This window comes from Pelecanus crispus, chromosome 1, assembly GCF_030463565.1.
Source record: "Pelecanus crispus isolate bPelCri1 chromosome 1, bPelCri1.pri, whole genome shotgun sequence".
In the NCBI taxonomy this organism is placed as follows: Eukaryota; Metazoa; Chordata; class Aves; order Pelecaniformes; family Pelecanidae; genus Pelecanus; species Pelecanus crispus.
Genome location: NC_134643.1, coordinates 150624087 through 150747150, shown reverse-complemented (window position 1 = coordinate 150747150; position 123064 = coordinate 150624087). Strand labels below are relative to the sequence as shown.

Sequence of the window (123064 nt, the reverse complement as noted above, 5' to 3'; positions counted from 1 at the left end):
GTGAGTTTGGGCTGTGCTACTGACCTGCGGAAGCCGTCAAATTAGCTGCTTAATTTTGTACTGTACAGCTCAAGAATGGCTATTTAAAGTTTAAGCCCATTTCTCTTCCTCTTTGCAGACTTATCTTTCATTGGGCCTTTGGGTGTATGCATACATCTTACATTAAACCAGGAAAGCAGTACTGAGACACCTGGTCTTAGGTAAAGGAATACTGAGCCCTTAGCACGCTAAACTTGTTGATCCCAGTTTGTGTTAAGTGATACTAAGTCAGTGTTAAATGTAGTAGCTTTAAGTATTGTCTCTGATACATTATTCTGTTGTCTGTTGCTTTCTCATTTCTGATGCATCGCATATATTATACTCACTCATTTCACACTTTGTGTTTGTACACAAAGTTAGATCGAAGTCAGTTGGAAAACTTGTAGCATCAGGACTCCCTTTTGTTCATCAAGCGCATTGAACTGTATTCCGAACCCAGAAAAACCTCAACTCTGTCAACAGATGTGCTAGTGGTCTTTTGATGTTTATTTCCTGTTACTTTTAATAATGTTTCGACACACTGTTTGGGTTGGGGGTGTGTTTCTAATTTTAGGCTCTCCTACTCGGTGAGGCACTTTTGCTTATATAGTGCAGTTCTGCAAGCAGGTTTGGCAGTTGTCTGCAGCTCTTGTAAGCTATCCTCTGTACATTCTTACAGGTGGGTAAGTCTTGCTGCTCAGAGACTCCAGCTGTCTTCCTGTAAACTAATGCCATGCTGACGCTCTTACTGTAGGCAGATAAATGTAGGCATGCTCGTCTACATGCTTGTCTGATTAGGGATGTGAAAAGAGGTGACTGCTAGCTGACAGCTGTGCTGCAAGAAGCTCTGAACTTGAGGAGTTCCTCCAGCTAAACTACTTCTTCTGCTTCTGAAGGACAGAATCATTAGCGTAGTCTATTTTAACTGTGTTCTGGTGGCAAAAGATTAGTATTGGCACTGTCTGCTAGTGTAGATGTAGCCAAAGAGTAATATGACAATATCCTAGTGACCATGTAACTCTTGTATAATAGTCCTGAAAATGGACTGTGTGGTAGAAAACTCAAATACAAAATATTATAAGATGCTGATAGTTGAATTGAAATTAAGGAAAGTACATGAATTTGAGGGGCCTTTTCAGGTTTCTACGTGACCTCATTTAAGTGAGGACAGAAGTCTGTGTTTTTAAGGTATGCAAAAATTAATGAAATTTAGATTGCATCATAAGTCTGCTGGGATCTCTGTAATGCGTGCTGACCCTTGGGTTCGGAGAACTGTGTGAAGATTACTTATGGTGCAATAGAAGAATCAAAGGATCAGCTTATCTTGAAAACAGAAGGGAAGAGGATGAGTGTTCCATTTCTTGCTGCTCTGGGATTCTTAGTCCAGGAGAATAAGCAGAGCACAGTTTATCACGGAGTCTGCCATTGCTGCACCGCATCCTGGGGACTTGGCACGTGTTGATGTCATTGGGCTGTCGTGAGAGTCCCCTTCTGACCAGGTGTGGGAGAGGAACTTGGTGGTGCTTGGCCCTCCTCAGCCTTCTTCAGCCAGGTTTCCACTTTGAATGCAAAATTATATTTCTGCTCCTGGTCTCCCTTTTCCTTTCCTACCTTACTGCCTTCTGTGTGACTAATGTTGTTTACATGTGTGACCAAAGTGATAACTACAGCAGTGTCTTGGTTTTGCATGGCAAGGTTTTGGTGGCGGGGGGGCTACAGGGGTGGCTTCTGTGAGAAGCTGCTAGAAGCTTCCCCTGTGTCCAATAGAGCCAATGCCAGCCGGCTCCAAGATGGACCCAGCACTGCCAAGGACGAGCCCATCGGAGACAGTGGTAGCGCCTGTGTGATAACATATTTAAGAAGGGGAAACAAAAAAACCCCCGAACACTGGGACACAAACTGCAGCTGGGGTGAGGAGTGAGAATATGTGAGAGGAACGACTCTGCAGACACCAAGGTCAGTGAAGCAGGAGGGGGAGGAGGTGCTGCAGGCACCGGAGCAGAGATTCCCCTGCAGCCCATGGTGAAGACCATGGTGAGGCAGCTGTGCCCCTGCAGCCCATGGAGGCCCATGGTGGAGCAGATATCCACCTGCAGCCCGGGGAGGACCCCACGCTGGAGCAGGGGGATGTGCCCGAAGGAGGCTGTGACCCTGTGGGAAGGACCTGTGGAGAGAGAGGAGCCCACGCTGGAGCAGGTTTGCTGGCAGGACTTGTGACCCTGTGGGGGACCCACGCTGGAGCAGTTTGTGAAGAACTGTAGCCCATGGGAAGGACCCACATTGGAGAAATTTGTGGAGGACTGTCTCCCATGGGTGTGACCCCACACTGGAGCAGGGGAAGAGTGTGAGGAGTCCTCTGAAGAGCAGCAGAGACAACGTGTGATGAACTGACCACAACCCCCATTCCCCGTCCCCATGTGCTGCTCAGGGGGAGGAGGTAGAGGAAATCGGGAGTGAAGTTGAGCCTGGGAAGAAGGGATGGGTTTAGAAGATTTAGATTTAGAAGATTTAGATTTAGACTAAACCATGTCCCGAAGTGCCACATCTACCCATTTTTTGAACACTTCACCATCCCTGGAAGTGTTCAAAAAACGGGTAGACGTGGCACTTCGGGACATGTTTTAGTCTAGTCTACCCTTGATTGGTTTAGAGTAGACTTGGTAGTGTAGGTTAATGGTTGGACTGGATGATCTTAAAGGTCTTTTCCAACCTAAACGATTCTATGATTTTTTTTTCAGAAGATTTGGTTTTATTTCTCATTACCCTACTCAGTTTTGATTGGCAAGAAATTAAACTGATTTTCCCCAAGTCGAGTCTGTTTTGCCTATGACAGTAATTGCTGAGTGATCTCCCTGTCCTTATCTCGACCCACGAGCTTTTTCGTTGTATTTTCTCTCCCCTGTCCACTTGAGAAGGGGAGTGATAGAGTGGCTCTGATGGGCACTGGGCATCCAGCCAGGGTCAAACCACCACAAGTGGTAACTGAATATGGGTACATATAGACAGGAACTGGGGTTTTGTGTCTCACAGATATACCTGTGTTCCGTGACCTTCTCCGCAGCAGAAGAAACACAAAAATCTACATAATCTTTTTTGCTGTTGTTTCATGTTTAAAGAAGTAGGATTAGATTAATTATGATCGCAATGGCATTTAAAGCTTAGAGGGACTTTCTTTCCCAGATGATTTTTCCTTTTAGAAGGAACAAGTAAGGTTTTGTCTTATGTCAGTTGACTTGCAACCAAACTGCTTTAGTTGATGGGAAACACGCAGCTATAATTGCTGTATTGGGCTGTGATGGCTGTATTCAAACAGTTTAAAAAAAACTCAGAGGTGTAACTTTCTACATAAATCGTAGATAGTCTTTTGTTAGTTATCTTACATTTGAGGATTCTGCTAGAATGGTCTAAGCTGACGTGGACATCTTGAACTATCTGGATCTCATTTAGGTAGCCACTTCATATTTTATTTTGGAATATAAATACAATCACTTTCACCTTTTTTTCTTTTTCTCTTTTTTTTCCTCCCAACTAGACAGTGAAATATTTTTGTCCTTAAATCCAGTGCATCTCCCTTACACTTCGCAGTGCACCAGCAGAACTACTGCTGTTATTTCTCAAAATGTAGTCTATCAACTGAGAAACAGTCAGCAGGTTCATATTAAACAATATTTCCATTTAAGTCACATATAGGCATGTAATAGCTTCCTTTTTTCTTCCTCTTCTCCTATCTGCAGTATTTGGCAATGGTTTGTTGCTCAGACAAGTATCAAAATGACCTATTACGGGTACTCTGGAAGAGGGGGAATATTACAAAGAATAGAATGAAATATGCATTCAGACAGTTGCATTGGCAACATTTAAAGTCAAGGTGCTCCAAGATGCAAAATTATATGCTAGTGACTGGAACCTGTACACATCGTCCCTCTTTCCACCTTTTCTTGTTGCCTAAGAATTTAGAAATCTGTCAGAGGTGAGTAACTTCAACAGTCTCCAGAGGGTGTTGCAACTCAGTGCTTCAGGGCACCAATCCCATACAAGTAGGAATAGGCAGAAGTGTCTAGGCCTGGGAATGCACTTTTCTTGCTTATTTCCTTTCTGTTAATTCTGCTACTGACAAAAATAGCATGTAAAGCCTCTTAAGTTTGTGTGCCTACCCTATAGCTGCAGCTTTTAATGTCACTGGGTCAGCAGCCAACTCTTGTATGTCATCAACCGTGTGTAAGTCCATAGCTGAACCGCCATCTGTTGTGATTTAGAGAGATAAGGAATGATTTTTTGAGAATGATACTTAAAAAGAGAAGACCTTTGGTGTAAGTGGTTTAGAAAGACTTTACAAATTATTGTTTGCTCAGCAGGCTAGACCCAGGTAACTAGGGGAGAAGAGCAATCCATTAAGAACAGCAGTAACTTCTCATATTTGTGGTGGCATATCATTGCTGACTAAAACTCCTTTCCTGATGGACCTGGTGAAAAAGTCTCGTTAAGACATGAACTCATACCAGAGTTCAAGAAGCTGTTGGGATCCTTGGTGATTCTAGGCATAGTTACCACTAAAAACTGTGAGGGTCCAGTACTTCTAAGTCTTCTTCCAAATGGAAACTGCCTAGTCTTGGTGCCAGTAAACTGGATAACGGTGGCTGAAGAGATGTACGTCATCTGCAGCCTTCACGTCCGGCCTCTGACCTTCTTGCAAGACAAGTGTTTGCAGGAAGGAAAGCTGCTTAATGCACCTTGCACTTGTTGCAGCAGAACTTCCTAGAGTTCAAAGCAACCATGACAAACTTTTGTTTGCCTTCACTTCTCTCCTTTCTTTGTTCTTTAAAATCCCTGCTCCTTACAATTTGTCCTCCAGTCCTTTGTAACAGTTGATGTTTGCTGACCTGCCACATACTTAAGATTTTCCAGCAAAAGTTGCACCAGGTGAACAGGCAGAGAAATCTACATAGCCCTGGTTATGGTTGTATGAGGCTGCAAATTTTACCTTCTCCTGTTGCTTTTGGTTTTCCTAGCCTGCTTTTTTGCTGTGTTGCTGAGACAGAGCTTAAGAAGCAGTTAGTGCTGACTGTCAGGGGAAGGAAGGTGGACGCGGTGATTTAATATTAACCTGTTGATGATAGCTGCAGACTTCAGAGCTGGTAAGCATGAATCTCCGCGGTGAGCATATTAGCAGCTGTTGGGTGCTCAAAATCATAGTTCTGCCTTCACACTCCTTTCTCTGGCACGTTTGTTTTAACCAGGGGAAGTGAAACATTCAGACCTGCTACAGTCTCTTCGGGTTACCCCCTTCCCGCTGGGGCGATAACCCAGTGTGGGGAGAGAGTGTTAATCTATTTCATTCAGTCCCTCCAGTCTGTAGGGCAGTGTTAGCCAATAAATACTCTTGGCCTTTAAAAGGAAAACTGGAAAGCAAAATTAAATGAAATTGGCAAACTCCCTAGTGTGGTGAACAAACTGAGAAGAGTTGTGGCAGTGCAGAACTCTCAATTCATGGCAGGGAAATAAAATTGAGCTCCTGAATCTGGTAACAAGCTGATTTTTTTATCATTAAACTCAACTACTATTCTCTCTCAAGCACTCTCCTTTGAAACTGTCTGTAAGCTGTGGGTTAGCTGACTAACCAGTGTTTTGCACCTAGGCCTAAATAAAATTGCAAGGTGAAATTGAAGTTTCACACATCTCTGTAAAGGCCGCCATGTAGGATGAGCTAGTGCTACTTCAGAGGCTTTTTAGAGCAGGGCAATTTAGAAGTACACACTTAGCTGCCAACTTTCAAAAAAGCTGTAAGTTCCAGAAACTTTGAACTTCTCCTTCCGAAGAGAAGTAACTGTTCCTCTGTACCCTGCTTTGAAGGCAGCAAGCCTGTCTCCCAAGGTTATTAAAAAAGCCCCAACATATATATATGTAAATGTTCTAGGAGATGCCTGAGAAGGACATGTCCAAAAGCAATTTTGATACTCATATTCTCAAGTATGAGAGAGTATGAGTATAAATATCTTGTATATGGATCAAATATGTAACATTACATGAGACTTAAGACCTTAGAGGGTTTGAATCCTAATCATACTGTGTGGCTGAGTCTCCATGCTGTGTCCCTTATCATTTGAGGCTCCCAATTTTATTTGTAACTCTTCCAGCTAACTTTCCTGGATGTGTACCAGTGGTATTAAATAAGATTGAGGGGGGATTTCTAGGAAGCCATCTTCATTGTCTCAGATTGCATTTTATTTGGAAGATTCATCAGCTGCAAACCTCCTTTCCTGTCTGGAGGTCAGACATGTTGTCTGTAAAGGAGTACCTTTTGTTGCTTGGTAGAGACTTTTAGCTTCCATTAGCTGTTCTGGACAAAAGTTACCTAGGCTGAGCTGGTTTAGTGAATGTCGGGCGCTAGCCCATCCTGTTTTCTACCTTTTTCTGGTCTCTAAATCTCATGCGAATGTTTGAAATGCTGAAGAGAAGGAGGAGGAGTTTCTTACAAATCGGGCTATCCAGAAACTGTTCTAATGCATTAACACTGATTACGGTGCAGCAACCTTTGGGGCCCTCGGGCTGATAAATAGCAGGTTTGTGAAGTGGTCTTGCGTTAGACTAGTTCAGGTACTTGTATATTTCTGAGTGCTATTTTAATAAGCTTTCACAAGAGGGCAGAGTAGAATTTGCTCCGGGAAGCATAATTGCCTTGACTCATGTATATCTAGAAATGACCCAGCTCAGATTCCTTTGCTGTCACGACAGCACCAGCTGTATTATTCGTGCTGTCCACCTGTATCACGTACTGCCCTGGGCGCTGTGTGGCTCTTCAGTCTCTGCTCCCCAACGGAGAGTCCCAGGGAAAACCACAGCCTATCTCAAGCGTCCCTCCCTGGCGTGGGAATGTCGGAGCATGGAGGAGGAGAGGTCTGTAAATGTTGCCCCTGCACCAGTGCTGCCAATGTTTGCTTGTTGGTCATAGCTAAAACAATCACGTAGCTGTTGTTAGCACAAAAATATTGTCGTTGTTAGTGCAAGATAACGGTGTGGCACAGATAAGCAAGCTCTTTGTAGTTTGCAAATGTAATAAAGGAGATACTGCCTGAAAGCAGCGAGGTTTCCTTGCAAGGTATTGAGGTGTGGTAAAATATGACCAGGAAAGCTACTTGAAAAGGAAATACTGTGTATCTCTAACTTTATGAATCTTTAAGTATGTTGGCTAATTCATTTATTACAGTTATTACAATAATACCTAGGACCATCATCCTTGTTGAAACAGTTTAGAGTCCACAGAGAAAACTAGCTTGCCCTGCCCCCTTTCTTATTAGAGGACAAGCTGAGTTAGGTGTTTTTTTCCTGGAGCATCTCAGAAGTGTAGTTTCAATCCCTTGTTGTTTAGCTGAAAGAGCTTCTTCTGATATTTCATCACTCTGAAGAGTTTTCTGGCAGGTTATCCTGTACAATTCAGTGCTACCTCAATTAATGCAAGTCAATTGACATTTAGCATTATAATATTCTCTGTGTGTAAAGACTTTCATGTTCTTTTTTTTTTTTCCTCCTTCAGATTGACCCCAAAGATTACACTTTTTCCGGACTTAAGGACGAAACTGTGGGTCGACTGCCTGGAAAAGTAGCAGGGCAACAATTTGTCATTCAGGACTGTGAGAGCTGTAGTATCTACATATTTGACCATTCAGCTACAATCACCATTGATGAATGTGTAAACTGCCAAATCTTTTTAGGACCAATAAAAGGCAGCGTGTTTTTCCGTGACTGCAAAGATTGTAAATGCATAGTGGCCTGCCAACAGTTTCGTGCTCGGGACTGCAGAAAGCTGGAGGTATTCTTGTGCTGTGCCACCCAGCCCATTATTGAGTCCTCCACAGGTATGAAATTTGGATGTTTCCAGTACTATTATCCTGAGCTTGCTTTACAATTTAAAGATGCTGGACTGAGTATCTTCAATAACACATGGAGCAACATCCATGACTTTACCCCTGTCTCAGGAGAAAATAATTGGGGCCTTTTGCCCGAGAATGCTGTAGTCCAAGATTATGTTCCTCTGCCCAGCTCTGAGGAGCTGAAAGCTGTCAGAATTTCTACTGATGCTACAAGGAGCATAATACCAATAACTCGAGGGCGGAGACAGAAAAGCAGTGATGAATCGTGTTTGGCCGTGTTTTTTGCTGGTGACTACACAACTGCAAATGCCAGGAAGTTAATTGATGAGGTAAGCAATTGTCTGCATTCAGCCTTTTGAATTTCTAATTGGACTTTTCTCTGGATAGCCTCTGGTGTTCCCTGAAGGGCGAGTGCAGAGGCTTTGCTTGCCTACTAACCATACCAAGCAACTGCACTGTTTAAAACCTTAAAGCAAGGTAAGAGACTGGAGCTCATCTGATCAGACAGTTGTTTTACAGCTGACATCCTGTGACTGGCGCATCTATCCTCTAATAGTTCCAGTGTACTTCTCCACCATGGCACACCAAAGCTACGTTCTGAAGAAAATGCATAGTTGATTTGATGAACTTGGCAAAATGTAGAGTAAGTGATTGGTAATGCTTGGGAAAGGGATATAGCCAATTAACTTGTTAGCTTATTGCCCTGAAAGTCACAGCTAACGAAACAGTCTGTCCTGAAAGTTTTTCCAGTACTAACACAGACTTTAAAAAAATAACATGTTAAATTGTATCACCCCTGCCACCCAGTATTGGAATTTTTTTCTGGAAGAGGCAGTGAGTGTTTGTCACGGTTGGTCAGCTGTCTTCAATTACTTAAATAGCTGGTGCTGTCTTTTTTTCTTTTTTTTTTCTTTTCCCCTGTCCTGTGAGGCAGCAGCTCCCAAGCTTGGGCTTTTCCTGGGGCTAAAATCTGGGAGTGGCTGGCTGATTTTAGCACCCTGGAGTGCCAGGGATGATGGAGCAGAGCCAATGACCATGAGCTACAGCTTCTGAGAGAGGTATCTGCAAAAGCTGCTGATCCCAGTGTTGTATGATCACAAAACAACCGATGGAACTCCTTCCCCTGGGTTTTTAACTGCAAGGAAAGAAAGCTGTAGGGTGTTCCCATGCCCTCCCACTGCCCAGTTGAATTTTTATGGAACTGAGTTACTAACAGCTACTTGAGTGAAGGGAGATAATGGTAGTTGTGAGTTGGGTTTTTTTCTGCAGAAGGAATAGCTACAGTAAAGAGGATAATATATGTGTTCTCCTGTGTTAGTAGTTCTTTAGAAATTAGAGTTAAGAAGATGCTAAAAGACTAGTTAGTGAGATTCTGTGGAAATCTTACTGCTCTGTAGATTAATGGATGCTTTGGAAGTACAAATACAGTTGCTCCTTCTCCACAAGCTTTTAGTTTCATATTGGATTTGAAGTAAAAAGCTGTGTGTGTTTGAAAGTTTAGAACTTTTTTTTTTTCCAAAATGGAAAACTTCAGTAGTGGATAGATGAGAGTTTGAACTAATGCTTGACTGAACTATTGCAGACTAATGAGAACTAACTGCTTGACTCCAGATGCTGAATGCTTTTAATTCCCATTAGTTTCAGCTTGTGAGGGATTGTGGGGGGAAAAAACCACAACCCTGGGCCATAATATAAAACAAAAATGTTCACATTTACTCCTCTAGGTGCGCTAGGGCAGAGGAGAAAATCTGGATGAATGGAATGAAAATAAACAGAAATGTAGAAAAAGCAAATGGTCTTTGAAAAGAGCAAAAAGGGTCCCTTTGCTCTGTGGCTTGATGCGTATGGGGAAAGTGGGTCTGTTCCAGTGTAATCTGGATATTCAAGCTGAACTCTCTGCCTTAGAAGCATTTTTAACATGAATTCTTTCTCTGTTAACAGATGACTGGCAAAGGCTTTCAGCTGATACAGACCAAAGAAGTCTCAATGAAGGCAGAGGATGCTCACAGAGTTTTCCAGCAGAGTGCATCAGAATTCATTCCACTGCTTGAAAAAGGTGAGTTTGTGGAGTTTTCTTTCTCTTCTTGATATAGAAATCTAGTTGTCACGAGAGAGGTCTGGAGAAGAAAGAGGAATGAAGGAGTGTTTCAAGGGCATGGCGTAAAGCCAGTTGAGATGAGTTTTAGAAGCCTCAGTCAGGCCCTAAACCAACCAAAGCTCCTGAAAGCATCAGAAATGAGCTATTCCATGTGTATTTTGTGTCTCTGCCCCCCCTCTAGTGGTCCAACCGCATAGCTCAGCAGCAGTGGCACATGCAGATCTGTCTGGGGTGGTCAAAAGAAGCTCATGCTTTTAGACTGTTTCCAATTTATCACCGTTCCCGCTCAACCACCTAGATGTTCAGTGTTTCTGTATACATAATTAACCAAATAAGTTAAATATGTGTATAAAGCAGGCAAGTGCTAAATTTCTGTTTATAACTGGTGTACTGTCAGAGTATTTCAAAAGCATTTATATTGATCTGACTGTAATTGGTTTTTGTCTCTTCCTGCAGAAGTACTGACATCTTGCCATCTGTTACATGCTAAAGCTCAATACATGCTCCCAAACTTAGTAGCAACATGCGGTATTTTTCATAGTAACATAAGAGGTCTGTGATGCTCATTGCAAGAATAGGACAAAAGTTATTGTACTTATCAGATGACAGTCTAGTTTAAGGGCTATTTTGCACCCGTGTGGGAAGAAATAACGTGTTCAGAATGAAACCAGAGAAGGGGGATCTGCAAATAGTGGGTGAGAACAAGTCTAAAAATCAGGCAATTTGCTATCTTGGGACTGAGGCAAAAATGCCTGAATGACTCAGTCCTACTCCAGATGTCTGTGAAATGGCTCACTACTTGAGCGGCATAGTCTGACTCACTTCCATGATGCCCTGCGCTCCTTAGTGTTTTTGTGCCATTGCTGCCTTTCAAGAAGTAAAACTGGAATCCTGCCAGAGTCTCTGCAAAAATGAGCATGGAATTGCAGATATTTTATTCTCAGATAACACTGCACTTTGAAGCTATGGTCAAGTGTTTTTAATTCTTTATCCTGCATTATGGCTGCTCAAGCAGAAACCATAAAATGCTTCTTGCAAGCGTCACAATTCCCTATGGGTTGAGAAACCTACTGTCTCAATGCCAAGCTTAAAAGTAGTATTGATTCTAGATGAAACTATCTTCTAGGTCCAGTGGTTGCTTTGGAATTCAGTGGAGATGGTGCTGTGGAAGGATGTCAAAGCACTGTAAATGATGTTTTTAGTGGGACCAAGGTAAGTCGATGTATTGCTTTGTTGACAGAAAATGTTACAGAACATCTGTAATCTGATCTTATGACCATCTTCATGGTCAAGCTATAGTACTGTACTGCACAGTTTTTTAGGTTTCTGAATAGTAAAATCTGAATATCCTATTTTTTGTTGTTGTTTTGGTTTTTTGTACTCAAAACCAGAGTTGCTTGTCAGAGACAAGAAAAATTGCTGTAGGAAAGAGAGTACTAAATCCCCACAGCCACTGAAGAATAGAAGATTTCCACTTAAAACTGTTATTTCACATAATAGTAAAAACAAGGTCTATAAATATAGTAGGGAAAAGCTCTGCTCCAAGTCTTATATTGAAGTCTGCTTTGTGATGTCCCAGTCTATTAAACCCTGACAAAGATAATATGATGGGATTTCAACTCTTTTCAAGGTTTACTTTGTGTAAGATATTGCGGAATGCCTTCCTTCAAAGGCATTTGTCTTTTTTCTTCTGTCAGCTTGTTTTGCTGTAGCTTCTTTACACCACACCTCCTCTTTGCTTGCTGTCCCCGTTTCTCTGAATGGCAATGGTTTTAAGAAAGTTTCTGGAAATGATTAGAGCACTCCTGAAAATGAGAAAGTGACAAACCCTTTGCTTTCAAAGCAGCTGTTCAAAGACGACTAGAATGGCTTTGAGACATAGTGTCCATACAGCTCCTTGCTGTCTTTCAATTCCTTTTGAAAGAGTTACTTAGAACTAGACTGCCCAGTTTCTGGAAAACAGTCATCTTGTAATAAGTCATCTCAAATGCAGATAATGTTTGCTTTTTTCGTGTTTGCTATTGTACCAGAAAAAACCTGATGTGTATCAGGCCTCAGTTTGGCTCTCTGAGTCTGGAGAATACTAGAACTGCAGTCTGGGCAGTGTTGTGATATTACTGATTCTTTGTTGTGACCCAGAAGTCATCACTGCAAATTTTACTGTAAAAATGGCTTCTTTAAGCAGGAGCTTGCAGTGGCTTTTTTTCGTGTGATTAGCATTTTTTTTTTTCTATACAGAACAAAGCTGGTACTGGGTAGGCGATTCACTGGTCCTTCTTGATCTTTTTCCCTATTCAAAGACTGAAGTGATATTAATTACTCGAACAAATAAAATTTTATATTTTCCTCACTAAAATGACTGGTGTCTGTTATTACAACACTATGAATGCCCTAATCTGAGATGCATCCAGAAACCTCAGACTGTGGACTTCATGCTGTGAAGTAAGCATTGTTCTTGAAGGTGGTCTGTAGTGTTCAGGTTCAGTTCCAAATGTGAAATTACTTACTGCATCTGCATTTAAAACTTCTGTTTACAGCCTCATTCCATAGTAAAATCTACCTCACATTAAATACTTGCTACACTGAACTAAGAAGCAGAACTTTGGGCTTCCTGAAAAGTGTATGTCTCCATTTAGATAAAATGTAACTCCAAAACCTCTGATAAACACTGAGTTTGTGCATGGATCCCTAGATAATTGAATATCATGAGCGTATATTTTTTAAAAATGTATTTCTTTCTTGGGACATTATTTAGAATTAATTTAGGGAGTAACAAACTTCAGGCTTATCACTACCAGAAGGCTCTGGGATGCTCTATAAAATGGTTTCACCTCATTGTTGGCTTTATTAAATTTATCTGTTAATAATCTTAATTTCATGAGTTTTTTGTTTCTGAAATAAATCTGATAACTCTAGACTCTAGTAAGGGTAAAAAAGTTCTTCAGCGGGAGCACGACCAGAGTTTTTTGAGCTGTTTGGTAGAAACAATGTGTTATGAGGAGAGCTCTACGCTATGCGCTTAAGCGGACTTCCTATTTGTGTGGACTAGGCACATCTACGCTGTTTATCTCTGATGTTCTTTCTGGTGTGACCTTCTGCACTTTTTTGGGCATGCTTTCTAGTATTGTTTCTCTGTCTCATTACTTATTCATAAAATACTCTGTAAAATGTAAATTGTAATATCCTGATAGGGAAGGATGCTGAAAGAAGGTATTCAACTGTTGTGACCGTGGTACCAATTGCTGTTGCACCAGATAATAAGCAGATATTCTCAAGTCCCTTCAAACAGAAGTCTACCATTCATCCAAGCAGCAGTCTAGGAAACTACTTCCTTTGTGATGATGTAATTTTTTTAAATTGGAAATTTACTGGACAATAGGATATCAGTCTTAAAACATAGTTTTAACTAAACCATTTCAAGGAACTATCATAGTTTACATTGATGTGGTGTTCTGAGCCGAAGCAGAGAAGTGGTGACTGTAGGAGCATAGTCATCTGGAATAACCCATTCCTACAGTCCTAGTGCACTTCAGAATAGCTCAGTTGGCTATGCCAACACTGATGTGCTAAGACAGTGATGATTTCCTCTTGAGGTATAGAAAATATAAGATAGTAAGGACTCAATTTAAGTTTTTGATTGAGGCCATCACTTGCACGTTGAGATTGATGAAGAGCCATAACACTTTGCCTGTTACACTGAACTATTTGGGCATTGCCTAAGGCATTTGTAGTTGATCTGCTGAAAGTTTTCAAAGATGACTGTCCTAGAGCTTGGACTTTCACATGCATTGATCAGTTTTGCAAAATGCAAATATAATTGTAGTTATTTTAAAAAAAAAGTCATCTGATGAAGAAGCAACTAAGTTTTTTGAGGGGCATATAGTGCAAGGGAGTCTTTCTTACAAAGCCTTTCTGTTAAAGGAAAGCTTAATGGTAGTCTAAGGTTTTTGTGTGTTCGTCTTTCCCCCTCTCCTGGACAGCGGTTGACTTTACCAAGCAAAATACATATAAATGGACAGTAGCTGAAGCTGTGACCCCTGAATAATCGAACCCCAAACTTTTAATTCCCATCGGTGGAAGGCTAGGGTTACAGCAGCTAGCATGTCTGCTAGGAACAGGTCACGGTAACAAAAGGTGCATGAAGGCTGAGAGAATTCTAGGACTCTTCTAACACACAGTGGAAACCAACAGAGCTGTGCCTCTCACGAAATGCAAAAATAAAAGTAACGATTACTGGCTCTGAATGAGCAATGACTACTTGAACTTCTTTATTAGTGATGCATAACTATTTCCTTGTTTAATAAAACAGGTTTTTGTATCGGAGAGCAAGGCATCAGCATCTCAAGATGTAGACAATTTCTACAACTTTGCTGACATGCAGATGGGAATGTGAAGTTTAATATGAAGGTGTTCACATACGGTTTGTCTCGGCACTTGGATGTCACTTGGCTTGAATATTGCAATAGCGTCTGAGAATTTTTGTCGTCTGGTTTTGTATTTCTCATATTACCTGAACTGGAGTAAATAGCATAGCTCCCCACGTGCGTTGTGTTTGAAACTTGTATTTCAATTCCAGAAACAACGGAGGTTTTCTACTAACTTTTTACACTGATTTCTAAATTTCTATTGGCACTTAAATGTTTCTTGTCAACATCTAATGGTTAGACATATTTGAAAAGTGCAATGCTGATCCAAATTTGATGCAGTAGTAATTATTCTCTTTAACTCAGACACATTGTTTAGAAAGTGCATTTATGTGAAACTCGCTGTTCAGAACTTTCCTACATGCAAATTGGTCTTCACTGGGGGCCAGGGAGGAAGCTGTAGTCGTTGACTTTTTCTGAAAGCCTAGTCTGAAATTAATTCTTCTTACAGCATGCTTTCAGAAGCAGCGTGTGACTTACAAAATGTACATCTGGCTTATTCTGCTTCAGCATCTTTTTTAATAAAGTTGTTTGCAGCAGCATTTATTCTGGGAATTGTCATAACAGCATCCTGGTAAGTGAGCTCTCGCCAGGCTCTTCTGCTCAGAGGTGAATTCTGAGCACGAGTGATCTGCTGAAGATGCTCCAAGGTCCACTCAGGGTCTCTGGCAATAAAGTCATGTATGGGATATACATGAGGTTCCCTTGGACTTGGAGCAATGAGTCTCTGGCACTGCTTTGGTTTGCTAGAAGGGACATGCAGCAACCAGGAGTCAGAGAAGGGCTCTGATGGCATTACAAAAATCTCTTCCTCGCTAGGAACCCAAGAGAAGGGTTTTACACTCTGTAGTAGTACTGAAAATTTGGCTCTAAAGTACTACACACTGCTGTAGGGTTTATTTTGGATTAATTCTAAAAACAGACCGAAGAAGTGCTACTAGCATTTTGGGAGATGCATTTGAATAGTGATCAGTAAGGATGCTTATTGCTGTATAGTGCATATTAGAATGCAAATCTATATGGATATTAAATACATGATTGATTTATTTTTTCATATTACATATGTACTGATTTTTCTACAAGAACTGAAAGCTTATGGCCAGGTTTACAAGCCCTCTGTAACACTTGAGCAGATTCTGTGTGCAGACGCACAAAACCAAATTTAGTAATTAAAATTGTGGCTGCCAATTTATGTAGCCTTTACAATCCATTGAATGCACTGGGGATGTGTTGAGGTGCTAAAGCAATAATTTCCTCAGTATGGTTGTCTGTCAAAAGGGAAGATCTTGTGCATCTTAACTGAAAATGAGTCTCGATTCATCAGATTCACAGCTCTGGAGCTCCAAAAGTGGGTGGCTAAAAACACATCTCTTCCTAATTTTTTAGAATTAGCACATGAAAGAATCTGTTCTCCTGAAATTCGTAATTCTGTCATGCCCAAGAGATGTTCTGAGCTGTCACTTTGTTGCTACTAGGCAAATGCTTGCCCTTAGTTTAAACTATGTATCAAGAATATGTCCTTAGGACCTCTTATTAAAGTTATGCATAGATGAAATAAGGAAGAGTATCTCGTGAAGTCACTAAACCATTGGTGTACTGAAGGTGAGAAAAACGTCACTTTTGTGAAATGTGGTTTGTTTTTTTTTTTTTTAATTTGACAGAGTGAAATAAAATCAAACTGCCACCAGAATCTGACTGGTAGTAGAAATTACCACTTATTTGCACTTAGCCAGCCAGGATTTTTTTTATATAACATGTGAGGAGAGGCTGCGAAAACAGCTAAAAATTTTAGATTGGTCTCCAAAGCACTAGTGCAACTTGTCAATGAACATTTGCAGGAATTATTCTAGACACATACAGTAAATGTATTCTTCTGGTATGGACAGTACATTAAAATTGTGTAATGTACTTCAGAACTGTCCTTGTGTAATTTATCGAAGCAGTGCATATATTGGACCATCTTGGTCTCTCAAATTTTACGTATAAGATTTCCAAACTTATACGCTGACACATGATTATATGTATGTTTATAGTTTATTTTTTGCATCATCAGCCTGCTCTGGAAGCAAAGTGCTAAATTGATTTTTGTGACTACTTTTGCTGGAGGACAGGTTGATTAATTGAATATTAATCTAGGCTTGAAACAGTGGGAAAAATGGAAAGACCAGAGTGGTGCTCTTTTTTTTTTTTTTTTTTTTCTTTTTTCCATTGATAGCCTGCTTACCAGCATAAAGGGGTTTTAGTAAAAAAGCCTAAGTAATGAAGGAGTTTCTCAATGCAATTATTCAGTTATTTATCTTTTGACTTCAGTTTCTTGCTAATGGCTGTTAAGAACACTTCTAGCCTAAGTGTCAGGTATTGTATGTGTTAGAGTGGTACGTGCTTCATGTAGTCTTTGTATGTTTGTTGTATAGCTTTTTATGTAATTTGTATTGCACTGTGAATGTGATTCATAATAAACATTGAAAATCTAAACTCTGGATTCAGGAAGACTTTTTAAAATTATAAAATATTGCAAAATGTAATTACATTCTATTAAGTATAAAAACTGAATTCCATGTTTAAAGGGGGACTTTAAATAGATACTCACAGCTAATTGAAAATAAGCATTAACTCTGCAGTCATCGAGCCTCCAAAAAAGGTGAATTTTTGATAGCAGGGATTTTTTCCCAGAGTCATTGAAGATATGATTAACTTTACACTGCGGTTTTCCTAGTAAAATATGGAAGAAGGTATTCTTATATCAAGCTGTAGAGATACAAGTACAGAGATTCCTGGATGGAGACAGTTAAAGCACTTCTCCCTGATCTCTGTGTGGATGTGGTTGTTTCTTTTTGTTTTGTTTTTTAACTTATAAAAGTTTTGTGCTTTTTAACTGTGCTTACTCCTTTGGGTACTAGATGCATGCTAGCGATGTGCTCACAGCAAAACCAGATTGTGATGGTTATATTAGTAGAATTGTTCATTCAGAAAGCAATTCCTTTGTGTATCGCATTTAACATCTAGAGACTCCTGAAAACGGGTAAACATTTAATAAATTTCCAAACTCAGCTTTAAACTGGTCAGAAATGAGAATCTTCCAACTCGAGATGGTCTAGGGTAACTTTCATGAAGCATGAATGTTTGCTAAGAACATGAAGTACTGTATCAATATAATTTTCTGTTGAATATTTTGAGTTAAATTGTGAAGCTTTAGAGAATCAAAGCTTTTGGTTTACACTTAGCTATTGTACAATTTTACAGTTTAAAAAAAAATCTTGTACCCCAATTGGATCTAAGTTGCCTAGTAATCTTTTTTATGTAGTATCTAAGTCATAGCAAAGCTGTCCTTAAGTATTTTCGCAATTTTTACCAATCACATCCTCAAATACTAACATGCAGAAGCTTTGTATCTATGCCCTAGTTGCTAGGAAGTCACCCACTTTCTTTTGTCCTATCTAAATAGTCATGCATAAGATGCATGGATTTAAAAGTAATCCACATACCAGGCTGCACTTACATAACTGGGACAGATATTTTTTTTCTTCTTCAATTCCAAAAGGCAGCCTGAAACTTTTTATTACAAAATATGTGCTTCAGTCATTCTGACTAATAGGGACAAAAATGAGTTTTACTGACTTAAGCATGAGTGAGAACTCTGTAGCTGAATATATGCTTCTTTTAAATGCTGGTTTTTAAGTGTTTAGGCTTTATTTATATAGCATTCAGCTTTCTGTCCATATTTGAATTAGTGTTGCTGATAATAGGTGTCAATTCCCCAGGCTTTTTTCCTAAAGATTTAATAAAAGCTGCTGTGAAATGAATCTTTCAAGACCTTGTAGCAGCCCACGTGCCTGCCTGAATAGTTCCTAAACTCTAGGATTTTTGCTATCAAGTTCCTTGTTGACTCTTTTGGACCTTTGTGCCACCTCTTTTTTTGAATTCATGAGTAAGCCTTCTGAATCCGTAAGGGTGACATAGGTCTTTGGAGGTCTGCAGGAACAGCTCTTCCAAGGCATGTTTAAACCTGATCTAAACCATCTAAATTCTAGTCCCAACAGTATTAAAAGCTATGAATAAGTGCCAGTTGTAAGTATTGTCTCTAGCATGCACAGATTTGAGTGGGATGGTGCAAGCAGGCTGTAGCACTTCACTAAGTTGTGTGCTATAGCGCTGCATTCTTGCTCCAGTATACGCTGGAAGGCGGCCCTGTGGTGGTCCACCCTGTTCCCTGGACATTGCAGAGCTGGCAGTACAAGCTATAGCAATTTGCTGAGGATAACAATTTCTGAAAAATAACAACTTGCTGTGTTGCCAGCCTGGAAGTTTTTCTTACAGCTATCGAGTCTGAGCTCTGTCTCAACACAACCATCTATGTATGGGAAAACTATACAAGCAGCAAACCTGGTACAGGCAGGACGTGCAGGCGGCTTCACTGAACGATTGGGAGTCACCGTGTGTTAACAGGTAGTTAACAGGTGTTAACATGGTGCGTTAACCTAAGAGACATTACTATCTTGGTGTCCAGTTTGATAGAAGAATGCTTTTTACTGCTTTCATCTATTCAGAATGCCTGGTTGCCATAAGACTGTTGCTGGTGATGTTTGTGGTCGTGCAGTCTTCCTGATGCATATGTAGTCATCGCTGGTTCTGAGTAAGAGAGAAGAAAAGGAGGGGGAAGTGAGAAGCTTTTAAAAAAGCTCTGAAGTTTTCTGAGTACACAGAGAAAAATGTGCAACTGCTCATTCCTTTATTTTTTTATGCCTGTAGTGATAATCCCCAGCTATGTACAATTTCATGGCTAGAGTGTCTGAGTACCTTCCCAGAATGTATTAAGCAATGTGACCAGCACCTGTCACATACAAGTCATCCTGTTGCCAGTCGCACAAGACTTTAAAATTGCTAGTGTTGTCGAGGGTATAATGAGATCTTCCAAATCCACGTGGATTTCCCTCACATTCTTCTGTTAAAACCACTACAGAAAGTTTGTCCTTAAAAGCATCAGGTAAAGCTGATAGATAGGAAATGATGGTGAGGTTAAGAGGTGTTTAGATGGGTGTCTGTCTGATGCTCCCAAACTGCAAAGGCTAAAAGCAACGTGCTATTACAGATTCTATGCAAATGAGGAGGCTAAATTTAAGGCTAGGGACCTCTGCCGTACTAGGAGCTCAAAGGACTCGGTGCCTGGATGACAGTGGTATGTATCTCTCTGCTTTTCCAACTTCACTTTGTCACAAGTAGGTAAAGTCCCAGTTCACAGAGTCATGTGAGAATCTCCACTTTCATTTTTAGGTACCTTTGTCCTTGTCACAGTGAAGAAAACTTGAAAAGTTTTTTTTTTTTTTGCCGTTTGAGACATTAAACTTGTGTGTCTCAAAAATTAAAAAAAAAAAAAAAACAACCAAACTTTTGGGGGGTGGGGAAGGGTGGAGTGATCATTGACTTGTGATTTCTGAGCACTGAAGGGAGCAGCAGCCTTACTTCCCCCTACTTATGTGGGTGCTGAGGGCTGTAGGGAGATTTCCCCCAGACCACATACAGCACCATAGCGGCAGCTAACTTTCCAACTGTTTTAGGCAAGACACACAACTTGTTTCCTCACTAATACAAGCATAAGACATATTCTTTGATTCTTTTTTGTTAGGTACTTACTTGCATGCATTTAAGGTGCAGAGACATAATACTGATAGGTTTTGAAAGTTGCTGGCAGTCCTCTTCATTCTTTGTTACTGTCTTAGAAGGAGAAAGATAAATCGAAGATCTCCCTAAGCACAAAACTTTGAACTTGTCAGATCCTGGGAAGTGAAGCTGGCACATTTTGCTCCAAAGAGAGTAAATGCTTCATGATTGTGGAAGTACTTTTTTTTTTTTTTTTTTTTGTCTGAATGTGCTGATCTTTTTACAAGGGGAGACCTTCCCCCTATTTCTGAAGTCCCTCCATAAAAAACACTTCAGGGACTTTTTTTTTTTTTTTTAAAGGGTTCTGGAGATTAAATGGAAGGGCTGTGCTATGACCTGAGGGCATCTTTTGATAGCTGGCCCAACAGGTGCTAAAGGATTGGATTCAGTGTTAGAGGTAAAGACAATCTTTTGAAGTGCTGAGTGCTCTTTGCTTCTGTTTCTAGTAGTGAGCATCGGAAACATTTTTAGTCAAAAGAGGGTTTAAAGACAGCGAGACATCCTTAGATGAGATTCCGCTTTGCATTTTTTTCCACAGAAGAACGAAAGTTACTCCACAGTGATAATTAGTTCTCTCGTTTGCAGGAAGGTATTTGTGCTTTATGGTAGCACTTCAATAACTTTGCTCATTGTAAAAAGAAAGTAAGGGAGTTAAGCTTTTCTGTCTCTTGCCAGTAGCTGCCAATGCTTGCTCTGGTTTCAAGGATGTTGTATCAAGGTTTCATCAATGGTGTCTGCTCTACCGAAGAAGCGAGTTTTACGCAGAGTCTACACATTTCAAAGAAAGGTGCTACACCAGCCTTTGGTATCTGTGTATTTCTTTTCTTATCAGAGTGAACTAGAATCCCTGCCCATGGAGGCTTCTACGTGGAGGCTGGGAATGCTGCAAAGACTTGGAGGTAAGGGCTGTGAATTAACCTCCCATGCCTTTCCAGTTCTTATTTCCTCCACTACTCCTCCATGATACTGTGGTGCGTTTGTTGTCTTTTACTTCTCTGGCATCTGATCAGAGATAGCAGATTTTCTAGCAAAAATACTTTTCTGTTGAAATTCACTGAAAATACTTCTAGGTATTTCAATTAGAGATGCTTCTTTTGTGGCTCCAGTCCACATTAAACTCTGCGTGACCCTGCTTCTCAGATGTTAAACATTACTTCAGTGTAACTTTCTTAATGCCCTAATATACTATGGGTAGCCTTTGTACGGCTGAATAATGACTTGGTTCAACTTGAGTATGGTATATGTTATTTTATCCTGACCGTATCTCTTATACTTCTAGTTTCCAGAGCATTCTCCCCTTGGGAAGACTTCATGTTTGTGCTGTATTTTATTAACACGTTAATATCTGGCTTTGTAAAATCCTTGTATTCTCTAGGTGCATAAGAGCATCTGTAGTTCATCCTTTCTCGAGAAAATGTGGAAACTGTGTTGCATATGTCTTTAAAAATAACAGCAGTGTACAATCTGTGCTTCCTGTTTATTCATCTTTCTCGGTGTTCCTATAGAAATGCATAGCAAATGTAAATACAATTCTGTGTAAATTCTTATAAAACAGTAGTTTGCTAGAAGTTACACAGGATGAGATAACAAATTGATTTGCACATAAAAGCATTTATTGAAATTAGCAGCCCCACGGACTTTCTGCCACGGGTTTTCCCGTGTCATCTATCTTTTTTTGGCTCCAAGCCCACCATGTACAGCTGTGGATTTACTGTAGAACTAGACATTTGGGTGTCGTCTTCTCCTGACATGTGACAGCCAGTGCAGGGGGGTGTGTGTGATTCCAGGCATGGGAAACGAAGATAGCTGCGCAACACCTTTCCTGGGTTCGGCTGCATCTGCTCCCGATGAAGTCATTCATATATAAAGTAATCCAGCAGGAAACTTCTCATAGGAATGTTTCCTTCACTGATGGGAATATATGTTCTTTATTGTCCTTCAGAATGATGGATACTTTAAACACTATATATATATATATATACAGTCTACTAAGCAGGTTTCATGGACACACAAATAATAGAAATTATTTTAAAATCCAAATGAAGATATTGGTACTTGAATATTGTTTCTGTTTAGTTTAACTCAATCAGACTTTAAATTCCTTTTATGATTAGAAAACAGGTCTTTTCCTATAGCACATGGACTTGGTTTTATTGCTCTGAATTCTCTCCATTTTGGACTTAAAATACCTTGTCTAAAAATCAGTATGGCCTGCCCTGCTGCCTGGACCACCTGGTTTGATATAGAGGATTCCACAAGTGGTGGTGGTGGGGGGAGCGTTCATGGTGTTTTACTTGATGTCGCGGTTTTCTGAAGCTGCTCAGAGTGTTTTCCTGGCAAGTATATATTAATGAACACAAGGCAAATGAGGTGATTGCTGGTGCGTGAAGGAAGTCAAATGTGTCAGCATCGCTGTTTGGTTGCGGTCTAACTGCATTTGTGGAAAGCTACACTTCATATTACACGCGGGATTATTAACGAGCTATTCAAAATGAAAAAAAGATTGTATTTTTTTTGCAGCAGGTAGTAGATCCATGGAAGTCCTTGCTAGCAGTGATTTACAGTCAGAAGCCTACATGGATTCAGTGAAAGCTGACTTGGACAAGTACTTGGAGAAGTGAGCTGTTGAGAGTTACTAAAGAGACACGCCACATCCTGCTTGGGAAATCTGAGTTAGAAGTAGTTGGAGGCTTGCAGAGTGCTTGGGGGAAGCATCTTGCTGTGGATGCCCACTTGGGCCAGGAGGAAGTCGATGCGGGGGGCCCGTGACTTGGTAGAGCAGGTGGGAGGCTGTTAAGCTAGGTGGAACGCTTGGCCTGAAACACTGCCTCCTTCCCTACAACCCGTTTCACCTCGTCTTTTCGGCTGCTCTCTGGAAGCACTGCAGAAGAGCAGCTCAGGCATGCCAAACTATCCCTGCCATGCTTGCTGCTCATGTCTTCGTTCCTCTTCCTTTGTACCCCCTCGTTATTATATTCTTCTCTGTGCCTGGCCCAGAGCGAAGGGTTGTATCCCAGATTTGAGACCTCAGCTTCCATTTCCTTCTCTGCCAAGTTTCGGTAGCCTTTCCACACCTCGGTTACTGTGTGCACAGAGAATGGGGCTGCAGCAGCCAAAGGGTGTTCTCCAGATAAATCTCTTTGCAGCAATCCTTCTAGTACAGAAGGCAAAAGTGTTTTGCAGCGCCTTTGATGCAAGTGATGCTTTGTAATAGCAGGATGGGAAATGTGTGTGGGTGTGGGGCCTAAGACCAGAGGAAGTTTGCCAAATTTTTTTGCTGTTGTTTCCTTTATTCTAACCGATGCTGCCTACTGCGCTTTCTATCAAATGTTGTTTCGATGGGGAACTCTGTCATGGGCCGAATGATTAACGCCGATAGCTGGCTTTAGCCCAAGGCAGACTTCATGCTCATCGCTTTACAAGCTGTGCCACTTGCGTGAAATGTTCTCAACGCAGTGCTGGGCCGGGCGGGGCCGGGCTCGGAAGCTGCTGGAAGGCAGGCGGGATGTGGCGAGGCGCCCGGCCGCCTCTGCCCCCGCTGCCACTGGCCCAGCCCGAAGCTGGGTCTCGGTAGCCCGTGGCTTGGGGCTGGGTGCTGCCGCTCGCTTTTCATCCGCTCTGGGCAGCGGGAAGGGCAGAAGGAGCCTCCCGCTTCTCAGCCGGTTCCGGGCATGGTTCGCTGGCCTCAGCCCCGACGCCCGCCTGAGGGACCCGGGCCTGAGGCCTTCCATCCCCTCGGGGGGCCACCATCCCCACGGTTCGCTGGCCTCAGCCCCGACGCCCGCCTGAGGGGCCCGGGCCTGAGGGCTTCCATCCCCTCGGGGGGCCGCCATCCCCTCGGGGGGCCGCCAACCCCACGGTTCTCTGCCCTCAGCCCCGACGCCCGCCTGAGGGGCCCGGGCCTGAGGCCTTCCATCCCCCGGGGGGCCGCCATCCCCACGGTTCGCTGCTCTCAGCCCCGACGCCCGCCTGAGGGGCCCGGGCCTGAGGCCTTCCATCCCCCCGGGGGGCCGCCATCCCCTCGGGGGGCCGCCAACCCCACGGTTCGCTGGCCTCAGCCCCGACGCCCGCCTGAGGGGCCCGGGCCTGAGGCCTTCCATCCCCCCGGGGGGCCGCCATCCCCCCGGGGGGCCGCCATCCCCTCGGGGGCCGGCCCGCCTTCCCCTGCGGCCCCTTCCCGCCCGCTGGCCGGGCTGGGGCGGGCCGGCTCCGGCGGCTCCGCTGGCAGGAAGGCCCGGCCCGGCGCGGCGCGGGCAGGGAGAGAAGGGAAGGGGAAGAGGCGGGGCCTGGAGCCCAGCAGTGTCAATAATACAATAGGGCTCTTGTGTGGCCGCCGCTGCCGCCGGGGGAGGCGGAGCGGGGCGGGGGGGGCCGGGGCCTGGCTGCGGGTGCGCCGAGCCGCCGGCACGCAGGGCGGGAGCCGCCGCCGGCCACGGGCCCGGGCGGGCGGGCGGGGGCGATGCGCGCCGGCGCGGGAGGGCAGCAGCCGCAGCAGGAGCAGCAGCAGCAGCCGCCGCCGCGGCGGGAGCGCCAGCGCTAGCCCTGACGGCCGCGGCCGCCCACGCCGGCGAGCAGGGGAGGAGGAGGAGGAGGCGGCGGCGGCGCGCCGGGCCGGGCCGTGCCGCGCCGGCGGCGGGAGGTGAGCGCGGCCCGGGCTGCCCGCATGGAGGCGGGGCGGGGGGCGGGCGCCGGGCCCCGGGGCCGCCGTGCCGGGCCTGTGCGCGGGGGAGGCGCCGGGCCTGCGGCGGGCGGGAGGCGGCGGCGGCGGCGTTTGGCGCCAAGGCCGGGCAGGAGGAGGAGGAGGAAGCGGCGGCGAGCGGGGGGAGGCGGCGGGTCCTGCGGGTACGTGGGGCGCCGGGGATGCGCGGAGCCGGGCCGGGGGTGGCGGCAGGGGCGGGCAGCGTCCCCCGGGCGCCCCGGCGGGGCCGCCCAGTGCGGTGCGGGGGCTGCGGCCCCGGCCGCGTCCGGAGGGAAAAGTTGCGGCGGTTCCCCCGCCCCGCCGGAGTCGGGCCGCCGCTCCGCCCCCGCGCTCGCCGGGCTGTGCCCGCGGGGGGCGGCGGCGGCGGCCCCCGGCGAAGCGCCCTTTTGTTCGCCGCAGCCCGGAGAGGCGGCGACCCGCCGGTCCCCGAGCCGGCGGGGCCCTGCGGAGCGCGGCTGGGCGTGGCGGCGGGGCGGGCGGACAGACAGACAGACAGACAGGCAGGCAGCCGGGCGGGCAGACAGACAGACAGACAGACAGCCGGGCGCTTGTCCGCTGCCGAGCACCGCTCTGCCAGTATGTCGAGGAACTTGCTAGAACTGAGTTTGACAATGAAGCGCTAGCGCAGCCCGGCCCGGCCCGCCAAGGTAAGTTTTGTCCTGGGCAGCGGGCGCGGGTAGCGGCCCCGTCCCCGCTCTGCTTGCGGGCTCAGGGGCGGGAAGGGGCCGACTCCGCTGCTCAAAATCCAACCTTCCTCCCTCGCAGGCTGTTTGCTTTAATGTCGCTCCTCTTTCCGCAAAGGCTCGGCGTCGTGTCAGGGATGCACGGCCACCGGCGGGATCAGCGGCCGGGGATGTGGCAAAAGTAGCGCTTGCACGTAATTCCGTGATGGTTAATGGGAGAGTCGGGCACAGCGTGTCTTAACGTACATCTGGACCGGAAGACTAAATGCTGCTTTTTTTCTGGTTTTTAGTTACAGTTATTTTATGAAAAGCATTTATAGTTATTTGAAGAGTTCAGTTGTTCTTCGCAAATTGTTTTAATGAGTGGCTGTACACTTTAATTAAAATATCACTAAATTAGCACTGTACTTTAAAGCCTTTTTTTTTTTTTTTTTCCCCCAAGTTCGGGAGAGGGGGATGCTGGAGACAGCATCCAGTTCCGATTAGAAGCCCTGTGATTAAAATACGCTACAAACTTGAAAGCTATTGTGCCTCTCTGTTAACGTAAAAGAGCCTTTGCGCTAAAACTGAAAGATTAAGAGAACTGTATTTTGTCTTGGTGCACGCGAGATGTTTTATCTGCAGCCAACTTTTTACGTCATGTTGCTGCTTGTTGTGGGCTGTTCTGTAGAGCATCTCGAGCACACCTGCTAATCTCTACAAAGTGAGACTGTGTCTTAGCGGTGGTTAGAGCTAACCTGAAAATGCGAGAGCCGGATGGGTTCAGAGAGGAAAGGGCAACCTGGGTGAGGGCAAGTTAGCGTAACTATCAAGCCTGCCACAGGGTTCCTTAGTAGGACATCAGAAAAGCCTTCACCTGCACTTACTGAAGGGAGAAAATGCAATTTGAAGTCGCTTTAGTTAAGAAAGTGCCTTTTCAAATTAAAAGCAAGTTAGTGCTTTTAGGATCCAAAGTTTTGTGTTTTGGGGTTTTTTTAACTGAACTTCTGACCCCTTTCCAGACTAGACATGGCATGCCCTGTTTTTAATGCCAAAGAGGAGCAGAAGAAAGCTCTCTTCTGCAAAACTTGGGCATTGTGTGCAGTAAAAGTAATCAAAGTAATGAGAGTTGTTTCAATGACCTGTTCTTCACTTGATGTTTCCTCTTTCTAGGTTCCTTTTACAGAACAGGCCCTCCTCCCTCCCCCAGCAGGAAAAATTCCCCTGAGTTGTGTCAGGCAGCACAGCTGTGGGGTTTTTTTTATTTGTTTTATTTGTGTTATGGACGTGTAGCAGGTACCCGCAAAGATTTGCTGGAGAGCTGATGCAGGAACATATGCGGTGGCATTTATTGGCAAGAATGCATGTTCATTTGGGATCTCGTTAAAATCATGAAAATCCTCTGTGAATGTCAAAGTCTGGGCTAGGGGATCTCGGTGTAGTGGTGGAATAAACCCAGCTTTTTCCTTCTCTGTGGTTCTGCGGACTTTGTCTCCGTGGCAGAAAATCAGGAAGTTTGTGTCTAGGATTTCTTGGGATACCTGAGATTGTTGTGGGCTTTTTGTTTTTGTTTTTAAAGTGTACACAGTTTTCACAGAGCTTCCCTTACGGAGGAGAATTTACAAGGGCTGCTTGGCTACAATTGAGTATTATTTTTACGTACACAGCTGTATATATGTACACATAGGCAAGCATGCATGTGTATGGTCACTGAAGTAGCTACCACGTGCTGAGTGCTGTAGAGCATTTATCCCAAAGGCCTTGCTGCAGCAGGCCTGTGGGGTGTCCTGACTGGTGAGCTGAGCTCTTGACTGGCCTGACGGCAGGCATCCGAGGCCGTGGTGGAAACGGCTGGATTTGTAAGACCAGCTGGTGAGAAGTGAAGTTAAACCCTGTACGAGCTGCCTTGAGTTTGAGTTCGAAATTGATACCCCTATGATGTTCCCCATGGTCTACTTAGGTAGCTTATTTCAGTCTTTGAAATTAATTTCTGACCATCACGCCCCAGAGGGTAAGGAGCATGGCTGTACATTTTCGGTTAGCTCGGTGAGACCTGGGATATATCTGGAGTAGGAACATGTACCCATTTTTGTCACACACCTTTTATGATCCATGGATATAAACTTCTGTTTCTGTGATGTGTCTTTCTCCTTTGGTCCCTAGAAGCCTTCTTTAGAAGTTGGTATGTGGCTTTGGGGGCTCTTACCTGAATAGGTTTGATAGTGTAGCTTTATGCCCACTCTTCAGAAAATATAGGGCACTTTAATGACAAAGAATGTTGTATTCAGCTGAAATTTAAAAGTTAATATTTTATTAAGCGTGGGTATCATTCTCGTGGTGCACTTTATAACCAAAAACTTGCTGTTCTGACTACATCAGTGGTGGTGGTGCTTTTTGGTTGGTGACTACTTGCATTATAGGCAGAAATGGAGTTAGGCAAAACTTGCCATTTGATCATGCCAGCTTAATCTCTTCCCCACTCCCACAATTTTTGCGGGAGCTACAGCTAAGGGGACTCAGGGGCTTTCGAACTTCTAGAGAGGGGAACCCTTCCTCTGAAATTGTGTGGCATTTCTCTTTTCTGAAGATTTGAAGTGCTTATAACACTTGAGGCTTCATGTAATTGGAGACATAAATGCAATATTGACATACTTTACTTAAAATGGAAACCAACAAGTTAATAATAGCTCTTATCGGGGATATTTATGTAATGGAAGCCAACAGATGCTATTTGCATCTTGAAGAGCTGATGTATAAAATGTTATGTCAGGGCCCTGGCAGGTTTTGTGCTGGCGGAGGCTGGGTCAGGTGGGAGTGGGAGATGCAGGAGATCTGTAGGGCTTGATGGCACCTCTGAAAAGTGAGATGACTAGAGAAATGTTGCAGTTTAGCACACAGCTGATTTTAACTTAATGCTGCTAATTAAAATAAAAAGAGGGGGAGAGGTGATTTCTTATATATTTATCCACGTTAAATGGTCAATTACACCGTCACTTTAAAATGACTTTTTTTTATACTATCTTCTAGCTACAGCTGCACATCTGATGTTCAGAACCCCTAAAATGTGTGTTTATAGATACTATTTTTATTGATACTTCAACTTATGTCAGCTATAAGATGGTATCTGTCAAAGAAGTTTTGGAAGTGTAACGTGACAGCCTGGGTGTTGACTTCTATGGAGAGATGTCAGACCCACACGTTGCTGGCTCTGCCTTTCCACATCTGTGTAATTACTAACCACCTCCCTGTTTCCCTGGGCTGTTTGCTCTCTCATATTTATTCACTTCCAAGTCACCCTTCTTTAGATGGCATCTGAACTTCTCCAGCATTTGAGATCTTATTTCAATGTGTAGGCTACCAAGAATTTGGGGATTAGAGCAGTATGGGATGTGTGATCTTGGGCCTAATGAAAGCTCCTGCATTTGTAGAGCTATAATACAAGCTTTAGTTGAATTTAAAGAAATGGAAGAGACCCTGAGCTGTGAGCATGGCTGCGGAGGCTCCGCTGGCAGTTGTTAAGTCACCCTGTTCAGAGGAGCAGGAGAAGGTGGGAGGATAAGCTTATGACTGCTGATGCTATTTGTTATAACTTTCTCCTGGATTAAATACTGGGATGCTTGCCTTAGCTTGTTAAACTTTGTTTGAAAACTTTGGAGCGCTTTCCTTCTTTAAAGTACACCTGTTACAGCATTGGATTACAGAGCTGTGTTTCTTGCTTATTGAATTGAATGCGGAACATAACATATCGTGTTGTTAATGCCTCCTTGTGTTTTAATTAGAGCTGCAGGGAGATGTTAAAAAACAGGTTTATACACATGCCTGACTGGTTGCTAAAATGAATATGCTTGTCACACCATCTTGAGGGAATTGTGTGTTATTTGGCTAATCTACCATCCAGGGCTTGTTTTTTCCCCTTTCTTTTCTTTTTCCTTCCCCCTGCCCCGCAACCCGCACTCTAAAAAAATCTTGCTTGTTTTCTGAGGGTCTGTCATACCTGCTCAAAGGTCCTGACCGCGTGGCAGCCTTTGCTGGTGAAAGGCTCAGGCTCTCGTTCATGTCCCAGAGTGCAGTTTCATGCCTGCACAAGTGGTTTGATGCACAGCAAGTCCAACAGCTTCCAAAGGTTAGCGCTGTGCAGAGGGTGAGTAGGTGCTGGGATGCCTGGGATCCTCCAAAGGGAGGGGTGCTACCCTGCTTACCAGGCTGCGCAAAGAGAAACAACTGACCAGGAGCAATTATTGCAAATAGTTAATTCTGCACGACTGTATTACGAAGTGCTTTCCAAGCTGTGTTTTAAATTTACAGGTAGTTCTTGCTTTGGAATATGCTGTTGGGTAGGTGATCAAGTGGTGGGAGGAAAACTTATGTATAGGACATGTCTGTGCGCTAAGTAGCTTTTAATTGTGATACATAGTTTATCATGTAATACTGGATGACTGAAATTCTTTAAATATGCAAACAAATTACGTATCTGCTACAAATGTTAGACAAAAGTTTTTTGCCAAAGATATTTTGGTGGTTAAATTGATGCAGTTTAGTTGTTAGGTTGTTACACTGCTAGGTTGATACAGAACATGGGTGTTCACAAGCACTGGAAAATCATAACTAAACTCTGAGCTTCCATTCATACCCCTTTAAAAATGTGAGTATTGGTTTAACAGACCAGACAATTTTTAAATAATGCTTGCTTTAAAGAGCATGAAGATATTGAGAAAATTATTATTTTTAACACACAGATATTTAAATCTTCCCTATGTATCAAGTATAGGAGAATAAAATGGCAGTATTTTCTATGCGGCAGCAGAAAGAAAATACTGCGTCTTGAACCACTGGATAAAAAAATGTATAGGAGAAATGTGTACCCTGAAAAGGGAGGGAAAAAAATGTCCCTAGTGTGATTACTTGCAGTTTTTAATTCTCTTTATTGTTCTGCTTTTAACTGCTTATATTTCTTTAATATTCTTCCAGTGTTGATTTGCAGGCTTTGATATCGAAGTGGCTGTAGAGGACTCATCATTTGGAATAGTGCCATGTCCCACGCAGGTTTTGGCTTTAATGGGGGGGGGAAGCCCCAACCAAAAACCTCGTGGAGCTAAAATACGCAGTATGTGAGTGAGTTACGGAGATGCAGAAGAAAATGGTAGGCTCAGCAATTATCTGGTGAGGAGGAGCCTCAGCAGAAGGAGAGGTAGGAGTAATACCTCTCCCACTTTTATTAGTTCTTGCAAGGGAAGAGGAGTAACAAACTCGTACTCCTGTTCCTGCTTTCACACAAATAGGCTCTTTTCCCAGCAGGTTACTGGCTGAAATAGTGATAACAGGTGATTACTCTGCAGTGCAGTGTAAACCTGGTTAAATGTTGTTTGATAGGAAGGAGGAGAAATCCTCATTCCAAGCACAGAAAATAATTTTCTGTGTTTTTTCAAGAACGCAGACCTCTGGCTGCTGGTCTGACAAGGGAAAGGTAAAGGTTACTGGTTGTTGGCATTGCTATGCTTTGATACCGTTAACCTTGTCTGGGGCAGTTCTAGCAACTCTTCGACTTCAGCCTAATTCGAGAGCAGTTGTGTTCTTTTACAAAAATCAAATTGACTGTCATTTAAGCAACTGAAAGGCAGATACTTAAACCTGATAATGAAGTTGCAGTCTTCCTTATGTTAACAACATAATCATTTCCAGCGTAGCATGAAATGAGCAATCTTAAGAAGTAAGTGAAGCATTTTGCCTGACAAATTTGAACTTGCAGCTCTGCAACAGAATGTGCTAAGAGTGAAGGAGGAACTAAAAGGTTGATCTTAATACAAGGTGCTTGTTTATGAGCAACAATACTGTAATGGCTGTTGGCATACATAGGAAGTAAAATTCACTCCTGCTTAATGGTATTGATTCTTCTATGGAAATAATTTTTGCAAAATATTTTGTCTGCATTACAGAAATTAATTTTCTGCACTTTCTTTGGTTAATGCTTCTTCACTTTGGGGGGCCAAAAAAGAAAAGAAAAAGGTGGAAAAAACTGTGGGATGAAATAATTCCAAATTTTTATATAAATAGAAATAATGCAAGATGGTTTTGTGTGCTCTTTGCAGCTGGTATCCATCAATTTAGGTGGTTTTTGTTGGTTTTGTATTTTTTAAGATCTCATACTGTAGTTTCCCAGTGACATTTTGTGAAAATTTTAAAAGCCTTTCTTTATTCAGGTATTTGTCAGATGTTTAAGTATGTTGAAGTTGGTAGTAAGCATATTTTTGATCAAAATACATTTTTATACAGCTAGTGTACAAAGAGTATACTTACAGTGGCAACCGAATGAGATTTTGCCAGTGGCTAGCAGGTTACATCCATGTATGCTTCTGCAGTTTTGGTGGAGATCTGACTTGCTCTAATTGGATCTATATGCCTATACAGAGGTGAAATAGCTGTGGTACAACTGTTGTCAAATATAGACTGTGGCCTGGGTGCAATGAAGGAGGAGGAGGTTAAAAATTACTTTATGTATCAGTACCTAGTGTATTCAGTCTTTCCTCTGTTGCTTAAAACTGAATATATGCGGTTCTTTGCTAGATCTGACGTGTGGTGTTCTCGTTTTTCTTCCTCTAAAAATGCCATAAAACTTGAGAAGGTGGGACGTAAGTTATTAGAAAGCTTGCACTCCTGACAATCAGCTCAGTATCAGTCAGAGCCCCGTGACTCCCATTGCGTGTATTAATCTGGCTTAAGTGCTGTCTTAGATCCTTCGTTTGGCATCTTCTGCGTACTTGTTCTAGATTTTCAGAAGCCTCTATTTATAATAGCAAACAGGGATATGCATGAATTCGGGTTGCTGAAGTCTAATAGCTTTTGCAGGTGCCATTTCATTCTCTTTTTAAGATTATTGAAATAAATTTGTTTTCTGCACGTTCGCTTCTGCATACTTGACTTCCACATTTCAAACAGCCCACTTCTGAGGTATGAATGGGTTAAGAGTTGGAAAAAACGTCTGAAGTGAATTAAAACGGGAAAAAAAAAAAGGGAGCCTCAAGTGCACGCGACATCTTGAATGTGATTTATAGTTCCTACTTATCTCTCCCAGCCATGTCTTTGATGCCTTTGTAGTCTCCTGTTGGCTGTCCCCTCTTCTCTTTCCCTTGACTTCCCAACTTTTTCCTTGTTATTGGAGAAAACAGCATTTCTAGTGAGTGTCTCACAGTCTTCTTGGGACCCTATAAATCCGTTAGGTCCAATTAAATTTGTCTCCTGTCCCAGACTCCAGACTGTATGGACTTCCAGATTATTTGCAATCAGCCTGAAAATATTTTGGCAGACCTTTGGGGATTTTTTTTTTTAATAAGATTTGTGTACATTTGCTAGGTCTGATAAAAAGAGGGGCTTTTCCTTCATTAGTGGTTTTATGCAAGGTGTTATTTTTTTTGTGGCTAGTACATTTGTATGGGTTTACATATGTGTATATATAAAAGCATCATCCACTGAAAAATCGAGTTGCATTTTTTTTAATATTCATAGAAAATAAAGCATTCATGATATAACACTTTTTCTTTTCAGTGAAAGCTTGTATTGATGTGGTGAGTATTTTGCTTGCGTAGTTAACAAAACTTCTGTGCTCTTATGCCTGTACATATGTAAGTTGTGCTTGGTTAAGCAAGTTGAATTTGTGTGTTTGACTTAAATACAATTGCTGATGTGTGTTTTGTACAGATAATAAGCATGTTTCAAAAGCAAACTTTTATGTATCAAGAGGAACTGCTGGAAAAACAAAACAGTGGCAAAGCATTGGTTTAATGGAGTAACTTTCAAAACACTTAAAAGTAACCAGGGTGCACTTGTTCTCAAATGCTTTTCTAACCATTTTCTACCCTATGATAATTTTTTTTCAAAATGCTTTTTTTCTTTCCTCCTTGAAATCATTTTAGGGAATCTATATTAAGCTCATTCTATCAACGAAACCTGCTTTTCTAACAATTTGAAGGTGTTACACTAGTGTAACTACGTTACAGTGATCAGAGTGGTCATATACATTGAATTCTGAAGAAATGGCATTACTGACAGCCCTTGCACAAGGACTGTGGAAGTTGAGCCTGCTTGGCTCCTGTGCCAGACTTTGGCCATAATAAAGCATCTTTAGATCTATCTTCTAGAGGTTTTAATGCCACGTTAGGGTACTCTGTAGCCCCTCTGCCTCTTCATGAGAGCTTTAATCAGTCAGAATTGTGAGTTTAACTGCACAATGGCAATTCTCAAAGGAGAAGCAGCTCAGCTCCTGTGTTTACTTTCTCTGTTGAGCTTTCCAGGACTGACAGGATTATAGAAGTTTTTATGCTTCAGGTAAGCAGAAGTGATGTAAAACTCTCGGGGAGCAAACCTATTAAAGCAAGTTGTCGTCTTTTTTTTTTTTTTTTTTTTTTTTTCCCTTTGGGTCATTGATGGGGTTTGGCAAGTGTAGCACAAGGGACCTTGGTGCCGTTTGTGTGCCCGAAGTGTAGAAATACCAGCATGTTGCGAGGGGCAGCGTTACCTGCTGTCTTCCTCGGAACTGGTGGAAGCCTGTCATCCTTGATGTGAGTGGCAGTCTCTGTATGTCTAGTTTAACCCCTTGCTAAACAACGTCAAAAGCTTTGCTTCTGTAAAGGCGACAGCTTTATATAGCGGAAGTCTTACTTTAATAAACTACAAGAAATCATAAAGGTCTGTATATTTATAGACAATTTTATTAAAGGTCACATTTTTCCTTTTGACAGTAAGCTCTTCTGTCAGCAAATGCTTTAAAGGAATAGTTCTCTTGCATTACAACTTGATTTTGCAACTCCCCCCCTTCCCCAACACATCTGCATCAGGAAATTTTTGTTGCTTAGTTCTGCTCACAAATTCATCAGATAAACGCCTTGCTAATTTCTGGCTTTGTTTTGGCACTGACTAACTTCTATTGACTCCACCAAGGCCAAAATTTCCCTGCTTGTTTCTCAGAGCTTGTCATGTGTTTTGTCTGACTGAGAGGGAATGGCTTTGGAAAAGGATTTGTTAGTTGACACAGGTTTCTCTTTCACAGCAGTAAAAAAAACCCCAACCCTTTCTGACCATTTAAGATCATCTTCAAGGAAGAATTCATTTTTGGTTGCTGGTATGGAATTTGCAGCCACAAAGGATGAAGTTGATGAAGTCTCGCTTGCTGTGTTTTTCGTGTCTGCCGCTTTGTTAATTGTCATTTGATTGTGATCCAAGCCTTCTGTTTTGCGGTCTAAGCACAAAGCTTGGGTGCTTTATTTATTTATGGAGTTTCTTTGCAGGGAGAGATGACAATTTGAGTGCTGGTGTGATGATCAGATGTCTGACCAAGAAAGAACAGGGGTTCTTTCCTTGTGAAATCTCACAAATACCAATGTCCCGAGTTTGATTACAGATGTCAAAAGTACTTTAAGTCACTGTAATGAGCAAGTGAAGTTAACACTCTGTTACTTTTCACTTGCCCTTCTTTTTTTCTCTGGGAACTGACTATCATTCAGTTAAATACTGACTAAATGTTTTGATATGAGGTGAGCTGTTTATGAGGGTGATTTTTCTGTGGGCACTGAGACCACCTTCAAGGCCAGCAATATTCAGTATATCCACACTACTTTAAGTACTCAAATTCATCATACCCAGAGCAGTTGAAGAAACTCGAAAGCGCATGTTCTGTAGCCTGTATGAACCCCTGTGTTGTAAACTGGTGAGCACTGCAACGTAATGTATTTGGAAAAGGAGACACAGTCCTTTCTTGACTGCTGTCATCCAACTGTGAGAGCTTTCCTCCTGTAATTCAGATGTAAATTATTCTTAATCTTTTCTGTAAACTAACTGATGTCAATCAGTTGTGTGTGGTTTTTTGGTTTTTTTTTTTCCTACTTGCATTGACCATGATAGGAACAGGGGCTCAGCAGGCTCATTTGTTTTGTAGAAGCCGTTGGTGGTTTGAGGCATGAGCTCCTCCTGACACTACCCAGGAATTGGCGGCCATCCTTTGAGTAAATGGTGGAAGCTAAATGGCATGACATAGATAGGAAAAGCTTGCACAGACCGGTCTTCCAGCAGAGCAGTGGGGGTGGCCATGGGCGCTTGCGTGCTCCAGGTAGGCAGCAGCAGAGTCCTGCGAGGGAAAGGGGTTGAGGGAGAGGGGCTGGGGTTCAGTAGCTGGGGTTGGGGGGGAAGAGGTGTTTGGAGCTGAGTCTCAGTGGACAGGGAGGAGGGCTAGGAAGGCGAGGTGCAGAATGAGGGGCAGCCTTGGCAGGCATGGCAACTGCTGAGGCCTTAAGCGATGCTGAATGGGATGCCTGAAGAGTGCATGTGGGATGAGGAGAGGAGGAAGAAAGGTCCAAGCGTGGATCTGATTCCCAGAGGTATCTGTTTACAGGGCTGCAAATCAGCAGTTGAATCTGCAAGAGAGGAGAGATTTCTGGCGTCGTTCCCTCTTTGGTGTGTGAGCTGGCTGTCCTGAACGTGCTGGGTACTTTGAGTCCCACTGTAAAGACATTTCCATTTGCTGCATGGGGAGTTAAAGCCTTATGGGGTTTGTTTCTTCTTCTTCTTGTTTCAGAGCCAGAGACCTAACTTAAAGGCATTGAAGTGCACAGTTTGGTCTTTCTTCAGTCCAAAGTCTAAATCTGGCCCTTCATCTTTTATATTGTCAGTGTGTGGAGGATTCGGCAAGAAACAGTGATGCTGCTTTTAGCATTTGTGACTCTCTTGTGTGTGTGGTGGGGTCATGGGACTTGCTGCAGAGTGTATGAGAATGGCATGGCTGTGCCATCAGAAACATAACATCTGTTACCATACTTCAGAAGTTCTCACACTTGGTGAACCGCTTTATTTTTTATTTTAAGATCTCCACTAAAGTTATCTGTAACTGTGCACAAATATAGTTGCATTTAATAATGGAAATTAGCTATGGGAAAAGATGCTTCTAGGTCATCCAGGTTATTACTTCGGAAATGTTTACTTGAGCCTCCCTTCAGAACACAGGATGAAATAGTACCGCCATCGCTCAGCTTTAGGAAATGCACACAAGCACATCTGTTTAGGACAGGATGTACAAGTTGAATGAGGTGGGTTGACAGTTAAAATCTGACTAGCCAACATGTGGCTGTGGCTAATGGCAAGACATGTAGCATTCCCTTTCCTCAAAAACTGGATTTGTTTTTTTGGCTCCAGATCCTCATAAATAGCCTGATTTTGCTGGTCTGTGGCTCACAGCCCCATTCTCTAGCTCCTGGTAGCAGGTAGCACCAAAATACATTGGTTACTTTTGCCTGTACCCCATTCCAGGCTTCCTGGATTCAGAAAGCATCCTGCCAGTTCCTAGTACTTTTATCCCAATTTGGTTCTTCTACTGCAGGTTTCTGCCACGTGCGTTTGTGGACTCTTTCTGCTACACTCCTCTGCACTGCAATGCGACCTGCCACAGGGAGTACCCACTCTTCAGAGAGAGGAGCATCCTGCACCAGGCTGCAGTAACACATCTCCTTAATATTTTGTCCCAAAAAAGAAGAGCGCGTACCTGAGCTCGTGTGCATAACTGTCCTTGCGTGCAGCTGTGCACTGTAGCATCCCTCGGTGTGTATATATCCCTCAGTCTCTGATGTAGGGAAGAGAGAGGTAAGGGTGGAATAGCTACTCGGGATTGCTTTGCTCTCACCAACACGCAGCAATACGCACATGTACTATGGAGTAGCAGATGCACAGTATTTGCTGCTCCGCAGCAACTTGTCTGCGTGGCTATGTGCAGTCCTCAGTGCAGACAGGCTGAACAAACTGCTTTGTGCAGTCCTCCTCTTTATACTCGGGTCCCATGTGTTTTTGCCTTGCCCTCGGGCCGGTTTGAGAAACGCTGAGCCGGAGCATGTTGTCTTGGCAGCGCAGCTACCAGGACTCTTGTCCAATCTTTGTTTAAACGTCAAAAGCTGCAGCATCCGATCCTTCCCCTGGGGACATGGACCAGCAGTTCTGACTGTCAGGACGTTTCCTTAATGCTAAGCCTAAACTTTTCTTAAATTTATCCCATTACGTCTGATCTCTTACAGACCCATGCCTTTGTTTCACTAATGTTAATATCCTACCAGTATATGAAGAATATAAAAAACTTCGTGTGCACCTTAGGTTAGGTGTTTAAGTTAAATCCCATGCGTATGTCGGTCTTGGTAGCTTTTCCCTGTAAGGGCAGTTGGTTCAGCCTCTGACTTGCTTTTTTGCATGTGTATGTTAATTATATTGTGTAACAAGTAATTTCAAGCAACAAATAAGAAGTTTTGAATATTTTGCAGAATAGCTGGCACTACACACGCGCTAAATAACTGCTGCGTTGGGTCACCATCCGAGTGCCTAGGGCCCCAGGACTTCAGAGCGTTTCATAAAACGGCTTGATGTTACTTGTTAGTTGCCTTATGAAACCTATCCTTCTAGACATCCTGCTGCATTGTTTGTCTGAAAATGGGGTAAGCCGCTGTGGGAAATTGTTTTCCCAGCAAATTTTAATTGGTTGCTGGGAATTACTAAGTGAATGGTTATTATTAAGAATAGGCTTGTTGCTTCGTAAAGGTGTAATCAAATATTTTTGTGACGGTGGAAGGAAGTGAAGATGCTAGAGAGTCGCAGGCTGTGCTAGATGCTTTCTGTGTCTCTGACCTACTTTAAGGTCAGATGGACTATCTTTAGATTTTTACAATGAGATTGTGAATTTATTCTGAATTACTTTTTTGGCTAAGCCAATGTGGAAGAGAGGTAAAAATCGAGAAGCTGCTGAATACTCACTGTAGTTAGCACTCTTGGAAGCTTGTGAAGCAGCAGCATCAGATCACGGTTTATTACAAGCAAAAATCCAACCCTGTTTGTTATGAATACTTAGTAAGGATTTTGGAAGACTTTTCTTAAAGCTTAGTGACTTTTCTACTTCTAGTCCCCGTAGGATAAGTATTGCCTTGGAAGTATCTTTTCAGTTAAATAGAATGGATACTGTTTTGGTATTTGGATACTTGTTCCTATTATGATTTTTCCAGAGGGGGAAAAATATAAGGGGAAGAGTGCCATTACCTTCCCGCTTCATACTGTAATTTATTTATAATCTTGAAAACTACTTGCTTTATTTCCTATGCTGTCTTGGTAGTATTAAAATCTTGATCCGCCTTTTGGAAGAGATCTGTGTAATGTCACTTGTAGTCCATGGGGAGCTGGCTACATGCGTTAGATATCTGAAACAGTCTGTAAAAAAAATGGAAATAATAAAATGATTTTTCTAATACCTTTCCCACCTAAGCAGTTGTTATATCTGTGGGATTATTTATTGTGAAGGAGACGTGAAGTGTCACAAAACCAGCTTTCTAATTCAGTCTTGAAAGTCATTTGCGAGGTGGGAATTGCACACTATATGATGGAAGTTATCAGACAACGCATGTTGTCAGAAGCAAGCTAAGGAAATGTGGATTAGGTGAAATGCTCACAGGAATGTTTGCAGCTGCTTAGAAAACTGAGAGGATAGTTACTAATTAGTTTCAAACAAGACAGGTGAATTTGGTGAGATTTAAGTGGTCTCTCCTAGGTCCAGTATTAATTAATATTTGCCATTAATGATGTGGGTGAAGGAATGAAGACTCTGCTCATTAAACACCCAGATGAAACTGGGTGGAGCTGCCTGTCTATTTGAGAAGATGCTTTGAACTTAGAGTTATTTGGACAGATTGGAGAAGGAGTCTGGAAGGAGGGGTTGGATGGGGCTGAGCAGGGGGCTGAGGGCAGCTCTGCGGCGGGAGGGTTCGGCTGCATGCCTGCAGGCTGGGAGCCATGGGCCCAGCAGCAATAACAGCTCACGGCCAGGACATGAAGAACAGGGTCGTGCTGTTGCAAAAGCAACGCACTGGAGTTTGTACATAGAATTATTAACTGCGACTCGCATGACAGTAAAGGATGTTTTTCTGTAACAAGAAAAGAATATTTTCCGTGTAGAGAAGGGTTCAGCTGGAAGACTTCATCCAGATTTGGGTGTCACAACCTCGTAGTGGTTTTGTGCACCAGCCCTAGCAAGGGTGGTGGAGAGCAGCAACTAGAAGGATCAGCAATGCAGAAAATACAGCCTCTGAGCAGAGGGTGAAAGAAGTGGGTTTTATTTAGTCTGGAGAAAAGGCTAGGATGTACTAACAAAAGAGTTAAGCGTGGTGTTCAAACATGAGTTAACTGTAAAGAAAGGGATGATTTCTTCAGCGTCCAGTGCAGAGAGAGACCTGGTAAAGGGCTTGAGCTGTGTTGAGGGAGGTGTGTGCTTTAAGCCCCTGGACAAGTTTTCTGGCATGAAGGGTCGTGCAGAGTGGAAGGGGCTCACCTGGAGAGGCTGCGGAGCCTCTGGTATGCACAGCCTGAGCTCTTGGTCCTATCTCGGTGCCCTTTTCCAGCACCCTGGCAGAACTTTTTTCTGCAGCCGTCTTTTTTTGAAAATGGCAGTGCAGCGTGTGGGATGATTAAGGAGAGAAGCACGAAGCACTATTTTCAACCAGTGCAATTCTTGTTTTGGAGGCTTGGCTGTTGGTAAGTACTATGGTGAATTACAGAGGGAATGATAGTATAGCAGTAGTGATAACTGCAAAAATAGGTCTTTGTTCCAAATGGCTTTCTGTTGTTAAAAGTTCTATTTTAAGAAATAAATCTTCCTGATGCTTTTTCCCCTGGTGACGCTTAGTTTCCAGGCAGTATTTATGAAAAGCTACTGTGCATTTCTAAGTTTTGTTTTCTGTGTCTACATTTTCCTTTAGTTCCTATAAATTTTTTTTTATTTGTTTTTCTGTTTCTCCGTGCCGCAGTTTCTGCTGCTGCCCCGTTGCTTTTTCAAATGCACCCGGGGAGTAGAAATGCGGAGTCTGTTGGCACAGTGTGTGCGGAGAGGAGGGCGAGCATCTCCTGTGCATTCGTTGCCCCGCTCTTGAACTTGCTGCTGATGGGGAGGTTGGGGGATTGGCACCCTTCCAGGCTGGGGAGTGCTCTTTCTGTTTTTTTACCTACTAGCGAAGAGCCCCCTGCTCATCAATTTAAGGTGAATTAGTTTAATGTTTCTGAGTCAATACGTTAAGACTGGCTTTCCAGAAAGAAAAAAGGGGGGAAAAAAAAAAAAAAGAGGGGAGTGGTATTTTGTGGGGTCAGCTATATCTTTCATGCTCTTTTGTGTATTTGTACATGGTTGTGAAATAAGTAAAGCTGGGACTGAAGATTATGACTGTATAGTGTAAGGGTTGGAGAAAGAAAAGATTTTTAGTTGAATCTTTTGGTATTTTGGAGTTCATCTTGGCATTTAACTGAGCAAACAAATGTGTTTTTAATGAAGAGTTCAAAAATATATTAGTTTTGTGGTTCAGCTGGGAGGCAAAAGCTGTGGTTTTGTTCACACTTAGAAGTTGTAGGCTGTGTTGCATTTTAATGATGCCATTTGAGCTGCCACGACCAGGGTTTTCCTTGTGTTTCTATGGAAAACTTACATTAAAGGGGTTCAATCAGGACACTAAAGAATTATCCTATAATGAAGCATCTCATAAGAAAAATTTGCTTGAAGTCACGTTTGAAAAATTGATCCAGGCATTTATTCATTTTTTTACTTTGTCTCTTCCCTTGCCCTCCCTCCCCTAGTGCATTTTGTGGGTGAGGCTCTTGGCATTTCTTAGCCGGAGGGCAGAGGCAGTGTTAATACTGGGGTTTTGCAGCAGAGCAGCAGTGGGCTTTTAAAGCGAGTCCCTGCGATCACCCCCACTCGCCGTGCGTCAGCTCGGCACGCCGCGTTTCTGCTGCGCATGAGCTGGGTCCCTCTGGATGGAGCCTGGAGGCTCCCATCCATGCTCGTGCCAAGAGCGCTTCGTCTCCTGCTCGTGGACCCTGTGGATCGCTTCAGGCCACGTGTGTGGTGGCGGCGGCGGTGGAGTGTATCTGCTTATCTCAAGTTAAAAACCCAACCCACGTAGCATGATTCATGTTTCGGCAACCTTGGCTCCGGTACTGCTTTGATCTACAGATCTTCTCGTGTTGCTCAAAATTAATTGCTTCATGTGGGGTATAGCCAGAGACTGTCAAGGAGATGGGAAGAGGAAACTGGGACAATTAAAAAAAAAAAAAACCAACCCAAAACCAAAAAACAACCCCCAAACAAAAAAACCCCAAACAAACCAAAACACAGAAACACAAAAAACCCCAAAGACAAAATCTTAAATCAAAGAAAATTAACATAGCCAAAACTTTAAAAATTTGTAAGGTCAACATACAGGAGCTATAATATATTGTGTGTTCCCCTTCCCCTCGCCCCAGCTGCCCCAATTGTAAGGAAACGTTTTCCTTTGATGCCATAGCCTAAGTTGAGCAACAATAGTTCTTAAGTAATAGGATCTGCGCCACTCCTCAGTGGATGGGTGGTGGTATCCTTTTCTTGTACTGCAAATGGGTGGAGAAGCAGAACTGTTACAGCGTGGTGCTGACACTTTGGCCTGAAACCGCCTTATTTCAGTTAGAAAGACATTGACACCACCCCCCTGCCCCCACCCCCCCCTTTTTTATTCTTTTTCTTTTGGCAGGGTATGCAGTTACCGGTTCCTTGGTTTTTACTTGAATTTCTGCTCTCTAATACTTTGTTCCTGAGCTCGTAGTTGTGCTGTTTTCGTTCGCTTTTTACTCTAAGGCATGGGGTGGACTGCCTGCCAGGACAGACCCTCGTGTAACCGCCGACATCTCCGAGGAGTGCTGCAACTAATCTTGGGTGTAATGACTTTAATGCTTTTGCCATGTCCATTACAATAGGACACAAAACATACATGTGCATGATGCTGCAGGAGGAGAATGCGGGCAGTTGGTGGAGAGAAAAATTCCTCCTATTCCCATACTTAATATTGCTCAAGGCTTGGGACTAGATTAAAAAGGACGAGTAAGCAGAATCCCTGCCAGGGAAGCTGAGCTATCCAGGATTGTCAAGGAGAGGTCTGAAGGAATGTCTCGAGGAATTAAGACAGAAGCCACACAGAGCTTTCCCTCTATATTTATTTTTTTATTTGCCCTCCTATGAATTTATAAGCATGATTGTTCATAGAAGACCCTTTAGAAGAAAGGGAAGCATCGGTGTATTTGGAGAAATCGCCCCCTTAAGTCAGCTGAATAATCGTGCAGCTACCTGAATGTTTTGTTTTCTATTCCCCAAACAGGATAGAGAATATACTAATTAAAGTTTTGTTGGTATTGGTAAAGTTGGTTCCCATTCATGTTAAGAGGATGACAAAGTCGACTTTGAGATTATTCTTAGGAATTTACTTTTAACTGTAGTACTACATGTATTTATATTGTAGTATGTGTACATACAGCTGATGCATTTAATTTTTCCGTATATTAAGTTAGAATTATGGAATTTAGGGGTTTGTATTACGGAGGTATCATTTTCTTGGGAAAATTTCAAGAAGAATATAATATACCCTTCACTTACTTGCCAAAAATTAAATTGTAGCTCAAACATGAAATGCCTGATGTCACTCCTACTACCTAAATAGCACTCCTTTCATTTTTTTAGGAGCTTGTGATGTCATCAGCTGAAGCGAAAACATCTACCTCATGACCTGGCATGTAAGTGAAGGAGGAACTGATATTAAAAAAAAAAAAAAAAAAGAAAAGTGTGTGTTGGTGTTTACAATGTGTAAATTGAACCTATATACCTTCAGCATTCAGATATCACCTTTTAAATGAAAGCTTTGTGGATTTTAAAGGAATATAAAGTCTTTTAAAGGAGAGGAAGTCATAAAAGAAGCTGTTAACAATGAGCTTCCAGCCTGCAGAACTCATTGTAATAATTTCAAATAAAGTCTGTCTTGCTGTACCCCATAATGCTTGGAAGGCTGGTAGGCATAGACAGAATAACTTTATCTTACCACAATATTTACATGTGCTGCTTCTACTCCTTGTTATTCTGTGCTGCTTTTCTGGATGTAAGTTTTGATAGTTGTGATGAATACATACTGTACACAGTGATACCCTTCCTAAAATTAAAAACTCTGGTTGTGCACAAGGTTTAGCTTCTTTTACGTACCCAGATACTTCACAGTAAACTTCCTGCAGTTTTGTGACACTTCTATTTTTTTTCCCTTAAGTAAGCAAAAATATTTCAATCCTCTGCAGAGGCGTTTTCAGAGATTTTTTTGTCCGCCCTCTCACTGCTTTTCTTTTATGTGGCTTAAAGGATTAAAGTGCAGTCATTGCTTTGAGGGGCTGATGTCAGCAGTGAGCTGGGTATTCCTAATTAGTGCCAACACCTGTACCTCATTATGAAGCCTTGTTGAAGCTGTCCAGTGAACCGAGGTAGCTGGTCTCTGTTGCATGTCTCTAATGTGATTATAAACCCCTCTCCTGATGCAAGTTTTATTACTTATTCAACTTTTGGACTGATGTGGAAAGTGACGCTAAGCTGAACCATTTGGCTGGCTACCAACGATCATAAGGAGTGGCAAAGAGAAGGGATGCAGTCATCTCAATTTCAAGACTTCTGGTTCAAAGCTTGCTCCTGCTTTGACTGTTTAAATTAAAAAAAAAAAAAAAAAAAAAAAAAAAAAAAGGTGGGGGGGAAAGTGTTTTTTCTAGTTTTCAGTGTCAGGTAGTCTGAATTTAGAGACCAGATCTACAGACTCCAGCTGGGCTCTGAATATCGGAGTGCAGTTGCTATTGTGCATAACCCATTGATTTTCTGCAAATAGAGCTTTGGCCTTGACTACTCTTGCACCATCCCTTTGTCTTCGAGGGGTCAGGGCTTAGCAATTCTTTTCTACACAAAACCAGCACTGGTCTCTCCTCCCACCTGATTCTGTACTGTTAGCAGGCCTACAATGCAATGTGCTTTGCCGTTGCAGTTGGAAAATACAACCTCAGACAGATTTGACTAATAAAATTAATGGCTCATATGAGGTGGATCGCTATCATGTTTGGGCTTTACAGACGGAAGTTTAAGCCTGGTTACTTTTTTAAGTAGGTTTCTAAGAGTTTAGCTTATAGAATTCAAGTATGTGGCAACACAACGCTGGCTGCAGGTTTTGGGTTATTTCCCTGTGAGTGAGGAGAAGAGACAGAATAACTTCAGATGTGTATCTTGGAAAGGTTTGAGATAATAAACCTGTAAGAATTCACATGAGAACACCATGCTTATTACCCAGATTTGGAAAAAAGGAAGGAAATGGAAGTGTAGTGGATTCTTAAACCTCAGACATGGAATTGAAAGCCTAGTTATTAAAGGATTGAATCTCTGCAGATTAGAAGCCTTAGAGGAAAATAGGAAAAATTAAATAGGCATAAATGTCTGTGTGTTTTTCTGTATTAAATATCTGTCAGCTTACTGACATGTCACTTACAAGAATGTCTTACTGGTCAGCTTCAGGAAAGCTATAGTTCAAGTTATTCCTGCTCTGTAAAAGTGCTAACCATCAAGCTATAATATATTCTGATTTTTGGATACTTTAAAAGGTTTTGGGTCTTGAGAAATTCTCACAGCCTGTTTGGTTTTGTGGTAGGGTTTTGGTTTTTCTGTTTGGGGTTTTTTGGTTTTTAAATTTCCTTAAAGTTGATCCCGCCATTTTTAAGTCCTTGCAGCACATTCTCTTCAGTGTTCTCAGCTTTGTGCAAGCTTGACTGCAAGACCTAGAAATGGAATAAAGCGTTTGTTTGCAACTATGTATGTTGGTAGATATTCGTGTTAGATTTAGACATGACTTGCAGGAGTTGGGAATAGATATAAATAGGTGCCTCTCTGCTGCTTTGTGGCAGATATTAAAGACGACAAGAAAAAAAAGACAGAGTAACAGATTTCAAAGCAGGGGTTTTTTTGTAAAAGAGTTTCTTAATAGCTATATGAAACTCCAGGAGGCTTCACCAGTGAATTTAACAATGCTTAATGATGATTTTAAGACTAAAGTGTTTAATGTATAGAAGGCATACCTGTGCTTCCAGAGGCAATAAGGTAAGGCAGATACTGCTCTTTCCTTTGCACAGATTTGTGAGGTGCAGCAGTAGGTTTTGTGTGTGCGTGCGTGCATGTGCACATGTATGCATATGTTTCAGGTTGTTCCAGGATGCTTTTTGTTTCTCGTTTCATTCTTTTGGGCTCTCCAAAAGAAAATCCTGAGTGGATAGTGCCCTAAGGTACATGTAGGCTATATTTGCACAGCACATTTATTTAATTGTGGTTTGTTTTGTTTTGTTTTGTTTTTTAATAAAAAGCAGCAGCTCTAACACACTGGGAATTATCTAATATTTTACTTAATCATTTTGACCAAAATAGCTCTCTACAGTGAACAGTGATTAACAAACTCTTCAGGGCAACAGCATGTCAACTGTCAGAATCTCTGGTTGGCGTGCTCATCATAATCAGAATCTTGTCTGATAAACATACTAATTGCAGTATTTACTGTGGCCCTATAGGCCACCTATCTGATTTCTAGTCAACAGAGGTCAGGTTGAGAACTGATATATTAAAAAAATAAAATAAAATCCATTGCACAGAGGTGAATTGTTATGAGCAAGTCTGGTTTCAGATCAGCTCCCTTACTGAATTAGGCCAATTACTGTCTCTGATAATGGTCAACAGTGGACACCTAGGGCAAGAAAGCATTATAAAGCTTGTATAGACTCTGTTTCTTGTAAAATTTTTACTTTGGGATTTTCAGCAGATAGCCCTTGTCCTCTATTTGCCTAACTCTCTTTCAATCTGCTTACTTTTCACCCCCTGCAACATCCCATAGCATTGAGTTTCTCTAACCAATTTTGTACAAAATTACTTCTCTCTCCCTGCCCCCCCTTAATGACTTTCCTTCGAAGTTCGTTCCATAACTTTGTGTGTCCCTTGTCTTCTGGGTCAGGAGAAGCAGCAAGTAGTCTCTTCATCCTGTTCCCTTCTTTTTACCACTTGTGGCAGATCTCTCCTATTCTGCATCCTCCTTTCTCAGCTGGGTAGCCTCAGTCTGTTTCATCTGTTACCCTAAAGCCATGGCACGCTTCCCTTACAGCTGTAATTAGAGGTTCACGTTCTGCAAATACTTTTTCTCCAGTGGTGCTGGAGAGAAGAAGATATTCCCTTGCTCTTAGCCCAGATGAGTGTTCTACTAGTGTTGCTCATCCATAAAGCTTTCTCTGTGTGGCTCAGTGGGTGTAGCAAATGAAACCAGACAGGCTTGTATCGGTGCTTGTCGCCGCTGCTCTTGGGCCTTGCCAGAACTTGCCAGAACTCTCTTGTATCAACGCGCAGCTCTCCGTGCTGTTCTCCTCCTACAATAGTTTCTGCTACAGCTGATTTGGGAATGCCCAAGGACCCCATTTTTAAAGGCATTTAATTAACGTGCGTGTTTTCATCTTATTATGACCTTTCAGAAGTGTTTCACAGGCGCTGTGGCGGGGCTGTGCATGTATTAACTGGGAGCCATGGTTGGCGTTGGGGTAGGCGGCAGCGCTCGGCCTCCATGGCAGGGACATCCGAGGGAGCGGATGCGTCGTGCCCGAGCTGCTCCCGGACCACAGCTTCAGTGTGAACAACCGGTCACTTTTGCTGTTGCAGAGCTGGGGAGCTGGATGGTGGAAGAGGAGTCTCAGGTGGCTTTATTCTGCTGCAGCCTGAGCAGGTTCAGTTGTGCCGTCTCTCAGTTGTGGAGCTCCTGATAACCGATACAGCTGCAGCCTGCCCCGTGCCCCGCAGCTGCGCAGGGAAAGAGCCTGCAGAGAAGGACACTTCTTTACAGGTTTATAAAAACCTCACTGACCAACTGGAATTGCATGTACAAAACATATCAGCTGTGCAGGTTTTGCATTGCATTGTGGAGTCTTAAGAGCAACTCTGCTGTAAAGGTGTTTTTGTTTGTTTTTGTTCAATTTTATAGTTGTATTTTTAGTTGTAATCTCTCCTTTTCTCTCCCTGTTTCTCGGCAGAGATTTTATTACTGCTCTTGACAGCATGGGATTCAGGTGCAGCAGCTGCAGCATGTTGTGGGCTCTTACCTATGAATAAAGATGTGGTGAGACACCTCCCTGCTTACACAGCTTGTAGGCATTTCCATTCTTCCCAGTACAGGAGTGGAGAGTGGACAAAGGGAAATGCTTTGGAGTCATATTCACTGTCTCACACCCCTGCAGCTTTGGAAGGTCAGCTGCGATAGTTCCTTATCCTCATAGGATGGAAAGGATAGTAGTTCCCTGTGCTTTCTGACTCCACCTATGCAAGTACCAGTGCTGTTTGTGATCCACCCTGTGGGGCGGCACCTTTTGTCCTGTGCCAAAAAAAACCACGTCCATTTACTCACTCAGCTTTAGCACAGCTCGAGTAGGACATGCTTTTCACTACAAACAGTAGAAGGGTGGTGGTCTAGTCTTACTCATTTTAATCCTGTTTATTTAGTCAATGGGGAGGAAGAGGAGGGAGTAATTTAGAGGAGTGTTAACGGTCAGTCGTGATCAGTGTGTCCCCTCATTCAAAAAATATAAAAGTCCTTTGGCTTCAACTTGGCTGTTTGATGAGAAATTGAACCTTGTGTGGTCTTTAGGACGCATCTCTTCACTGCTTTCTCAAACAAGATGTGGCATTTTAGAACCTTGGGCAAGTACAATCATCCTTTGGTTCCCCTTTCCAGGGTGGCATCAGCCCCGGTGGGCAAGTTTACTGTTTGTTTTGTCATTGCTGCACCTTGCGTTATGACAGAAAAAAATAGTGATTTTTCTTTTTGCCTCTGCTCTGTACTTAAAAATGGACAAACATCAGTTCGTCACAGTATCTCTTTCATGATGTCTTCTCCCACCTCAATTTGGTGATTTAGATAAACCTGGAATGCTATTTATGTTTTTATAAATCTATTTTAAATCTGTCTGACTAAAAGACCCCTCAATGTCTTTGGTGTGTTGTATATTACAGACTGTAGCACATAACATTAATTGACAGGCCATTAAAATTAATTTAAAGCCATTAGTTATTAAGACAAATTTTGTTGTCTTTAAAAGTTTTTTAAACTGAAAAGAAGTGCGTGCTTTAATAAATCTTCTAGTAAATTTTTGCTCACGTTTTGATGTGGAAAACTAAAATAATAGTGCAACCATATAAATGTGTTTTGTGAAATGCTAGAAAATATAGTACGATGTCAGTATTCAACCAATGATTTGGACTATTCCAAATATTATTTTGAGTTCTGGCTGTGACAGTACATTCCTTTTAACTGTTCTTACCCAATGATCCTCTCGGTGCCCTTTTTTGACTTGAAAACTTTACCATCCAGAATGTTTATTTTCAACTTGTAAATGAAAACCTTTTCTTGTCAGATAAGGAAAGAAATTATCAACTTAATGTTTCCTCTAGGAAAATATTTGTGTTCTTGCTTTCTCTTATCCTTTGAGTAGAATATAAAGACGCAACTTGAGGTTTTCTGCCTTTTGCAATCCTTTAGGTTTTGTTAGTGATGCAAAACTTCGCAGCAAAGAGATTAGCCTCTTCAAAGCATTATAAGCAAGAAATAAATGAGTCAAAACAGATAAAATATTTAACGCAGGCTGCTGTTGTTGATTCATTTATTATTTGAGGTTTAGAAAAAAATAAAAGAACAACAGTGAAACCTACTTTATTTTATTAGTAAGTACCAAAAATTTAACTGATTATTTTAAGCGAGTATCTTGCAGGATATGAGAACTGTTGCCTATGCTATTAATAGAAAAGTTGTTTTTCTTAATCCCAAGTAGTGCATACATTTCTAGATCCTTCCTTCCTTTGATAATATTTCCTGCTTGTGTTCCTACCTGTGATGCTGGTCCCTTACCTGCATTTTGTTATGAAAGCGTGCATTCGTACAGCTGGTGAGCAGTGAAACAGGTACAAGTGGGCAACAGCTGGGAGCATCAGGCAGATAGGGCAAAGTGGCAGCTTCACTTGAACTAGTGTAATATTGGTGATTGCCTAATTTTCAATTCAATGGTGATGCTTCTGTTTTGGCGTTTGTTTTTTTTTTTTTTTTCCTTTTTCTTTTAAACACACGCCTTCCCCCCGCCATGGTGCAATTTCATCCCTGTACAACAGCACGACAATACTTAGTGACTTAGTGCATCACGGGGATTTTTCTTATGTTCGACTCCACGTGTGCATCGGCAGGAAGGGCAGTGAGTGGTGAGGCTGCTGGATACGCGCTTGGAAGACCTGGATGCAGCTGCCTGCTTTGCCGGAGGCTCCCCGTGTGATGTATGGCTGCTCTGTGCCGCAGCTCTGAAATGTCAGGGCTTTCAGTGCTTGCTTAACATGAGCTTATCGTGAGAGTAGATACGGTAAAGACTGCAAAGCACTTAGAGCCAAGGTAACGTGAATCATACCAGTTCTTAAAATAGAAAGCCCAGCTAAACGCTCTCTGAGGCTTTCCTGCTCAGTCATATTGGTGAAGCGTGTGTGCGCTGCTCCTGTTTCTCGCCGGCACTTGGCACGCCCGTGACTGCAGTCTCCTTGCAGATACAGTGCACGTGGCCATCTTTGGGTGTCGAACCCCCTGGGGAAGCTCCTGGGCAGCCGGCTCCTTGTTCACCCGCCTTAGCGCCGGGTGTGATGACCTGGGACTGATCCCTTTTTAGTAGCACTATGTCCACACCAGTCTTTCATCAAAGCAGACGTTGTCCTTAGCTTCGTCTTTGTTGAGTAAGTACACGTGGGCTTGTGGGGTTTTCTTTTTCCTTTTGGCCCTTGGTTATTAGATGCCTCAGTGTTAACGTCAGGTATGAGTTTCCCTCTGAGGGAGCCCTGTAAAAGAGACAATACGGGATGGGTAACCGCGCCTCCCCTGCTGAGCACCCTTCGGAGCGGACGAACTCCCCGAGCGCGCGTAGCCGGGGTAGGTGCTTTTCCAGGATGCTTGGTGCACGTGCGTAGTTAGAGGGCTGTAGGCAAGCTAGCCCCTGCCTCCTGGGGGTTTCCTTCAGGGGTCAATGAGCCGCCGTGGAGCTTCCAACAGCCTGGCAAGAGGTGGTTTCTTTGTGTGACGCCGGCCTGAGGAAGCGAGAGCTGTGATGGCTTCCTTCCGGCGACATGGCGCTCCTCCCTGCCCTGCGGGCCTGCCCGCCCTGCCGGCCACCTTGGCCTCCGGCATCGACCTGCTGCGTGGCAGCCGGGATGGTGGTGCTCCGCGGGCTGCCCGCCTGTTTGACGCCGCTGTGACTTTCCTGCTGGGCACTCGTCCCTCGTTTCATTGCGCCGGGGGCTTTGTCGCCCCGGGGTTGCGAGGTGGGCCCGGCTGGGGCGGGCGGCAAGGGAGCACCGGCGGCGGGGTGTCGCGTCCCCTCGGCCGCGCGCAGGCAGCGACGGCGAGCGCGGAACCCCGCTGAGGGCCGTGGTTCCCCTTCCTGAGGGCCATGTGCCTTCGTTCTGGCGTTTCCCCCGCCTGGGAGCGATGCTGGGAGGTGGGCGAGGAGCCGGGAGGTGGGCGAGGAGTGCTCACCGGGCCGCGGCCGGGCAGGCACACCTCAGGCGTCGGAGCGGGGCAATGCCAGCCAGCGCCGGCCTGGCATTGTTTCAGGGGAGGAAGTGCTTTTTTTTTTTTTTTCTTCTTTTGCTCAATCTCAATATGGTATTTTGAAGGAAATAATTTTTTTTTTTTTTTTTTTTTTTTTTGGTGTCCAAATCTCTACTGCTGTTTTAGGAAAACAATAGCTCTGTTAATAAACAGCTGGTGTAAAAACAGCGTTGTGTTCAGGAGCGGAAAGTAATTATGAGGACCGAAATAGAGAGGAGCAGAACCACGTACGCATTGGTGTACTTGCTTGAATTAATGACAGTCTGATGTTGTTTATTTTTTTTAAAATGGATTCTGCCCAGATCCGTGTCGTCTTCAGGATGCTAATGCTAAAGCTGCAGTGTTTAATGGGCAGAAATATTTCCATGTCAGCCTGGCCCACCTGGCTGCTCTGCGCGCAGGCCGACACGTGCAGCTTGCTTCAAAGACGAAAATAAGGCTGCTCGGTCACCGCCGGGTGTCGAGGAAGCACGGGGAAGAGAGCACAATTTAATTTCTTTCTAGCCTCTTGGAGAGTTTCTGTTGAGGTAACGGTGGCACTGCGTGTTGCGGGTGACTTGCTCTTCTGAGAATGATTTCTGATTTTTAACAAGCCGCTTGGCGTGTGGTATATTAGCTGAAGGCCTCTGGTGGAAATCTGTCCCCCCTGCCCTCGCGGTGGGTTGGCGCACGGATGCGGCACTGGACATTGAAAGCTGCACTTCTGTTTTCAAGGTAGGAAAGGTAGTTGGACTTGGGGTATGCTGTATTTTATTGTATTGTCAAAGCATGTTGTAAATGTGAAGTAGCATCACTTACCCTCTTTCCATACTGACAAAGCAAAATGATGGGCAGTAGGTGCTTTGCACTAGACCGAATGATGAATCATCACCGTAGAAGGGCACACAGAATGATGTCAGGGTTCCCTTTTGGCCCATAATCCACAAATGAATGTGGGAGGGGATTATATTTGGGGTTTCTTCATCCTAGTTTTATGATCTATCAGCTGAGTTCAGTCTAGAAGTTAACTATTTCAGGGGATAAGTCATGCTGGAAGATGGTATTTTGGACTTAACCCCCACCTCATTTTTCAACCTATGGTATCCTTGTGGCAGCTGCTAAATTGCCTTATATAAAAAGGTAACATATAAGGAAAACAGAGCTCAAGACTATGTCCAGTTGTTATTGCACTTCATACAGACCCGTGTTATTAGCCAGATTACTGTAACATGCAGTTCCTTGCCTACTAAAATTATTTATTTACCTAGTGACAAAAGAATCGGCTGTCACTGGTAGTGCCACTTCTAAAAACTGGCGCATTCCTCCTTTGTTGACTTACAGATTGTTATGTTAACCAAGACTTAGCATGAAATAGTAGCAAGAAAAGTTTCATTTTGTGGTAGGCCCAGTACAGTCTTCAGAGAATAATTCAAGAAGATTTTATTTTGGGGGTGAGGGGAGGGGAGGGTAGGATAGATGTGGTTGCTCTGTTTCTTTATTTCACTCTAACCAGAAAATTTTAAAAAATTAGTAATATACCCCTACTCTACTTAAGAAACCCAGAACAATGTTACTTTTTTTTGCTGAACTTCCTTTTCTGTCGGTTGTTTAACCTTTCAAGCCTTTTCAGTGCAGCAAATACTGCTAACCCAAGTTCCGAGTGGGTGTTTTTTCCAGTTTATATAGCCTTTTTGTGAGATTGGATAGGATATTAAAAAATAATAATAAAATACCCAAACACGAGTAATCTCTCTTCCTCTGGTTGTTTGAAAGGTTGTATTAACTCTACTCATATTTCGTAATTTCCCTGGCAGTTGACTATGAAATTTGACCTATTTAAATGGTTTTACTGTACTACATTTCCTGGAGACCTTTCAAGATAATTTGCTTCCTAATCTAAATTTAACAGTTACATAAACCACATTTTGGAGACTTGGAAGTTTCTACCTACTGCCTCTGCCTTTTTTTTTTTTTTTTTTTTTTGTAGACAAGCCATATTGTAAAAATGTAAGTACAGAATTTTAATCTGAGATTTGCATGTAGCTTGTCATTTGGTTTTCATACATAGATCCTGTTTTTCTTTTTAATAAGATAAAGAAACTAGGTTATTTTTTGTCCCACTTGAAAGTTTCCTTAGTGCTGTGGCCAATTCCATTTTTGTCAGTCTATTTTAAAATGTGAAGAAATAAAATCTCGCAGGTCTAGGATATATTTGCGTTACAGTTCCTTGAATTTCTTGGTTGCCTTTTCCTTCTTAACAGGTACTGAGTAGCGTGTGGCTATGTTTAACCTTTCTCTGCAACAAACTGAAGCCAGGAAGGAAGGACTGCTACTCCTTGGAAATACTGTTTTGTTCAGAAATCTTGGCTGGATTTAAGGATTCATTTTCTACGCTTGTCACTGATGTCTTGCCTAATATGCTGTGCGAATTCAGACTCTGTGAGATACCTCATCCTTCTTTCTGCTAACTCTGTTACTGATGAACTGTGCTGAGGAATGTGTCGGAACAGGAGGATAAACTTAATAGTTTATTTGGTAAATTTAGTTGTTTACCCTGACACAAACTGAAAAGGGAAGAATGTTTGTTGCTGTTGTTTCTGCAGGTATTTGAACTGGGTTTTTGCTTTGAATGCGGCTCTCAAATTTTGTTAACTGTCTGCTGTGTACATATGCTGCTTGGCTGATCTTTTTGAGTAATGCATGGTAACTAGCTTTTCAGAAATGGGAAGTGCCTTAAGATAGTGCAACATTGATTTTCCTCAGGAAAGAGGAGAGAATGGTGGTAGAGGCTAGTGGTTGTTTCTTGTGCACTTCAGCAGTGCAGATAGTTGTGAATAAGCAAAAAGGAGCAAGCATAATTTAGAAATCATTAATTACAAAACATATTCCCTAGATTTTTGGAAATATCAGTGTTATCCTTTTAGTCAGATTCTTGCATGTGCTGGCTGATACGTTGATTACTCTTAGCTTGGGATCCATATTTAATTTCAGTCAGGTGAGTGCAGGGTGGCTTTTTCCTGGCTTTCCTTGAAAGTGCAGTGATGTGCTGGATCCAGCATTGGTTTTTGATCCAGGGTGAAATTCCCAATATGGGCAGCAACGTTTGGGAAGCCAGGGAAATGCTGGCAGCCTGGTGTTGCTGCCCGTGGCTGAGGAGAGTGCGTTTCCTGGGGTTGTTTTTGGTTGAACACCCAAAGGGTTCAGGGCATCTTGACCTGCATTCGAGTGTTTAGGTGATGGCAGGGAATGAGGCCCATTTTTTCTTTTTTAAGTTGCTGTTCTTGTCTTAAGCTGTTGTGAGCAGATCAGGGATATGCACACAGCCATGGCTTGACAAGTCAGAAATGTGGCAGGTGTGGAATATGGTTCAAGTTTAGGAACTGCTGTGGTAATTGATATTAAAAACAACGCCAGAAAATGTTCCATTGCAATAATTGCCTGGAGAGTTGAGTATGTTTTTGCTTGTGACATGGTGTTTTCTTAATGTCACTCCTGTATTTTAATTTTCATTTAAAAGATCCATGAAGGTGAGCATCTTTGGAATTTGTATACGTTTTCATACAAGTGATAGATCAGCTGTTAGTCCTTTTGTGGATTTAAAAAAAGGGGGGGGGGGGCAAAAAAAGCTTTAGATTAAGGCATGTTATGTTCTTCTTTTTAATGATCACTTTTAAGGTAATCTGTGCTTGATCATAAGGCTTGAGCACATTTTGAATTCACAGCCAAAGCACCCCTACTTACCTTTTAAGGCAGTGAGAATCATTACTCCATGCCAGAGAAATAAGGGTTTTCTTGGGGCTTTTTGAGGGGGTGGAGCCACTTACCTCTTTTGCTCTGCAACAACATTTCAGTGTTGAGTTGCTTTACACTCCTTGTTTTTCTTAGCTTGTATGTTGGAACAGCTACAGAGTTTAAACTTTCTAAACTGCTAAAACTAAGTTCTCAAAATTCAAACAAAAAGTTCAGTGTGCACATTCACAAAATGTCTGGATGAAGATAAAGGAAGTGGAAGGAGGCTGATGGTTTTAGCTGCTCACTGTATGGTGTTTCCATCATACTCCTAATGATGACTCATCTTTTCTTATCTCTTTTTTTCCTTCTAAGTAGCATCTATTTGAGGCTGTTTTCTGAATTTCTTTTTGAACTATTCTGTGGAAAAAAAGTATTTATCTGTTATAAAAATTTACTAACTCTTTCATTTTGTGTATAAAAATAATGTTATTTACTTGATTCTCTTTTGGTCTTCTCCCATGCCATTCATTATAACTGATACTCTGAGGTAGGAAAAGGGCACTGGCAATCTCATGAATTTATTTCTCACCTTTTCATTAAGTCTTGATGCACGTGTTGAAAAAAATTAATTGTGCTCCTTTATTCTAGGCTTTATTGTCACCATAGTTCTCAGGGGTGAAGTTAGAAAAGGGGCAAAGCTAGGATATATGGGAGATTGTACCCATTTCTGTGGGATTTTTGGTTCTGCTTGTTTGGTTTGGGTTTTGATATGCGTGGATTGCCCTTTCTTTCTACATTTAGCCCTTTTAGGGATATATATGTGTGTGTGTATATCTAATTTTATTTTATTTTATTTTAACTTCTTCACAGTGCTTTGCAAGTGATAAAACATTAAATATCTTGGATGAAGCAGGAATTGAGGCACAGGGTTGCTTGCAGCCTTGCTCTGGACCATATCACCTGGCTAACAGTATCTTTGCCTGAAGTTGAGGGACAAACTGGAGGGTGCCGGACTGCTTTGGGGGGAAATAGGCTGAAGTTGGGAAATGTTGACATCGGATTCCATGTTGTGGGGTCTGGCTTTGCATCTCCTGCCTTTCTGAGAACTGAGCAGCTGCTGATTCTTCTGCATTCTGCAAAGGCAGGTGGAGGAGTGAGACGTGGACTTTATCACAAAAGGGGTGTTACCTTGGGATCCCTCTGTAATGGCTAGGGAGCAGAAACATCATTAGTAAGCCTGTCTAATGAGCCCTCACGCTTTGGGGTGGAAGTGTTCTGGAAGCTGTGTGGCTGTCCCAGTGTACACAAGGATACAGCAAAGGAGTCTCCTATTAAAAAGAAGCGTGAAGCCCCCTGCAGAGGTGGTCCTGTTGAATGATGCTGAGGGAGTTACTCCTGCATCATGTGGGGGCATATGGCAAACTTGTAGCATGTTGGTCACTTTAATAACCTGTCTTACTGAACGCAGCACACCTGTGATTTGTTGTAGCTCTGTGGGCCCTTATTCACTGTTGTTGTGGTTAATATTGCTGCAAAAAGTCGGGCAGGAATCCAGTGTTACTACTATTCGGGGCTTTTACCCCAAGTGACTCCTTTTTCTGTTTCTGTCTGCTATGATGGAGGTGTAAATCTCTTGCCTGAGCTGCTACAAATCCACTTCTCAAATACAACTTTTAATTTTTTTTAGTTTTGTTTTGTTTTTTTCTCCTATGGCGTTGTTGGCAGAAGTGTGCTTTCTGTTCTGAAGTTTTTGTAACACTTGCCGTTTTCTGTGGAAACTTCTGTCTTTGAAGTAGCCATCTATGCTTTGCTTTCCCAGTTGCCCAGGCAGAAGTCCAGGCTTCCTGGGTGTTCCATCCTGCCGTTGTCTCTCTCAACCTTATGTTTGACCCTACTTTAATTGAATGTTCATGTTGTGCTCTGCAGATAGCTGTCTTTAGTACAGAGTGAAAAGGTTTTATTGCTGCATGTTTATGTAGGCTGTAAGAGATGAGAATCGCCTGCCATAAGCTTTCAGCACCTTTTAACAACTGCTCAAAAATTCATCTGAACATAAAAACAAAGCAAGCAGCAAGCACTTGCATTTCTTGCTAAGAAACGGAAGCAAGGAATACTGCTCGGCACACCTAGATGTGTCTTTGCGTCATCTCCCAAGGTCTTGTAACATTCCTGATGGTCTGTAAGCCAGGGCTGTTTGGAACTGAAGACTGCCAGCAGAGTTCTTGCCCCGGGCAGAACCTGCTCCTTTTTAGGGAGGGTTGTATGCTCCAGGGGGCTGGGTTTGGCTGCTGGAGTACAAGCTCTCAAATAGGAAATACCATTTTATTTGCTCTTGATTAAAGTGTATGCCTTTAAACTTCATGAGTTGATAAGATGAAAGTAATCTTCTAGTCCTCGCCTCACTATCCAGCAGTTAGCTTCAAGTCTGGTGCCCCCAAAACATGCATGAAGACAAGCCCTTCTGGCCCAAGTGCCTTCTACCTGTCAAACAGCTTTTGCCTAAGAGATTCATGGAAGTTTCTTCATCTGGCTGGCGCCTGCATAAGCCACCTTACACTGCTAGCTGGAAGTGAAGTCCTGCGGTGTTTTGGGTATTTTGTTTTTGATGTTGCTCTTCTGTTGGACATTGGTCTTTGTATACAGCGTGGCTGCCTTGCTTGAGCTGTGAGAAGGTGAATTAATGTGAAATTAATTGTTACGTAATGGGAGTTTATAGTTTGCTTAAATGATACAAATAACACCTTTTGATGTCCCATCCTGTTGACCACTGTGTCCGTCCGTCCTCCCTCCAGGTTAAATACCTGACTCAGAAGTTCTGTATCTACCTGCTTGAAAACTGCACATATCACTTCATTTTTCAACTTCCAGGATTGTGGGCAATGTCTTTTTATAACAGATAGGTCAAAAGGATTGGTTTAAACTCTGAGTGATCATTGCATTTAGATTCAGTGAAGCTCACTCTCTTAAATATAAAGGCTGCTGAAAATTACCACTAAATTAAACACTTGTGCTGCAGACAATTCAATTGCAAACTCTCCAAAGCCTTTGGACAGGCTTCTCTTATCTGGAAATCTTGTTTATCCTATGGTCTTTAGATAATCTCAAGACCCATTGTACAGTAACTAACATGGAGGGTTTATCAAATGGGATATTTAGCTGTGTTGCTTTTTTTAATGGCATGTGGTTTTGTTTAAGAAATGAAGCTGCTTACGTTTCAGGTGTGGCCAGGCTGTCACTTCTAATACTGCAGGCATTTCAGGTTCAGCTGTCTGTAACCTACTTGTCCCTATTTTTTACTTGCAAAAAACAAATTAAAAAAAAAAAAAAGAAAAAGTTGTTCTCTATTGCAGAATCATTTTTTACTTCTTTTCTCTAAAGATTTGCTCATTCAATCCATTAAAAAGACAGGTGATTTTTGTTTACTGTTATTAATTGTAAACTGTTATTGGTTCTTAGTTAACAAATGTAACATTGAATATTATAGAATGGCAGGACTTATAAGAATGTATATGGATTTCTGTTGGCACTTGTTTAGAGTATATAACTGATCACTATTTTGATCTTTCTTTTATTAAGTAGCAGTGCAGAATTTTCTTCTTCCCTGTTCTTTGTATGCATTCCATGTTCAAAAATCAATTTCAAAAAGCTCAATACCTTTTCTAATGGAACTGGTGCAGCGCCACAGAAGTATTTCTCAGTGATACCCTTGATCACTTCTCAAACTTCTGAAAACCACACTTCTTGTGAACTAAGCGGTGATCAGCTAATTTAAATTAAATGGCATCAGTCACCATTTTCTGTGATTGTCCCTATTTAAAATCTGCCTTTTGTTTTGCATGGATGCCTTTTTTTTTTTTAGGTGAGTTATATTTCTAAATCCTTGCCTTGCTGTGCCATCCACCTTATTTCCTGGCCTCCACCCGTCTCTCAGCTAGCGACTGCCACCATGGCAACTCTTCCTCTGGCTGAACAGATGGGACATTGAGTCTCCTCCGAGAGCAGAGCGCAGAGCACGGCTCACGCCCTGCCGGGAATCAGCTGGCGGGTTGCACTCCTTTCTGCAAAAATTAAAGCAAGTTCTGCCCAGCAGAGGCGTGTTGGTTTTGAGGGTGCTCAGTTTCACAAATAATACTGTGGTCTAATAGTTGCTTGCAGGAGTAAAACGTAGTGGCTGAACTGGGATTACTTCTGCGCCTGAAAGCTCTTCAGAGAAGCTTTGCCTTTAGTGCAAAGAGCTTGGCGTCAGCCAGCAGCCGGTGATTTTCTGGTAGAATGGTTGCCATCAACTTTTTTTTTCTCTTTAGGATGCGTCAGGATGAAACGCCACAGGCATCTAAGCACCAGTGACAGTTCAGACAATGAGAGTAAGTAATACCTACTAGTTTTTCTTTGGTCTATCACCCCCTTGTGGTTTCCTTCTGCGGTTTGAGGGCAAACCGTTTCACCTCTTATAATTAAAAAAAAATGTTTCTTGCTTGATTTCTTTTTGTGTTCTGTGGTCTTTGGTGTTCTGAATCCTGTTACGGGAGGAAAATGAGGCGAAGGATCCTGTAAACCTGGGAGGAGTTTTGAGTCTACTTAGAATTTGAAGAGAAACTTCTATGTCTTTCCCTTTCAGAGCTGGGAAAAAGAAATCTGTAATTCAAGAGGAATTTTACTGTCCAGGGTCCTATTTTGAAATGATTTTTTTTAAAAGGAGTCCTGTTGTCTCTTGTTGTGCAGAGTCTCAACTTTAAAATTACCATGGGTGGCAAGCTATTTGAGCATTGATATGTTAGAGTTACGTATAAGATAGAGTTATAACCAGTATGTTCATTGTTATGTTAGCTTATACTGGTTCTTGATCTATCCCACTTTGGTCTGTTATACAATTTAGTAAAGTCATATTTTAAATGTTCCTTGGCACACATCTGCCTGAGGTTGCATCTTCCCATTTCATCTGCAAAAAACCCCCCTGTATGGCAGGGTCTTCTTTGTTTCTCATAAACGTGTGCCTATCTAATAACCCTATACATAATGATGATTCATTGTCATATTCATTGCAAGTCATCAATGTATCCTGTACTGAAATAATATTTTGCCCAGAAATGTCTAGACATCGCACTATGATTTTTTGCATCTCTCATCAGCATGCTTTAGTATCATTGCTTTTTTGTTTGGTTTTTTAGCACTTGCAAACTCTGTCCTCGGTTTTGCTCCTCCTTCCACTTTGTTAGAAAGGAAATGAAGGAAAATGGTCTGCCTGCTTGTTTCTGTTTACTCATGCTTGTATTGGGCAGAGCAGAATGTACCCATAAACTCCATGTGCTGTGGTTTTGCAAAGAACAAGTGGAACAGGAGGAGCTGTAATCAAGCCTACAGACTGCCTAAGAGTTTTTTGCCCACGTCTTGTCAAAAAATTATGATAATTCAAGAGATTGGAGTGCCTTGTGTTTTACTGGAAAATTAAATGAATTGAAACGAGCTATAATGGTCCTTTTTTCTTTTTCTTTTTCTTTTTTTTTTTTTAACAGGTCCTTCCACTTCCTTTTCTTCTTGTTCTAAATACAGGAGCAAGTCAAAAACACCAGCAAATGAACAAAAGAAACCTGCTGAGGTAAGAACCAGGGTTAAAGATTGGTTACTGGTAGTTTTTTGTCATGTAGTTTTCATGTTCTAAGCCTTGAAATCACGAGCTTTGAACTAGTGCCAGTGAGTCCTTTTGTCACCTGTCAAATTCTCCGTGAAACTGTGTTTTCCCCACTGCACGGGTATTATAGGAGCTCTGGTGTTTGATGTCCCAAAATGACTTACGGCATTTGCAGACAGTGACATGTAGTTCTTTCTTCCCCTGAAATTTAGTCTCATTTTGAAATTGAAAAAGCTGGGATGGTCTTAAGATTTGAGAGCATGCCACAGAAAGAAGTGGTTCATGTATATGTGTATGGGAAGGATGCATTCTTTCTGCTTTAAAACAGTGGGACACTTAAGCGGACAGGATATGTATGAACAGTGTTTACTCATCTGCCACTTTCTCACTCTTGGCTCTTTACCTTCAGTAAAGCTTTTCTACTCTGCCGTCCCCACCTGTTAGGACCTCTACACCTATCACCACTGTCACTGGATCTGTATTCACCAGTTGAATAAACTGGCATTTGTGCACAATCCAGTGCTTGAATCCATCCTATCAGCCATTCCACTGGTAGCCCTTTTTGGGGAGGATTTGTTGGCTGCCACCTTCAGATTTGATGCTTTGCTTTCTTAAGAGCTAAAGTCAGGTAATAACTGCAAATGGGAGAAATGTTTCTTGTAGCTAATTCCCCTTACTTGCTATCGCATTCCCTCTGAATGAGTCCTTCAACGTGCTAGTATGACTGTTGATGCCTGAGGTTACTGAAAAAAAGACTGACAAAACCCACTTTGCTTCTCTAGAATTTAAAGCTGAGGGTTATGTCCCAGAAGTAATTTTGTTCACTATACCAGCAGCTTTTTTACCTGCTTAGATACTACTGTGAGAGGTTGCATAAACTATATAGATTGTGCTTATACAGCAAAAGCTATTTAGGAAACATACTTCATGCTTCTTTTCTAAATGCTGCTAACTAGATGAGTTTGGTTTGGTAGGAACAAGGTAAATGTTACAGAACATGTCCTTTCTTTGGAAGCTTAATTTTTATCACAAGTTTATTGAAGAAAACTCACTGATTCATTTCTAAAAGAGACTCTTGCATGAATGTTTCAATAAAAGCAAAATTGGCCAGGACTAGCTACATAGTGTTTTATTTACAGCCACCAAGAAGGTTAAGAAAAGCCTACTATGCTTTTTACCTTTAAAATGTCGTTCTGAGGATTATGGTTCTGTAAGAATTTTAATCTTAAAACAGCTCATGGCTACTGAGGTCTTGTAATTGTTGCTCCTGTTTGCCTAGGCAAGTGGCTTTGTTACTAGCCGAGCTGGGCAAATGGGAACTGAAACAGATACGCTGCCAGACTTGTTGCTGTTTCAAATACACCTCAGTGCTAGTCCTTTATCAATCCCTTCTTTCTGCCCAGTCATCCACTTTCTTCTTGTATCTCTTCCTCTTAGGGATTGTCCTATTACTGTTTTCTTTGCCTTTGCTCCATGCTGTCTTTATGGGTGTATGTATAAACAATAATTATGAAGATGTGGTCCATGTATATAGCTTACAAGTGTCTGTTTATATAACTTCTAGGAATTAAAATCAGCAGTGTTTTCAGTTCCTCCTCTTGAGATCTTCTTTGCTGCTTTCTACCTGTTCGAAGACAAAATCTTGAGCCCTTTGATGCCTGAAAATATGAAACTTTTGGAAATCTGGAATATACACTTGGAATTAAAAAGTGTATTTCGTAACATCATCCTTCCAGTAATACTGGCATCTTTTTGTCATCTTTCATTTAAGATCTCCCCACAGGAGAAAAAAGAAAAAAAGGTGGAGGGGGAGAAATCAGTCAATCTCAAACCTTAGAATATGTCCTCTTCTGGAGGAGTGTCCCAAGTGCAATATTTAAAAGAACCCTGAGAAAAAAAATAAAGTCCTCTGGGAAAGGGAATAGAGGGGAAGGTGACAGTAATAATCTGTACCACTTGTATGTAAGACTTTTGGCTATCCTTCCAGTTTTTCCTTTCCTTCTGCTAGAAGCAAGCACTCCTTCCAACCCCTTGTAAAGCATATGCTGGAGAGTGTATTACATGAAATGCTGTTGTCAGCAGAGCATTGAAATTGATTATTTATGCACCAAGTGGAGACAAGGGTGTAAAGCAAAGACTGAAAAGAGACCCCCCCACACACCCTTCCAAAAAATCATGTTGTAATTCTACAAGTTTTTTTGTAGTAGTAGTTGTCTAATATCTATTAGATAGAAATTTAAAATATCAGGCTGACAGCATGCCTTTAGCAAGGGCTCTCTTTAACAAGTTGGCATTGCTCTCCTTTCATTCACCTCTGCTTGCCAGGCAGCAGGCTGTTTCTTGAGTTAGTGATGCAGAAAATCTAAAAGGTCAAAGCTATAAATAGCTGTTTGGGAATATTTTTGCTCGTGGTCTTCATACATTAATTTTTGTTTCATGCCAGTAAGCCTGGCTTTCTCAATTAAATTGCATGTGAATGCATGGGCTTTTTTCCACTTCCTCAACCATCTCCAGCCCAACCCAAGTACCTGGGTTCTCTCTCCAAATAAAAGCTCCGGTTTGGTACTGTGACCAACAAGCAAGTTAGTGTATCTGTCAGTTGCTTCACAGGAGTTGTCTGTATGTGCCATGGTCCTCTGTGGTTGCCTATAAAAAATGACAAGTGGTTGCAGTTGAGGACTGCTTTGCCTTGAATTGCCTCCCAGGTGCTTCAGAATCGAGGTGGGTGCAGGGATGGCCTCAGTGGAGCGAGGTTGTCTGGTGTTACCCCAGGGCAAAGGGGTGCAGTGCTAGAGTGCAAATGTCAAAGCCCCTTCCCAGAGCCTGACTTAGCCCAGGGTTTTACATCAATGCAGAAGGGGTGTTACTGGGTTGGATCTGGGGTCCGCTTACCCCATTCTCCTCCTTGGAGAAGAAGGTGAGAACAAGGCAAGCCTGTAATGATGCTTCTTCAGACCATGGTGTTTGTCTGCATAATTTCAAAAGCAAGACTGTGTCTCTTTCTTGGTGTTCCCCTTCTGGATTACAATCTCTCACAAACTACTGAAATGGTGGCTTAAAAATCCTGCTATCCAATTAGCTTTAGCATTTACTTTGAATAAATAAATTCTGTTAAGGTTACAGGCACACCAGTAGTATAAGTCATAACAGTTTCTCAGACCTTTATGATGATATTGGCCACATGCCATTCGTGGTGTTGCCCTTCACAGATTTAAAGCTAGGCAGGAGGGGCTTGCAGGCCTAAGCACTCCCTGTGTGGGAGTAGCAGGGTAGGAGGCATTTGGATGTCTGGCACAGCATGAAGCCTGTACTTTGCAGTTTCCTGTCCTGTCTCTGTGGAAGCTGCAGCAGAAAATGATGGCAGAGTAGTTGGAATCATTTTTGCAGGGAAAACCTATTAGCTGGACCATCCTGAATGACTGACCGTTTCTTTTCCCTTAGGCTAGTGGGGTCACAAGAGAACCTAAGAGAACTTTATGACACTCAAGCTTACATATATTTTTTTCAGTCCTCTCTCTCGAAACTGTAAAGCAGTTAAGTTAGCATTGTGCTTTTTTTTTAATACTCCCTTATAAGATGGCAGTATTTTACCTCTCTTTGCAAATAGGGTTTTGAATCTCACAGCAATAGTAGTTTTTAATCCCTCATTGCTGATAGTGACAGCTGTGTTATAATGTGTAATGTAGCTTGTCTTCCACAAGTAAATGGTCTGCTTTCATTACTTGGGTATGTGAAACTTTTTTTAGTGGCATTTAACTGCCACATAGGTCTTGATCCTGAGGAGCACCCTGTTAAGACTTGACTCCTGGCAGAAAATAGATTCTTTTCGCAGTTTGAAAGTGGTCAGTTTTGTTCTGTGAATGAATGGGCAACGTGGTTAAATCATTTTGCTTTGCATAGTAGAATAGGAGACTGTTACCTTTATGCGCGTGCTTACCTTAGAAAATTCTGAATTAACTTAGACATCTGTACAGGCTTCTCAAGACCTCTGGTGATCGTGCCTTATGCGTTTCAATGAGCTGCTTTTTAGTCTGCTTGGGTTAGCTGATTAAAAAAAAAATACAGTACTTTTATGTAGGTCAGAAGTGCAACCTCATTGGCTATTTTCATGATCTTTTTTTGCTTTGAGATACCATCTCAGGCTATTTGAACTCTGTAGCAAGAGGTGACATGAATGCATAAGGGCATGGAAAAGCTTGCTTGTGAAAAGGCTGAGCTATTTTACCTTTGGAAGCGAATGAGCAGGTGTAACAGTAAGGTATGAATGGTCTGGAAACAGCAGAGCTAGAGCTTCAGTCCTGCCTGTCCTTGTGATGGAAGAATTGGGGAGGAAAGGTGAGGGGGTTGCTGAATGAGGCCAAAAGTTAGGAGATCTGCAGCAATTAAAACAATATCCTTTCCATGCATCGTGTAAGTAGACTGTGACGCTCATCTGCTACAGGAAGTTGTTGAGACTGAGAATTAAACAAAATTAAAAAAGGAATTGGACAGATGATAACGAGTACAGATTTTTCTAAATATCTGTATAAATTAATACCATTTTTAAAATTGATTGTTAGGATTAATCCCAAAATCCAAAGCTTATGTCTGATTAGCAACCAGAAGGAAAGTTGACGTGTTCTTGCACATTCTTCTGGCTCATGAGATACTGTCAGAGACATGATGTTAGGTAGGGTTGATTTAGTATCTGATTTCCTGGCTTTTCCTACACATGCTTGTAAACAAGACCAGGAAGATTCATGGCTACTTAAAAGAAAAGTACAATATTTTATTTGCTTGAGTCCTGGATAATCCATAAAAATAGTTTTAGGGAGTAGGGGTTCAAACATTAGGATTTACAGCAGTGCATGTCTAAATTGTATGGACGTTTGAGAACTACAAATTTAATGCTACACTTAATTCCTTTCTGTCCCAGCTTTTTTAACATCTTAGGTTTTTTCATTCCAGTCAGCATCCATGCCTGGAACTGTGGCTTCATTTCCATTTTAAAATAATTATGTTGCCTTTTATTTAGTTTGCTACCAAAAAAACCCCAACCAAACAAAAAACCCACTCTGTCTGGAGTCTTCAGACTCCTGTATAATAAGATGCCTTAATTCAGAAACTTCATGCCCAGATTGCAATGTATTAGTGAGAAAAATTCTACCTCTCCAGGATGAGCCCACCAAATTTTGTCCTTAGAGCTTCATCCTCTGTAATTGGTCAGTCTTTTGCACATACTGCGAAACATCTATACAAAGATTAAACTTAAACTATCTATGCTCAGATACTATGTGGCAATATTACACTTATAATAGCTCATACTACAATTTGGCTTTTGTTTTATTATTTACAAGGTGATTTTAGGTGTAAACTGCTGCTTTATAAGTGTGTTTAAATTTTGCTGAGGATGTTCTACTTGAGAGCTACAATAGTAAGCTTTAATGCTTATGGGTGCTTATGGGAAGAAAAAGGTTACCAGATCCTTGTAAAGCTGAATAAAAAAAGATGATTTGACCCCAAATATGATGAAAAACTGTTGTGTAATTTACTTTAGACTTTAGTTTGAGTGTTTGGCACCTGGAATTTCAAAGTTTGCCTTTGAGATGGGTTGTGAAGGAGACCAAAAATACTAGCTGTTTCAGCTTTCTCTGGTTAGAGAGGATATTGGCTCTCGTTCCACACTGTTTTCTGTAAAAGATTTCTGAGACTGTATTCTTCGAGGGGACAGGACAGGACATAGTAGTTCCCTCCTGCCTTTTAAAAATCGTGGCTCTGTTTCTGGGTCTTCTGACTCCCTAAGTGGTGGGCATGAGGAGGGTAAATGTGAGTTGCTGACTTGCTGCTGGCTCTGCCGGGTGCAGGGGAAGTCTTAGGACTGAAGCAATTAGATGCAATTCAGCAGAAATCCCGCTTTGACTGTAACAACAGAGCAGTTAACCCATAATCTGCTTAAACGTTTGAAGTGTAGTTCCCAGTCATGGCCTAGGCTCCTATGACAAGTGGCTTACCCTTGTTGGGGGTTTGTAGGCAGATGGTCAAAGTACCCGAAAGCTCAGAGAGTGTCACAAGAAGAACTAGCGTTTTTCTTTCAGTTTTTAAGAGATGACACAATCCATTTGTTTTCCCTCACACGTGCATTTGAGCAAGACAAGGTGAATGAGCAATGGCATCAGTCAGCTTCGGTAGTAGCTTGCAGAGGGGTATTAGAAAATGTATTTGACTTTTTTTTTTTTTATTTTTTTTAAATGTGGTTTTAGGTTTGCAAAGGTCATGAGCAAAAGGTGCCTGACAGTCTGTACAGATCTGATGTTTGAATTGTTCAGCAAAGGTGGGGTTTGTAGAAGGCTGTTGTATTGCCAAGACCCACTCTCTGTTGCTAATATTTTACTGTGATTCTCTATAGCATTACTTGTATCCTCCCTGTTATCTTTAGTGGATGAGGATACTTCACACAAAACAGTGTTCTTTGGTTCACAGGCTTGATTTATTCACAGAGAAGGTCCAGGAGAGTCCTATGAGGAAGATTATATATCAAATTTTCATAGAGTGCTTCCAGAAGGAGTTCAGGTTAAAGTCATAGACAGCTTTTGGTGAAGCATTTATAAACAGATTCTAAGACGTTAATTTTCCTTGGGCATACTCTTCTAACATAATTTCCAAATAGGACTCAGAAGTCTGAAAAAACAAATAAAACATATGAACCATATCTTTCCTTCCACAGCTTCATGATATCATTATTGCTCGGTGTGTTAGTGCCGTGGGGAAGCAGAGCATCTTTATTTCTGGAGAATTTTTGTAGAATTTAGCTTTTAAAGGCTTTAGAGACAGCAGTGCGTCTCTGCAGATGTGACTAGGAAGTTCTCATTGCCTCAGCAAATCCAGGCAGACTTTTACTGCAGAACAAATAGCTAATCTTGACCAAAGAACAAGGTCTCCTCTTCTAGATTTAAGCCCCAGCTCTAAAGCATGAAATAATTATTAGAGTTTCCCAACAAGATGCTTAAGATTATTATGGTTATTATTATGACATAAGCAAACACATTTTTCATTGACGTCATTCACTCAAAGTGCTGCACCATTTTCAGCTGAAACTAAAAATTCCTGGCAGCAAAATGAAATGGCAAGTTCAGACCAAGCAGTCTTGCATGGTAAGCAGGGCTAAGACTCATCTCTTCTTTCATGCTTTCAATTGCTAAAAATACTTTTTTAAAAATCCTGTTGTCACACAGTAACTTCTGCACATGCTTACAGTGGTGGGGAGTTTCCCATTTCTGTGTGTATGGACCTGGCTCTGCTAGCTGCGGTCAGTTGACTGTAGCTCAGCTCTGCAAGGCCCTTCTCTATCATGGTAAAGACATGCAGCACGAGCTGAGTCTACTCATGAGGAGTGATGTGTCCAGATGGGAATGCCTTGTTAGCCTAGACCTGGCGTGCTTATTTTTCAGGAATTCTCAATATTTATGACATTACAGATGGTACTAAAATTAAGTTGAAGGGTTGTGTTTTATGTATGGTAAGAAATAGAACTGCTTTTGGGTGACTGAAAGATGACCACTGCGCTTCATGGGCTAACTGTGGAAGTGAAGGTGATCCTTGCCAACAGGAGAGTACGTCCTGTGGAGTGAACTAGCTGTTGCTTTACGGATACAGTTAGTAAAGGAGCTGCATTGTTTTTCAAGTAAGTGTCCAAAAAGAAACAACCATGAGGAAAAGCTGGCTATCTAAATCCTGAAGGCATGTGTCTGCTCTTCATTGAGTTGGCTTAGTTCATAGCCTTGAGGCTGACTGCTGAAGTAAAATTTACTTGATTTGTCAGAAAACTCTCTTTGGGTCCCCTGGGTGTTCCGGTCTATTTCCACAACAAAGGAAATACAGAGTGTGATCAAGGCGCGTGTTCTCATACGTTGTCCTCTGAGAGTATTTTGCTGTTGGAAGACCCCACTTGGCCACACGTGAAGAAATGAAGAATGATGAGAGCTAGAGATTGTAATGATTCCAAGCGTCTGCAGGAAATACGCAATTGCACTGTTATCACAAGTATGAATAGGCAATTCTTAGGAAGTCTTGGTTGAGTTTTGGGGTTCCTTAAGGTTTCAACAGTTATGTTGATATTGGTTAAATCGTTGACCTTCAGTGGTACCTGTATTGTAAATTTTAGAAATCTGAAGCAGAGAACTCAATCATGCGGTGTGCTGATGGTGTGGTCAGTACTGTACAACAGTCAAAAAACCCAACAAAGTCCATGCTCCAGGGGATTTGTGCTCTAAAAATAGAGATGACACAGTTCACATACATAATGGATGATCAGAAGATGAATTTGCTGCTAAGCAATGTAGTTAGAATACTGATGCCTTTAATAGCGTTTTTCATCTAGTGTTTAAAAAATAGTGGGCTTGATATGAAGCACTCCTATATTCTGTCAGTGGCTTAAAAGGTAGTTTGTAAAGTACTTCCCTCGGATAAGGTTTGAGGAATATCTTTTCTGATAATTAAACCAGTCATTGCACTTCTCATTTATTGGATTATTTTTTCCTTCTGGGTTTCTTTGGAATTGTGCCATGTTAGTGTTTCTCATAGTTCTGGTTCTGTACCTGTAACACAGAAAATGAAAATGCCTTTTAAGTGGCATAAATCATTTCACATTTTATTTTTGGTGTGTACACATACTGCTTGGAAAAAAATGGATGCTTGCAGTCTTAATGCTTTCACCCTTGTCATTCAGATTTTAATACAGGCCTGTTAGGTACCTGAGGAGTTTTACATAGAAGACAACAGTGAACAGTCTGGTCTGAACCAAAGCAGATAACACATCAGTAGCAAATAAGAGAACCTTGAGTCTGTGGTTCTGAGTTCCCTCGGTCAGCTTGCTGTCCTGGCAGCCCACGTGAGATGTGGTTGTAGGACGTAATGAAGTAACACCGATGTTCCAGGTCACCAGCACCCTATTTCAATACTTGTTTTTTAGCATAGAGCCTTTTTCAATAATGTTTACTTGATGATTTCCAAGAACAGCTGAGAATTTTTGCAGTAGGCATAACCGGTCTGGTGCTGTCAAATTGAAAAGGGTACACGAAGATATTTGGCTCTGAGATATTTTATTACTCTTTTGGCTATAAAACTGAATTAGTAAGAAGAGAGTTCAGCCTGCCACAGCTTATTGCAGGGATATTTTCCGTGTCATTTTATTGCCCTTTGAGGATTTGATTTCTCGTTATGATAATACAGTTAATTAGTTGTGATGTTTCCCTAACACCAAGCCACAGTCACTGTTTTGCTTTTGTGAATGTTGAACTGGTGCAGTGTAGCAGTGGAGAAAAAACCCACAAAGGGTGCATATGCCCTTTACTTAAATTGTATGCACCTGTATTTGACAGACATTGCCATTAAGTAAGCTTTGAGGTGACTGATAATCATGTTTGCATGCTTGTAAAAACTTAATCCTCTTGAGCCAAGAGTTGAATGTTATTGCTGGAGGTTTGTCACTGATGGGTTTGCTTTGTTTCACCATGGCGCATTTCATCGTATGGGTTTGCTAAAGGATGCTGAGGCTGGATTGTGTTGCTGTGCCCGCATCGCTGGGGTTCAGGCGCAGAGCAATGTGGGTCTCGTGTTACAGCAAAGGCAGCTGTTCAGCTTTGATTCCGGAGATCCTGACCAGTAAAACTTCAAGTGGTTTTAATAAATGAACGAGTGCCTATACATCAATTTCACCATGGCAACTGTTTGTAGCCCATGATGAATATGACAATTTAAAGTAGCTAAACTGAGTGAAAGAAAAGGATATGATACTTGTATTTAGATGGGGTAAAGCCTACAGACTGGCAAGTAAAATAAGCTGTTTGATATGGTGAGGAGTCTTAAATGAGATGCAGGCCTCCTTTCTCCTCTCCCTGGTCACCTGTAATAGCCTTCTTCCTTATGATTAGCCTTTGGGCAGCAGCATAGTTTTCAGTTAGTGTAAACTTCTTGTCATACTGCACCTGATACACTGAGAGTTAATAATCTAGGTAATTCCAAATTGACTTGAAAAAAAATTATCAAGGTATATGCATTGTCTCCGTGTAGATTAAGAAAAAGTACCTACTGCTTCCTTTAGCACAGCAGTCTTTCTCAAGCCACTCTTTTCCCTGGTGTTTCTTGCAGGTGTTCCGCAAGGATCTCATTAGTGCCATGAAACTACCAGATTCTCACCATGTCAATCCTGATGAATACTATATCTTTGCGGACACGTGGAAACAAGAATGGGAGAAAGGGGTTCAAGTTCCAGCCAGTCCAGAAACTATTCCACAGCCTTCTCTCAGGTAATGGCGATCAGATGCAGATCACATGCACAAAACGTCAACTTAGAGAAGATGTTCTCTCAAAAATAGGTTGTCTAAATGTAGTCAGCTTTTCTGTGTTATTATATTTAGATCTCCAATGCAGCAGCCTTCAGGCATGTTCTTAAACCAAACAAGTACCAATTCGGAAAACATTTCTGTGGCACTTCAGTCCAGATCTGGTTCTGTCTGTACACTGTTACAGTATCTACATTGTGAGTTTTAAAAAGGGGATCTTTTTTCCTGAGTCACGCGGTGCTATGGATTAAAAACAGTTTCCTCATTTGAGTATGGTGAGTTTAATAAATTAAAAATAAACCCAAATCTTATACATGTTACTTGAAAGATTTCCCTATAAAGCATGATGATATAGAGCAGTAGCCACACAGTAGTTACTGATACCTGATAAAGTTACTCACTTGTTCATATAATTTAATTTTGGTTATTGTTGCCAAAGCTTTAACCCTTTCTGCCTTCTCTCGACAGAAATAGCTGTTTAACATTATAGAAGTTCAGTGATCTCAGTTTTGGGAGATGGATAAATAACCTTTTATTCTCTCACACTGTGCTTAGACTAGGAAAACATAATACGGTAGTCCTGCAAACCGTTCCTGGTGGAAACAGAGTGTGTTTCAACATAGAAATGTTATTGCCAGTGTGGTCTTCGAGACGAAGATAAATGAATTGTCCAGTGAAAGCACTGATGCCAGCATAATTTAATTTCCACTGGGGCTATTGTCAGTACCAAGTTATTAAAAATAAATATATTGCATCTCATACCAGCAGTATTACATTAGAGGAAAAAATTGCTATAGATTTAGCTGGACCAGAGAAAAGAAAAGCTCACAAGGGAATGAGAGGAAAAAATGAGCGAGGTGAGCTGGGAGGAGGAATGGCAGAAGAACATTGTTTGTGCTAACATTGACAACTCACATTGTCCAGTAAGAATTATGTGGGATACTGCTTGACTGCTGCTTGTTCCTTCTTTACTCCTCTTGCCTTATTTCCCACAGCTTTTCTTTTCTCCTTGTCCTGTGGCGGGTTAGCTCCAGAAAGCATGCAGAGCTGCTTACTCATGGCACCGTTCCATTCAGTCTCTCTCTGGCTTCTTTTCACATGCAGGGCCTCTTGCATTGAATTCAGAGAAAGATTGACTTTATCTAGCTAAGGTCAGTCTTTCCATTCCCATAGACTAGTTTACTAATCAAACGCTGAGTTTTATCTCTTAAAATAATTGAAAGTTTGAAACCACCAATATTTTTCTCCCTTTGCTTCCTGGATGATTTTTAGCTGTTTTTTCCCCTTTACATTTTTGCTTGGTATCAGAATGGTTCTTACATAACAAGACTAATACATTTGTAATGTGGATAAAGTGTCATTTACAAAATAAGGGTAGACTGTTCATCCCAAATGAACAGCAAGCATTTCTCCCCCCCAGCCCCCAGTAGAATAAATTAAGCCTTCATGAAAAAGCTGGTATTTTCAAGAAATCAAGAAATCAATTTTCAAGGCAAGATTTCCTTCTGTCATTTAAGAAGAGTATAGAACAAAGTTTGTAGGGGTTTTTGTGCATAATACTTTCTGTGGGTTTCAAAAACACTTGCATCATTGCACTAGTAGCATTTGTTAAATTGAAAATCATATGCACAGGCTTACATTTTAAAAAGGATTCTGTATACGTAGCAAACCTTAGCACATTTTGTGTGAAGAAATGACATTTACAGAATCCTGTCTCCCTAGCCTGGCTACACTTACCGGCTAGTTTAAAATCTGTGAAACACTAGGTTTCTTCGCACTTACAGCAAATATTTCGTGTCTTTCAAGGATGGGTCTTAAAAAAACCTGTAACTCTCTTTTTTTACTTTCACTCTAGGGTTGTAGCAGAAAAAGTGAAAGAAGTACTGTATACACGACCCAGGAAATACATCCACTGTTCCAGCCAAGAGCCCACAGAACCAGGTTACATCAACATTTTGGAACTGGCAGAATCTGTGTGTCGCTATGACTTGGATGACATGGACATCTTCTGGCTTCAGGAGCTAAATGAAGAGCTTACAGAAATGGGTAATTTCACAACACATTCTAATTTTAAAAGCAGCAGTTAATTTCTGCTGTTTGAGTTGTAGTGTGCTGTGTGAGATCTCTTAAAGATCACTGAATGAGAATTGAATGGAAATGCTAAGAAAAACAGGAGGTAAAAAAGTCATTAAAATAATTACTTGCTCAATCTGTTAATGTTTTATGTTTTACCTCTTGTGTCTAAAAACTTCTTCATGTCCAAAATCATGTGCAACTTCTGTAGACGGAGGCAGGAGAGAAAAAGCCCACACCAGGTGGAATTAATTTTAGGACTTCAAAAGTTAAAAGTTTTGTGTAGGAAAAGCAGATGTTTCCATTTCTTACACTTGAACATACTATTACTACAAATTCAGAGTTCTGAGGAGGTTGCATGCTGGGTTCTTAGCAGACTAATTAAGTTTCACACATGTTAGCCCATTTAAAATCAGCTAAGTAAACTTTCTTTTTTCCATGTAAGTTGTGGAATAGAGGGCTATGATGGGGAGTGAGCTACGGAAAATAATCTTGGAATTATCACTGGAATAACTGAGTTGTGGTGGAATAACCTGTGTGGCTGGCATTCTTCCGTGGATGATTGCAGGTCCTTTAGGCAAGACAGGTGGGCAAAAGAGGGAGATATTTGGCATCTCTTGGATGTTGTTCACAAACTTGCTGTTCACAAACAAGGAAGAACCTGTAGGGATGTGATAATTGATGGTAGCATTGGCTGTAGTAGCTCTGAAATAGTGGTGACTGAGATCCTGAGGGGAGTGAGGAAAGGAAGTAGCCTTCTGGTCCTGGGCTTCAGGAGAGCACATTTCTACTTATTTGGGTAACTGGTAGGTGGGATCTGGGAGGCAGCTCAGAAGAGTGGAAGTACTGAAGAGAGATAGCAGGACTGTAAGGACAGTCTCCTCCAAGCACAAGAAAGATCCATCCAGACATTCAGGAAAACAAGTAGATGTGTCAGGAGAACCGGCTTGGTGAAGGAGGGAACTCATGACTTGAGCTCCCGTGCCAAAGGATGTATGTAAGAGGTAGAAGCAAGGACAAGCTTCCCAGGCATACAGGGATGCTGTTAGCAAAACCAAAGCTTTTCTGGGGGGCAGATCTCCATCCACGGACATTTTCAAGATCTGACTAGATGGATCTCTTGAGCAACAACCTTGTCTGTATTCACTGTTGACTCTGATTGGAGCCAGGGATTAGGCTGGAGCCCTCTGAAGGTCCCTTCCCACCGGAATGATTCTGTAATTCTCTTAATTCAGGGAGTGAGAAAATATCCAGGCATCTGAGAGAACAGTTTAATAGCAGAAGACACTTTGTATCGGCAGTCATTTATCTTTTCTATTTCCCTGTTTATCAGCTGCAACAAGGAATCCGAATTAGTAGCCATATTCTTGTGCATAGTCCAGCAGTTAAAATATTAGCCTCTGATATTAATGTTTCATGAATACCCCAACCTTTGAAGGTCTGAGTAAATAGTGAACTATGGGCAGCAGCATCATTTTTGACTGAGGATTTTGAGAGGATGCAGTTTGGAGATTTGTAGCTGTGAATGTCATAGGGTTTCTTATGCAGTGATGTCCTGAAGCTGCAAGCTGAGGACCAGTCTCATAGCAAATCCTTTTTAAGTGGTTCTGCTTACACTAAGTTTGATTACTGGTAAGTGTGTATCGCATGTGTAGTGTTCAAGTGAACAGACAGTATGGACTGCCAACAGTATATTTATCTACTATTTTATTTTTAAAAACCCAACAAAACAGTAAAAGCACTTTTCATATCCATTGGGCTGATCACTCAAGTAGTGTACTGGACAGTACTGGGTGGTGGCAACTTCTGTATCTTTATAAGATCTAAAGCGTTCTTGATAAGTTGTATTTCCTAGGGAGTTAGTCTTCAGAAGAACATTGTGTTTGATTTTGGATGTCATTAGTGTTTCTTAAAGTGATGGAGGTGGAGGGAGGGTTGTATGGGAGCAGCTAGCAGTTTCTGTAAACTGCTGTCTGTCTTTTATGCTGTAGTGTTTTCTTCAAGGTGTAGTCCTGTGTTTTATGTGCAACTTAGAACTACTACTGGAGTAAAAGTTTGCTTGTATTTATAAGGTAATGCTACAATTAGCCAGTGAGTGAAAAAGGTTTTCTATTTTTATTTTATTTTGTATTTTTAGTATCCACGAAGGGAAGGAAGATGCTGAGTCTACTGCTTTAGTTGCTAGAAGTTGTCTTTCTCTTTCTGCATCTCGGACTCAGTCAGAGGCACCTGACTGTCCTCTAATTCCCCTTTTCTATTCTTTGTTGCAGGATGTGGGCCCCTGGATGAAAACACAATGGAAAAGACAATTGAAGTGCTGGAACGGCACTGTCATGAGAACATGAATCACGCTATTGAGACTGAAGAAGGATTGGGTATTGAATATGATGAAGACGTCATCTGTGATGTGTGCCGGTCCCCTGACAGCGAAGATGGCAATGACATGGTGTTTTGTGACAAGTGTAATATCTGTGTTCATCAGGTTAGTGCCTGCAGAAATGTTGACACTGTCCTGTGGTCTTAGTTTACCTTGGCAAGAGTGGAATTTGAACTAGTATTAAATGTTAATTGGAGGGCTTTGTGACTTTGTAGGTATGAAGGGTGGTACAATACTAAGTTGAATTTTTGTACCCTGACAGTTACGGTAGATTAAGTGGCCTAGCATGGTAAATATGTGGACACCTACAGTCTAATAGGAACACGAAGTGTGTTCTTTGGACTTACAAGTACTTCCTCTGTGACAGTAAACAATTTTCCCCCTATTATTAAACCTGCTTTTAAAGATAAACAGGTCAGGAAATGCTGGCTCGCCCTGTATGTGAAGAATCTAAAGATCATTTGTTTCAGAGCTGGGGTTTTTCCTCCTTGACTGACTAGTTAATTGGCCAGACACGGGCTGTCCAAATTTAGCCATCTGAAACCACATGTAGGCACATTAACAGACTGATCTTTTTTAGAAGGCAGAAGCACCTGCAATAACTGTGCTCTCGGTCTGAATGTTGCTCACATTTATAGCATTTCAGATGTGGCCAAGACTTTACGCTGACTGAGCTCAGCGTAGTTAGGCAGAGGTATCCTTATAATCAAAAAAGGGATATGAATCCTGTGGTTTCTGTGTGTCCTGTTCTGGAAGGGGTTTTTGCTATAAATTGAAGAGACTAGAAGATTTTTTTTTAAATGTATTTTTGTACCAACTGCAAGTAATACTTGGAAAACGTATCTGGCTGAAAAGGGACCTGTCATCTCCCTGCTTGCAGTGGGCTGGCTTCCAGCCTGGCCGCTTTCCTGATCTGATTCACTGTGTGAAGCAGCCACGTGAGCCTGAGTGCCAGTAATGTGGCCAGTGACAGGAATACGGCCGGCAGCTGGACCGCCTGCTTCAGCCCCTGCTTGTGCCTGTTCAAAAGTAATGGTGAATTTGCAGTCAGAGGCTCGTGGTTGCCTGCTGACAGCTGAGCTTGAGCTGATGGCCTCCTGCCTTCTTCCTGCTGACCCTTCCCCATGCTGGACCTGCCTGAAGCAAACTGGGGAGCGTGTCTGGGCTAGAGCTAATCCTAACAACAACAACAAAAAAAATCATTCTGTTTTTAATCTGGATTGGCCCTGGTTCACCACATAGCTTCAGGTCTGTTTGTCATCATACAGTGTGGAGGTGGGGTTAGGAGGAGTGTGAGAGATTTCCTCCTTCACGGTGCCCTCTCATGCCAGCTCAAACACATCGTGAAATTACTGGTTTAGTAGTCTAGGTCTCCTCCACTCATTAGTTGGATTAAATTAGAAGAGAGTTTCAGTCCATTTCCAACCACCTAAATGTGATCTTAAATGTAATGCCTCTTCTGCAATAGAAAGAATGCTGGTGGGAATGTGCCACATAAGAGAAAAAAAATCACTTGTAAAATTTAGATTACAGCTCCCCCTGTTGGGTTTTTACAACAGTCACATCAAAATAGCATTTAGGTTAGTCAGTCTTGGTGTTTCCATAATGCAGGGTTTAATTCAGAAGAGTCCCCATCTCTACAGGCCTGACATAAATGTGCAATGTTTTATGGTATTGCTTCATATTAAATACTGAGATTGTATAATCAGAAGGCTGGGAAGGCAAGTGTGGGAATTTTTATACTAGATTTGAATCTGAAAGACTGGTTACAGCTAGTGATCCTGTTCTGTTGAGGCTTTCAGCGTTACTGTTCCCAGAGATGGTGTTAGGAATGGTAGGATTTCCTCTGAAAGCCACCCGTTTGGTAAAGCTTTTATTTGGAGCAGTTGAGTGGAATTAGACCTTGGTTGCAGCCAATGGTTTGAGATACACTCACCTTTAATATGTGTGTATGTATGTACAGCAGGATATATCTAGATACACATGTAGTTAGCCATTAAGGACTGCTAGGAATTCGAATCAGAAAGCTGGCTAACTGTTTTTCTTTTCTTTTTCCTTTTTGTTTTTAATTCTCAACCTAGCAAAACTTAAGAAATTTCTCATTTTCTGAGGGGTTAAGTGCAATACTCAGGAAATAGGCATAAAACACAGCACCTCATAATTTCGGTATATGCCGTAATTTTTGTGGCAATATCATATAAATATTTAAGTAACAAACAATTCACAGAACTGTAACCACAAAGGCAATTTAATGTTGCAGGAAACGGTCTTCAGTCAAACAGCTCATATGCCTTCACATCTAAATAGAATTATGTTAGAGTGTAAAGTTATTAGTGGTAGGAAATTGTGATTTTAAAAAGGATTAGATGCAGAAGGTAATTTAAAGAAAAGTCTATGTTGTTTACTTCAGAAATTTAAAAGTCACTAAAAGGAAAGATGAAAGTTCTTAACACCAGTGGTGTTGTGCAGTCACAATGGGTATGCTTTACACTATAAACAAATAATACCAGCACACATTTTAAAGAGAAACCGGCATAAAAGGACTTTGCTTTAGAGGCTGTTTATCTCTGTGATCACTTGACTTGTTTTAAGGTAAAAAAATTAGAGAAGGATTAAATAAAGGCCAAACTGTGCCTTTAGTATTTGAAAGCTTTGGTCCATATGAATATTAACACTTGTGTGTGAAATCCTATCAGCACAGTGATCTCAATACCTGTTTTCCTCCAAGGCATGCTACGGAATCTTAAAAGTACCTGAAGGGAGCTGGCTGTGTCGCACCTGCGTCCTGGGAATACATCCCCAGTGCCTCTTGTGTCCCAAAAGAGGAGGTGCCATGAAAGCTACCAGGACAGGGACCAAGTGGGCACATGTGAGCTGCGCTCTCTGGATTCCGGAGGTAAAAATTTCTGCCTCTTTCTTTTCTATCGTAGACTCCTCTCTGTCCTCCTTCTCCTCGTTCCCTCCTCTGCCTTTTTATGTTCTCATGATTTAAGGTATCTGTCTGGCTTAATACTGGACTTCATTCTGATGAATCTGCACAGTCTGTGAGGACTGGGAGAAAGTCCAGCTTATGTTCCATTAATTAATCACTTTGTCCCCTCCATTTACTCAGCAGTCACTTCTTGGTTTTATTACAGTATCTGAGTGACCTGCTAGAAAGGGTTACTGATGTAAGCTAGTGTTCACTGTACAACTGCAGCTTCATTGTCTCTCTGATTTTCTGATGAATTTGTTTGCTGGTTAGGTGTATAATTTGCATGCATGCATCCACTTTTTTTTTTTTTTTTTTTTAAAAAGACACGCCCATTGCATTATTTGTGTAGAATGGACTCTAAGGTTTGTAGTTAAGGGGTTTTTTTAACTAATTTTTTTCTGAATAGTAGGGAGATGAGGCTTTTTATCTTCTATGTTCTATTTTATAAGTAAAGGCTTCTTGGATATATCTGTGCATACATATATAGAGAATTTAATAATGAAGCTTTACACTTTTTCCTCTGTTCTGAATCAAGTTTAGCATCACACTATAATTCTGTAAATCAGAATGTTCACTCATGTATAGGTGGGGTTTGTGTTTAATTTTGTACTTGGAATATTTCTTGTTTCTTTCTGGTAAGATCCACAGATCCATTACGGTGTGTGGTTTAATGTGAGGTGGTAGCCAGATCTGTCAGCACCATGACATCAGGGGGATGGATGCCTTATTTTCTGAACCTTCTGCTCCCAAGCACAGCCAAGCCTCAAGTTTGTAAAACTTTGAGGAAGATGTTAAGATTCTGAGTATTTTTTTTTTAACATAGCAGCCAGATGTAATGTGTAATTTCTAGCTCTGTCTCAGGCATGTATCTGCTTTTCAAGGAGGTTATCTTTGCAGTTGCATTTTCTTTTCAGGCTTGCTCGTAGTTCCTGGCATCTCTTCCATCTTTAAGGAGAGAGGAGTTGAGAAAAAAACAAAAGATGTATTTTTAAATTAATTTAAAAAATAAATAAAGTAAAAATCTCCTGACTTTTCCCCTTGTACTTATGAATTGGCTTGGCTGGAAGCTCTCCTGGCTCTGAGCAGACTGGTTTTCCTAAGAGATCCTTTCTGCATGTGGTTGCCTTGATGGTCTCGCCAGCAGAAGAGGAACTGGCAGGTTTGGGAAGCAGGTGATGGCAGGGCAGGGAGCACATGCTGCCTTCCTGCCTGCCCACTTCCCTCCGGCTGAGAAAGAGAAGCTGCCGGGGAGCACCCAGGTGGGAGAGCTCAAATCCTGCTGCTCCCACAGCCCACTCGGTGGCTCTGGGCCGCTCCAGGCCTCAGGCACCTCCTCCCCTCCACACCAATGCCAAGTGTGTCAGGCATAGTGAGGGTGTGACACCTGCCAGTAGGGGCGGGAAATGCCTCCTGGATCCGTTCTCTCAGTCTCTTGCGTTGTCACTTGTAAAACAGTTCAGTTGCCGGAGAAGCCAGAGAAACCTTTGGGAATCTCTGCTAAAATGGCAGGTCAGTTCCCGTCTGGAGAGTCATGTGCTGCAGGGGACAAGAAAGAGCCAGGGTTTGAAGACCTGGGGATGGATAATTTAGGGGAGAATGTGTATTCTCGTATACCTATTTTTCTTCTCCCCAAGATAGTAGCACACTGGAACACCCCCAAAAGAAACAGATCTAACTATAAAGTTACTGCCATTTCCTCTTGCGGCCCTAATAAAATGGAGCAAGGCAGAATGCAGAGAGGAATGGGCCATAAACACATCTGTACCTTGTGGTAAAAGGTTCAGAAAGGGACTTCATGAGTCACAAAGTATAGGCTGGTATTGTTGCAGGCAATTGCACCAGGTATTTTCCTTCATTAACTCATTCAGCACTGTCTTAAAATGTTTTTTCTTCCCTCCCTTCCTTGTGAACAAATGCTGTCGAGAGGCTTTCTTGACCCTTGCTTGACTGATGGGGACGTTTGAAGGTTTTTACTTTCCAAAGTGTACTCATTGTTGGTTTATATACTTTTATTCTTCTGCCTTTATTGTCTTTTAGTGTAAATGTGTACTCTATTTCGTGTTTTCTTAAAAGGCATTCTTCTAAAAATATAAAAAAAAGGAAACACTGAGACCAGAAAACCTATACTGAGTGTTTTGAAATTCAAGGTCCTTCTCTGCCTTAGGTAACCCATTACAGTTATGTCCTCCCTCAATCAATGTGGTGTCAGCTGAAGCAGAAAGTTATTTTTCCTTGCTACAACTGGAAGGGTATCAAATTGTTTATCCTTAGCTGCTGTTGTGAGTGACCGTGCTCCTGCCACTGGGCTGCCCTTCCCAGCCACCGATGCAGATCATTATGCGCTCGTGCAGCTGCTGGTGGCAGGTTAGGAGCAGAGGACAGCAGGGTGAAGACGAGCTGGCAGCTCATGTGCGGAACAGTTGCAGAGAAGAGGCTTCAACAGTCCCTTGTCTTCACTCTCCCACTCTTAAAACTTCTTCAGAGTACAGCAGTCAAAATGTAACCTGATAGAAGGTGAAGAAACAACAGAGAAAACAGCTACGTGTTATGGCAGATGGATCATTTCTGCCTGGGGATGGGAGGTTTTGGGGAAGGAAAAGATTGGCGCCTCTGCTCTCTGGATCCCTTGTGAGCAGCGAAGTTCAAACAGACTTTGCCTTGACTCCTGTCTTTGAATATCAGAAACATGCAGGCGGCATGAGGCCAGTATAAATAAATCGCACCTGACTCTGTAAGCGCCTCTTTGTGCTTTTGCAAAGTGGGGTAATATAAACAGGCAGCATTACAAGCTGAACGGACAGTATTTCCAACATAAATGTTTCCTGACGTTATGAGTCCCCTCTGGGGAAGGAGCAGGGAGAGCATTAAAAGGGGCAGAGATGGACAGGGAGAAGGTCTGTGTCAATTCCCAGCTCCTGCTGGGAAGCATGGTGGAAAGCTGGTATTACACAGTCTCCAGATTCTGGTTTCTTTTTGAAAAGAATATAGGCAACCTGACAAGTTGATACAATCCCTTAATTCCCAAAGGAAGTCTTGCCTCTTAGTGTAGTGGTAACTGGGACAAGAATTGCAGTCAATCTTTGTATTGTTTCAAAAATACCCATGCAACTTGTAACTAGCTCTGTTCTGAGCAATGACAAGTTAGGCTGATAAACACCTCTTTCATTTTGGAAGCAAAAAAGCTACATTTGATGATGTTTAAGAGCGCTGGACGTGATTTTGTGGAACCGTTCAAGCGTTTCAGGGACAGCTTTGTCACTTTCCCACCAATTTATAGGAAGGCCACAACAGATTAAATTGTTCATCATCTCTACCTGATGAGGGCATCACATATTGCCTGCCTGTTCTCCTTCTTGTCTGGTAAAACCTGGACCCTCTCTGAAGCCATCTCACTGTCTTCCTAATGAAGACTTCTGGAAATACCATGCAGAAGGTTGACCTCAGTATATTCCAGAAGATGTGGCTTGCAGTTGGGGAACCAGAGGGTGAAATACTATAACAAATATAAATCATCTTAGAGTCAACTTATGTCATTAATCCATGAAGTGCTGATTAACTTTTTTCAAATGTGGAAATGATGAACCAAATAATGTCTTTCAAAGCTGTCTTTTCCACCTACTTAAATGATCCTGAGAGCAATGCAGTGATAAGGAGAGAGTAGCAAAAATACTCAGTCTGAGCATAGCAACTATGACTTCCTGACTTGATCGACCTAGCACTGCTATCTTTGGATAAGTCTACCTCACCGAGGAGGTCTGCTGAAGCAAAGCCTTTCCTCCTCAGGGATTAAGCAGGTTTTAAAATGAATATGTGCATCAAGCGATTGTTGATATGTACCCCCAAAAGGAAGCTAGGAAATTCAGTTTAGGCTACTGGCTCTTGTAAAGTCGACGGTTTAATTATCACATGTTAAGCTATTCATATAACCTGGATTTCCCTAGGAGAGTCTTATTATAGAGGTAATCTATGAAAACTACTGTAGTGTAATGCTCTTGAAGTTTTCTAGGAAAAAAAAAATGCTATTCAAATCTCAGCCTTAACTGATTTCTTAAGGAATCAGCTTTATGCTGGCCTCACAGTGTCACAGCACATGACCTCCTTTCTTTGAATTCTTAGATCTGACCCCTCTGAGAAGAGGCCCCTATCCCACCACTGGGAAATACAGGTCTGCTCTGTTCAGGTGAATTGTTCATAGGAAGTGTGGAGACCTTCCTAGCTAGAATCAGCATTGTATTTCTGCTTCAGGCAGGTAGCCCTCCAAAGCACACAACTGCTAAATTCAAAAAGTGCTGTGTAAGCATCAAAATCCAAGCTTTTAGAGATGGTCATTCTTGGGACAGAGCAGTTATCCCACTGAAATCTTCTGCCATGTGCCATTCTCAGTCTGGCCCAGTTCTGCATGTTGGTCATTCAGAGCTGGCCAACTTTTTGTTTCTGCCCTTAGATAAATCCTGTCTGTCAGGAGTGGTTCAGGGATGCCTACAGAAATAATTTATGTCTGTTTTGGTGTCCAAGTTATGGAGGACAGTCCTTGTTTCCCAGCATGGACAACAGGCAGCTGAGGAATTTCTATCACGATGGATGTGTGGACGTTAGTATAACAAAGAATAGGAAAAGGTATCCTGTGCTTATCTGAATTTTTTTCTTTCTTTTAGTATTAATATCCATAATCTGGTCTACCAGAGACAAATGGATCATCCAGACTAAGTATGTGAAAACTGGCACAAGAGAATATACCGTGCTTTGCAGTAAGAGAAGTTTGTTGTATTCTTTCTCAAGTTATACTTGATACAATCTGTAGTTAGGAAAGTGTGTTAGAATCACCTCTTGCACTGCTTCTCCACTGAGTGCTCCCAGAGCTGGGAAGCAAGGCTTTCCCTGGGTGCTGACTGATAGATCTGGTTCTGCCCCAGATTGTGAGCTGGCAGAAGTAGCTATTGTAGCAGACCTGTGGATTTTAAAGAAGGAACTTTTCAGGTAAGTATGAGTAAGTGTTCCTGTTTCATTCTGAGTAGCTTGCATTTTGGTACTTTTTAAGTTAGACCAGTTAAAGCAGCACAGAAAAAAAAACAGAATGGAAAGGAAATAAACTTAAGCATCACTTACTGCAGTCTCTCGGCTGTTTTATAACAAGGCATGGTGTAGATGCCTCAAATGTTTTGAAGGATTGCAACTTCTAGTCACGAGGTTAAACTAGTAGTATTCTACAATATTGCTTTCGTGTGAGGTCTTTCAGGGTCCCTTGCTAAGAAGTGTGAGCACATGGAGATCTTGCGGTGAGATAAATGTGTGTTCATATTTCTTCTTCTGGTATTAATGGAGGGCTTGTTTTTATTGCCTTGTTAACTGCTTTCTGTGCTGGTTTTTTTTTTGTTTTACAGGTTAGTATCGCTTGCCCAGAAAGGATGGAGCCAATCACAAAGGTGTCTCACATTCCACCAAGTCGATGGGCTCTAGTGTGTAGTTTATGCAAACTGAAAACTGGTGCTTGCATTCAGGTACGTACTTGTCCCATGGTAACTCTTGAGTCTATGTGAGAAGGGCAATTTTGGTTTTGTGTTTTGTTCTTCTTGTGTTCTTCCTGTGTTCAGAGATGCGTTACAATGCAGATGACCATTAGATAGATACCTACTTCTTCATAGCTTTTTGCTATCAAATTAGTTCACTAGCACAGAGGTTTAGGAGTTAGTCTGAGTTGCCTTCTTATGAATAAGGCTGAGACATGTAAGGACTGCTGCTATGTGGGTCAGAGATGGATAGAAAGGTCCTTCTGTTGAACACTTCACAAATGAGAAAATACTAATCAGGGTGATGCCAACTTTCAAAGAGATCAACAGATATTTTTAAGAGTGCTTAGGAAACATGTTTTTGTAGAGACGAGCTTTTATGTAATTAAGATAATTCTGTCCTTTTTTTTTTCTGGTTTGTCGCTACTGTTAGTGATGGAGGTTTTTTGGTTTTCTTTGTAGTGCTCTGTGAAAAGCTGTATTACTGCCTTTCATGTCACCTGTGCCTTTGAGCATAGCTTAGAGATGAAGACTATCCTGGATGATGGGGATGAGGTCAAGTTCAAGTCATATTGTCTAAAGCACAGCAAGAACAAACAGAATTCGCTGCCTGATGTTGATGAGCACCCCAAGACCGTGTCAGACCAGAAGCAAACAGAGAGCGAGAAAACCAGTTTGCGAGCCCAGAAACTCCGAGAGCTGGAAGAAGAGTTTTACTCGCTAGTTAAAGTGGAGGATGTTGCAGCAGAACTGGGCCTTCCTAAACTTGCTGTAGACTTCATCTACAATTACTGGAAATTAAAGCGAAAAAGTAACTTTAACAAACCATTGTTTCCTCCCAAGGAGGATGAAGAAAATGGCTTGGTGCAGCCAAAAGAAGATAGCATTCATACTCGCATGAGGATGTTCATGCATTTGAGGCAGGACCTAGAGAGGGTAAGAGTTTAACTGGTAAAGTTTTGAAAAACTATTTGCAGGTGAGCAAGGTCTTTGTTCGTGGATGAAAGTGGGAATGGGGGAAGCACAGGGAGGTAATAATTAAGGCCTTCAACTCCAATTTTTTTATATGCTGCATTGCCTGCTGCAGAGACTTTCAGGAACTGTCCCTTCTCAGTCCAGTGAGAGATCTGATGTGAAAAGAGTGCTTCCTGACTTGCTTAGAGGTTATTCCTTTAGCTATTTTAAGATGCATGTTTCTATGCACAATGGACATATTTGCTAATTGACTCTTTGATTTCAACTTCAATTGAGTAAATGTTTTAAAAAATTGAGTAAATTTATCTGACCCAGCTGTAGTAGTTGCTAGTGATACAGATTCAATAACAAAAAATGTTACTTTTATTAAATGAAAGTAAGTGCAAACAGTGAAGGAATGGGGCAGGCTTAAATTCTTATCTTCCACTTTCTGTCTTGGGATGGAGGGACTCTTGATTTGTACTTAAAAAGGTGTTTTGTAATGGTTATAATGGAAAGGTAAATATTAGCCAATTCTGGGCTTGAAAAAATCAATTTGCATTGGTAAAGCAGTAAGTATTCTTTGAGTGTGCGTTAAGCTTTTGGAGAATCCTAGAAATATGTTAAAGCAGAGCTTCTCACCCTCATGGTTTGAAGGCAAGTAGGTGAAGTCCTAGATGGTTAACTTCCACGGTGACTTTTTGGCTCCGCACACAGAAGAATAATGCTGGCCTGTACTCGTACTGCTTCCTGTGACATCTGATTGAGGAGTCTCACCTCTCTTCCTTGCCAGCATGCTGGTGTCAGCTAGTCCGAGGTAGCGGGCAGGCTGAATTGCTCGTTGCTCTCTTAACCTAGATGCTTTCACTGCATGTATCTGCCTTAGGTGCTACAGTTGGTTAGCAGTGTGAAAATAACCCTCTGAGTCTACCGCTGCTTGTGGCTTTACTGAGGAGGAAAAGGAAATGATCTTTCTATCAGTAGCTAACCAGGCTCTTGTCAGATTGCCAGCTAGCCAGTAGTTTGAAAAGACGGGAGTCCTTCAGCAAAATTCAGAGCAGGAATTTATTAGGAAGGCATATGTAGTGCCTTTTTCCAGCAGGTGACGGGGGAGGAAGCCAGGCTTGTTACCACTCGGAGGCTGCCCATTAGGTTGGCCTGTTAGCTAGTGATCACCTGCAGTTTTCAAGGGCTTAGAGATAGGTGGTGAATGTAAAAAAAGGTAACAAATTGAAGTAGGTGTGCTAAATGTGATACGGAGATGAGACATTGGAGAAGAGGGGAAGCAAAGACAGAAGAGAGAAAATAGTGTTGTAAGAAAAGGGAAAACAATATTGGGGAGAGAAGAGCATGAAAATACAGGTAGATGAGTACTGGAGATGAGATTTGCACTTGTCAGTCTAACTGTTGTCTTGAATCTAGTTATAATCAAGCTCAGATTTCCTTTTCCAGGAGCACTTCGGATATGGATCCTTATTTTTTAAAAAAAAATCTGTAACACAGCTGAAATGGAGGGTTGGCATTTCAGTTGTTTTTTCTTTTTTTTCTTTCAAGAAACCATTTTAAGCTTTTTTCTTTTTGCTTGATGAGTGGTTGATTTGCCTCAAAATTTGTTAAAATTGATGTACTTATTTTGAGTGGAGGTACGTAACAACCCCATGCAACGCTACAGGCTTGGGGAAGAGTGGCTGGAAAGCTGCCTGGCTGAAAAGGACCTGGGGGTGTTGGTCAACAGCCGGCTGAATTTGAGTAGGCAGCGTGCCCAGGTGGCCAGGAAGGCCAACGGCATCCTGGCCTGTATCGGGAATAGTGTGGCCAGTAGGACTAGGGAAGTGATTGTCCCCCTGTATTCAGCACTGGTGAGGCTGCACCTGGAATACTGTGTCCAGTTTTGGGCCCCTCAATACAAGAAAGACATTGAGGTACTGGAGCATGTCCAGAGAAGGGCAACGAAGCTGGTGAAGGGTCTGGAGCACAGGCCTTATGAGGAGCGGCTGAGGGAACTGGGGTTGTTTAGCCTGGAGAAGAGGAGGCTGAGGGGAGACCTTATCGCTCTCTACAGCTACCTGAAAGGAGGTTGTAGTGAGGTGGGTGTCGGTCTCTTTTCCCAAGTAACAAGTGACAGAATGAGAAGAAATGGGCTCAAGTTGCGTCAGGGGAGGTTTAGATTGGAAATTAGGAAATCTTTCTTCACTGAAAGGGTTGTCAAGTATTGGAACAAGCTGCCCAGAGAAGTGGTTGAGTTACCATCCCTGGAGGTATTTGAAAGACATGTAGACATGGCACTTAAGGAGACATGGTGTAGTGGTGGACTTGGTAGTGTTAGGTTAATGGTTGAACTTGATGATCTTAAAGGTCTTTTCCACCCTAAATTATTCTGTGATTCTGTACTTTGTACTTTGAAACGGATATCTCAAAGTTTCCAAACTTCCTGTGCCATGAGATTTTTCTGCTCAGTTGTGTCTTGGGGTGAAAATAAATCTGGGAATCTTGGAATTTCCTTTCTGGGGAGAGAGGTTCCAGTTCTGAACAGATGGAGTTGAGTGCTAGGGGAAGTATGTTTGGCAAATATCTTTCGACCAGTCCCTACACTGTTTCTGTGTTCTGAAAGCTCTTTTAAGTGTTTATCAAGAACTTTCAGTGCCTCTTCCTGTTCTCACTACATTAGGTGGAAATATTGCTGTTAACTCAAACAAATAGCAAAAGTAGAATTATGTGGAACTGAATTATAGAACCATAGGATCACAGAATGGTTTGGGTTGGAAGGGACCTTCAACAATCATCTAGTCCAACCCCCCCTGCCATGAGCAGGGACATCTTTCACTAGATCAGGCTGCTCAAAGCCCCATCCAACCTGGCCTTGAACACTTCCAAGGATGGGGCATCCGTAAACTTCTCTGGGCAATCTGTTTCAGTGTCTCACCACCCTCATTGTAAAAAAGTCTTCCTTATGCCCAATTTAAACCTACCCTCTTTCAGTTTAAAACTGTTGCCCCTTGTCCTGTCACTACACGCCCTGGTCTCTCTCTGTCTTTCTTATAAGCCCTTTTCATAAAATGAAAGGCTGCAATAAGGTCTCCTCGCAGCCTTCTCTAGGCTGAACTGCCCCAACTCTCTCAGCCTGTCCTTGTAGGAGAGGTGCCCCAGCCCTCGGATCATTTTGGTGGCCCTCCTCTGGACCCGCTCCAACAGGTCCATGTCTGTCTTGTACTGGGGACTCCAGAGCTGGGCGCAGCACTCCAGGTGAGGTCTCACCAGAGCAGAGCAGAGGGGCAGAATCACCTCCCTCGACCTGCTGGCCACGCTGCTTTTGATGCAGCCCAGGATTCGGCTGGCTTTCTGGACTGCAAGCGTGCATTGCCAGCTCATGTCCAGCTTTTCATCCACCAGTACCCCCAAGTCCTTCTCCACAGGGCTGCTCTCAATCCCTTCATCCCCCAGTCTGTACTGATCCTGGGGATTGCCCTGTCCCAGGTGCAGGACCTTGCACTTGGCCTTGTTGAACTTCACAAGTCAGTGCAATGGAGTCGGAAAATAAACTGCTAAATGGGTCAGCCAAAATGTGTACATTGCACGAGAAGCCAGAGTGTTCTTTTAGAGGTAATCTGCATGTTAGTTTTGGTCCAAACAGGCTGGCTGTCTTGGGTAGCTTTGTAAAAAGTATTACTTTATACTGTTGCAATAATTTTAGGGGAAACAAACATAGTTTAGCTGTTAGAAGTCATTCTATGAAACACTTTGCAGGGAAATTTCTGGGAGAATCCAGTATTGCCTGCAGCAACATCCCTGGCATCGTACATAGTGGAAACAGGCTTACAGACAAGCAAGTCTTAAAATTTACCTACTTTTCTTTTGACTGGAATTTTGTGTTTGCTAACTGTTTCTATAGTTGAAAATATATTCTTCTGTCTTGCAGAATATATTCAAGGCATTCACTAAATTGGCAATTAAAAAAATTCCAGGTTATTTTTTTTTAATTCGTATAATATACGAACATAAAACGTATGTTCAGTAATATTCACGAGAACTTTGCCAAGGGTTTTTGCATGTAATGTTGTTTTAATTCTGTTGTTGATGCACTTTTTTTAACTATGTCAGGATTTATTTTCTTATTACCTATTAAGTCTCCTTTTATTTCTCCGTAGGTAAGAAATCTCTGCTACATGGTAAGCAGGAGAGAGAAACTGAAGTTGTCTCACAGTAAAGTACATGAACAGGTCTTCAATTTGCAAGTCCAGCTCATTAATCAGGAAATCGCTGCAGGTAATCATATAAGTGCAAAATATTTACAAATTCTATCGGTATTTAAACTAAAAAATGTGTTTTCTTTATGTTCCTGCTTAGTGTTTTTAACATTGTAAATCTGCCTTTAAAAACTTCCTTTGAGTACACAGTCAACCAAAGTAGCAGCATACACAAAACACTTCAATCTCTTAAAGAAATATCCAAGTAATTATTTTATTTCATGTATATTTCTGGTATATGCCTATTACTTATCAATCACTATGGCATCCAGATAGCAGAAACAAGCTGGTGGTAACCTCTAGGTTTTCTCCAGCTTCCTTGGCTGCTGTTTCATGGTACCATTTCCCCACAGCAAGCTCTGTGCTGCTGCCTGGTTTTCTAGCTGAGAAGGTTTGTTGCTTGCTGTCAGTAGTTGGTTCCTTCAGGCAAAAGAGAAGAGTGACTGATAGGAATTGCTGCTGTTCTCATGTTGCCTTGCATGCTTGATGAACAGTGCAAAGAGGCATTTTTTCGCCTGCCATCTGCAGTTACTCTCCTTCCTTCAAAAACAGTTTAAGTATTCTGGGTTTTAATAGTGAATAGTAACTGCTTAGGAATGCTGATGTACCACAACCCACTCTGCCCTTCATTTTTGTAGTGACCATCTTGAAATAGGGAACACAACATTTGGAAAGAGGGAGAGTATCTATTACCATGCAATTACCTTTTTTTTTTTTTTTTTTTTTAAAATAGGGAAGGCAGCTATTTCTTCAATGTGAAATTAAGATCTCTTTGTTCTTTCAAGATATATATTATGTTTTTCATGACCAATTTAGAGTGAAGTCTGTGCTTTTTTTCCTCTACCCTTGAAACATGGATAGGCTTCATTAGTACTGACAAGGTGGTTTTTTTAACTGTTTTAGATGAGACTAGTACTTTGTGGAAGCCGCAGTACTCTAAAGCACTTTGGTTTTATGTAAATGCATTTTATTAGAAATGTCTACTCTATTTTACGTCTTAACAAATACAAGTGCTTTTTTAATGCTTATTAGACTAGCTTGATGGCTACGCTGCAATGGTGCTGTATGAGTATAATATCTAAAGACTAATATATTGGTGTGAAAAGCCTTCTAAAGCAAAGAGAATTTTATAATACAAAGCAGAGAGTTGAACTAAGTCCAAATTGAAACTCAGTTTGGAGCATTGTTTTTTCTCTATCCAAAACTGAATATGAACCTTTTTTATAGCTTAGTTGGAACTACTTCAGTCATATCTCAAAACTGGTTCAATTTGCTGGCTTAAAGCCCTGTAAAAAGGGCACATTGTTGTTTTTAATGGAAATGCTAAAAAGCTTACCTAAATTCTGAAACGGTGGATAATTTGGAACAGTTTTCTTTATCCCAACTTCTCTTTAATGTCCTAAAATAATTTCACACTAATTGTTTGCAAATGCTTCTTACTGTTGAATGACCTTCTACTGGACTATAATACTTGTTACAGATAACAAAACGATTACCCTCTTTTAAAAAAGCCTGTTTTTTCTTCTGCCCCCTTGTCTCTTTCTTCTGTAGGCCATACCCTGACAAGTGCACTAGAGAACACACTGTTCTACCCACCTCCCAGGATCACCCTGAAGTTAAAAATGCCCAAATCAGCACTAGGAGATTGCAAAAATAACTCGCTGAAGCCTGGCAACAGACCACTTTCTCCTGACAACAACAGCACTGTTTACAGCAAGCGAAGCGTGCCAATGGCAAAGGAATCGTTTGAAATTAAAGCAAAATCTTACTCCAGGTATCAGCATGACAGCAGAAGTAATGGGTTGCTGGCAGGGATCGGCAAGCCTCGGAGCGAGGTGAAAGATTCTGGCCCTACACAGATGCTGGAGTTTCACCGGGGCCAGCCGTCCGGGAAGCCCTTAGCGCTCCAGGCTGCTTTGCACGGACAGTCTTCCATTGGGAACGGGCGGGTGCAGCAGGAGAACTCGAGGCTGGCGGCCAAGTCCAATGGTCTGATGGGCAGGGCTGGAGACGTGAGCCAGAGAGACAGCTCCAGCCAGACACCCTACGAACAAGAGTCCGTGCTCACGGCTCACTTGGCCAGCCAGAGCGGTTTCAGAAAATCCACCATAGAACATTTTAGCCGGTCCTTTAAAGAGGCTACCAACAGTCTGGTGAGGACCACGGAAGATCTCCGGTGCTGTGAAAAGCCAACGAGAAGACTTGCAACAAAAGATCGCTTGTGGAGCAAGCAGACGCTTGAAGGTGCTCCGTACCAGGACAACGACGGGTACTGTCCTGACTTAGAGCTGAGTGACTCTGAAGCAGAAAGTGATGAAAACAAAGAGCAAGTGAGGTTAAGACGAAGTAGCTCAGAGAGAGAAAGCCCAAGTAAGGACTTTGGAAGAGATTGTCACAATAGAAACAAAAAGAATATGATTTCTCACAGTTCGGTACAAAGGTGATTAGAAGCCCCCACGGGGTAACTCAGCCTTTATGTATTCCAGTGTACCAGTGCAAAGCTCAGCATCAAAAGGTTCCAGAAAATAGTTCAGGACCTATGTTAGGAAGAGTTGCAGTAGGGGATGGGGGGAGGGGAGAGAAATCAGAGTAGTTCTGCTCAACTGTGAATTGGCTTGCAGTCTGCACGAGGTTAACTGCATTGTTGCAAAGTCATGTTGAAATGGATGTGTTTTACTAGAGGGTAACATCTGGGAGAGCACGAAGCAGTTAATCTTTGCGTAAATTCAGGAAGCTGCTTCCCCCTTGCCAGCTTACGTGCGAGGCAACGTGTTCATGTTACGTCAGTCTCGTGGTGGTGGACAGGTATTAAAGAAGTCCTTGCATCGCTCTAACGTGTTGCAGGAGACTGCAAACGGAGACACTGAAACTGCATTCTTACGGCACCTGCAGTATGGCTTTGATCCAGCAACACACTTGCGGATGTGTTAGGATTTTAAGCACGTGAAAAGTCCTGCTGGTTTCCCCCGGGAACGTTTGTGCTCAGATCTCCGAGCGCATGCCGGTGTGCTGTGCTGGATCAGGCCCAACGTGACTACTAAGTGACGATCCTCTTCTGCAGGAGGCTTTGAACTGCAGTGGCGTTTGCAGGCTCCTTGCGGAGGGTGGAAGCAGGCGTCACTGGCGCTGCCAAACTCGCTGACCTCTAGATGTGCCCCCGTTTCCTGCTCTTGCTGAAGGTTGTGTTTCTCTTCACAATAATTTGCTTATTTTGTAAATATACAACTTCTAGTACTTCAGTTTTTTTAATCTCTGTACATAGTTGCTTGTTGTGGGATGCACTTGTAAATATTTTACCCAGCTAACAAGTACAGATGGCTAATTTTGTGGATAGTGTTTACAAAAGTAGATGTACTACTTCAAAGAAAAATGCTATTTGACACTTAAATTTAGGCAATCACCAATGATGCCAGGTTCCTCTTGAAACTGAGATTTCACGTCCAGAGGTGTTTGTACCTGGTATTTTTAAAATAAGCTGAATTAGACTTAATTTTGGCTGAACTTTTTACGCAGGTACAAATTTTCAAACCTAGTTGCCTGAATACAGGCGTAGGAGCCTTATTTCTGGCATCTAGGTCTGTAAAATTTTAGCCAGTCATCATTTGGAGGTTTTTGGTCTTTTTTTTTTTTTTTTTTAATTGCTGAAAATGTATTATTTTACTAAGCTGCTTTTCAACCTCTGGATCAGTTGCTGTTTCCCAAACTAACGCTTTTTTGTATGTCCTTTAAAATGAGCAGTTGTTAAGTAGTGATTAAATTTCAGCCAGTCCTGAGGAAGTGAGAAGGGAGAGGAATCCTTTTCTGTTCCTTTCAATGACCGGATTTTCATTTGAATGCAAACAAACTTCTTGTTTTCCAGATGGTGTTGTGTTGATCAACAAAGTAACTGCACTGTTTTTCTCTGAAATGCTGTACATTTCATAAACACGCAACATCCTCTGTCCCCACATCACTGGCTGAAACAGGCCAGGTTGTATAGGGCACGTCATACAGCTCCTTTCTGTTGAGGGTTCATTTTGTCTAGAAACAAAAGGTGTTCCCCACCCAGCGTGAAGATGACTATGCAGAATCCAACCACCCACCTGTTTTTCTTTATAATCTTAATTTATTGCTTTTAGCTTGGGAAATGGCAACAACATTTTTAGGTTTGTTCTAAACTTGGAAATCTCCCTAGTTGCAATAGGACTAGCAGGTCAGGGGCTGGAGGACTTCTCAGTAGTGAAATAAAACAAAGTATACTTGGCAATTCTGCTCTGTTTGCTTCATGCATCTTTTTTTTATTTTTCTCCCCCACTTCTTGATTTTATGTATATTTGTGTAATTGATCTTTCTAGAGCTGTATCTTCAAAATTATTTCTTTTGGTGTAAATATGCAGTAGCATTTTAGGTTTCCACATACTTTATTTTAATGGGAGATGCTTTGTGTTCTAAGCCATGGGTCATTCAGAATAAGTAAACAAATGTCTGTTCATTTGTATTCCAGTTCTGATTCTCTTAGTTCTCCTTCGATATTTATTAGTAATCCTCTCTCACTGGTCATGAAATTTTATGAAGCTTGTATTGGGAACACTTATCTGGGAGGTCAGCAAAGCGTTCATGTTATTTTGTGGCCGGAAGCCTATGACAGAAGGGAGGGGGAAAATGGTGCTTCAGCAAAACTCGGCATTTCTGCTCTTCTGGGGTTAATTCAGTTGTTTCCAGTCTGGGCAATGGTTTTGCTAATTTTTACATGATTTTAATAGATATATGAAGGAGCCCTTGGTTATGTAGTTCTCAAGTATTGTCCCCAAAGTGCATTCGCTAGTTTTTATTGTGTGTTCGGTGGCTAACTGTTTGAAGTATTACCTCTTAACCTTATTTGTAATTTTTTTTGTGTTTTTGCATTTTGTTTTATATATATAAATATATATATATATTCAATTTTCCAAGATGGACTCGGTCTTTTTCAGATGTCCCCTTTTTACAAGTACTTTTTCATTAAATTATGAAACTGCTAACAGTATTTCCATTTGTTGTGATTTATTCAGGGCTTTACCCTCTGTGTCTGACAGGTTGTTAAACTCATCAGTCTAACAGCGGTGCTGTGTCCATCAGGAGTAAATTATTTCTGAAGACTTGGCAGTACTTTAACAAGTTGAAGTGTCAAGGAAAACCTTTCCCCTTCAGCCTCCCCAAAAAAAGAGTCGCTGAACACTAATTTGCTGTGTACAGCAAATAGTCCAAGCCTGGATTTTGTTTCTGCCTAGCTGAGCAAATGTAACAGACCATTTGCTGCCCTGGCCTCACTTTTTTTTAATATATTTTCTTATGCCCTAGTATGACTGTTTTTCCTTGGTTGGACAAATTAAGTTACAGAGGAAGAGCCGTAGCCAGGCTTTCTGTCTCATCCCTCCTCTTCTTGTACGCTGGCACACACGCAGAAATGAATACTTAACAGCCAGCTACTGCCATGTGTGTGCAAAGGACAAATCAGTGCGCGCGAGTTCCCAGGGCTGATGTTTTTTGTCGGTTTTGCATGACCGGTTGCTGTAGTTCCCCCTGCTCCCACAGGCCGGTGCTGTGATACACCTTGCTGGCAGAGAGGAGCCACACCCTGTGCCAGAGCAGGGGAGAAGGCAAAAAAGGGGAGGAAGATGGAGAGAAAGCAGCAGGTGTAGCTGCACAACCGATCCGATAGCATCCTGCCTGCTCTGATGCGAGAGCATCCCTCCTGCTCCAGTCGGCTCGGTAGCTGGCAGCGTCCAAGAGGGACTGGGGGTTTCCAATCTGCAAGTTGGAGGCAGCAGTGACCCTCCTGCCTGCGGCAGGCCGGGCAGCAACAGGGCGAGCCCTGAGCTGAGCGGTCAGCATGCTTGTGGCCTGGCCTACGGGCAGGAGCGGCTCAGCAGGTGCCCCCAGGCAGGCTGGGAGCAGAGCTGGAGGTGGGTTGGGTGAAATGGAGCAACAATTCCCTTGGCTGAAAAGAAAACGGGAGGAAAAGAAAGGAAAAAGGCAGCAAAGGTGCATACAGAAGAGAGGAAAAACTAAGTACTAGAAAGAAGCAGTAAGCGTTGGGTTGTCAGGCATTTTTCAGGACCAGGATTACTCCCTCCCTAAAGGCGTTCTTGCAATAGGTTCCAGCAACCAACTTCCTTTTTGTGACTTTCTGACTGGCGGCCTCCCGTTCCCTTTGCAAGTACAGTCTGCTTGTGCCTGGGATGTGGGAAAGATGGGGCCAAGGAAGGAAATGGGTATCCCTGTTATTTTGGAAATGGCTGCTGTTGGTTTGTAGAGTCTTTACAATAAGTAAGCGTGGTTACTTGTTGACAGTAACTGGGGCCAAGCTCTCGGAAGCACTAGCAGGGGCTGCGTGGTGATTCCCAGCACCATCATTTCTGCATTTATGGCTTTGTCCAAAGAGCGATGTTTCTCGGCTGTAACTTGCATATGTCATTTGTAGAATGCTTTCTTTGCACCACGAATCCCAAGCCATAGAAGAAGGAATTACAAATGTTTAACTCTGAAAAATAAGCCTGAAACATTCACTTGATTTGGTGTGGAACCTCACTGATGACTAGGCCTAGGCATACAGGCTACACTGCAGCCACGTGATGTGGATCTGATATCTGGGAGGGACTGAGCGTTACCAAATGTTCAAAGCCTGCCTCTTGTGAGCTGCAAAGATTATCCAGCGAAACCAGTCATTTTGATCGTTGGGAATTTTGATGATCCCAGTACTTGTGAAGGTTTAGCACTGCAGGGAATTGACACATCTATTGGGAAAACATGCTTTTGATGTGAATTAATGAGCAAAAGAAAGCTGCTTGCACAACCTGGGAGCTTGGCATGCAAGGGAAAATACTGGGGAAGGGCAGAGATGGAAAACAATGGAGTGCCTCAACGCGGCTTCTTTAGGAAGTGAAGACTCAGACTTCTGGGTTCTGGTTTCGTGAGAGATGCGCAGCTACTGCTGCTTCTGAATCTTCCTTTACACCACCTTCATGGCTGAACAGGCTTTTGCCCCTCCTGAGGCGCAGTTCTGCAACGTACCCCTCTTGCAGAGAGCATCCTGGGGTGACTGCTCCCGGGCTCCACTCCTAACCAAGTCCGCACATCTGTCAACCGCTGGACTCTTCTGGAGCGATGTGACAGAAGTGGATTACAGTGACTGCAAGCACAGCTTTCTGAAACAAAACATTACATAGTGGCTGGATAAGCTGTTTGAAAATAGCAGATGTGCATGCCTATTTCTGTTCCTCAAGTTAACCCCTCTGCAGATAGCCTGGATAAGTTTGCATGACTACGTTGGTGTGTGTAAGGAGAAGCAGCCTCAGATATTTGCCCATTAGTTTCCCTGCCTCCGTGAGTACAGCTTCCAGATAATCTTTCCCTTTCTCCAGTAGGCTTCTTTTGGCTGGGACAACCTCCTGGATCCACTTTGCCCTGCCCTTTTTCTGGGACTCTTCTTTTGTTTCAGGCTGGGCAGACCCTCCCTGCCTTCCTATTGCTTTCTCAGCAGCCCTGAAGCTGGGTATCTGCCTCGCCTAGGCTGCCTTATCTGAGACATTGTTTTAAATCTCTGGGTAGGCTCTGTAATGATACCTTTATGGTTTCTTTTGACTTAATCCTCCCCAAGTTTTTTCCAGTTTCTGTTGTTTTTCCCCAGGTGCTGCCCCACCCGCCCTCAGCCTGGGGAAGAGCACTGGGCAAGGCAGGGACACAGGGTGTATTTTGACAGAGTTCCGTAACAGCTCAGGAGGTGTTCTGCTGGCCACACTGGTGGGCCAGTGTCCTGAGGAAGAACTTAAAACCTAGCACAACAGCAATGTATAAAGGAAGATGCCTTCAAGAAACCTCCTGGTCATCAGAAAGCCCCTGAGCTTGTGACTGACATCAAGATATGCCACTCTTCTATTTTCTGTGGTCTCAGCAACCACAAGGAGTCCACTGGAGTAGTATCTATAAAAAGAAAACATGTTACATGCCATTTGGGAAAATGGCTCTGGTTATACTTTTGGAAGTGTGAGCCCTAGTGAGGAATGAGATATGGGGGGGGGGGGGGGGGAATTGCTAAACTAGCGACGCACTTCACCTGAAACTACGGTGCTTGGTTGCATTCCTTTGTAGTTCCATCTCTCTTATCTCAGAAGGGTGGTGCTGAGCAGTTTGGGAATCCCTGCCCTGGCATCACTGGCATTTTAGGCTTCAATTGCATCTGGTTGAATGGAGCCTGACCAAAGTACTTCCCATCCTTAAAACTGATGGCTCAGCCATTGTTCTGTTATCTCCTCTAAAATGGGAGTGGGGCATTGCCTTACCCTCTCCCTTCTGATTATTCCTTCTACAAGAAGCCAGCCATCTCTCCTGCCTTAAGGAAGCATAGAGGCCAAAAGCTGGATGAGCCAGGTGATGCGGATATCCATAAGCAAGTTGTAGTTTACACTGGTTACCAATGGCTAATACAGAAAACAGACCGTTCAAATTGTCCGTCGAACATGCTAAATTAAGCTCAGAGCAGTCACTCCAAAACGTGCTGTTAATTTGAAGTTTGCTTCTGATTTGGGCCTGAAGAAGGACTTGCATGCCTGAAAGCTGCAAACAGTGAAAGCACTGTCGCTAAATCAGTTACTTGAACGAAAGATGCTGCCCCCCTGAAGCCCTGGCTCCTTGCATGGCCTCCATTGTGGCTATAATTTTGCAGGTGCCGTAGCACATATCAATGCGCCCTTTTTTTTTTTTTTTTTTTTTTTTAATCCTGAGGCAAGCAAAATGCAAATCTGGGTCATGTGGGGTACAAAGAGCAGAAAAGTAAGGCATTAATGAAAAATGTCTTGGCCGTGCTCCACTGAAGAACACTTTCTGAAGCGCCCTGTTCCCTGCCTGCTCTGAGTGCGGACGAGGGGGCTGGAAAGGTGCAGGCTGGGCACTCCAGCTTTGTGAGGGCAGCTTAAGGTGCCAGGAACTGGCACTTGCAGGTGCTCCCGTGACAAAGAAGTTGGAGGTGCACGTTTGAGGGTGTGAGGGGTGCTTGTGAAACACTTGAGAAGCTGGCTGCGCTGGGAAGGGTCGCACCTTTTCCTATTGCACTACGTTCTTAGGTGTGAGATGCTTTTTCATGAGATCGTGGCCGATATATAAGAAATGATGCTGAAAGAAGTCTGAGTAATAAAGTGTAGTAAGTAGAAGGTACCATTGCTAGTTCTGTGAGAGAAGCTGGACTTTTAAGGCTAAATGCCTTCAACATGACTTCATGGTAACTTGGTGCAATCCTTTTTAGAAAAGATTCCCTGTTTGAGATTCTTAATCTATTCTGCATTAACTTATGTGACAGCAATGGGTGTTAGACTTGATGTAACATGTAAATTAATCAATGGGCACAAGTCTGCTATTTAACACCTCCTGCCACCTTCTCGCAAGGAGACATTTGCAAAGCAGGGAAGTGGTGTACTTTGGCAAATGTTCGAACTGTATGAGTATTTAAATACACGACTGTGATCATCCAGACTGGTAAACAGTTGAGACTTTGCAGCAGTTTGATCTCTCCTGGACTGCTTGTTGCTTCTTGTTGCTTACTAACAAATAATAAAAGCTTGATCCGGACACACGAGTCAATTCCAAGAACTATACTTGGCTGAAAACAAGTGCATGGCAGTGCCAACTCTTGCTTTCCAGCCAACTGATTGCAGTGACTGATCTTATTTCTAGCTCTGCTCTTGCTTAGTGTTGGGTTTTTTGTTTCGGTTTGTTTTGGTTTGTTTTGGGTATCATGTTGGCACCCCCCCCCCCCGCCAAAATGCAGTATTATCTGCTAGTGGTAAATTCCCACGTGCTCGCTATGGATGTAACAGCAGGGCAGGCTTACGCTGAGGTAAGTGGCTCTTTGGGCTCCAGTGCCCTTGCCGCAGTCTGTGCTCTTGGCCGCACCTTGCCCAGCTGCAGAGGAGGCCTGGCAGACTCCTTTCGTGCAGTGCAGTGCTCAGAGGCAGCTGTGATACGGATATCTTACACACCGCATTTGCACTTTGCACCAGGCACAGATAAGGCCTACAGCCCTCCCACCTTCAAGCAGGGGGGAGGACTAACATAGAAGTAAAACAAGGCAACTCAAGGTGAAAGAAAAAAGACAAAGATGGCTCTAAAGATGAAGAAATGACAGGATCAGGCTCATAAAAGGAGAGAAGAACAACTGCGCCCTTCCAGGAACCAGCATAAGCAAAATCCAGTCTCTTTTTATAACCCCTGAAATCGACCAGCAACCCTTCTTGCCTGCAGTCCTTATGGGTGGGGGGATTTTTCCATCTCTGTGGCACACTGTGTCATTGTCCAGAACTGCCGAGTGTTTCCTGACTGGCGAGAAGGGTAAATGGCTTGCGGCAGGCCCAGGGAACCTGCAGGCTGGGTGAGGGCTGTGACTTCACCTTACAGGACCTCCCACGTCACAGATCTACTCCTTATGCTCTTCATGGCTGTGATAATAAGATTCCCCTTCCCCTGCTCCCTGCAAAGCTGGAGGAGTAAGCGTACAATGTGCCCTACTACATGGAATAAATGCTGAGCCACCAGCCACTTCCTTTGGAAGCCACGGAGGTGCTGTGTGTGCTCCCTATCGCTCAGATTTGGAGGCCACAGAGGAGACACTGTGGCTGCGATGCAACAGTGGGAAGTTCCCGGCAGGAAAGCCACATGGCAGCACCACCTTTGGCAGCCATCTCTTCTGTGCTCTTCTCTCCCATGGTGAACTTGTACTGGCTGATGCTCTCTGTGAAGGTACCCCCACCCCCCACCCCCCATGAATTCCTCCCTACTCTACCTTTCAGCAGGCCTGGATTAACCATTACAGAAAAGACAAAAGCAGGAGTACTGTTCCGTGTAACTAGAGATCCAAGTTCAAAATATTTGGCACTTCGGAAGGCGACCAGAGTTTGTGTTGTAACCCAGCGCTGGCAGAAGCTGTTAATTTTCTCCGAAGGTGTGTGCCAACACACAGCTTGTTTTGATGCCTCCAAACCATGATGGCAAATGCCTAAGTCAGCAAGGAGCAGAGAGACTGGCCAGGTGGGTTCAGTGTGCAAGTATCTCCTGCTGCTGAATTCAGTAAGCCGTTGCGTTGGCCATGTATCCCAAACAGCCTTGTAGTGTGCAAGGACAACAGCAGAGCAGCAAACGTGGCTGAACTTTGAAAAAGCGATAATTGCACTTCACTGTACTTACTTAATGAATTCTTTGCATGCATTCATTTTTTTTAACCCCCTAGATCTTCTTTCCTTGTTGTAAAATGTATGAAAGAAAGAGAGCTGTGGCACTTTTTTTTCTGGATGTTTGTTTTCTATGTTGGCAGTCAGTAATAAGTCACTTGTCTCGGGTCTGAGATGAAATCCTGCTGTTTGTTGTACGACATCACTGTAGGGGCAGAAAGAGAAAATTCAATGCTAAGCACTGAACTAATGCTATGCAAGCCTGTAAAATAAAAGCCTAACTGCGCCGGTAAGATGACAATAAGTTAATATATACGTCATTAGTAGTCCATTGAGGGAAGCCTGCACGACACACGTGTTGGTAAGGACATGTAGCCCATGAACTTTCCAAATATACCACTAAAAGAAAAAAGAAAAGTGACCAAATGAAGTCTGGGGTGTGAGCACGTGCTGCATGAATAAAGGTAACCCAGTAAAAATGCTTGACCGGAGATAATTGCCAAGAGGAAGGCGTATGAGAAAGGAGCAGATAAAACCTGTAGCAGGAGCTGCGAGGGGGCTGCCCGGTGAAAGAGCCCGGTGGGTGCTGTGCGATCACCGGTGTGCAGCGCTGGGCCGTGCCCTTTGAATAAAGGGGCTGCTACAAGTGCCAGCGGGAAACAGGAGCCTGGCGGGGGGACAGGCCGGTTTTGGAGCAACCCCATTAACACAGGTTCGTGGGGACACGGCGGCCTGCGCCTACCTGGTGCACCCCGAGTTGTCAGGAGAGGACGCGCGAGACGCTGAGCAGCGAGACCGACGTAATCTTTATATCACGGCTCCCTACCGGGATGACTGAATCCAAGTCAAAAGGCAGTTTGTCATGGGATGCCGGAGAGGAGAGCTGGCGTTTAAGGCCTGAGGCCTGGGAGCCACAGCGGCCGTAGCGAGGAGCCAGGCAGGCGCAACGGAGACCCGCGCAGGGAAATTTTGATGCTGGCCATTTGCCTCGCCGCCCGTGGAAACTTCTGAGGCAAAGGGAGCGATGGAGGGCATGGCATGCTGAAGGCCATGCGTTTCTGGATGAGGAGGGAAACGCTGCGGGAGCTGTGGAGGAGAAGATCCCTGGTGCTGGAAGTCAGGGTGAAGGCCCGTGGATGCCTACACCCCAGCGCGGAGAAGGCGCGCAGAACCCAGGCCTTATGGAAGCCAACCTCTCCAGGGAGCGGAGAAACTTGGCCACCGCGGAGGGAAATCCCGTCTCCCTCTTCTTCCTCCCTGCAGCTCTTGGAGGGGGGAGCCGACCCCCCCCAGCCCGACCGACCGCTGTCCGCTACCGGCGCTGGCCTCACAGCGCGCCGCGGAGGCGATCCCGGCGGCCCGGCCTCGCCCGGGGGGGGGGGGGGGGGGGAGATGGCCGCCCCACCTGCGGGGCAGGAGGGGCCCGGGCGGGGAGGGGAGCCTGCCCGGGCGGGGAGGGAGGCCTGCCCCAGCCGCTGCCGCCCTCCCCCGGCGGGGGCACCCAAGGCCCGGCCGCCGGCGGCCCCTCCGGCAGAGCCTGGTGGCCGCCTCCCCTCTCCCCTCCCCGCTATAAGAGCGGCGGCGGCGGGCCGGGCCCTCTGGCTGCGCTGCTGGAAGCAGGTAGGGCGGGCGGGGGGCGTGTGTCTGTGCGGTGGCTTTTTCATTATTATTACTATTACTCTTTTCTCTTTATATGCATTTCAATGAGAACGTCCCACGCACGGCAGCAAAGCCGCCGCCGCCGCGGGAGGTGCGCCTGAGCAGCCGGGCCTGCGGGGCCGGGCCCCCGCCGCCGGGCCTTCCCCCCGCCCTGGCGCCCGTCCGCACCCCCGCACGGATTTTTTCCTTTCTTTTATTATTTTTACTTTTTAATATTTTTATTTTTATTATTTTTATTTGTTATTTGTTATTTTTATTATTTTTTTTTTTTTTTTTCTCCCTCCCTTCCCCCCCCCCCCCTTTTTTTTTTTTTTATTTTATTTTAACGTGATGGCAGGCCGGGCTTGGGCGGCGGGGACACCCACACACACGCACACCCCCCCACACACACGCACACCCCCACCCCCCTCCCCCCCCACACCCCCACACACACACCCCCACACCCACGCTTGGTGGGAGGTGTGAGAGGCATTAACTGGCACGAAGCAGGTGGTCAGTGCAAGCAGCGCAGGTGAACTCCGTCGCTCTGTGCAGGTAAAACCCCTCTCTAGATTGAAAATGCGGCTCCGAACCGGCCGCAGGCACCGACGCAGACTTGGCAGCCTTCAGACCCGGGCGTTGATCCTATACGCGCTTCTTCTTGGCGAGACGTACGTAAAACCAGCGTGCTTTTCCCCGCAGGGATGTCATCCATTAAGATCGAGTGTGTTGCCAAGGAGGGCTACAGGATCGGGGAGTCGCCCGTCTGGGACGAGAAGGAAAGCGCGCTCGTCTGCGTGGACATCACGGGTAGGAAGGTGTGCCGCTGGAGCTCGGTCACCCAGCAAGTGCAGGCCATCTCTGTGGGTAAGGAACGGCTCGAAAAACGCTCTGCTGAACGCCAGAGTTGTGCATTCTGACTTCATACTGCGTCCCTGCCAAACACGGGCAGGACTCCCGTAGGTGATGCGGCTGCATCCCTCAACAGCTGCATGGTGCTCGTCTTCTGGAGACCTTTCCCTAAAACCTGACTTTGCTAGGCCAAGGAGGACACTGGGGCTTGTGCTGTGCACAGATGCTATCTACTGGCCAGACTTAGACCTGAGGACTGTTCTTACAATTTTGTGCTATTGGGTTGTGTTTTATCTGCTTCTCTTCCCTGTAAGTTCACAACTCATGCTCTTTTGCTCCCTCTTTGTCCCAGAGTTAGAGTTCTGCTGTTGATATCTGTGGGAGTTTAGTTACTGATTTGAATGAGCAATGCCCGTAACATCTTCTTTATTGGAAGAAAATTTGCCATAATGATTTAAAAAGATGATTTTTTTTTTTTTTAGGGTAACAGTATCACCAGCTAGAGTCTCAATAGTTTAAGTATTTATTCCAGAAAGGAAGAGATTGTGCTCTCATAAAGAAAAGAGTTGCAGATTTACTTTTGGATGTGATAATGTAAATATTTGTCTGTCTGAAGACAGCTCCTTCAATGGTTTAAGTACTCAGATTTATTACTTTCCCATGTTCAGTAACACTTGGTGAAAATCACTTGCTTTTGCCCACCTATAAGCTGTTCATGTTATTTGCAATAAATTTATCTGGGCTTGTCTGCCCTTCAAATTACTGTAGTTACCAGTTTTACAATGAGAGAAGGTCTGATACTAATTTTGGAAACATTGCTTCTGAAACTTATTTCCTCTCACCTTAGGTGAGGGACCATGCTTCTCCCTGCCTCCCCCCCAACTCACACCTACTCTTCAAGATGTAATCTTTTATCTCTCTGGAGATGTCAAAGAAATAGTAGCTGAAGTAGCTACTTTTTTTTTTTTTTTTTAAACTTCTTTCTCTTTCCTCTGTTTGCTAATAAAACAGTTGTAATTAATAGCTGAGCCTTTGGGAATACCATGATTACAAGACCAAAAAAAACCCAAACACCCAAAGAGTGCCATGTAATTAAAATAGTGGCTTGATGTCCAAAGTGGAAACAGCGAGAGAAATTACTCATTACTGAAGCTTATAGAGAATTACATCAACTCTACACTTAGCAACAACTTCAAATGCCCTTTTCAACTCCACAGGGAAAACATCACTGCATACATAACCATGCCCGGTGGGGAGACCTTATGGTCAGTTTTCTGTTTGGCATAAAATGGTGTTGCAAATAAGCCAATTCCTGTGGATGCTGCTTAACAAAGCCCTCTGGGGTGGCTGCGGACTGAGCCGGGTGCAAGGGCTAACACAGCCTGCGCTGTATTTGTGCGGTGAACGGTAGGGTGGCCGTGTCCATCTTGCTAACCTGATACACCCCTTTCCCCTGCGGCGCTTTGTCGGGAAGCTATGGGGCCATTCTTGTGGCTGTAGGGGCACCCAGGGGACCGACACCTCTGCGGACAGGCAGGCGGGGGTACACAGGCTGCTGTGCTTGGGAGCCGCTCCCCCCAGGGTGGGAGGGAGGCCCTGGGGGCTGCCCGGGTGGAAGGGCTCCTGTGGGCCATGGCCCCAGGTGTTTTGCTGGGAGAGGCAGCGGAGAGTTGCATTCCCATGCTCTGCCAGCAAAGCCCCTGCTGCCCTTGCAGGCAGAAAAGCGCTTCTATTGGCATGGTTACCAGCAATCGGGAGAGCAGCAAAATCACTTCCTTGGGTGGATGCCACGCATGGCTGAGGGGGCTCTGCCGATCTCTCTGTGCTGGCACGGGAAGGAGAAGCGGCACCCACTCGCCCAGTGTAGATGAGCCCAGACCACCAGCAGCCTCAGCAGTGTGGTTGCATGCCTCTAGGTGAAGGAGTTGCTCGAGCTGAACTTGCAGTCAGCAGTGCATCTCAGGCGTTGGGGGCAAACGGCATTTGGATTTCTAGCATGGTGGTACCGCTGCAGGGGCTGCAACGGGAAGGGGTGCCCCAAGCCAAGCGCAAGCAGCCAGAAAGGAGCAGCTCCTCTTGGCAACAGCGGTGGCGGTTATTAATGTTTGTGAAAATATTACCTAATTATACCTCTGCAAAGCTATAAATACAAGAAATGTTTTATTTTTAAATTAAGAAGTTGGCGATTAGTCCCATGCATATTAAATATTATCCCAGACTTTATTGCCCTGTTTAAAATTACTATTCCTTATATTGCATCTGATTGTAGGCTTTTACAGAAACGTTATCTTCACACTGATTTCCCTGGGGTTTTTTTGCTAATTCCTTTATAAAAACCTGCAATTGAGGTTTTACTTCATAATAGCTCAAACGAGCATAAACTAACTATGGAGCATTTACTAATTTTCTGGTTTGCTTTAACTCTTGGAAAGCTCTGCCACTCCTCAGTGTGTTTTTGGTGCTGCTGGCGGCATGTCTGAACTGCATGGCAGACTGTGGTGCAGAGGGGTGGCTCTACTGCCCAGCGTGACCTGTCCCAGTGCAGAGATACTCTCTGTCTCCATGAGTTACGACCGAATGGTCATGCAGGGCTGATTTACCCAGGAGCTGTGCTAAACAAACACAGTTGCTCCAGAGCTCTTGTGGCAATTGATTTTTCTCTTGGAGAGGGGGGAACCCACACAGTAACCCATGGTAAAAAGCATACATGCCTGTATCTGTGCCCCTTTTTATGTTTTATTTTTTAAAGCACCTAGCAGAACTAGGCGCTGGTAACGATTATCGCTCCTGGGAGCTGTGGTAATACTCAACTTCCCTGAGTTTATACGTCCCAAACTGGTAATTCTCTTTGCAGCAACTTTCTGTATGCATTAAGTGTGCCCTCTTCGTGTGAAAGAATCTATTTCTATGTATTTAAACATCAGTTTTGTTGGTATAAAAGTAGGTTGTTTCTCTTGCCTGTGGTCTCACTGAGTTCGGTGTGACTGCTTGCATGTCTAAAGTGGGCAGAAAAGAAATGTCTCTCCATAGCGCATACCTCTTTTCCATTTCACCCTGTTTCTAGATGCTCCTGTGAGCTCTGTGGCTCTCCGGAAATCTGGGGATTATGTCATCACCCTGGGAACCAGGTTTGCTGCTTTGAAATGGAAAGAGCAGTTGGTAACCACCATTACTCACGTGGACAAGGATAAACCAAACAACCGATTCAACGATGGGAAAGTGGATCCTGCAGGGAGGTATTTTGCAGGTATGCTGCAGGCGGTTCCTTCCTTCTGCTGCTCCGTTAGGTTTTGGTGACAAGATAGAATCATAGAATCATTTACGTTGGAAAAGACCTTTAAGATCATCCAGTCCAACCATTAACCTAACATTACCAAGTCCACCACTAAACCAATTAAGGGTGGAGTAATAATTTCATGTTTCCTGGCTTGGTGCCTGGATTATTTTTTAATGAAAGTAAAACTAGGAATCATTAAGGTTGGAAAGAAACCTCTAAGATCATCAGTCCAACCATCAACCCAACACCACCATGCCCACTAAACCATGTCCCAAAGTGCCACGTCTGCACGTTTTTTGAATGCCTCCAGGGATGGTGGCTCCACCACCTCTCCAGGCAGCCTGTTCCAATGCTTGATGACTCGTTCAGTAAAGAAATTTTTCCTAATATCTAATCTAAACCTTCCCTGACACAACTTGAGGCCATTTCTTCTTGTCCTAGATGCAGTGATCAGTTGTAGATGCAGCAGTGTTTGTTCATAGTTAAATGGTGGGGATTTTTTTGTTGTTGTCTTCAAGCAGAGTTTAATCCCATTTACAAATCCATTTGCATCAGCTGGACAACGTCTAATCAGGACTGTTTCTTTAAAAGGAGGCCCACTATTCAGAGCCTGCCTAGTTTAAGACACTGGCCTTGCCTCCTCTCTGTTGGCATGCTTGTTTTGAATACTGGCAGAGTACCAATCGAAAAGACTTTTCCAGTGAGAAATTTATGGTATTGTGGGGTTTGTTCTTCATAAATCAGAATTTATAGATAGTATTGCTAAAACCTATGTGACTGTTCAGCCTGGAGAAGAGAAGGCTCAGGGGGATCTTATCCATGTGTAGAAACACCTGATGCGGGGGGAGTAAAGAAGAGGGAGCCAGGCTCTGCTCAGCTGTGCCCAGTGACAGGACCAGAGGCAATGGGCACAAACTGAGATTCAGGAAATTCTGTTTAAATGTAAGAAAGCTCTTTTACTGAGGATCACCAAACAGTGGAACAGATTGTCCAGAGAGGTTGTGGAGTCTCCATCCATGGAGATACTCAAGACACAGCGCTGCCCTGAGCAACCTGCGGTGGCTGACCCTGGTCTGAGGAGGGAGTGGGCCCAGGTGATCTCCAGAAGCGCCCTCCAGCCTCAGCCATCCTGTGATCCTGTCCTCCTTGTTTTTAAAACACCATTCTGTGCATCTGCCCTGTAGTTGGGTCCCCAGGCTTACCTTAACTTGCTTTTACCCAGACTCTCAAGAGCCAGTCTCGGCTGCCAACTTCGAGCCACAATGATGAGATTTGTTTTTGAAAAGGCTTTAGTAAGACTCGTTCTGGGGGAGGAGGAATTTTTTTTCCAGTCTCTCTGCTATACAAGACACTAAGATTTGTGGGAAGCTAAATGCTGACCAGACCAATGCTGACCAGACCTTTCTTAATATTTGAATGACTGAATAAAACATTTAGCAGAAATCATGCTGCACACCATTTCTGCTACAGTTCAACAAAAACCCCAAAGGTTGTGTTTTGTCATTTTCTGCTAAAAGCAAGCACTTTCGAAATCTACTGTTCTCTTTTGCTTTTAACTCAGAATTTCTGAAGCCCCCACACTGCTCCCTTCTACGTTGGCAATGTGGTCATCGTCACAGCGAGGGGCTGCCACCAAACCTGGATGAGAGCCTGTTCACTCTGAACCTGCTTTCTCTCCTTTGTCTCTGCACAGGTACGATGGCTGAGGAGATTCAACCTGCCGTGCTGGAAAGACACCAGGGCTCTCTGTATACGCTCTTCCCCGACCTCTCAGTAGTGAAGCACTTTGATCAGGTGGACATTTCTAATGGGCTGGACTGGTCACTGGATCACAAAACCTTCTTTTACATTGATAGCTTGTCCTACTCAGTGGATGCGTTTGATTATGACCTCCAAACTGGAAAAATTGGTATGAATTGTTGTATTCTAAAATAATCATTTGTGCCTAAAGATTGTGATGTGTGTTTCCCCTCTGGTTATTATGCGAGATGATCAGAGCTTTGGGAGCGCTTCTTCAGAAACCACTTTAGAACAAAACAACAGAAGCCGTATTAATATTCATCTGCGCCTGCATAGGCTCCTAGCTCAAACTAGTCAGAGACTGTTGGTGATGTTATGAAGTATTTAAATTGCGTGGTGGAGTTTGAGTAGTAATCTGGACGACTGCTACTAAACACAATGCATATCTGATCTTCTTGTGTAAAAAAGGCAAAGTGTTTCTTGTATGGCTAGATTTCTGTTGCTGCATGTTTCTTATTCCTGACGGCATAGGCAAAGTAACAGAAAAGCTTGTAGTCTTGTGCAAAACCTTTGCTAGCTTCTCTAGATTTTTTTTCACCTTGTTTTGTTTTTTAAAATATAAGTTCTTAGGTGAAGGTTGTGCAGACAGAGCGACACAACAACTGGAAAGCAGTAACTCAAAACTCTTCTTCCTTCATTTATTTAAAATAACAGAACCCCTTAAGGGCTTCTATAAGCTTGGGCAAAAGAACAATTCCAGTGACTTGGACTAATAATTTGCTTTTGAGTACATGGACTGCAGTATTTTGCTTTAAAAGAACCCAGTCAATTTGATATTTAGTTTTAAAACTGTGAATTTAAAGTCTTTTTAGGTGTAGCATCTTGTCCCGATGTCTCTCTGCTATGGCTCACAATTGATTTTTTCTTTAGGAAACAGGGTGTTTCTCCTCTCACCCATGCTCACTTGCTGTCTTTCTGTGGGCAATCCAGCAATCCTCAGGAGCACAAAGGAAACTCATTAAAAATATTGCTACATATGAGAAACGTTGAAGTTGTCAGAGCATAAAATAAACAATGTTGGAAAGTTGGTTTTAATTTTCTTTAATAACAGAGGATAAAAGTTCACATAGAGTTGTTTGGTTTTAGGTTGACAGTATGCCTTTGAAGTTGATGCTTTTCCTAACTCTGTGTTTATATAAACTCTCAGTTTATATATCTGAAGGTCAGTTTTGTGTTGGAACAGTGATTATTGGCACGTTCCAGCAATCTGTTTGAAAAGTCTCCAGTTCTCTGACTGGAAGCAACCCATACTTGAAATGATCCAAACTGCTTTTAGAACATGTAATTAATTTTCTGAATATATGTAACAATTTATTCAGTTATTCATTTAATATTGTGAGTAGGGAGCATGAGCGGTTCACTGGAAAACAACACCAGAAAAAAGGATTATAGTTTTAATGGATAGAAACTGATCTACAGGCTTTCACGCTGAGAAACAGCTGTCTTGGGGAAACAAGCAGGGCAGTGGACGCGATCTATTTCTTTCATACCAAAGAACTCGGGACTTCAGCACAGCTTTTGAAAATAATAGTATGAATAACTCTGCTGGACTGTGACTGGTAAAAATTTTAACAAGTATCTCACTTAGTTTTGTTGTGTTTCTACCTGGCAGGCAACCGTAGAAGTATATACAGACTAGAAAAAGAGGAAAAGATTCCTGATGGGATGTGCATTGATACAGAAGGCAAACTCTGGGTAGCTTGTTACGATGGTGGGAGAGTGATTCGTCTTGACCCTGAGACAGGTAAGTCCTTGCAAAGGGAGGACTGGAATTCTGTGGTTTTAAGAAAAAAAAAAGAAACAAAAGCAAAGAATGAGAGGTGTGTTTTTTCCCTTCACAGAAATGGTGTATCTGCTCTTTTTAAAACATTACTTTTTTTTAAAGCAATTATACATCCCTGCTCTCAAAAGTTGGCTTTGTAAATAAGTCTTCTTTGTTTCCAGCCTCTGTTGTGTTGGAAAAGGTAAAGTTGCTGAGGGGATTGCCATTATACTTGCGAATTGTTTGGGTTAGCATCCTCTTGCATCCTCCAAACTTAAGATCAGCGTATACCGTATTGATAAATGATGTGGAAGGAAATGAATAAGCCATGAAAAGGCAAAGATGACTTAAGCCATTTTTTTGTCTTGTTTCTTCAGCGTAGTGTATTATTTTGGGCAGCCTACTGAGGTTAATACAAGTCCCACATGACACTGATGCCAGCAACATTTTTTTTATTGTTGAAAACTACTTATACAATAAATTTTGCAATTGAAATAATAAGAAATATTTAATGAATTCCACAACATTTTATCATTCCCACAGTAACGTCTTGGGTGTGCCCATTGTCTGAGCCTGTCATTCATTCCTACTCTCATTTGGACTTTGGTCATCTGCCAGGCATGGTTTAGGCTGGATAAAAACCACTTGTGACCCACTTCAGAGAGACTGAACTGAACCCCCTGTCTGCAAGGGGCCAGTGGGTGAGAACACGAGCGTGATTTTGACAGATCCCAGACAGCACAGGTTTGCATAATACAGCATAGGAGCAACTGCACTGGGTTGCATCTGGGGTCTCTTGAACCCAGGTCCAGCCCTAACGGAAATCTTGGGGTTTTGTGGGGCTGCAGATTCGGGGATGCCAGTGTCCCTTGACGCATGCCTTCTCTGCAGCGCACAGCAGACCCTGGCACATGCGTGCACCAGGCAGGTCAGGCTGCAGCCTCTTTTCTGACTCCGCTGGAACCTCTTACTTGAGGCTCAGGCTGTGCTTTTCCCCTCACCTTTTGATTTGTACCCATCCACGGTCTTGCCAACCTGCAGGACTTCCTCCTGTCCTGTGGAGTCTGCGCCCCAATCTTAGGAGGAGGAAGCTGCAGCTGGGAGATCCCAGCAGCTCTGGGAGCTGTTTCTGGTCCCACATCCTCCCCCTTTGGTGGGCAGAGCACTCCTTGGTGACCTCCGTCAGCCCTTTGAATACCCTCCTGGAGCAGTGGACTCTACCATTTTTCCTCTCTGGTTCACTGTTTCTACCTTTTCCTCCCTGGCCTTCACCTTCCTTTGTTCACTTGTTTTCCCTTTCCTCTTCCCTTTTGGAGGTGTTTTCTTAAGGGAAGGCTACTGGAAATAGTGCCCATAAGCAGATGCATAGGGAGACTGTAAGAATAGGGAAAGCAGAGTGCATATCCCTAATGCATTCTCAGCTTTCAACTATACTCAGCTCAGGGTCTTTCAGAGCTGGATGCGATTTTGATGTATCGGTAACTGCCGGTGGATTTTCAAGTTTCTGTGAATTTGTTCTGTCTCCCTGGCCCATGTAAAACTCCCAGCACCTGCAGCAAACAGTAGCAGGACATTTCACAGGTTAAGTGTCCGTGTCAAAAATATCTTTGTGGCTATCTCATGCTTATCTGCCCTCTCTGGGCTATCATTTTAAAGTAATATCTAAAATCTGCAATTTGCTGAATTCTGAGTTAATTGTAACTAGTTAGGGAGATAACCCAGACAGGTTTGAGGAGAACTCCATGAAAGCCTCTCTTTTAACGCACAATAGCTGTTAAGTGTGGCTTGGCTGACTGTCAGCCAGTTGCAGATACATCCACTGATAAAGAGCTCATCTAAAGCACGTGAGGGATTTTCAGGTTTCACTGATGGCAAAGCTTGGACTATGTTTTTAGGGGAATGGACGAGGAAACTTGTTTGTTTGGCATCTTTTCTAAGGGAAGGTTTTGAGATTCAGGGTGAAGCGGCTTTTCAGGTCTAGGCTTCTTTAGCCTAGGTGGCTGCTGCCTTTAGATTCAGGATGTGCTACAGGGAAAGGCTGTGATGACTGATCCCACTGGGTTTGGAAAGGGCTCGAAAGGGATGTCTAACTTGCACGTTGCCAAGTCTCGTTTTACCTTCCGGTCACTTAGTGACCTGCTAGTTTTATGCAATCATGTCTTTTAATTAGGAATTAAATATTTTCCAGTTCTTCCTAATGAATGTATTTTATATCCTTTGATTGTACAGGGTCTAAAAGATTTGCTAAGTTTCTCTCTTCTACAGATACCAAGCATAGATCATAGAATCGTTTAGGTTGGAAAAGACCTTTAAGATCATCCAGTCCAACCATTAACCTAACACTGCCAAGTCCACACTAAACCAGTCAAGGGTAGACTATACTAAACCATGTCCCAAAGTGCCACGTCTACCCGTTTTTTGAATGCTTCCAGGGATGGTGGCTCCACCACCTCTCTGGGCAGCCTGTTCCAATGCTTGACTACCCTTTCCATGAAGAAATTTTTCCTAATATCCAACCTAAACCTCCCCTGGCGCAGCTTGAGCCCATTTCCTCTTGTCCTATCGCTAACTACTTGGGAGAAGAGCCCAACACCCACCTCACTACAACCTCCTTTCAGGTAGTTGTAGAGAGCGATAAGGTCTCCCCTCAGCCTCCTCTTCTCCAGACTAAACAACCCCAGTTCCCTCAGCCGCTCCTCATAAGGCCTGTGCTCCAGACCCTTCACCAGCTTTGTTGCCCTTCTCTGGACACGCTCCAGCACCTCAATGTCTTTCTTGTAGTGAGGGGCCCAAAACTGGACACAGTATTCCAGGTGCGGCCTCACCAGCGCTGAGTACAGGGGCACAATCACCTCCCTGCTCCTGCTGGCCACACTATTCCTGATACAAGCCAGGATGCTGTTGGCCTTCTTGGCCACCTGGGCACACTGCTGGCTCATGTTCAGCTGGCTGTCAACCAGCACCCCCAGGCAGCTTTCCAGCCACTCTTCCCCAAGCCTGTAGCGTTGCATGGGGTTGTTGTGACCCAAGTGCAGGTCCTGGCACTTGGCCTTGTTGAACCTCATACAGTTGGCCTCGGCCCATCGATCCAGTCTGTCCAGGTCCCTCTGCAGGGCCATCCTACCCTCCAGCAGATCGACACTCCCACCCAACTTGGTGTCATCTGCAAACTTACTGAGGGTGCACTCAATCCCCTCATCCAGATCATTGATAAAGATATTAAACAAGGCTGGCCCCAAAACAGAGCCCTGGGGAACACCGCTTGTGACTGCCCGCCAACTGGACTTAACTCCATTCACCACTACTCTCTGGGCTCAGCCACCCAGCCAGTTTTTTACCCAGCGAAGACTACACCCGTCCAAGCCATGAGCTGCCAGCTTCCCAAGGAGAATGCTGTGGGAGACGGTGTCAAAGGCTTTGCTAAAGTCCAGGTAAATGACATCCACAGCCTTTCCCTCATCCGCCAGGCGGGTCACCAGGTCATAGAAGGAGATCAGGTTGGTCAAGCAGGACCTGCCTTTCATGAACCCATGCTGGCTGGGCCCGATCCCCTGGTTGACCTGCACTTGCCTGTTGAGTTCACTCAAGATGAACCTCTCCATAATCTTTCTTGGCACTGAGGTCAGGGTGACAGGCCTGTAGTTCCCCAGGTCCTCCTTCCATCCCTTCTTGTAGATGGGCGTCACATTGGCAGGCCAAGATGAATACTTCAGGTGGATTTCAGAGCATCCAGGTGCAGATTTTCTTGCATCTCCAGGCAGACATTGCTCATCTTAGAGCTTTGTAAACAATATCTTCTGGGCCACTGTCTGCTGAGACCACTCTGCAAGTACAGTCAGGGTCTCTTCCCTTGTCTCTGGGGCTCATGCCTCTCCTACAGTGCGTGTTTTCTCCCTTTGAATGCCCTCCCCACTCATTTTCTCCAAGCCTTGGTGTCAGCCAATTTCTAGGGTGGCCTGTGGAGCATTTCATAAGCCACCATGTAGCCATGTAATGCTTCCCCTGCCAGCTGACTGGATAACCACAAAGTGCTGCTAGAGCCCATTGGCAGAAGCGTTGTCTTGGGACTCATAATGGTCCTTGTCACTCCCAGGCAACAGACAGGACTTCTTCTCTCCCAGTTTTCTAGATATTTTGAAAAACCTTCTCTTCTCAGGGAAGTAACAGGTAACCAGACATGCAAATAATATCTTGACAATCTAAATGCGATTACACTGATCTTTTTTTTTTTTTTTTACTTCGATTTTTACTTTTGCCACACACTTTGACCCACAATGGCCAATAGGCTTATATTATACAGCATCAGGAATCCCAGAGTGCTGAAACTTCCCTGACTATTGCATACAAGAGGCTCTTTCACCACTGCTCACTTGCTGTTTTCTTTTATTTATTTTGGGATTAAAAGACTGTTAAAAAGTATCCAGCCCTTGTGTCAGGGGTTTTGGTGAAACAAAGGCAATTCCCTCTCAGTCCTGTATTCTGGATGTGCTGGTTACATCCATGCTAGCACGTAAAATGGATCAGCAAATGTCCTTTAGTCCTGCACTATATGGCATATTGTAGCTTATTTTGCCCAGCCAGGCTGTCTTCCCACACCAAAACAGAGCCCAGATTGTCTCTGGGGAGCAGCATACCCAACTAGGTGGACCAAAATTGTGCCAGGACTGCACCAATGGCTTGATACTGTGGCTCTGCTTTTGTCCATGCCTATGCCTATGCCCCACTTAGTGTTGTGGTACAGGTGGAGCCGTTTGGTCTGTGCTTTTGTCAGTTCATTGCAGTGCTGCAAGGGACCAAGGCACAGCTTGGTGGGTGAGGGAGAAGGTTTTAGAGCCCATAAAAAGGAAGACAGGTGCTTGCTTTGATAAGCACCTCCTGGGAAATGGTGACCCACTCTGAAGTTGACCAAAAGCTTCTCATAGGTGTTACGTGGGCCGAACTTTGCACTTTTGCACGAACTTTTAGGGTTCCCAACATCAAAGTTACTCTGCTGTTTCAGCACATCACTAAACAGTTACTATAAGGAGACCAAGCCCTTTACAAACACAAATGAGGAGCCAGGGAAATGACATATTTTGTAGGGAAATTCATGTGCTTTAGCATATTTCTAGAAAGAGAAATTTTAACTGTAGGTAAATAAAGCAGGGATGCTGGTTATAAGCACTTACTGCCCAGAATTAGGAAGAATTTTAGAAAAATCTGCTTTAAGGTGTCTCGACAGCCTTCTGGTTAAGGCTGGAGGCAATCTGTTTACTACTGTCATTAGGCCGGTAGCTATTTGTTGGTATAATAAATGCATAATATTATTTATGGTAACACTAGTTTCTTGTAAACTTCAGACATGTCCCATGATCCCTATTTTATGCAAGCTTGATTTGAAAGGCTACTGAAATTTCAGGAAAAACTTTTAGGAATTGATCTTCCTTAACTGCAGGCAGTAGAGGTGTAGCACGAGTTACGCCTCAGTAGAGCTGCACGAGGTCTGCTCGCTCCAGGCTTCCTTTGTAATTAAAAGTAGAAAAGTCAGCAGGTCTAGGGCATGATTCATGTGACCTATTTTAGGGAGAAATTATAGCCCATTTCCATTGACTGCATGGGCAGCCTAGATGATGAGCTCAGATACAGATGTCTGTGCTGTGGATGTTAGCGTTTAATTAGAGGACAGCCTGGGATTGGGGGTGGGTTGGATTTGTTTGTGATAACTGAAACTGAAACTTGTCAAATGATGCATGTAATTATGTAAATGATGTAAACAACATGGTTTACAGAAGTCAGGTTTCTCCCTGTCACGGTGCTCATCAGTGTGCTGAAACTCAGCCTGAGACTGCCCCCTGCCCTGGTACCCGCTTTTGTGGAACACCTGGCTCCACACCAGTTATTCACAATAATTTGTTTAAATTTCTTGTCATAAGTAGACGAACAGGAAACAGCATGCATGTTTTTCTCCAGGAAAAAGACTCCAGACTGTGAAACTTCCTGTTGACAAGACAACTTCCTGCTGTTTCGGAGGAAAGGATTATTCAGAAATGTATGTGACTTCTGCCAGTGACGGGATGGATAAAGAGTGGCTTTCGCGGCAACCGCAGGCTGGTGGGATTTTCAAGGTGAATGTTACTTTTTCCTGTCATTTTAGGCGGCCATTTTTTCCCTCCTGCATTTTTCAGGTGGAAAACCAGTTGGAATGGTGGGAAGCAGGAAAAGAGTGGTTGCTAGAACATCAATTATACATATTAAGCTATTGTTCGTATTTTTGGTTCCTGTTGCAGGACAAGGAGGTTAAATGTATTTAGAGATTTGAAAATACTTTTGGGTTGAAAATCTGTAACAATACTGATACTGCAAATTTTCTATGCCATCACCTCTTTCTACTTTTCCCCCTCCCAACACAGTTGGAGTTTTCTATTTATTATGGAAAAAATGTGTAAATACTTTTGTGTCTTAATCAGTGGCAGATAAAAGGATCTGCTTTTATTTACTTTCTAGTTAGTTATAACTAAATTATCTCTTCAAAAATTTGTCACCTTGGCATTCGTTTTAAAGCCCTGCTCTTCTGTGTGTGTGCATACCGAAGGTTACATTGTGAACTGCAGAATTAAGGCTTAGTAGTGTCTGAGGAGAGGCTTTTGGGGAATGGACTCTGGCCTGCAATTACGGAGCTTTAGAGAAGGAGCACAGGTTGGAGTTCCTAGCTGTGATGAGCTGCTGTGTGCAAAATATAGTAGGGTGTCAAGTTGGAGGACACAGTCCTTTCCTAAATTAAAGCATGTCTAGTTGTGAAAGAAAAACAAGTGTCCGATAGTGGTGAATTATTGCACTAATCTTTTTTTTTTTCCCTCTCTGTTTTAATAGATAACAGGGCTAGGGGTGAAAGGAGTCCCACCGTATCCATTTGCCGGTTAAATATACGCTCTTCAGAATGGATTAGAGAGGACTGACGTAAGCAAGACAAGTTGGAAGGTCTTATTCTGGTGTTCAGCATCTTTTGCTTTGAAACCATGACACAATTATAATATCTCATCAGGAAAGGATGAAAAACTACTGAAATACATGGAATATTTTAAAACTGGTCTTTTTTTACCCCTTTAAACTCTGTTACTTTAAATATCTGATGGTGCTTTTTCTGTTGCACTAAAAAGATCCTCACCGTAATAAAATACTGAATACTGTAACTTTCTTTTATGATTAAATAACATTTTAATATCTTTTCTTTTTATTGTTTATTCTCCCATCTCATTTGCAATTTACGCTATATTGACTTATTGATTAAACTACTTGTACTGTCTCAGTTCCTCATAAGATATCCATTTGTGGTCTTACCGCTGCTTTAACTGGAACTTCATTTGTCGCGTGATGTTCTCAGCAACTGAAACATTAATGCTAGGCATCTGCAGCTTCCTTTTTACATTACATTTTTAAGGCCTGAGCTGTGGTTGTGCTTCAATTAACTCTGATCGGCTGGAGCCAATCATCATCTCTCCCCAATGCATGTCATCATGTCAGTCATTTTGTTAAATATAAAACCAAACTTTTGGGATCAAGAACCATATCTTTGTCCATCCTCTGAAGATTTCAGCCTGTTTTGGGGAGATCTGTGATGATGGGAAAGCATCAGGCGTCCTTGACCATTTGTGTTTGAAAGAAACCACCACCTGCATGTACTTCCTGCTGGACGAAGCCCCCCCAGAGAGGCGAGAAGGGCCCACGTGCCGAAATGGCCACTGCTTCTACAAATGTGCAGGAAAGGGTAATTTCTTCATAGCACCTGTTGTAAATGGCCAGCTTATTCACTGGATTGCTTTTTTGCTGGTACCTTCAGGCCTGTTTGTGCTGAAACAACTGTGATGTAGCTCGGTTTTTAAACTGCAGGTTCTGCTCTTGACACGTTACGTGTTCCCATGCTTGTGCACCTCTACCTGCAGTTGAAATAGCTATCCGTCCCCATCCTGCTGTGTGAGCGTAACCCGCTGGCTGCCAACAAGAGAGCCCGTGGCGGTGCGTTTTCTCTGCAGGTAGCTCCAAGAATTGGTACGTCGTAGTTTTCCAGTGCATCTCTGCAAGCCTGCTGGAATTCGTTCCTGCTGGGTCTGCTTGTGTCTGCTGTGCCCCCCGAGTGTGCTGCCTGGCCCCTGGACCGCACCGAGGCCTTGGTGCTGCTTTGAACCAAGGCGCGTGCAAGTCACCGTTTTCCTTCTTTAAAGCGTGCAGGGGTATGTCTCGACAGCTGGAAAAACAGGAGGTTTAAGCAGCCCCACATCAGGGCAGAAGATGAGCGTGAGGCAGTGAGGGAAGCTGGGGCTTGTTCTTTAAGTGTCCACTGTCTTTCATTTGCTTTACCTTGCAGCACATAATCTCGAAGCACGGTAGAGGGAAAGTTTATGAGTTGAGGGAGATGGTGAATGTGGCAAATTTAGGGCTCCTATCTCACTGAAGTCATGAACCTGGTGATAACTGCAGCTCAGGAACCATGTTGTAGGGCTGCTGTGGCTGATTGCTAATGGACACGCAGAGATGCAGCAGAAAATAAGTAGGCATAAACATAAATAAGCTCCCTCTACCATCACGATCATGTTGCAGAGGTTCCTGCACCATGAGGTTTTGTACCTGTGCTCACCCTCACCCCACCGCGATGGCAGTAGGGTGATTGCCAGCACAGCACAGGACACCTGCCAATCCTTTTTTTTTGTTGTTGCTGTGCTAGAAGGGTAACGGCAACAGCTTGTACAGGCATGAAAAAATGTGGTCAAAGATTAGTTTGTCACTGCTGGCCAAGAGACGCAGGGAGGGCACTGCCACTGGCGCCCCGCGTCCTCTATGCCGTGCGTGGGTGGCCCTGGGCAGACATCTGGGGCACGCATGTCTTTGAGTGTGGGAGCGGCAGCAGGTAAAATAAGCTTCTGTAGAGATTTCATGAATAAATGCCACCTCCCCCTTCTGTAAGATCACCAGCTGGGCTTCGTCATGCCGGTTTCACGGGCATCACATGAGCAGGAAGAGCCAACTCTTGCCAGGAGAGTTGTATTTTTGACGTTGCCAAAAGGTCCTGGGAGCGCGCCTTGCCGCAGCCTCCAGTGCAGAGCCCATAGCTGCTTCCCGCGCCCCAGCCCCGAGGAGCCCAGGCAGGCGCTGCTGGCGCATTTTGACTCGAGTCCCATGACGGAGCGCTGGATCCGGCAAACTGGAGCTGAGCGGTTGCCGGTTCCCTCAATTAGGAAGGCTTCCTGACTTTTGTTTAATCCCTCGCTTGTTAATGGTGCTCACCTCTTTGATCAAAGGCTTGCACTGATTTCAATTAGGGTTGAGCAAGAACCCAGTGACAGGAAAGGCTGTATCAGGAGGAGCAGCTGCTGTGCCCTGCAGGGTTTCTTCACCCTCGTGACCAAAATCTATAGTCATAGGTGAAGCGTATTTATTCCCAACCAAGCTGGAGAAAACTCAAGTAATCCTTTGCTGGCAAAATAGCTCGCCGAAATAAAAGCAAGCGGCACTGACTGCCCAGGGAGCTCCCGTTCTTTCCATCTCAAGCACCGGGGAGGGACCAGGCCCTTCCTACAAAAGGGCGAAGCCAGAAGAAGATAAGCCTTGGCTTCACATTTGGACAACGCTGTCAAGTGGGATATCGCTGCGTGAGTAGCTACACCTGGGCCTGCCTGGGGTTTTTAATAACTGTGTCTTCATTAACTCTAATCATGTCTGTTGTCGTCTCCTAGAGGGAGACAGCCACAGAAGATGACTCTCTAGGTGAAGAATGACTTTAAGAGATCGGGACAATCAAATTATATGCAAAATGGAGTTTCTAGAGTGATGAAAGCTGGGATGGACCCTCAAGGGGCATCAGAGACACAAGTGTAATTTGGGGAGTTGTGAAAAAAAGAGGGGAGTGACGGATTTACTAAATATTTGTAAAGCCACAGGAACAAATTCAGAGCTATTGTCTGAGCTCATGCCTGTAGGTAACAGAAGACAAATATAATTATTTAAATACCACATTAGCGTATGTGGTGCACTAATGCCTGGGTACATTCTCCCAACTACACTACGCTGATAAAAGATAGGGACTATAAAAAGAAGCGGTAGGAGTTGCATCAGAGGAGACCGAAGCAGTGGGAAAGGAGAGAGGAAGCCACCCCAGAAGGAGACGCTGCGGTGGGGCGTCAGCCAGAGGTACAGGGGCGTGTGGCTGCCTTTGGCCAACTTTACTATAAACTTCTGCTTTGCAACCCAGCAACATTAGAAACAAACGAAGCACATGGTGGGGGCAGGCTCTTTGTGTTGTGGAAATAGTTAAAAGAATAGCTGGCTGGCTAGGAACAAATATGTGCACCTGCTACTGCAGGGTTGCACCGCTCGTTGACAACATTCACAAAGCCTTTGAGATGTGTCTCCTCCTAAAGTGACCTGCCTCTGGAAAGGTAGACATGGGTGATGTTGAAATGGTGTGCCGAGGGCGGGAAAAACGATACCTGCGTAGTCTAGAAGTCAGTGGGGTAGGAATAAGAGATGGTGCACGATGCGGTGGGGGCGTCATCCCCCGAGCATTTGCAGCCACCCGAGTAAATGGGAGGGACATGCTCTGGTAGTGTTTTCACGGCTGCTGTCCTGCCTAGGGCCGCCGATGATCCGGCATCTGAGCTGCTCGCCAGGAAAGCAGCACAGGCTTTTTTTTTTCTGTTGCGGTGAGGCGAATGCTTCATCCCTCTGCGTGACTTGATTTTACTTTGCCGCAGCCCGTGGTGTGGAAGTCACCAGAAGAAAAGAGCTGAATGGGAAATGTGGTTTTCTCCATCAAAATTCCTTTAGAAGAAATGCTTTGGGAAATATTTTGCAGAAAAAAAGATGACTTCTTTTTTCCCTGCAGCTGAGAACCAATTGCTTTTCTTTCTAAATGAAAGCAGCTAAAACGATTGTAAACCAGAATTTTCCTTTCGAATATGTCTTCCAGCTGAAAATGCTGTGAAAAAAAAATGCACATTGTTCTACATGAACCTCCCTTCAAAGTTATCATTTAGGTTAAAAGAAGGAAAGTGGAGAGCGATGTGAAAAATGTTGTGAGAGCAAGCAGAGACAGAGGGTTTGTGCTGAAATGAGAGGAGCCGATGGCTCGGGCTGGGAGGCCAAGGAAGGCTCAGAAGGGTCCTCAAGACGCCCACAACCACTTTGCTTGTAATGCAGTGACCTTGGCAGGAGCTTGCCTTGGAAATATTACTGGCTTTTTTGCTAGAAATGTTTGAATTTATCTCTGGCTTAGGGCTGTAGTTTTTTGATCTCCGAATTTGGATCAATGGTGACTATGACAGGATAATACTAGGTCTATCTCGGCTATTTGCTTATCTGGGAAAAATGTTCATCCCGTGAATCATTTGAACATCAAATTAAAATGTTCATTAGAGTCTTGCGTGTGTAAAGAAATGCATTGCACTTGCATGCTGGTCTGGGGCTGATTCCTCCCAAGCGGTTTCTGCCCTCGCTGAGTGTGGTGGGGACAGTGACCGCCAGCAGCAACCTGCCTCCCGCCTGCCCCCCTTGCTGCAGCGGGCAGGACCCGGAGACGTGCCCTGTCACCAAAACACTGGCGGTGGCTCTGGCTCGCTGCCTGGCTTGGAGTCTGTCCCCACAGCAAGCTTGCCCTTGTCCCCACCTTGCTGGCCCAGCCGCTGCAGGGGGGACCCACCGTCACCTGCCTCTGCTGAGCCGGGCTGGGTGGGAGAAGGCACTTGGCATCTCCCCTCTTCGCCTCCCACAGACAGAAAAATGGCAGGTGCCAAAGAAGGAAAAAAAGAAAAGTCTTAAAAGCCAAGCGAGAGATCGCTGTCCGGCAGCATCCGTGGCAATCGCTGAGGCTCCCTGGCCAAAGCCCTTCCCTGGGCACGCTGCAGGGAGCAGCTCGCAGCTCCCTGCCAAGGCGGGGATTGGGCTTCGCATGTTCCAGGTGAGGAGCCCAGCGAGGAGAGCAGGTCGCTTTGCCCACAGGAAGGTTGTGGCACAGCTGGGAATAGGAGCCAAATCTTCAGGATGCTAATACGCCTTAATCACAAGAATATTTTTTTTCCTTATCATTCAAAGTGACTTGTACTACAAACCCCTTCCCTGCGCCTTTTATTAACCTCCCCTTTTTATCACCCAAGACGTTAATTTGCCCCTGAATTTGGGAAGACTGGGCTAGCCCTCAGGACGACTGAATGGTGCAATGTCTGTTTCCCTCTTCTACTCTCATGACATGAGAAAAATAGTGAGCCAGGATTTTTCCCTATCATGTGTTCTGCTGCTGGCACCGTGAACCAGACCATTCAGAAGGGCTTTGGTCCGTGCCTCATCATTCATGTGACCTGCTGACTGAGTACCAAATGTGAAAGGTTACCTGCTCGGTGCAGATAACATCAACTATTGCACATTTTTAATCGTCGCTGAAAACAGCAGCCGATTTCATTGGATCGGCGCTGGAAAAGAGACACCAACCCAGGTCTTGCGATATTTTCCTTCAGCAGGTGTGTTATTGTGATGAACTGCAGAGTTTCGTATAGGTGTCCTCCAGCTTGGTATAAATATTCAGCTGTTTGACTGAGGGAAAAGGGTTCTTAAAATTCCTCAGTTTACACAGACGGTTGTTTCCCTGTACGCACGTTAAAAGCTTTAACTGTCTGCCTGCTTATTCAAAGCTTCAGCTTGAAATTAAAAATGAAATGATCTGTGCTTGCACGGGGGAGAGAGGCAAACAGCAAAGAAACCTTTTAAGGCCAGTCATTAGTTTGTATTTTACCTGTATCTTAGGGGTACAGAAATGACCAATTTTTGTTAAGATCATTTGAAAAGGGATGGGGGCTGAGGGTTAGAAAGGCTATTTTCAAATCACTGTCAGAAAGAGCTTTTAGTTTTTAGAGCAGACTGGATGTTTTTACATTCGTTTTTCATACCTACCGGGAGATTTTTCTTATGGTCTCCAAATTCTCATAACTTTAAACAGTTCAACTTGGAAAACCTTTCGGTGAGACCTGTCAACCCCTTGTTCTCCATGAGGGGTTTAGGCACAAGTCCAGGAGGCTAAAACGCCAACAAAATGTTTCAGAGAGGATAAGGGCAGGGTGAACATGATGTTTTTATCCTCAGGGATTTTATTTGGGGAGAATCCGTCAGGATTTGATTCTTTCAGCTTGGAATTGCTCTTTTTTTTCCCTGCACACTCATCTCTGATGGGTCAGTGCTGCAGCAAGCAGGGTGCGAGGTGCCGCACAAAGAAAGGTGCCAGGTGGCAGGATACCTCGGGACTGGTGAAGCCAGGATGCTTTGAAGAAGGCTTTTTGGGGTCATTTCCTCATTTTTCCCTCTGAGAAGCTGTATTCCGTGAAACGCTGCTGCTACGTAGCTCCATGGGGTGCCAGCAGGGAGGGTGCAGCAGAAGGTGGACCACTGGGCACGGGGGGGACCATGGGCTGCATCCCTGCCAGCTTGCGGGGACTCTTTAGGAGGGCAGCGCTGCTTCTTAGGGTTGGACGACCCTTCCTGTTCAAAGCCTCCGTTTTCAGCTGCTTGTAAAGATTAGTGTAACCTCAGCCAGCAAAGCACAAATCTTCCCTTCGACTTGCCCTCCTCTTAAAAACAGGGGGGCAATCTGAGCCAAAATACTCAGCTGTTTGGAAAAACCCCACGGCTGGAGGGACACACGGGAACTATTTCTCTGGTGGAGGGGAGAGAGGCTGAGACTGGACGCGCAGCCAGGGAAGGCGGACGCGTGCCCAGGCTCCGTGGGACAGGGCAGGTCTCCGCAGCATTGCTGGGGGGGCATGAGAGGGGTAAGCAGGCAGCTGGTGCAGGCAGCTTGGTTTCTCCCCTGC

General features: G+C 43.3%; 3 protein-coding genes across 5 annotated transcripts in view; all 3 read left to right on the top strand.

Annotated features, from left to right (window-relative positions):
* RP2 (RP2 activator of ARL3 GTPase) overlaps positions 1–14523 on the top strand; it is a 16354-nt gene extending 1831 nt beyond the window's left edge. For both annotated transcript variants that reach the window (XM_075723502.1, XM_075723494.1), the window contains 4 exons: positions 7550–8215; positions 9828–9942; positions 11111–11196; positions 14294–14523. In XM_075723502.1, coding sequence (XP_075579617.1) covers positions 7550–8215; positions 9828–9942; positions 11111–11196; positions 14294–14377 — 951 coding nt within the window. In that variant the 3' untranslated portion in view covers positions 14378–14523. The remainder of the gene's footprint in view (positions 1–7549; positions 8216–9827; positions 9943–11110; positions 11197–14293) is intronic.
* Positions 14524–30457: 15934 nt separating this feature from the next.
* Positions 30458–91179, top strand: JADE3 (jade family PHD finger 3). The gene is given in 12 exon segments (XM_075715452.1): positions 30458–30496; positions 30498–30615; positions 58963–59022; positions 60172–60254; positions 70413–70570; positions 72462–72652; positions 74950–75161; positions 77785–77952; positions 83412–83528; positions 84000–84473; positions 88637–88754; positions 90287–91179. Coding segments are annotated over 12 exon segments (2631 nt in total).
* An 11072-nt stretch (positions 91180–102251) lies between these two features.
* LOC104034536 (regucalcin) lies at positions 102252–116138 on the top strand. 2 transcript variants are annotated; one of them, XM_075718422.1, is made up of 6 exons: positions 102252–102414; positions 105464–105646; positions 107370–107585; positions 109089–109220; positions 115188–115342; positions 116088–116138. In XM_075718422.1, exons 1-6 carry the CDS (start codon positions 102252–102254, stop codon positions 116136–116138), a joined length of 900 nt encoding a protein of 299 aa, XP_075574537.1. The 2 variants fall into 2 exon arrangements, with proteins under 2 accessions (XP_075574537.1, XP_075574545.1); XM_075718430.1 differs by lacking the exon at positions 107370–107585.
* The last annotated feature ends 6926 nt before the right edge of the window (positions 116139–123064 follow it).

Coding starts and splice junctions, on each gene's coding strand:
- LOC104034536 (XM_075718422.1), top strand. CDS start 102,252: ATGTCATCCATTAAGATCGAGTGTGTTGCCAAGGAGGGCTACAGGATC. Junction 107,586..109,088: donor CCTCCAAACTGGAAAAATTG/GTATGAATTGTT, acceptor TCTACCTGGCAG/GCAACCGTAGAAGTATATAC. Junction 109,221..115,187: donor TCGTCTTGACCCTGAGACAG/GTAAGTCCTTGC, acceptor GTTTTTCTCCAG/GAAAAAGACTCCAGACTGTG.